Consider the following 144179-nt stretch of genomic DNA (forward strand, 5'->3'; position numbering starts at 1 on the left):
TCCAGGTATCCATGAAATTTATGATCAGGCTATACGTTTGTGATAACAACAAAACAACACAACATGTATATTTACAATATATGGGCCTATTGTTTAATATTGCCTCCAAATTATAGCCAGACAATAACGCAATAGGCCGACATCAAACTATTTTCATGTAAAACAAAAGTGCTGGCAGTTTGCTTGTGCTTACAGACCCCGCCTTGAGCCCATCCAGAAAGATCCCAAAAATAACCGACAAGCAAAGGTTGTAACAATCTGAGCATGTTTAGTTTAATGTAATCAGGAGCCGAATTAATAACGCGAATAAATGATCAAACCGAAAGTCTGTAGTCGGGAATATCCGATAACGTCTTTGACGTGCAGTTAAGATAGTCAGAGGAAAAACCTTGTAGTTTACTTATATATATGCCTAAATAATATGAGTGTGTCTCTCCGGTGATTTAATGATGAATATAACGATTACATATCAAATCACACATTAAGCAATTATTATATTACTAGGTTGAACGTTTTCACTATGTCTGTCGTCACCTTGATTTCACGATTTTGACTATTCTTCTTATCCCAGATTGAACAAGTCATTGTGGCGATGCAAGATCCCGACATGGGGATAAAGATGAAGAATCAAAGACTGTTAATCACAGTGATTCCACATGCGATGACAGGTGCACGATACATATTTTACTTTTTAAAAATAATTTTTCGTGCCGCCCGGGTTGTCTTACACCCGGCCGTGCAGTGTCCCGGGGGCCGGGTCCTAATGGTCATTTAAGCCCTTCACAGGAAAGCCCATACATCGGCGGTCTTCGGGAATCCTGTGCATTAAGACTGTCATCGATCTCCTTGCGCTCATATTTATTTATGTAATTTATTTATCGAGTTCAGCGTTTTTGATTTATGACGGCTTAATGCATTTCTCGACTCTAACTAGATGCCTTCCTCGCTATGCCTTCCCAGGAAATGATATCGTGGAGTGGCTAATTCAGAAGTACTCCATCATGGAAGAAGGTAGGGCCGAGAAGTATGTAGGGAAGCGTTACCTGGTGCTCTTATGTGAGGTTAATCGATTGTTTTTTTCCCTTCGTGACGACGATGGCGCCCCTGCTGGCGAAAGACGTCATCAGGTTTTTTTTTTTTGTAATAAAATAACAGAAATAAACGAGTCTTTTGAATAATAAATACAAATGAAGTAATAGAATTTGTCATCCATACAACAGATTAGCCTAGCTGCATTTATGTGTAAGCATATGCAATTCACGTGTCTGACAGAAGCATGTTCTGTTCCATTGATATTGCTGAGCCTGTGAATTAATAAATGTCAGAATTGAGCTTGTCCATAACATAGACACCCCATTCGCCTGAAGCTTTTGGGATTTTCTTCCCCTGGCGTCAATTTATCTGCTGAATTATTTATCTTTCTGCTGAGAGGCTATTAGTACAAATAATCTGTAGGCCAGTCCCGAGTCGCGCCGCTACGCATGCTGAGCTGTACGGTTTGATAGTCCCGATGCAAACTTCGCTGATAGCCAGAGGCAGTCAGTCATGCCTGGAGAAATATCGCTATCCGTCTCCCTCATTATGCACTTCTGCAAGACGCTGTTGTCCTGAATTCCCGGGCGATGCAGATGAGGTTTTAAATAGCAAGGGAGCAGATTTCCCTGATTTACAGCCCAGATTGGAAAAGAAGTCGGAATGGAAAGGAGGGGACTTTTAGGCAGTAGATGGCAGATGCATTAACAGACTTGAATGGGCAAAAAACCTGTTGCCCCGGTAAGCAGTTACCCCTCCCTGTAAACACTAGGCTTCCCCCTAGCAGCGCTGTTGCTGCGCCGGGCTGAAACCCCCGGGAGCGCCTGACTGCCAATGGCCGCGGAGGCAGCCGGAAAGTGGAAAGTCCCAATTACTCGTAATTAATTATAGTTCCAATGAGGAATGCACCATCCCCGCGGCTTATTCTGTGCACCATGTCAACGTTTTTTCCAGTTACTTGCTATACCGTAAAATAAAATATAATATGCCTACTCAGTTTCTAGTTATCGTGTGTTCTACTGTATTCCACTGACAAAAATTTAGAGAATTACTATGCCTAAATCTGGGCTACGAGTAGTGGATTTGTTTGAGCTTTGAGTAGTTTACGTGGAAATGAGTGACCACTTTGTGTGTTTTCAGAGGCACTTCATGTGGGGAATCTGATCGTGAAGCACGGCTACATTTACCCCCTAAAGGACCCCAGGACGCTCGTCCTGCGGCCCGACGAGACGCCGTATCGCTTCCAGGTAACCTAAAACCACGGTTTCTTCAGATGGAGGGCAGCGCGAGAGGGTGGTGGCCATGTGGGGGGGCACGCATATCGAAACTATTCGTTGGAGAGACTGCGGAATTACCGTGTAGGACAGTATTTCTCAATCTGGTCCGGGCTCCAGAGCTGAGAGGGTGCAAAAACGTAGACTGTCTGGTAGGGAGCTGGGAGGGAGCAAAAACGTGGATCATCTGTGTGTCGCCGAGGACCGGATTGGGAAACACTGATGTATGAGAACCAATGCCAGTTAAAGTAGCAAAATGCCTTCCACCCGCCTTGTCCCTGACATGTTAAATCACAAAGCACCTTTGTCACGCTGCTTCTGAATAGTTTCAAATGACAGCATCTCCTTTTTGCTAGACTCCGTACTTCTGGAGCTCTCAGCAGTGGCCAGCCTCCGAGCTAGATTACGGTGATTACCAATTATTAATCATGTGCTCGCCTATTACATCATTACTTCCCTTTACTAGAATAATAGAAAAACACAGTTTCTTGCCATGTCTTTCTTTTGCTCTTCTAAAGCGATTTATTTGACTAAGAAGAATATCAGAAAGCAAGGGCAGCTGATAGACTATGAAAAGGTAAGAGAACATTTTTATTTATGTACATTTCAATGCTATTCTTATTCGCTGGTCTGAAGCATTGCTTGATGAGATCATGTGATAGCTGAATGCTCATGGGAGTTTTACTTACACAAAATATTATGAGGGTAGAAGGAAAAATGATTGGTTCAGAGAGATAACCAATTAGATTGTACATGAGGTGGATCCGAGCAACTAGAGGAGGCAGGAGCAACCAATCAGATGTCTTGGTCCTGCCTCCTCTGCAATCTGATTGGTTATCTATCCGAACCAATCATTTTTCCTTCTGCCCTCAGAACATTTTTGTGTAAGAAAACCTCCCACCAATTATGCACATAGTAGGATCGCACATAGACATCCACCAACTTGCCGCCATGTTGCGTCAGGGTCAACGCATTTTAGGTTCTCATCAGTAAGAGGGTTTGTGAATCCGACACTGCCAGCTGATATCCTGGGAGGGGTTCGGCCTGTGAGTCATAACGTGAACCCATGCAGCAACGCAGCCAGCCGTGCGACCTGGCAATGTCGCATTTAAACATCGTCTCCGCAGGACAGCTACAACATGTTGCACAAACGGATCAACCACACCTGGGACTTCGTGGTGATGCAGGCGAAGGAGCAGCTCAGGTAAACCCCACCCCAGCCCGGGAATACTGTCGCATCGAGCTATGAAATCAATTTCATAAATGCACACAAGGGGACAGATGAGAATGGATGAATAAATCTCGTATTAAGAGGATGATGATGTTACCTAAATTAAAAAGTAACATGGTGTGTGGTCATAATTTCCCTCCTATCTGTTAAATCAGACCTCAGCCTAAACACTAGAGTCGGAAATCCATTTCTAAGTGAAAAAGGAAACAGAAAAATGAAAACCCTACCTTGCAGTTCAGTGATTACCGCTATATGCTAATTACCCAGTATGCTTTCTGACTCTCCATCGACTGCTCTGCTCCTACCAGGGCAGCCAAACAGAGGCGCAAGGCGGACCGCATCGTGCTGGAATGTCAGGAACAGGCCTACTGGCTCGTCAACAGACCGCCAGTAAGCACCTCCCCCGAAACCCCTGACTCCCTACATCTGCCCCGGCGAAAACCCAGTATGCTGTGATTAGAGTAAAGCACACACTGGGTAAACCTGAACTCAATGCACCTTGGCAGCTCGAATATCGCCTAAGGCTGGGGGCGATTCTAGGATTTTTTTGAGGTTGTGGGGCAGAGTGGTGGCTCTGGGCCTAGGGATCTGTGCAAGCAAGTGGAAGGTTGTTGGTTCAAATCCTGTGAATGCCCAGAGTGATTCTACTCCGTTGGGCCTTTCAGCAAGGGCCTTAACCTGCAATTGCTTTGTCCTGGGTATGACATTAATCTACATGCAGGCCTGTTAGGAGATCCTTCAACTTACAGGGGAAACTTGGCAGGATTGGCAGGAAGGCATAGGCAGGGTCCCATTCCCCCACAGAGAGCTGGGGGGTTGTGCAGTTCTCTCCCACGACAACGGGTTTGTTCAATGAAGGAAGGCAAAGGAAACATCTGTAAGGACATATGGAACATTTCCGGTATAATTTTCGATCTCCGTCATCTCCAGAGCATTGAGCTCAGCAAAATTCACGGGGGGGGGGGGGGAGTTTTATCTTCGTTAAGTAAGACACACAGAGTGTCTCCATGCATACTTTGTGGGGGAGGAATATATCACTTCAGGCCTGATAACCCACTACTGCTTCAGTGTGATCATGAAATATTTACTTAGCTGGGAAGAAGCCTATGTTCTGTGGGACGAGAGCTTTCAGAAGACAGACAGGACAGCAGGCTGCGGGAATGAGCAATTGCACCCTCGCTGAGTGTAATTTGGAGTTCATGAATAACACAGGAGAGTGGAGAATGAAAGTGTGGGACAGGAGCAGAGTGTGGTGTGTATCTGGCTTAATCCCGGCCGTCACTAGGGCCCCTTTCTGCTGGGTGCGCAGCATCTCTCAGGGCTAATAAGCATTAGCGTTTATGTGGGCCATTATCCCCATCCGGGGCGGCATCAGGAGGTGGGAATGGCAGCCACGCAGCTGCGGATCACATCCTAAATTCAGCTTATTTTGCAGATGTACCTTTTATTGAGACTAGAGCAGTTGGGGGTTTAGGGACTTCTCTCAGGGGTCCAGTGGTGATGTCACTCTGCTGACTGTGGGATTTAAACCGGCAACCTTCCAGTCATAGGCGGCGACTGCCAACCCGCTCAGCCACACACCACCTTCATTGATGAAACCCACCGTTTTGACGCCAATTAGACGGAAACACAGTTGAGCCAAAAACCACGCAGCGTAGGGCCCCCCAGTCAGGTGCTGCTCGTGTTTAAAAGGCAGGGACGCTCTGCACTCTGGTACGGCCAGGTGGACGGGGGAAGCTGGGGGGGGGGGGGGGATTAAAACCAGCAAATGACAAAATGGCCGCTTCCTGCCTCCTTTCTCTTTGCCCGAGAAACACGAGACGCATCGCTAAGACTGGTGATGCTTGGATCTGGGAGAGAGGAGTGCGAAGGGACTGGGAGACGGCCTGAAGCTAAAATGCAGACATGCTGTGTTTGCGTCTCCCCCCCCACCACCCCCCCACTTGTTGGGCCTTTTAAACGAGCTGGAAGAGGATCCCACCTCCGGAATACCGGATCCATTATCTGACCTCTATTCCTGCGGCTCAGGCTTAATGCTGCATGTTAGCGGAGAGATAATGGATGTAATTGCAAATAGCAGCGTAATAATTTGCCAAATAGTCTCTCTGCTGTTAAGTCCTGAGCTGATCTGAAGCACTTTAATTGGGATTTAAGGAAACCATGTTAAATCAGATTGCATTCAGTATCGACATTTGGTTAGTTTATTCTGTAAAGCAGGGTACCCCAGTCCTGATCATGGATACTGTGTCACCGACTGGCCCTCCAGGACCGAATGGTCCTTTTGGAAAGCTGTCACACTGTCCCCTACTGGGCAGTGTCGCCATGGGCTGTACCCAGTGGCATCATGGGAAATGTGACCAGTAGTGCTAAGGGGTATTAATGCAGCGTTAGACCGGCGTCAGTCTGCTTGAGAGAAACGAGCTCACTCTTCATCTGAAGTTCAGCTAAGGATTTCTCACCCTCTGATTTTCTGCAGCCGGGAACATTCAGCGTTCAAGAACAAGGCCCTGAGCGAAGGAACCGGCACAACTCCCGAGTCCAGCTGGTCTGAGCTTTTTATTAAGCATATACATTTTTTCCGTAATGCCAGTACCTGCTGTTTATCGCCTCTGTCAGTCACAGGACCGGATCCGGGCAAACAAGAGAGCCGCTCGGGGCCTAGATAAGATCAAAGTCATGAAGAAAAAATATGTATATTAATATCTATATATATATGGCAGCTATAGGCAGAATAGGCTGTTGCCTTGGGCCCCCAAATTACCCAAGGAAGTGAAGTGATAATCAGTGTTTTTGGTGGGAGGGCATCCGAGGGAAGCTCGTGTGTGAGTGTGACAGCACTTCGTTGTGCTCATCTTTCTGTCTCACTTCTTCCTCACTTCCTGCTCTCGTTTTCCATGCTAACGTAAGTACGTCAGCAGTCCCACAATACATACTCGTAATAGTGCTATATTATTCATGGTTTCTAGACTGGATGTCTGCTTAGTAAAGCCAGGAGCTGAGTGTGAGCAGAATTCCTACTGTCTGATTCCTTGCATGTGATTCGCTCGTGGGAGTTTTACCCTCACAAAAATGTTCTGAGGGCAGAAGGAAAAATGATTGGTTCAGAGAGATAACCAATTAGATTGTAGAGGAGGTGGGTCTAAGGAACTAGAGGAGGCAGGAACAAGACATCTGATTGGTTGACCCCCCCCCCTCCTCTAGTTGCCTGTATCCACCACTTCTACAGTCTGATTGGTTATCTCTCTGAACCAATGAACCTTGTGCCCTCAGAACATTTTTGCGCAAGTAAAACTCCCATAAACATGTGGCTTATATCATGTTTAGAGACGGTTTTGTTTCTTCCTTCTTTACAGAACAGAACGCGGACTACTACAAAAGAGAGGTAAGCCTGAAAGAATTTAGAGTGAACCTATTTCAGCTGATGGGATGGTTGCCAAGAACAACCAAAGAGGGTGATTAAGTGGGCTCTTAAGAATGCTGTCATAAGAAAATTGCTTCGGAAGGATCTACATCTGTGTTGTCGTTTTCTTTTGTTGGCTCTCAGATATTGACAAATTCTGTTTAAAGGTACAACAGCATGGCTCTTATCAGGGCTTGGATGTGTACCATGCTGTGCCTTTTTTCTGACTCTTATATTCCCCGTGTGATTTTTCATGGCTCCCGACACCAGATTGAACACATCAGGAAATCCCTGGGCCGCTCGAGGGTCAAGTCCTCCATCTGCCTGGAAAGGTTGGATAACAGCCTCCCCCACCTACCCCCCCCCAACACCTGTGATTCAGCCTCAGTCCCAGCATAGCTGGGGGACCACTGGTTCGACACCAGTCCACATTAGTCCCTAACTGGGGGATATCTCTGGGTATTCTGTATACTGTGCCTCTGATTGGTGGGGGGGGGGATCTATTTCATGTTAATTCTGACAAAAATGCTGGGGACTGCTCTTTGTGAAAATCTAACCTCGTTATTTCGTTCTTTCGTCCATCTGCCCATCCATCTTTCACCATAAATCTCAGAGTCACACATATCCTGGATTAATGATGCCTAACTAATATTGAAACCGGTTGACTATTAAACTGAATTGAACTGTATTTAACTGCAAATAATTACTTAATATTGATCAGAAGGTCGCCGGTTCAAGCCTGGCTTCAGCACACTTGTGGGTCCTTGAACAAGGCCCTTAACCCCCAGGTTCCTGGGAGCCTCTACGGGCAGCTGCCCTTTGCTACCAAGCTTTCTCTCACCTATGGAGAGCAAGATGGAGGAGATGAAAAGAGAATTTCCTTATAGGGTTCAATGACGTATAATCATTTCGTCACCATTTCGAGCTCCAGTTTGCTGGAATATGCCAGCATTGAACCTGAATATTTGATGACTTGCAAGGATTATAGAAAGTAGGACTAAAACTGGGAATGGCTGGTCTTCTGTGTTCAGCTTCCTTAAGTTCAGCGAGCAGTACCTGAACCATGACCCCATGATGCAAGGCTGCCCCCCCAGCAACCCCTGGATAACAGATGACACGGCACTCTGGACGCTGAATGCCGACATGTGAGTGTGCGTTACCGCGCCCCATCCTGCCTCTTCAGGGCCACACCCCCAGAGGTGACTGTCGTCTCTTCACTTCCACGCCTCCTGGTGCAGGGTGGAGACACCCACCAAGCTGCGGGTGGAACGATGGGGGTTCGGCTTCACGGAGCTCCTTAGGGACCCTCTGGGACGGTGCAAGTTCAGGGAGTACCTGGAGAAGGAGTTCAGTGGTGAGCAGCATGTAGACCCCCCCGCCCAAGTAGATCAGCTTCATGGAGGCATCGTCAGCAAGTAAGAATCATATTCATTATTTGATCACTGCGGGCCTATTTGGGCAGTGTGTGACTCAGCAGATTGGGATTCATTGCAGGAGGTCATCAGCTCAAATCCCAGAGTCAGCTGAGTGACCTCACTATTGGGCCGTCGATCAGTTACTCCAGGGACTGACTGACCCTGCCCTCTCAAAAAAAAAAAAAAATAGGATCTAGCATCTGCTAAATTAATAATCATGATCCCTCTATGAAAGGCAATTCTCCTCCATATTGGCATCGTGATGAGCGCCTCCTGCAGGTAGCTGATGCATGCGCTGTTTCATTCACAGTGGAGAACCTCTGTTTCTGGGAGGCCTGTGAGGACATCCGGCACGGCGAGAGCGCTACGATCCCGCAGAAGGTGGAAGAGGTCTACAAGTGAGTGCGACCTTGTGGCCCAGTGGGACAGTTTGCATCCCAGTTGAATTTAGAGCAGGCCCTGATGTGGCACTTGCTTACTCCCAGTGGGACTGCAAAGCTCAGGCTCATCACTTCCTTCCCCCCAGGCAGTTCCTGGCCCCGGGAGCCAGCAAGTGGGTAAACGTGGACAGCAAGACCATGGAGAAGACCCTGCAGGGCATGAAAAGCCCACATCGTTTTGTCCTGGATGACGCCCAGATGCACATCTATTTCCTGATGAAGAAGGTAGGAGCATTAACTGTGCACAGCCATGAAAGTGGATGACAGCTTCATTAAAACGGGCTCTCGGCCTCTCCTCTCACCCTCAGGACTCCTACGCCCGCTATTTAAAGTCCGATCTCTACAAAAACATGCTGGCTAGAGCCATAGAACCACAAGAGACCAAAAAAAGGTAAAACTATTATCTTCTATAAAAGGGGTCTTTCTGTAATATATTCCATGTATTTTATATAAGGGGATAAGACTCATATTGGTGTGGGATACACACAGGTTCTGTTTCTGGGGTTGTTAACGATTAATTCCAGGGATTTTTGGGCTTAGTGTGAACTGCTGGCTTCAGCTTAGCTTCGTCACTAAGACTACACAGAGTTCTGTAATGTTAATTGCTTTTGCGTCCCCTGTGATGCTCTCCAGTTTCTGTTTGTAATTCCACGGTAGTCAAGGATTTTCCAACATGGCTGACTTAGAAAAGGCAGTGCCACAAGTGTTAGCGGAACGCTAACATGTTCTCCTTCCCATCATGCCCCAGTGTCTTTCCCTTTGTGAGACGCCAGCGGCACTCCAGCCGTAACCCTGCCCTTTTCGCCCAGGCCTTAGAGGACAACGGCAAGACCAAGTCCCTGGGGTCACCAGCAAGTCCCACAGCAGCCTGCTCTTCCTAACACTGCCTCCTGGGGGGGGGATGCACCCTGAGCTCACTGCTGCCCCACAGAGGCTGTTTGGGGGCGGTGCTCTGCTGCTCTATTTGACGCAGTCTTCCAGGATTTTTAACTTCGGATGTATTTTTATTATAGTGTCATGTTAAATAAGAACAGACTAAATTATGGTTTAGATCAGAAGTGAGAAAAGTCCTGTGTCTCTATATATAGGAAAAGTTTATTTCATTAGTAACAGACAAACCATAGTTGAGCCAAATATTGCCTTATTACTAAGTAATAAACATCTGCATACAACTTTCACTGAAACAATGGTTGTAATAGATAAATAGCCATTTAAAACTTGGCATTTAGCTCAGTGCTTATAATGTGGATTGTGTCCCATATTCCAGATCAAAACTGTGCAGTTTCGAACCTGCATCATGTCTGCTTCAGATTCCAGCAGCTTCTCTCATCCTTTGTTCATTTACTTCTTCAGCATTTCTCAATAAATTAAGCAAGTTTTTAATTCACCTTTAGTGGAATTCTGTCACTTAAATACCAAAATAGAATAACACAGGTGTCGTACTTTTCAACCATTTTTCTTTTGGCTTATAAACGGCATGTGCTACTCTGAGATCACTGACCTGCTGGAGATGTGGTTCGGAACCGCAGGTGACCTCGAGTTCTTTTTTTTTTCCTCCGTGGAGGGAATCAAACAACAAAAGAGATTAGCCAGAGATCCACCCTGCACGGACTTGCTGGTATGATGGGAACGGGACCTAGATTTACTGGAAGCACAAAGAGAGCAAACTAAATTCTGCCCAACAGACAGGCGGAACAAATCGCTACAAAAGGTTTCAGTCACCTGTCTCCCCTGCCAGGACAGCACCTCCCTCCCACAGCGCACCAACAATACATTATACTATTATACCGTGTCTTGGAAAAGTATTGGAATCCTACTTAGTGTTTTAAAAAGCAGCACATTTCTAAATTATCTATATCCCAGTCCCTGAAAGCTATAACTAAAGATTACTGAGGGTAAGATGAATCTCTGCTGCATCTCATAAGTTCATTAAAAATCGAAACTTCCTTTCTTTCAGAACTGAATTTTCTGCCATGTTGGTCTTTAAAATTGTCCATTCGGCTCCAACAAGCTTTCGAACTCCAGTTTGAATGAAATATTGGGCTGCGAATGTGAAGTAGACAGGGTCATGGTGAGGAATGCGTCAGGAATATGGGGCGTGTCTGGAAGTCTGTGTCCATCACCAAAGCCTGTGATATTCATTATTGGCGGTTTGTTTATTGGCTGCTAAGGCTCACAATGGAAGCTCAATACTAAGTGTTTTGAATTACTGAAGTTTGCATGTTGACGGAGCCGGGATGGATGGATGGATGGATAGATAAATGTTTAATAATACATGCAGTACAAGTGTCAAACTAACTTTACCAGACAAGCCCATTAAAACGAGGCTCTCAGTTTCTCTTGAAATTCTTATGTAAAAAAAAAAAAAAATAATAATAATAAACTACTTTGCATGTTACTTTTTAATAGATTTCCTTTTTAAAAAATTAAATCTGACTACGCAAATCCTTCAACTCCTACACTACCCATCAAGGCAATCCTCAGGATTCCAGCAGCACAGAGTTAACTGATGTTCTGCGCGGTTCTTAAAAATGCATGAAACTCGCGAGATAAAAATAAAACAACCGCAACAGAGAATACTGAAATTCCGTCTTCATATTACTGAAACATACAGGATTAAGAGACAACATGAAGTTGGGAAAGGGATTGGTGGGGGGTGGGGGGTGGGATTAAAGGCACTGTCAGCATAACATCATAAAGACGGCACCGATGTCCATTTGCCATGGATTATGTTGTATTCTGCGACTAAAAAGGACCCATAATCTGATTAAGTTCACATCAGACTAATGAGTGAATCTTCTCTGACAGCATTACTGACGCATAGCCCGCCATCCAGAGCTGCATTAGTGCGTTATGGGTTTCTAAGGCCCACCTTAACACAGCAGGGAAACACGTGCTGCTTAGTACGCTATTTCTCGGATCTGTAACATCGTAAGGTCACAGTACAACGTCGTGTCTTTCTGCAACTTTATAGCAGGGCTGAACAGCCAGGTGGCATTTTGGGCATTTTCAAGGTGAGCCGATGGGTAGGCGAGCCGGCAAAAATCTTGGGGAACCCCCCCCCCCTTTCCCAGTCAGCAAAATTTATTGCACAGCAAAAGTTATGGAGACCCCAGCTCTGTAAAATTTACTGTGGGAGTCCAAGGAAACTTTAAAAACACAATATCTCAATCTCCGGAGTCCTTTAAACCTAAAAAATATACAAAGAAATCTATGCTGTGATTCTGCTAGAGAATTTGGGCCCCATGAATGCATATCATATTGGGCCACAAACCCACACCAATGCAGTTATGTTCCAAGTTTTTTACTGTCCTAATCTCCCCCCCTTAACTGCGCCCCAGACTTGATGTTCCACGTTACAATTTCAACCAAATGTTGTGTGTTAAAAAAAAAATTAAATTGTGCACCAAAATTTTTTAACATGAAAGCAAGCATTAATAAAACTTAATCAAATGTTGATTTTTTTTTTTTTATATATAGAATTTCTCATTGTTTTGCTGATATCTGGGAAAACTGGGTTCATGGATCGGGATGGAAAGGCATGTTCAACGCACATTTTTTTTTAAATATTGATTTCCAGCAACTAATAAGCAAATCGAGGGAAATCTGCAAGGTACAAATCTGCAAGGTACAACAGAACCGTTCATCTCATTTCTACCCCGTCAAATCGCGTCCCAGGCTTTCTGGACCTCCCACTGAAATGCATTCAGCGACATCCACCTAAACAATTGCATTACCCCGGCAACGGGACTGCAGTAATCTCATTTAGTCTGAGAATTTGTGTGTCAGAAGGTAGAAAATTAGGATACGGACACGTTGCTCAAAGAGTGCCACGGAGTCACCAGCAGTATCATCAAACACGCCATTTAATACAATAATTTTTTTATCATTGTTTGTATAAATACAAATGATTCTTATTAAACAGCATGACTGACTCGTGCAATACAAATAGGCATATGCATCAAAACCTTTATTAGATTTCAGAAATCACAGAAGAAAATCAAGCTTGGCAAAATAAAAATTATGCAAAATTATCCAGTATATTTCAGCCGTTTCTATAAATGTACGCTAAGGTGGTACTTGCCAACGCCGAAACAATTCTCTCATCCAGTCACAGTGCTCTTTAAAATGGAGATACTTTAATTTATTTAAGGTTGAGTTAAAACACGACATTTAATATTCAGAATAAAATCAAAATCTGATAAGGGATTCACATCGTTTACCGTTTAACTGGTATGTCCATTTTCGATAGGCTTGTTGGGTGGGTAAAAACCCTATTTAACTGATCAGGGTCACTTAGGCAAGTTCACCTTAATTAAAAACAAAATAACTAAACAGCACATAACTAGTCAAAGTGTAAACTCTGCTGTTGGCAAAAACTGTACGGCTGGACCCCAAGGGCACCAGCGACTGTAGGGCCTTGCTTGGCCAGTAGGGGGCCCCCTTGCACGTGACATTGCAAGGATTTGTAAGTTGTAGGGCGCAGATGGGAAACGAGGTGGGGTAAGAAGCATTTAAAGTGCGGAGCCACATACAGCCATGGGGGTGGGTTTGGGTTTCTAGCACAGCCTGCAAAGACCAGAATAAGTTCCTTTCCTCAACACACTAGCGCCCCCTTGGCCAAACACGACCCATGGTCACCTTGCAAATCATTAAGCTGCCCTGAACCCCACTCTGCTTTCAGTAAGTGCCATTTAAAAACAATGATATACACACATTTTCAGGAGAGCACCTGTGAAGTCACCCCCCCACACACACACACACACACTACTGGCATTGTTTGGCACCCGACCCATGTAAACCTGACCCCGATTTGCATAATTTATTCAGGTATATATCAGAAACCAGGGTTTCTGCCACCTAGAGGCTGTACGGCGCAACAAGAGACAAATCGCCATCAAAAACACAGGACCTGGAGAATCACCCGGGGTGGGGGGGATACATACTGTCACGTACTGGCGTGGGTGGGGGAGGACGCAGGCAGTGTGGCAGTCAGCCAATGGGCGAATTCACGAGAAAAAACACTGTATGTTAAAAACCGCTAGCATCCAGCATGAGAGAAAAAGGTCAAAGCGAGTCAGGGTTTTTCCGGGGGGGGGGGGGGGGGCAGGGTTGGTCTTACCTACACTGGCATGGGAGGGGTGGGAGGCATTGGTTAATGGTACAATGTGCAAGACAATTATCTGGGAGAGGAAAATTAACTTCCCCTAAAGTAAAACTAAAGTCACAAGAAAACTGTGGTACCCTCTGTCAATAGACCACACTCAAAAAACTCTGAGTAAAAGAGGAACGTTATTGGCCTGGCTAATCTCTCTCTCTCTCTCTCTCTCTCTCTCTCTCTCTCTCTCACACACACAGCTTGAAATGCTTTTTACACATTTACACTAATGTATATCACAATGCTACCAAAGCTTTGCAAATGACCACAGAGCGGGACTGACACCCAAGTGTGTGTAGAACCACACACACACACACACACACACACACACACACACACACACACACACACACACACACACACACACACACACACACACACACACATACACACACACACACACACACACACACACACACACACACACACACACACACACACACACACACACACACACACACACACACTCACTCTCTCTCTGAAGTGCTTTAAAAACCTAACGGATAAATTATTTTATGTGCAAACTGGGAGGGGGCAACAAAAAGTCGCAAAACACACATGGAATCGATCCCCTCCCCCATCACAACCAACCCTCGGTGAACGAAACCAGAAAGTCAGTCATTGGCATCCCGGGTTCCGGACTTTGCTGAAATGCACGACCGGTGCGGGTTCTGGCGGGGGCTGACTGGGGGCAGGGGGGGTTGGCCTGGTGAGCAGCGCGGCAGTCGCCTTCCACGCATCACGTCTGTGCCAGCTGCAGCTCCTCCAGGCCGTCTTTGCCCAGGTGGTAACGGGCCAGGTCCTTCCGCGTCACCAGTCCCACCACCTGGGCACCGGGAACATGATTGGTACGTAGAACAGGGCATAGATAGCTGGTTATGTTATGAGGGAGGGGTGGGAGTAGCACAGGAAACCAGGGTGATAACCTTGATCTAGATGGATGCCCAACGGCCACTGGCTGAAAACCGATGCAGTAATTTTCGAATTTTACAATGAGAATGGAGATATGTGCTGGAGATGACGAAGGCCTGAGGACCTCGCAAGGCAGACGCACCTGGTTGTCACTGTCCACCACAATGAGGTGCCGCAGACCAAGGGCCCTGAACAGCTTGAAGACACGAGGAAGCGACGTCTCCTGAAAAAGAGGCAGAAGAACACAGTCGCAGAACATGACTGTTTAGTCAAATGTGTCTCTGGTTCTCAAGGACCAAGACCAAGGCTGAGACTGAGACTAGTACCTGCGTGACAGTGTAGGGGGTGGGATTCATGAACTCCGTCAGGTCCATCATGCACTCCCTCTCGTCTTGGGACACATGGATGGACTGGATCGGAGGGAAGCGAGGGTAGGCATCCCGGAAGTCCTTCAGCTGCAGTTTGCGCAGATTGAGACGAGAACGAGCCCGTTCCACAAACACCTGGTTGAAAAGAGTACACCGGTCACAACGTGGATGAGCACACTTCTCATTGGCTTGCTGCACTGACATTCGCAACCGTGTACGCAGTAAACAGACCCCTCATTGGTCAATCGCACTGCCAGTCACATCCAGGTATTCAATAATCAAACCCCTCATTGGTCAGCTGCACTGTCATTCACAGGCATGCATATACACCAAGCACCCTGATAGGTGTTAGTGTGGACAGACATGCTCCTTATTCAGCTGACCTCTGCAGGAACCTTAGGTCACACTCACCTTGTGTTTCAGGAGCACGATAAGCTGGAAACGCAGGATTAAGCCACAGATTTTCCCTGGCTAAGAGCACAAAATTCAGATTAGCAAAGCCCCAAAGTACATCATGTGACAAATCTCCAGGAAAACAAAATCACCCCTAGTGGGAGGGACATACCTCACAGCCATCACTCAACCCGGAGACTACAGGGAACCCGTTGTGATTGGTCGAGGTGTTGCTGAGCACATCCACAATAGTGCCCACTTTCTCCACCAGGTTGAAGCAGGTTACTGGAGAGCTCATAACCTCCCTGAATGGACAGACACACCAAACCTGAATATACAGTGAGAATGAAGCACCAATGTCTTGCTAAAGGCGTGTACTGGGCTCATTGAAGCATTAGCAGGGAAAATCCTGTAGGGGGCAATATACCTGGCAGTCAGGGAGTGGGAGGTGGCTGGGGCATCCCAGTGCAGGAAGGGCACACTCTGCAGCTTGATGTGGATGTCGTATAGCCCCTGTGGGAAAATTCGAGTCACTCAGAAGAGCTTAGGATCACATCTGCACAACATTCATAAGCTGCCACCCCTTGAAGTTTTACTTCCTCTAAGCAGATTTGCTGGCACATTGAGGAACAGAGAAGCAAAACGAGCTGTCACAGCATGATGTGCCACCTTAAGTTAGACAGCTGTGCAAAAACAACGGAAGGGTTCTCAAAATCAGTCACTGGAAGGACAGATGAAAAAAAGATGGCGTCAGACTGGTGGCTAGCTGCACCACCCACACCAAAAGCAAACATGAGACCGGAGCAGTTAACGAAACACGACTGGCCCGATTCCAAGTTCTGCACGGTCTGAAAGGCGATGAGCTCATCACTCACTGACAGGCTCACACATAATGCCAAATGGACCAACCCGCTCCAACCCGAAACGTCAACACTGACCTCCACGAAATAATCGCCCACGATCTTCGCCGTCATCAGAACCAGCATTATGGGTAGGCCGTAGGTGACATTTCCGGTGGCTTCCACCATGATGACAGTCAGGCTGAGGGTCATCCTCACGATCCCACCTGGCAAAGACCTTCGTAAACAGACGCAAACCCGAAGCCTCATGTGCCTCCATGCACCTCTAGACGAGCTCTGAAAAGCAGGCTGACCGCGGACGGACACTCACCAAGCTGGGCGGCGGCTCCAATCAGAGCGTACTTCCCAGGGTCGGCCAAGGTCTGTCAAACGAAACGCCACAAATCATAAAACATGCTCATTCAAAAACTTCGAGGGGGCTTTACTTCCAACAAACATTATGTTAAACTACATCTATGCCGACATGACGCTGGGCGGCCCAGGAAATCGATACAGCACTAACCAATAGGGCACCTTCAAAGAGTCACGTGACTGCTTAAAGAGTAAATCTGATTGGACAACAAAGAGGAAATCAATCTAAAGCGGGTGTTGAAGGAGGCCCTCTGACTTCTAAAGACCCCGTTCAATTTCCTTAATATATCAAAACCTGCAGCGTTTCCATTAAAGTTCTGCACAAACAAGCAAATTTGTTGACAAAGTGAAATTGCATAAAGGGTGTTTCCATTAAGTAACATCATGGAAACAACACCTGCAATTTATGATTCCGTGCCTCAACATGGATTGAGCTTTTCATGAGATACGAGCTCTAGAACCAAGTCATCGTGTCCTACACAGCAACAAGTTCGCAAAATCGGCTTCCATTTCAGTTTTGCGAATCGCCACAAAAACCACTTCAATCAAACTGAAAGCGTTTGAGGGCTTGTCCTCCTGAAATATAATCGTACCCATTAACGGATTTTCAGTTTTGCTTCTTCAAAATGTGCAAAAAAATCAAGGTCAGTGGAAAACGTCGCCACTGTGAGGTTTCTCTCTGCTGAGGGAAGAGTTCTGCTATCGTGACGGCCCCTCCTCCGCCAGCGGACCACGCCGCCTCACCGGCTATACGGCGCTTCCCCAGGAACGGCGACCCGTCCTGATGTACCTGTATGGAATTGTGCGGCGTAATGGAGGCCAGCAAAATGCCAAAGAGCCGCCCCCAGGCGGCGCCGATGAGCAGCGAGGGGATGAAGACCCCGGCGGACACAGTCAGGCCGTATGTCCAGCAGGCCAGGAAGAAGTAGGTGATGGTGAAGATTCCCAGGGTCACGGGATTGTAGGAACCTGCCGGGGGGGGGGGGGGGGTGGTGGTGGTGGAATTCATCACCTAAGTCAGTGTTTCCCACGTTTTTGCTAAAATGTTGATCATGTAGTTGATCCCCAAGAACGCTAATCTAGCGAAACCAGCTAGTTTTACTTGATTCACCCTTGTAATGAGGATACAGGTGTACAGAAATTATTTCATGATGAATGGCATTTTTCATATGATCATTTCCATTTTTCTACCTGGTGTAAAGTGCAATTTGGAGCCGATCAAGACCAAGCCATGTTACTTTGGTATGTCTTTCATCCACTAGAGGGCATGGATGAACACAGTTTAGTGCCGTTCGAACTTGCCTACGGTGGCATTCGTCAGGGCACTTGAGAAGCGCTCCTGTTCTCCCCAGGCAGGGTGACAGTCCCCCCATCCCAAATGAGGGAAGCCTTGAATAATTGAGGAGGATTGTGTGTATGGGTTTAGCTGTCTGTCTGGGAAAACAATCAGCCAGAAGCGGCCCGTAAACAAACCTACGACACGACAGAGGTGGCAGACGAGTCTGACTGTTCAAACAGCTGCCCCGGACCTAGCCAGCCTGTCACCAATATCAAACACAGGTGTTCATTCTAAAGATGGACAACGGACTGTAATTATAATCTCTTCCAGAAGAAGGGCACAACAGGGGCGACCAATCCGGCTTCAGGTCACGACCCATCCTGCCCTGAAACACGTGCTGGAAACTCCACGGACCTGCGGGGCTGTGGAACAGGCTGCGGACACTCCTCTCCGGGGTGTTGAAGACGATCGTGGCCATGGAATTGTACTCGCCATCAGCACAGAACAGCTGTGAGAGGGATAAGTGGAGGTTCAGGCCTGAGGACAGGATACACACCCTCTCAGCTGTTCAGCCAATGAAATCACAGAGAGCCCACCTCCAGCTGCCTTACCTGCAAGGGGTATTCCTCCAGCTGATCCTCCCCCAGGGGCTGGCAGTCGTTGGAGAAGTAGATCATAGTGAAGAACACAGTGGCCGTCACGGCAGCAACCAGTATGGCCTCGATCACCTGCAGGCAGGGCCGGTGGATATACCTGGGGATGGGGGGGGGGGGGGGGGGGGGGGGGGGGCATGGTGGCTCAGCTAATGATTTTGTTGTGGGACAACTTTCATTTGCATCAAACCAGTGTGGGGCAGTTTCAAGGTCAGCCCCACAGTCTCGGGATATATTTATTTAATTATTTAATTTCAAGTGTTAAGATGCCTAAGTTTCAGACAGGCGTGACACAGTAAAAACCAAACAGGCCTCACTTACGTGCACACACACAGGCAGAGGTACGCACACACACACACACACACAGGCACACATGCGCACAGAAGTACGCACACACACACACACACAGGCACACACACGCACACAGGCACACGCACACAGGCACACCTGATCCTGAGGATGGTGAGCCAGTAGTTCAGGACGTTGAACAGTGCTCCCAGCAATCCACCTGCGGGGGGGAAAGAGACATGGGCCCGGCATGAGAAAACCAGAAACAGAACCAGTCCGTTAAGATGTAAAAGAGCAAGGTTTGGGTTTCCACAATAAGACGCTCCCTCTCTCTCTCTCTCTCTCACCGAAGGCTCCCATGACGATAAACAGAGGAATCTCATACAGGTAGTACTCCGTGCTCTGAGGGGGGGGGGTAAAAAAAAAGAAAAAAAAATCAATACCCAGAATCCTCCAGTCAAACATGCAAATGACAACATCACACCCTACAGGACTACACACATGGGGGCACCTCTTGTTTGCCTCTTTTTTTTTTATTTAATTTTATTATATATATATATATATATATATATATATATATATATATATATATATATATATATATAGAGTAATTTCTTCTATTTTCTAAAAAGTTACTGATATCTAGTTGGATGGCTAGATGAACACCGCTTCAGTTCCCAAACTTCTCCTCAGGGGCACCTCAGCCGTTCCATGATTTTGTTAAATTTCACCAACAGCTGAATTAAAAAAAGTTAAATATACTGGCTTAAAAAGTCAGTGAGAGACTGACTAGCTGTATGAGGTGTGCTGGTGGCCAAGTCAAAAAAAACACATGGCTGCATTGGACGGTCGCTGCAAATACTAGGATGATTTTAGCAGAGGTTCTGAAATGGCGAAGTTGACACACTTTCACAGGCATAATATCATAGTTTTACACCAACACGAGGATAATCTAAATATCATTTTCTTTGCCTGCCTAAGACTTTTGCACAGTAGTGTATAATTTTTAAAAAAATGGTGAACGTGTTGTGATCCTACAGGAAGCATACAGTGGGCATCCGGGGCAAACGTTTCCCAAAAACTTCAGGCACCGAAGGCGGGAAAAATTCTGCTGCGTTTAAAAAAAATAAAATAAACAACCGTATCTGCATACCATGTAAACTGCTACAGGTGCCTCTCTTGTAACGAGAAACATCCACAACCATGGCTAACATGCCTACCTAAACCAGGAGGCCCAACTAAAACAGCGCGGTACTCATGTCCACCGAGGTGATGACTATATTTCCAGCCCAGGGGGCCTCCCAGGAAAGTCATGCGCTGCGGGGTGGGGGCTGTGTCCAAGTCCCCCAACAAACGTTTCATGGTTTCCTTTCCAACCCATGTGACCAGAAGGCAGGTAAAAATACATCACTGCTCATGTGACAGGGTACCGAGTCGAGCCCTTTCTGGAAATAACAGCTCATCCTTTTCTCTCTCACCCTTGTTTCCCCATAAAGTTCACAGATCAGCCCCTTCTTGAACGGCACGGACAGGAAAGACCAAAACATGTTCGGGAACAGTGTGAACTTGGTCTCATTCTGGATTTTGGTCAAAATTATACCGTCTTCTTTCGCCTTTCCCAAACGAGGTAATGATTATAAAATGCTCTCCACTCTAAGTTGTCCAGACATCCATAAACATCACATTTTCCCCACTGACTAACGGGAGGCAGGAAACCAATGTCAGAGGGTAACGGCCGACATCTCCCAAGAGCTACTTGACTTGCGGACAGCATACCATTGGCCAAGACAACCAGATCAATTACCGATGCCCAATATTTTGATTTTCAAGATTCCATCTACAGACTTTTAAAAAGGACAATCTACATCACAACACCGACAGAAATGGGAAACTTACATCGTTGTCAAAGCGTCCAAAGTTGATGAGACCTGGGTTACTAAAATCTCCCGGCTTGTTGTGGTAGATACTCATGAAGAAGTTCAAGGTGAAGGTCGAGATCATGGAAGCGAAGAACTGAAAGATACGGGTCACTGAATAGTTACATTTCACCAGAGCCCCGTGGCGGGGCAAGGAGATCAGGTATGCTAATCGGAAACGTCACTCACGATTCTCCAGGTCAACATCTGGTTCCAGAAGGAGGCTCCCTCCTCCAAGCTGAAAAGGACACCACCTGCAAAACCGGAAACCATCAGAAACTGCTGCATAACTGCATTACTCACAGATCAGCTCCACTAAACTGGAAATATTCAGCAAAGGTCATACAGGGGTCTTTATTGCAAGGATAAGACTCCACTGGTGTGACTCCATGCCTTTGTGGCATTTTTTTCCTGGATTATTCATCAACACAGAGCCACCTTGTACTTTCCATCCTGAAACCGAAAAATCAATGGCGGAGGCCGAAGAAGCCCAACGCTGACAGGACACTCTAATAACCTTTTTTTTACTCATCATAGCTTCCCTTCTTCCTTGAGGGTAACATTAGATTCTGGAGGCATGGAACTGATCTGAGATCAGAGCTTCGGGTGTGTATATGGGTGTGTCGAGACTAGATGGTCAGTATGGATAACTAAGGTGCACTAAAATTGGGTGAGCAGGCAAGGCATGTCACCCAGGTTGTGTGACAATTATTTTATATATATGTATATATATATTCCATCCACCATCCCTCCTTTACGGAGAACTGCGTTATTTTTATTGTCCATTACGAAGAAAAAAAAAACTATATATATATATATATATATATATATATATATATATATATATATATATATATATATATATATATATATATATATATATATATATATATATATATATATATATATATATATATGGGTGTATCGAGACTAGATGGTCATTATGGATAACTAAGGTGCACTAAAATTGGGTGAGCAGGCAAGGCATGTCACCCAGGTTGTGTGACAATTATTTTATATATATGTATATATATATTCCATCCACCATCCCTCTTTTATGGAGAACTGCGTTATTTTTATTGTCTATTGCAAGCAAAAAAAAAAAAAAACAATACATATATACATATATATTTATGGGTGTATCGAGACTAGATGGTCATTATGAATAACTAAGGTGCACTAAAATTGGGTGAGCAGGCAAGGCATGTCACCCCGGTTGTGTGACAATTATTTTATATGTATGTATATATATATTCCATCCACCATCCCTCCTTTACGGAGAACTGCGTTATTTTTATTGTCCATTGCGAAAAAAAAAAACTATATATATACATATATATTTATGGGTGTATCGAGACTAGATGGTCATTATGGATAACTAAGGTGCATTCAAATTGGGTGAGCAGGCAAGGCATGTCACCCAGGTTGTGTGACATTAATTATTTTATATATATGTATATATATATTCCATCCACCATCCCTCCTTTATGGAGAACTGCGTTATTTTTATTGTCTATTGCAAAAAAATAACACAAAAAAACTATATATATATATATACACACATATATATTTATGGGTGTATCGAGACTAGTTGGTCATTATGGATAACTAAGTTGCACTAAAATTGGGTGAGCAGGCAAGGCATGTCACCCAGGTTGTGTGACAATTATTTTATATAAATGTATATATATATTCCCTCCACCACCCCTCCTTTACGGAGGACTGCTTTATTATTAATATCCATTGCGAAAAAAAAACACAAGAAAAAGAAAAAATATCTATATATATACATATATATATATATATATATATATATATATATATATATATATATATATGGGTGTGTCGAGACTAGATGGTCAGTATGGATAACTAAGGTGCACTAAAATTGGGTGAGCAGGCAAGGCATGTCACCCAGGTTGTGTGACAATTATTTTATATATATATGTATATATATATTCCATCCACCATCCCTCCTTTACGGAGAACTGCGTTATTTTTATTGTCTATTGCAAAAAAAAAACAGAAAAACTATATATATATATATATATATACACATATATATTCATGGGTGTATCGAGACTAGATGGTCATTATGAATAACTAAGGTGCACTAAAACTGGGTGAGCAGGCAAGGCATGTCACCCAGGTTGTGTGACAATTATTTTATATATATGTATATATATATTCCATCCACCATCCCTCCTTTATGGAGAACTGCGTTATTTTTATTGTCTATTGCAAAAAAATAACACAAAAAAACTATATATATATATATATACACACACATATATATATATATATATATATATATATATATATATATATATATATACACACACACATATATATATATATATATATATATATATATATATATATATATATATATATATATATATATATATATATATATATATATATATATATATATATATGGGTGTATCGAGACTAGAAGGTCATTATGCATAACTAAAGTGCACTAAAATTGGGTGAGCAGGCAAGGCATGTCACCCCAGTTGTGTGACAATTATTTTATATATATGTATATATATATATATATTCCCTCCACCACCCCTCCTCTACGGAGGACTGCTTTATTTTTATTTCCATTGCAAAAATAAAACATTTTAAAACACAAAAAAAAAAAAAAACGAAAATAATAATAAAAATTATTTTGAATGTGTATTCAAATAAGTTTGAATGTGTGTGAACTATATATAAATATATATATACACATGCATATACAGAAATATATACACACACACACACATATATATATATAAACACACACACAGACACACACTCACATAAACACATACACACACTGTGTACAGTCTTATGCAAAGGTTTGGCACCCCTTGACAAATAACATCTTTTCAATTACAAAAGCAACAATATCAGTTAATACAGTCTCTTTAGGAACTGGGGGGAAAATACACAATATTTTCAGCAAACATTGATGAATAGTTACTTTTTATGCCATAAATTGAACAAAATTACAAAATAAAAACATTATTATGGCACTCTGCAAAAGTTTGGGCACCCTACGTAATCAGTACTTAGTAACACCTCCTCTGCCAGATATCACAGCTTACAAGCGCTTCTTATAGCCAGCTGAAAGGCTTTCAGTTCTTGTACTTGGGATTTTCTCACATTCTTCCTTGCAAAAGGCTTCTAGTTCTGTAATATTCTAATATATCAAGGGCTGTATTGTCAAATAGGAGATCGGCAGCATTCTCCCACCTGAGAAAACTGTACTACAATGCCCTTGATAGTGTGTAGAAACACACTCGTCAGCTCTAGTCCTCCTGTAACAACGCAAAAGGACTGGCAACCCTCAGGTATTTATGCGTGCGATTGTATGATAAATTCACCCTGACAGTCTCACACTTCTCTTGGTACCAACAGGTCTCATGGAATATATAAAAGGCAACTGCAACAATTATACTCGGCACTAAACATCGAGGCACGGAAATGCAGCAGAGCTTGTGTATTTCTCAGGATGCATTCTAGTAAAATGCCCGGAAAATGAGCTAAAGACATATTTCAAGGGGCACTATATAAAACCGATGGAAATTTTACTGATTAAATAAAAGGAAAAGCATCGTTTGAAAAATCACAAATGTTTCTAAGATTCAATGCATCGCTTTTTGACCACATCATAGCGATGAACACATCATTGTTCCTGACAATGTCCTAATACAGAAATAAAACTTTATGTTGGTAAACTCAAAAAGCCTTCAGCTGTCACACTGGCTAACGATCTCAAACGATTATAAAGCAGCATTTTGAAAAGCGCTGTTTTAAAATAACAGGTACAACACTTACCTTGTCTTCTGGCCAAATGCTTTTCACGGCTTGGCACTCCAACGGTGCTGAAACGAAATTTGTATTTCCTCCTACCTCGTTTGCCCTTCAGTTCTTCTTTTCTCCCTTTGGATGTTTTTTTCCTTCTTCTTTGGATATTGTTTTTTATTTTTGTTTGTTTTTTTTACTTTGCATGTTTTTCCTTCTTCGGATATTATTTTTTTGGCTTATTTTTTTAGACGATGTTTTTTTCGTCTTCTTTAAAAATTGATTTTTTTCGTCTTCTTTAAATATTGTTTTTTTTTTCATCCTTTTGATGTTGTTTTACGGAACAAGAGCCGTACAGTGCTACTCTATCAGGAGGTAGCGCCAACTGAACGCCTTGAAGCAGTACCCAGCTCTTTTATAGGGAGCGTCAACCCGAAGTCAAGTTCTAGAACGTTGCACTCACTTTTCATTGGTTTCCCAGCTATGCTGTCAGAATAATGTTTGCTGATTGGTCGAAAATTTTAAAACGTACCCGAGTACTGTAAAAAAACTCAAGATCTTGCTACCCTACGGAGCACCCATAAGGTGATTTTTTTTATACGTTATATGCAGCTATTTGTAGCAGGCCGTAATTAGACTAATCCACCCTTTGTCAATAAAGCCAACAAGAGAACAGGTTGCCCAAAGTTTGCTCAGGTACACGCCACAGCACAACCTTAAAAACACATCCAGCACAAATCACACTAGTGAATGACACAGCAAATCACAGCAATAAAAAAGACCCCTATGGGCAATCCAGCACCCAGACTACAGGTGCCAAAAGGCCCAGCCTGCCTAATAATGAACCCAAAATATACATACAACAAAGAAAAAGACACAAACAAAAAAGAAAATAAAACTAGCCAGCTGCTCCCACTAAACCCCGCTCCCGAGGCCACTAAGCCGGCTGGCTTGATAATACACGATACAACCTCAGATAAAACATATTAAAGCAACACCAGGGAGGTTTACAACCTGATCCTTAAAATTATCGACCCGTAATTCCACCTTGAAAACCCCTAAAGAACAGTAGTTTACCCCATGACTCACTGCCCCATTCAAACAAAAAAAAAACAGGTTTTTGGGGTAACCTTTAGGTCAGCTCTTCAAAACCAGGTATGAGGACTCTTCAGCTAATCAGTCCTCTAATTAGAAATCTAATTAGGGAGTTGCAGCGAAAACCTGCATACACACCGGCCCTTTGCGGATAAGATTGTTCACCCCTGAAACAAGCAAACAGAAAGGCTGCTACACTGCAAATTCAATATGCCCGCCGATGCTCCACCAAATCTATCAGGACCCTGCCTGTCTTTCCCGTGCCTGCTCCTTTGCCAATATGCCCTACCATCGGAACATGCACAGCCATCTCGCCCCGGCTATGCCTCCAGTCCGAACTGCAGTTCCTATACCTGCCTATAATTGCCTGGCTACAATCCATCCCCCAAAATGAAATTGATGACCCAACGATCACAGCTAAGAATTCTATCCCCAAACCACTGGTCTTCCTCCCCAACCGAACGATCATTCACTGACCGTGGTAACTTATAAGGGTTGGTATGATGACCAGTGGTGGACCTCACCGAACGTTTAACTGGTCTCTACACCTCGGGGGGGACATAACCTCCTCCATTATACGAGGCCTACTTGTGGATGCTCTATTGCGACCCCTCCCACCAGCCCTGTCCCCGTAAAATCACAGAGTCCTCATCCGATTCCATTTCTGTTGCCCCTGTGGGCAACCCAGACTCAGGAGACATTACCAGAACATCTTCCCCTGACATAACAACCCCCTGTGGTACTGGACGCAACTCTGTTCGGTGAACTTGACGGACAACCCCGTCCCCCTCCATTGGAGTTGCAGAGTAAACTGCACCCTGATCTTGGGGACACCGAACTACCATATACAAACAGGCATCCCAATGATCCTGTATTTTACCTCGAACATGGTTCCGCAAACACACCAGCTGACCTTCATCAAACCCCTAATCATTAACCAACTCATTGTGTTTCCGATTTCGTGGTGTGGCTTGTTCCTCCAACTAAGCCTTCACATACTCTTGAAGCACCTGCAAACTTTCCTGATGGTTTTGTACCCATTCCTCCAAAGGTCCACCATACTGACTGATCCCGGCAGGAGCCTGAAGATAGTGTATCGGTAATCGAGGCTCACAGCCAGACCTTAAATAAAAAGGCATCATCCAGTCATTTGGTGGGGTGTAGTATTGTAAGCTTCTCTGCTGGAGGAAGTGTGTGAAGCAAATTGTGCAAAAAAAATATTAAAGCAACACCAGGGAGGTTTACATCTAGATCCTTAAAATGATCGACCTGCAATTCCACCTTGAAAATCCAATTACCATATAAAGGATACAAGATGTAAAGATGACAAATGACATGGCACACATTTGTTGTTTAGACTGTTGTGTCAGGTTAATTGAAAGCTGAAGGATCTTAGTGTTTACTAGTCTAAGTAACAGAATGTCTAAACACTGTGCTTGCCTTTATGGGTTTTTAAGCAGAACATATAGGTATAGAAACATATTAACATTACGTTTCACGATTCACTGACTGGAGAATAGGAGAATATACACATCAATATTACTACTTAAGTTAACTAACCCTAATCCCAACCCCTATTGGCATGGAGCCCGCCAGGGTTCAGGTGAGATATAAATCTGTAATCTGTATCAATGGTTTTGCTATCCATACCCACCCTATTAATGTTAGCTTCCCAGGGTTTCTTGTTAGACAAGCTCTGTGTCTCTCTATACCCCCATTTACTGCACGACTGATTGTCCATTTATAAAGAATCAAATAGGGTGAAGATGGTTTTAGTTTACAATTACTCTGGAAGGTGACCAGATTAAAAAAAACTAAATACCATGCCTACGTGTATGTAATCTCCATCACAGTCCCCATTTTCCCCATAATCCTCGTTTTGATAGTGCCAATTTGTGTAATGTGAGTTTTTTTTTTTTTTAAAAAACTGTTATAGAAGAACATACTGGATGCCACATGTGTACAATTACCCCTTTCTAATTAGTGGGGTCCGTTGTGTCAGCTACAGCCTTTACTAACATACACATAAGTATACAGTCTTACAGCACTTTTGTTTTCCTTTTGTATTTAATGGTTTTCCATTTAGGGGGCAGCATGGTGGTGCAGTGGTTAGCACTGTTGCCTCACACCTCTAGGGCCCGGGTTCGAGTCTCCACCTGGGTCACATGTGTGTGGAGTTTGCATGTTCTACCCATGTCATCGTGGGGTTTCCTCCGGGTACTCTGGTTTCCCCCACAGTCCAAAAACATGCTGAGGCTAATTGGAGTTGCTAAATTGCCCATAGGAGTGTATGCGTGAGTGAATAGTGTGTGAGTGTGCCCTGCGATGGGCTGGCCCGCCATCCTGGGTTGTTCCCTGTCTCGTGCCCATTGCTTCCGGGATAGGCTCCAGACCCCCCGCGATCCAGTAGGATAAGCGGTTTGGAAAGGCTGCCTAACGCCCTTAATTTGTTTGCAATTTCGCCAGGTAGGCTACCTTCTTTAAACTGCGTTTTGCTAGACTACACATTTCGAGATGTTTTATTGTAGTCTTGGTAAATATATATATATAGTTTAGCCTAACCCAGCCACTTAAGGGAGCAAGCCAGCTCAGGTAGGTGCCAGTCCCAAGCCCGGATTAATGGAGAGGGTTGGCGTCAAGAAATAAAGAGAAATAAAGACAACTAATACTCCTAGTTTGCGAGATCTGACTGCAATGGCAGCACTGCTACAAGGGTGTGGATAAATCTATACAAATATCACCTGCATGCACATTACTTCTTTTACAATAACCAACTCCTGATCCATACTGTTAGTCGTGAAAAAAAAACTATCGTGTACATAGAGGCCCTGTGTAAAAAGATAACTGCCAAGGAAAAGATCAAAAACATTTATTTCAAGGATACAAAGTTTTTATGGTCATGTACAGTGTACAGTGCAATTCTTATTTGATTAACTTGAATGTCTCCACAGACTAGACGATTAAACAAATAAAGCAGCGCAACATTACAATAACTAATAACAAATAAACAAAGCTCACGAGTACTATTACAGTATTTATATCATTTATTTAAACTTAATTTTACCAGGTAAATTAACTACAAAGCAGTTACCACTGCTTTGCCTGCTTCTCGGGAGAAATAGCAGATATACGTCATGTATGTGACTAAATTCTTAAGCCAATAAGGGCAAAGTTGTGTCGTAATGGAGGCGGATCCAGTTTGTGCAGCCGGTTAAAGACACTACGGGCATGTAAATGGAGAACGAAATTATAGTTATACCGAATCTCCTACACACAATACCAAGGTTACCAACTTTGGTCAGCTGACCGGAGTGAGACGTTCAATTCCCGTAAGATTTCTTTGCGCCAGCCTGAGAGTCTGAAAACACGTCACACCAGATGCATGAGAGATGGAAACCTGGGATATTCAGTCGAATCAGATCAAATATGATGCTAAGTTAGTACTAAGTTAAAATATGTTCCGGACTTGTAACATGCACCCATGATTTGGAACAGTCAGCAGGCTGTCTCTGGCCACGCCCCCTACACTCGGTCCGGCCCCTGGCTTTTCCTGAATTCTGATTCCTTTAGATAAACATTGACTTCATTAATATTGTTATTGATTTATCGACAGACCATCATACGTTTTAGACGTTATAATAACAACACTCTATTGATCCCCAAAGAGAGAAATTCTCTCCTTGCCTGCCCCCTCTTACTGTCCATGATACACAAGCACATATGTAGAAAAACGTCAGCTTGGAAGTCAAGGCTGGACTTAACCTACTCCTTAGGGTTCAACTGGAAACTGCCCCATGGCCGAGCGGTCTAAAGCCTCCTGCGCAGCGAAAATGGCCTTTCAAAGTAAGGGGTATTCTGTTCTCCGAAGTAAGGCGTGGGTTCGAATCCAACTTCCGACAAAAGTTCTTCAATCGCTACAGCAGAATTTGAGCCACTGATCGGCTTTAATTGCTTTGTTTTATTTTTGCGTTTCAGGCAAAACTACATAACACTTAAGAGGTGCAGGATGATCTGTCTTGCTCTCGCGAGGTTTTTGTACGACGTGACATGGTGACATAATGCAGCGGACGATAAAAATCTAACCACAATGCATTGCGTCAGGACCAGAATGTATTGCTTTAAGCCAGCGCTGTATGTGGGTACATGAAGTGGAAAGCACCCAATAACAAACATAACATTTAAAAAAAATCTACAAACTAGTGGGAATATAAAATAAAATAAATGTGTCTGGGCAAATTGGTAAGTTAAATTAAATCGTTTTAAGCAGTGTTAAGCAGTGTGTGGTTTTAAACACGAGTAGCATGTACCGTGTTGACGGCGCATGAACGTATCTTGGCAGCACATGTAAAACTTAGATTTGCAAGCGGGATGTGAAACAGCATTTAGGTGTTTAAAACAGCAATAGAGTGCGTGTTTGTTCACGCAGTTACAATGTTTAGTTGTTATTTCTGTGGAACATCAGTGCAAACCCTTAGGGAACATGTTTTACATGTCAAACTTCACCGTCATGAACCACGATGCGTGTTCAAGTGTGGCGCTACAGATTGCCACAATACGTTTCGTTCATATGGGGAATTTAAGGCTCATTTTTACCGTAAACATAACACAGATTCATATATTGATACTACAAATGCCCTTACGGTGTTTACGTGTAATATGTCTATGTGCCAGCGCCAATGTCGCGATGTCAGATCACTAACAGCTCACTTAAAGGAACATATAGCCGAAGGACGTGTTGTGACATGTCCGGTGACAGGATGCGACCATACGTTCACTGTGAGATCGTCGTTTACAGCCTACATGTCCAGGAAACACAGACAATGTTCTGTGGACAGTATAAGAGATCTTTATAAGGAGACAGTTTCTCAGTTTCTTGAAACTGAACCGTTAGTTACAGGCCCTACAGAGAGATTTAGTGAGACTGATGAAGGTGAAGTCCATCTTACAGAAAATTTCAGTGACCTTTTTCTTAGAAATATTTCTCTTTTCTACTTGAAATTACATGGGCAGTTTCTTCTGCCAGCATCAACTATACAAAATATTATTGAAGAGATGCTAAGCATACATGAACTAGGACAGACATATACTTTGAATAAATTAAGTGCATTCCTGAAAAGTGACTTAACTGAATTAACAGATGAGGTTATTGGTAGTATATGTGATGTTGTGAAGGAATCTGACCTTTTCACCATTAGTCATGAAGGACCAATGAGAACCAATTTTTCAAGAACTAGGGCTTTTAAACAGATGTTTAGATACACAGAACCTGTAAAGTTGTACTTAGGAAGGGATGAAACAAGGTCACAGAGGTTTGCCTACTATGTTCCATTGAAAGACACTTTGAGACATTTACTGGAGTCAGACTTATGGCAGAATTGTGCTGCACAGGGTACATACGTACCATACACTGATGTGCTTTGTGATGTCAGTGATGGTCAGGTATATAAAAACAATGAGTTCTTTTCTCAAAACCCATCATGTCTAAAACTAATTCTATATCAAGATTCTTTTGAGGCGGTGAACCCATTAGGTTCAGCAAAAAGCAGCACAAAGTAGTAGCTGTATATTTGTCTCTGGCTAATTTACCACCTCATCAAGTACAGACCACATGTCACTTGTAATGCTGTGTCAGGAAAAAGACTTCAAACACTTTGGCCATGACAAAGTTTTCTCAAGGCTCATTGCAGACTTAAAAGACCTGGAAGACAATGGAATAACGGTGGCAGAGGAAAAAGTTAAAGGGACTGTTTTGTGCATTGCAGGGGACAATTTGGGGTCTCATAATATCGGTGGATTTACAGAAAATTTTAGTTTTTCTGAATATTTCTGCAGGTATTGCCGGACAACCCGAACAGATTTTCAAACAGATCCAAATGCATTTTACAGTCTGAGGAACAACAAAACGTTGAAGGTATAATATCTGAGTTTTAATTCATTGAATTACTTCGATGCTTGTATGCCTGGCCTGCCACCTTGTTTAGGCCATGACATTTTTGAGGGTATCCTTTCCTATGATTTAGCCCTTTACCTGAAGTACTTCATCAAGCAGAAAAAGTGGTTCACTTATTCAATTCTGAATAGACGCATTAAGAAATTTAAGTACAGTGGCTCTGATGTGTTGAGTAAGCCATGTGCAGTAAACTCCAATGGAGTAAAGCTTTATGGTCAGGCTGTTCAGAACTGGAATTTTCTAAGACTTCTTCCTGTGATCATGTGTGACAAGGTGAAAGAGCCCACAGATGATGATTGGCAGTTGACCCTTCAGCTAAAAGACATTGTGGAGCTGATTTGTGCACAGAAAATTTTATTGCCAGAGGTTGCATACCTTGACGTTCTTATCCAAGAATATCTTGCTTGTAGATTTTCTTTCTTTCCAGGACATAGGTTAAAGCCTAAGCATCACTACTTGCGACACTACCCTGCACTGATTTTAAAGTTTGGTCCTTTGATCAGGTTGTGGACAATGCGATTTGAAAGTAAATAAGGCACCATGGCAACAACAGTCAGAACAGCATCCAGTTCACAGCTAGTTTTAAAAATTGCTTTAACGCAGAGTGATTACAGGAAATAGGTGTACTGCTTAATATTAATTAAATTATTAAAATGTGCTAATAATAGACATATTTGTCAGTCAGACATTGTGCTTTTTAAAGAGCAGAAGGGATACATTAAATTACGATTATATTGTCCTTACTGTATATATTTTTACATTTTTCCCCTCAATGATTGTCAAGTGATCACAATTCTTACTGTGCTTTACCCCTCACTTGATAGAGATGTACCAAAACTGAACATATAACTGGATTTCACTCAGAATAACCAGGCCTTCTTTTTGGACTCTTTATCCCTTTTTATTTTATCTTCGCTTTCCTCAAGCCAGGCATTTACAGGTGAAAAACCTTAAACCACAAAACACCAACTTTCACCAATCTATCTTATGAGCAAACACAAAATTTTACTTTAAATGCATATATATATATATATATACATACACACAAAATATACAATAAATGACCAATCTCAGCTTCAAATTTCCACACAATTATACATAACTTGTTCTGAATAAAATTCCTCCAAACATCAAAGTTTAAGATCAAACCACTGGGGAAACACATAAATGAGTTACTCAACGCAATAAATTGCAATGAAAAGCTAACCAATTAGACAATCGAACAATAGGTTTAACACTTCTGCCCATATGAATTATTAAAAGGAAAGTTCACCCTTAATACTTTTTTTTTTTCTTTTTAGCAATTTAATATTTAACTTTTAGATAAACTAAAAATAGAACCCCCCCTTTTAAACCGCATTAATGCAAACATCTGAATCAATAAAACAGCATTCCACATATTGTCATTAAGACACTTACAGCACACCATTTATTCCTAATACAGTCAAATACCACAACTCATATAATGTTACAAGCCAGCACCAGCGCCTCAATGCCTCATTAGCGCACCCCATTAAGAAATAAACCCCACTCGCAACAGGTAGTGCTTGCTACAAATAACATTTGCAACAAAGTCCAACACGCATGGTTCATGGTCTTACCGGCTGTCCGTTCAGAGTCTACTTTTCAGTACACAATCGCAGCACAGTTCCAGAAGCACTTGGTGTAGATTTGACCCTTTGCTTGTCGCGCTACCAATGCGTTTTGCCGACTTTATCCAAAATAAAGAGCAGGTGCGTCCGTTAATGCCTTCCCCTCGGGTGCACACAGGTGAGTAAACTTTGGTTCCGCATGACCACTTACGTGAACGACGTAACCACTTGCTGGAATGACGTTCATCGCAACAATGATATAAATATTTTCCCCCCTGACATATAATCAGTGTAAGCACACAAACACATTGGCCGGTTATCCTATTCATTCAGTTCCACGGACAGTGACCTGTGTTACTGTGCTGTGACATCTGGTTCCTTCATTGGCTCTGTATATTTCTATAAATGACTAAATGGCTCTGTTGTAGAAATTTCCAGCCAGAGACTTGGTTCCTATATAACGAGAAGATTTTATTTTTACTCGGACTGAGAAGCTACAGAAAATCATCTCTGCATGTGATCTCCCCTTTACTGCTCAAGCAGAGCACACGCACATCAGCAAGTGTCAAGGCAGCAAGTGCATACAAACAACTTCTCAGGGCCTTCAGGAAGAGTCAGACTGCGGTGTCATTCAGAGATACCATTGTCTAAGACTTGCACTAAAACATTCTATGCACTTGGGCATATTTAAACAAAGTAGTATGGTACCTATGTCAGAATCCATCCCTGCCTTGTCCTGTTCACATGTCACTGGCCATCCTATTCTCTCCTCTGTCTTGTACCCCTTAGCCCATAGTGTGTTTGCCTGCTCATCGGGCCACCATGTGGCTTAACGGGCCAAGTGGTTGGCCACCGTGCCTGACTCCCCTTTTGATTGTGGGTTTTGAGGATATCAGTGGGTCTGTGTTTTCATGATTGTCCCCCAGGCCACCATGCAGCTCAGCCCTTGATTCCAACTACAGTAGCAATCAGGTGGTTCTCGGTCTACTAGGACTGTATAACAGGATTCTTCACCCATTCTATCTTTACTCCTTCAGCCGCATACATGAGTCAGACCTATAGGTTATTCAAATTCCGTCCTGCCAAATTTACTGGACAGGAAGTGGACACTGCAAATGAATGTGTGAATACGCCAATACCTACATCTTTACAAGTTACATTAAGGGGTTTGGTACAGTAAATGGCTGTGAGGTGGGATTTCTTCTTGATGTCTGTTTGTAGCCCGTCCACCAGCAGCTGCTGCTGTATTTATCACACCAAGCAGGGAAAGTATATTGCTAAATTTTCCTTAGTTCAATTACGCTTGATTAAGCTAATTAAGCCGGCTATGTTATTTACATTCAGAAGGATGCCGCCATATTGGGTTATACACAGATGCCACGATAGCTCACACTCACATTCCCTCTTCATTATTTTTCTAAACACACTCTATCCTGCCTTGTCACCTGCAACAAGATCTCACTCCCTGTAGCAATAAAAGTCTTTCTTATGATTGAGCAGATTTCTGCTTCTCTCCTAACCATGGGCATCCAAAGTAAGATGAAGCAAAATGTTAGGAAATTTGATAACACATGGTTACTCTTTTGGTAACAGTGACTTTGGTTTTATTTTGATAGATGTAAACTACATAATATGGTCTTAACCTTGTTTTCTGTCCTAAAAGCAAACTTTTATGTTACAGGAGAAAAGTGCACAGCTGCTTGGATCAACCCCAGCTAATCAGCGCATATGGGAATCTTTTCAAAATACCATGTGAGTCTTATGCAATTTACCCAATTAATATAAGCTCTTTAGATGACGCTTAAATAATCAATTCCCATCAACTTAGTGTCAAAACACAAACTCAGTGGCAAAAAAGTGAAGGGCAACAGACTAAGTTGTGAAAATGAAATCTGCATGTGATGAAAGGGCATGTGACTGTATCGCGATGATTATAATCATCAGATCAAACGGACCACGGAGTTGGCGGTATGGTCACACTGCTGGTCCCATGTCAGTAGGGTATAGCACACCCCTGGGCCCGGATACTACTAGGATGTCACTGGTGTACCACTGTGCCGTCAGAGTGTGGTGTGTCACTCCACAGCATTGGCAGGATTGCTCCTCTCCCTGCAGCACCACCATACGCACATGACGGTCATCTGTGGTACTGCAGAACTGAGATGTATCGCTGAACATGGTAGGACGCCAGTCGTCATCAGTCCATCAGTCCATGCCTCCCAGTGACTACACCACTCCAAACGCAACCGTTTCTGTGCTATTGTGAACGGCAGCCTATACATGGGACGGTGAACCCGTAGTCCAGCTGATGCCAGTCATCGCGACACGATGATATAGGGTGTTGTAGAGAGTCCAGTAGCTGTGTCCATATATCAGGCGCAGGTGTCATGGGGATCTGTGATGCTTGGAGCACAATCCGACGATCCTTCCTTGGCGTGGTCTGTCTTGGATGACCAGAAACTTCACGACGTGTGTGGATGCCTCACGTGCCCATTGGTTTCAATATCAGGCCACTGTGATATCCGCATGGCCCACATGCAATTGCAGCACATGACCACCTGGCTTCATGTAAACCCGCAATGCAACCCTATCAAACTCCGTCAAGTGCCGTTAACACTGTCTAATGTGACTACGAGGCATCCTGTGTCTGGTGATTAAACATGCCAACTCCTTGCAATTTGAATCATTTACATATCCATCACTGGTCTGCACATGTACCAGATTACATCTTTAATCGGATAGTTACTTCTGGGTTCTCAACTTTTTTTTTCATAATACCCCTTAAGTGTATATGCCCTTCACTGATGAGAAATTCATCAACATCTAAGTCCTACATTCATGTACAATGCATATTAAATGAATATTTTGTCACTATTAGTTTTGATGTATCATTCTTTGAATGCACTCAATTGAATCATGGACAGTGGTTCCACATGGAAAAAAATGAATATTCCGAAAAGGAAAAATCCTTCTTCGGTTGATACATTCACTTTGTGTTCTGAGAATTTTTCCCTTGAGTGCCTTGTACAGTATGTCTAGTGTGTTTTTGGTGTGAATGTGGCCATAATCATACAAGGAAAAAACCACTGACTTGTAGTGAACATGTAAAACCGCAACATGCAGTGTCATACGTAACTGAAATAAGAAATGCTGGATTGCCTGAGTTGCATGCGTGCATGTTTTTTAATATGGGCAACATGGTTCCCTGAGATGCCTCAGTGTTGCTCACCGCCATCTCTAACACACAACCTCACAAACCATCTTAAAACTACTGAAAGAAATAATTGGCTACACTGCAGCTCCACTGTTTTGTTTGGCACCCCTGCATGTCCTGCATTGTGTGGGGAAAAAAGCTGAAGGCTGAGGAATGTTACATAACACAGCTAGAATGTAAAAACTCTCTCTGGTGTAATTCACTGCGTAAAACCAATGGTCCTAAGTGTGGTGTCTTCTTCATAACACTCCCTGATGTTTGTGTCCGTGACCATGAGATAGGGTGGCTGCTTTTCTTCCTTGCTTTCCTTGTATTCCTACGTTTCCTCCCCAGCCTTGGTTGGTAGGTCAGGCAGCATCACCTTGTTTTAATAGACCCAGGTGCAATTTATCTTGAAATTAGACTCAAGTGCAGAAAATGTTCTATCAGAAGTCTTTGACAATCTCTGAATTACACAGAAATCTGACTTCTTCTGAAGCTGTGAAATTGTTCATCTGTATTTGCTGCATTGGTACTTGTTGATGTGCGTGTGCCCTGCTTAAGGAGTAAAGGGGAGATGACATGCAGAGCTAGTTTTCTGTAGTTTATTTTCTTTGTCTGAATAATAATATTCTCTTCATATAGGAACCCAGTCTCTGGCTGGAAATTTCTACAATAGAGCCATTTAGTTATTTCTAGAAAAATATTTAGAGCCAATGACCTGATGTCATAGTAACACAGGTCACTGTCCGTGGTGCTGAATTCTCTACTTGATGGGCTGGTGCTGAATGAATAGGCCAGGTGTCTGTGTGCTTCCACTGACTGGCACCCAGACATATAATGACTTTTAACAATGAAGGGGGAAAAGTCCAGACAGGAAATTAGTCAACAGTAATTAGTAATCAAATATAGTTCTCATTTATCATTATGTAAATTTCAAAAACCTTTTCTGACTATTAATCTGCACGTTGCAATAATTTAATATTAACTAACTTGCTGTAACGTAAAGTGAAAAACAAGTTTTAAAACTAGCTGTGAAATTTTTGATGCTGTTGACCTGAATGTTGTTGCCAGAGCCTTAGGATACGTCTCTACACATAAGTGAGGGGATGGATGCACTATTCTATGGAGGCTTCTGAAGAGAATTATTATCCCAAATTTAAATTGAGAGAGATGATTAATTCCTTTTTAATGCAGTCTGCCTTAAGAGCCCCTGTTCTGCCGTTGATCTTTTGCATGGATGCTATCATGTATTAGTTTACTCTATGAAATTTAGTTTGAATTTTGATCACATGTCAAACTAAAGCATTTTGGACTGGATTCCTGAGTTCTTTTTAACGCTGTTAAGTTACATTTTTATTTCAGCATAATTACAAGTTCCCGCAGGGAAGAAATAAGTCAGTTACTTAATAAATGACTATAAAGTAGTTGCTGCAGTATATATTCCATAAATTTACTGAACTGGAGTTTTATGCATCCTTACAAAGTAATAACTGTATGTGTTCTTTAAGTATGAAAGAGTTTAGGACATTGTCACCTGCAGTGGACGGCCACGTGTCCCCATAATTATAACTTTAGATTATATTTCTGCATGACTGAGTATTCACTGAGTACCTGGTAGTGTTGGATGATATTTACGTCTCATATTTACCATTTATGTCAGTCTTCAAAGTGTGTGGATTATTAAGGTTGGTCTTGGTTGTTTTCTTCCCTGGAGAAACAGAAGTTTAATGCCATGATGCCACAGCAGCTCGCCGTTCCTGTCAGTACGGTGGAGGTAAGAGTTTGAAACATTCATCAGCCTGTCAGCTACGCATCTCGCCTGGACATGGGACTCAGCTTTTATTCTTCCATAATACCGCTTAAGTACCTCACTCTACTCAATCTCAGTACTGTTTAAGGGTAAATAACTTTTGTCACTGACTGCCAGAGATTATGGCAATTAAATGGAAAATATGAAGCAGACATATGAAATACAGTGGGCTGTTTGCAGTAAGTTGGGCTTAGGGTTAGTAATGGGGCTTTTTCCACTGACTTCTGCTTCTGTGCCCTTTCTTCACACTGCTGTTCAACTGTCCTCTTTATAGGAGGGAGGAGCAGCGCAAATGCAGCCGACAGATATAAAGCCATGTGCTGGCAGCAGACGCTTCGCACCCCTTAATAGCATATCTGTTGCTGGTAAGACTGTCTGTGCTGCCGGTCATCTCAGTAACCAGGTGAAACTCCCCAGGCAAGATCAGGACAATGTTGTGTTGAGTTTCAGTGAGTTTCCTGTGTGTAAAGCCAGTTTTGGGGTCAATGTGGAGCCTGGTCCAGTCATGAGCTGGGGAGACGTGACCAAGGCTGCACTGTTACTCTTGTGTGTCTTTTCATTCAAAACTCTTTTTTTTTTTATTTCCCCATAGTGTCCATCATCTTGAGCAGCACCGGCTGTCATTTAGCACAAAAGATGCCTGTTCAGTTTTCCATCTGAACAAGAGCCCTCTGGACCCAGGTGTGCACTACATGAGCACTTTGTTCCTGACTCCTTATCAGCGTTTACATTTACACTCTCAGCCAGTCTTTAATCTGCAAAGTTACGCTTGGTGAGATTTATACAGACACGAGTAAAGAGGATTTTCTCACTTTTCCCAAATTCCCTCTAAGTCTGTATTTTCACCTCTTGAATGCTGGGATTTGTAGGCCCAGCTCTTCACCATGTATAACAACATCACCCTCAACGCTAGAGAAACCAAGGAGCTGATCCTGGACTTTCGCAAACGGATGACTCCCCAAAGTCCTATCTACATCGCAGAGGATGCTGTAGAGGCTTCAACAGCTTCCAGTTCCTCGGGCACACAGCTTCTGGCGGTCAAAGGCATCGTCTTCAGGTGCTGCCTCAGAAAAGCAAGCAGCACCTTGAGAGACTCTAGCCACCCAGCACTGTCACTTTTCACCTTCCATCCATCCATCTGCACAAGCATTTCCAGATTTAGAGACAAGTTTCCTCCCCATTGCTGTTAACCAGCCAGTGACGCTGACATTTCCTCACACTGCCACTGTTACCTCATTCTGTACTGTTACTGTGTCTGTCTATGCTGGTGCCATTACTTTAATTTTATTTATATAGTATTATCACTGGTTATACTGTTGAGGTGCAACTACAGACAATTTTTCTTTGAATTAATCTAGCGACTATTTTCCCAAGCTGTTGATTCATCAAAACTATTATTTTTCCTCCAGAAAATCAGATTGACCGTTTAAGTTAATATTATTTTAAGAACAACACAAACTACGTCATTGCGGGGTTTTAGATAATGGACACTATACAGATATTTTTTTCGCCCACCATTCAATAAGCAGATAAGTAACTTGTCTAAAATATTTAGATTTGTATTGTGATCCCCAAAAGTTAGTAATCTGTATAAAATCAGTGTATCTTTGTTTTTTAAATTTGATTCTGTAAATCAATGTACACTGAACAAAAATATAAACGCAACACTTTTGTTTTTGCTCCCATTTTTCATGAGATGGACTTAAAGATCTACAATTCATTCCAGATACACAATATTACCATTTCTCTCAAACATTTCTCACAAATCAGTCTAAATGTGTGATAGTGAGCACTTCTGCTTTGCTGAGATAATCCATCCCACCTCACAGGTGTGCCACATCAAGATGCTGATCTGACATCATGGGTAGTGCACAGGTGTACCTTATACTGCCCACAATAAAAGGCCACCCTGGAATGTGCAGTTTTGTCTCACAGCAAAATGCCACAGATGCCACAAGCATTGAGGGAGCGTGCAATTGGCATGCTGACAGCAGGAATGTCAACCAGATCTGTTGCTCGTGCATTGAATGTTCATTTCTCAACCATAAGCCGTCTCCAAAGGCGTTTCAGAGAATATGGCAGTACATCCAACCGGCCTCACAACCGCAGACCACGTGTAACCACACCAGCCCAGGACCTCCACATCCAGCAGGTTCACCTCCAAGATCGTCTGAGACCAGCCACTCAGACAGATAATGCACGGCCCCATGTTGCAAGGATCTGTACACAGTTCTTGGAAGCTGAAAATGTCCCAGTTCTTGCATGGCCAGCATACTCACCGGACATGTCACCCGTTGAGCATGTTTGGGATGTGCTTGACCGGCGTATACGACAGCGTGTACCAGTTCCCACTAATATCCAACAACTTCGCACAGCCATTGAAGAGGAGTGGACCAACATTCCACAGGCCACAATTGACAATCTGATAAACTCTATGCGAAGAAGATGTGTTGCATTGCATGAGGCAAATGGTGGTCACACCAGATACTGACCGGTTCTGAGTCCCCAGACCCCCAATAAAGCAAAAAACTGCACATTCCAGGGTGGCCTTTTATTGTGGGCAGTATAAGGTACACCTGTGCACTACCCATGATGTCAGATCAGCATCTTGATGTGGCACACCTGTGAGGTGGGATGGATTATCTCAGCAAAGCAGAAGTGCTCACTATCACACATTTAGACTGATTTGTGAGAAATGTTTGAGAGAAATGGTAATATTGTGTATCTGGAATGAATTGTAGGTCTTTAAGTCCATCTCATGAAAAATGGGAGCAGAAACAAGAGTGTTGCGTTTATATTTTTGTTCAGTATAGAATAAGCCCAGATTTTAACCTAAAAATTTTCCTCAAATGTTTATTCAGTGGAGATAAGTACAACCTCTAAAGATAGGCCTACACCCGTTTTGGCAGTGTCTCCGGATCCCATGACAAATAATGCCTTCAGTACATCCTCCTCAACCCACACTGAAAGCAGAAGTGCTATGGGCTTTGCAAACGGTTTGCCGACATCACTCCTATACGTCCAATGATGACATTCACACCGTCTCCAGGGTGATGTTCCCTGACTCGCAGGGTCACTTGTGGTAAAGATAAAACCGCTTTTCTTGCGCGATTTGGACTCGCTCCATATATTAAAAGGGAGCTTCGTTGTCATGTTTGACGTAAGTATGAACAGGACCATCAAAAGAAAACAACTGGATGTGCATGTCAGGTATTGGGTGAATTATGAGAATGGCTCTCGAGTGCAGTCCTGGTTCTGGGATCACAGTACATGAGCCACTCCACCGCTGAAGACTTACTGGAGAAGTTTAAGGTAAGCCATTCAATAACATTTAAACTCATTAACGAACCCATGATTTTTAAATATCCATGGTTTATCTTTACATGTGTTTAAATGGGAGAACCATATTTATTGGTAAGCATATTTTAAAGATTTTATTGCTGCTTCATGGCTTTTGCTGCAAAAAAAATAGTTCATTGAGGAAATAGAATGTTTAAGTGTTGTGTAGCAACATGTACAGCTGTTGTACAGGCAAAAACTCTGGCTCAGTCCAAAGGAGGTGGATATAGGAATGGCTGTCATCAAGGTGGGACTTCTGTGAATTCACTGGTATCTTTACATACAAATGTATCAAACAATTGTGAAGTAAAAAATATGTGAATAACATGGAGTTTGAGCTGGTTTGATATGTACAGCTGAGGTAGTGTTAACCTTGGGCTGAGTGTGCAGAAAGATTCTGGAAATTTGACAAACCATCTTTTTGTCAGAGACAGTCAGGAGCCAAAGGCAGTGGAAGTGACCTTGGTGTCCTTCAGATTAAAAAAAATTGCCAGATTGTGCTCTCAAAAATGTGCAAAAAGGCCTTGGATAAATGCCCTCTGAAGTACTCGATTGTACATGAGATGACGTGCTTGGACCCAAACAAAATGCACACCAGCCAGATAACTGCCAGCAGAAAAGGAGAAATCTCATGCAGAAGTTTGCGCAGGAGAATCGGTTGGCAGGCAGGATATCTGCTGGTAAATCATAGGATAAGAATAGGATAGTTCAGAATATTATTTTTAAATTATGCTTTTCTTTTTTCACATCTAACTGAATCAGGGACGGATTACAAACCGGGTTAGCGGGGCCGCTGCCCAGGGGCCCTTGGGGTGCAGGGGGCCCGTGGGCCCCAAGCCCAAAACAATTTGCAACGCTTATCAGCAATGTATTTTCGTTTGTCTATTTTAGAGGGCCTACATTCTTTGATCCTCTGCCTACAAGGTCCCCTGACCCTATAGGGAGGGTGTTTGGCTGCCAAGGGCCCTTGACTTGTGGTGGTTGTGGTGGTGGTGCAGGTGGTGGTGGTGGGGGGGGGCCTCGCGAACGTTTTACCCAGGGGCCCACACAACCCATAATCCGTCCCTGAACTGAATAGTGTTAACACGTAGATTTTAGCAGTATTTAGAAGACCGACTCTTGGTGTTTGAAAAGAAGCATCAGCCCAGTTATATTTTCTTTGATGAGCCTAGAGATATCTCAAGATTAAATTAAAATGATTGCACATTTATGGTATCATAGGAAAATTGGGTTATAAATCACTTTCCTATTCTACATGTGATTCTGTGTATTGACATTGTTGATCTGCATCTAATCTACTGTAATTAATGTAATTACAGGTGATGCAATATCCCAGCAGTCTGATAATCACCTGCACAATGAGGCAAAAGGCTTGGATTTTATATCCTTCATTCCTTCAGCACCATCCAAAGTTGATGTCTTTTTACATCAAAAAGTTAGTGGGCCTTATCCTGACCTCTGGATGTTCTGCAAGAACTTGCTGCTGCTGTCCTATGGGCAAGCCGAAGTGGAACGAATAGAGGTGGAGACCTGCAACTTATCAGAGGAAACAGTTGTTGCACAGAGGCTTATATGCGACCATGTCAGAGTGTGTGGGGGAGCAACCAAAGCGCCTCTGACCAAAGGTGAAAGATGAGCGAAAAGCAAAAAAGAAAACTTGAGGAACTCAAGAGGAAGAGAGTCTCACTGGAAAGTGTATGTGAGAGTTTACAAAAGGATGCTGAGCACATGGCAGAGGAAGCAGAGAGTGCTGCTGGAACCAAAAGGGCAACATTACTTACCAAGTCCAATACTCTGAGCCGACGAGCGAAGGAGGAGAAAGAGCAGTTGGTGGTCTTAAATGCAGATACTGAAGAATAGGCTACTGAACTGTGACTCCTAACACATCAAGAGTGAATCGGTGGAAACAAAAATATTTAGGTTCTTTGCATTTTTGGAGTATTTTACTTTCTGTGCCTGTTTGTACATTGTTCACAGCCATAATACTTTATAATTACAAGGTAGTTTTATGTTAGAGCTCTTGCTCCAATAAATATGTGCCTTGTAATTAACTAAATTCTAGGCTATTCAGTTTTTTTTGCCCTCGTGATGGTCGTGGGTTGTGAAAAAAGCCTTCTTCTTAGGGGTACCGCTGGGGCCAGCCGGGCGTATGTCGTGGCTTCAGTGAGTACTTATGTTTGTCATGCTGCCTGTGTACTTTATAGCGGCACAACATATTTCTGCAAATTGCATGCGTCAAATTGTCTGTCTCTCTTAAAAAATATGAAGTGTCACCAAAATTTTAAACGGGGAATCAATCTCAATGAAAAATATTCGTCAAGTAACGTTTCTAAAATAATATAGACATACTAATAATTATATATTAATAAATCGGATGAACGATGCATCCCAAATTGTATCCGCTGCGCACTTCTTAATCAGGGCAATCGCATCGTGGAGGTTTCTGCAGACGCCCAAAAAGACTTACTTAAGAAAACTGTTGCATGATAATTTGTACCATTTTCAAGGGTGGGGGGCGTGCAGTAGATGCCCCCTTTATTTTTGTGCTTCTGCCGTTCAAACCGAGCAGCACTGAGTTTGTCATGGCACCTGACGCCAAATCTACTGCTTAGCTGCTACAGACAGAACTATCTTCAAATCACCACTAGGGGGTGTCAATGCTGCAGCTTCGTTCTATGGTTGATCTTTTTCAAAGACAGTTTTTTTTCTCTCTCTCCACATAATCAACTTAACTGATTAGCGTGCTTTCATAGTAATGGTTTTTAATCCGTGTTAATCTTCTGAACAATGACTAGTAAAGGTTCTATGAGGTTGTCCTACTTACTATGGATTTTAAGTTTTTTATCAAGGTGTTAAAACGTACCACAGTTGCCAGTCCTGTGTTTTATGTCTAGCAATTTGTACAGTTTCTTCAGTATAAACACATGCCATGATCTGTGAGAATCTCCTCCAGAACTCTGCATTTCCTCAAGATCTTTTTGTAATATTGCATCATGGCACTGCTCAGAACAACACAGATGGTGCATAACAACACAAGGGAGTACAAGACAACATGGTGCAGAAACAGTGCGATACAAAGCAGGACAAAACTGGATGATACGTGGTCAGTGGTGGATAAAGTGCAGTAACAGCTGTACAGTGCAGCTGCCGTGGAAATGACTGTTACAGGGGATGCAAAAGCTGCAGGTTTGAATTGTTTGGCGAATGAAGCTGTTCATGAATCTGCTAGTCAGTGTTTGTGGATGGTGGTCAGAGTCCTGGATTATAGACTGAACCTTGTTACTGTGGCAGTTAAAGTACAGCTGGTCAATGGAGGGCAGTTCAGTGCGAATGATGTTCTTAACAGACTTCGCAATGTACTGCCTTCCTGTCATGTGGCTCCACCATACCATAGTACTACTGTAAGAACTAGGGATGTAACGATACATTCAACTCACCATTTGATACGATTCACGATTCTGAGTTCACGATACAATTTTCTCATTTTTTGCAGAATGAGCTGCAGACAAATATATTCAAAAATATTCTTATATTTATCTTTCTGAACTGTTGACACTGTTGTGAACAGTGCAACTGAATTTGAATAAAATACTGTTGAAAAAAATCCCAAATCAAAATAAGTAAATAAAAAAAAATAAATCAAATAAATAAGCTAAGGTTTGCATGTGCAGCTTTTTAGCGTGCTTTGCCCTTTTAATAATCTTCACTCAGCTCACGGTGGTGCCAGTGGACCTGTTTGTGTATGTTATCAGTCTATTACAATGTTTGCATGCAGTTTATGTCTTGTCTGTGCTTTTCTCGCTGTTTCCTCCTCGTTTGTGATTACCGGAAAGCTAATATGCTGCCACACCGCCAATTGAAGATCGGGCGGTGCGTCCATCCATCCATTTTCTGAAACCACTTAATCCCAACTGGGATCGCGGGGGAGACCGGAGCCTATCCCGGGAACAAGGGGCGCAGACAGGAACCAAGCCCAGGCAGTCACCTACACACCGCAGGTCGCACACACTCACACAACTACAGGGCCAATTTAGACTCACCAGTCAACCTATCCTGCATGCTTTTGGACCGTGGGAGGAACCTGGAGTCCCCGGCGAAAACGGGGAGAGCATGCGAACTCCACACAGAAAGGGCCCTGGACCGAAGCCAGCACTAACCACTGTGCCGTCCTCAGTTTCAAATTCATTCATCATCTCGCGTTCGCTCAAAACCAAAAACTGACGTACGATGTCGACGTGATACGCAGTGACATCTGACGTCAAACTCACATTGTGAAATCAAATGTAATATTACACCAGTTTTTCTGTTAAAGTACTGTGAAGTACTCCTACAATAGTGATTCATTTTCCACATCAGCCGGTTTAAATCTTCATGCATTTGCACCGATTTTTAACTGATTTGTGATTCATCATTACATGCCAGGGCCAGCAGCTCTGCATGGCTCGACCCTCATAAACATTCTCCACACATGCTGTTCAGGCAGTGGCCACAGAAATTCCCCCAGTGAACTTTATGCTTTCTGTCGGAGAGTATGCTGTGTTCTGGCCTTAAACCCTGCATACTACTTTGCAGACTTTGATCCTCTTAACAACAATTGGCATTTCTGGTGGCTGAATATCCATCCATCCGTCATCCAACTGCATGCTTAAAAGCTGTGAATAATAGTAATAATTCTTAAAATTGCAACTATCTAGAATTTCAGCCTAGTTACTCAGCTAAATTACTATTTAAACCTAGAATAATTTCTATAAGGGGCGGCATGGTGGTGCAGTGGTTAGCACTGTCGCCTCACACCTCTGGGACCCGGGTTCGTGTCTCCGCCTGGGTCACATGTGTGTGGAGTTTGCATGTTCTCCCCATGTCATTGTGGGGTTTCCTCTGGGTACTCCGGTTTCCCCCCACAGTCCAAAAACATGCTGGGGCTAATTGGAGTTGCTGAATTGCCCGTAGGTGTGTGTGTGTGAGTGGATGGTGTGTGAGTGTGCCCTGCGATGGGCTGGCCCCCCATCCTGGGTTGTTCCCTGCCTCGTGCCCATTGATTCTGGGATAGGCTCCGGACCCCCCGCGACCCAATAGGATAAGCGGTTTGGAAAATGGATGGATGGATAATTTCTATATGTGTGATAGAATCAAAAAATATTTTGTTTTACATATAAATCTTCACAAGGTGTATTACACATGGTATTCCCCAGACACCGCCACCCCAACAGATGCTTTGTTTGTTAAGACAATAGCTCAGAAAGTGGTTGATCGATCTTTTGCAGCTTTTACCAAGGTTTGTACAAGCCAAAATTAAATTTTGAAACGGATCCCTGCCACACCCTGCCCTCCTGAACCTCCCGTTTCCTCCCTAGTGTGGTATAACGTGCCATGCCTGTTCCGCGTTTGTTTTACCTCTCCTTCCTGCCCTTGTGTTACTCATTTCAGGTGCCTCTAGTTTGCTCCCTGCTTAGCCTTGTATAAATGTGCTTCTCAGTCCTGCCTTTAATGTTGCTGCTGCTGTTTGCCTGTGTGTTCTTCCCTGCTTATGATTCCCCCGTGATCCAGTTGTGATCCAGTTGTCTTCATATCATGTATTCAACTCTACTGCCTCAGTCCAGTATTATCTCTGACCATCATCTTATTGCGTTCAATATTTCCCTTGCTCAAAATATTAGCCCCCCGACTCGCTTCTATATGCCAAACGTACAATCACGTCAAATACAGCAAGTAACTTTATCGATAACCTCCCTGAGCTATCGTTTTCAACCAAACTAATGTCGAATTCTGCTGAACTTGATAGCATTACGGATTATTTAGCATCTATGCTTAATTCCACTAGAGAAAATTGCTCAGTTAAAAATAAAAAAGGTTGTACGAGGTTTACTTTGGGCCTCCGCCGATGCCACCCATTGTCTTACCATGTGAGCGTCTCAGGGACTATGCCCGGTGCCTAGGAACATAGTGTGTACGCCCCTCAGAGGGTAGACCGGTACCTGTCATCAGCGTGTGCGAACTCCAGAGGTGTAGTTTTGGTATCCACTTAACTTAACTTGGGCAGTCAAGTTTGGGACCCGGATAAATAAATGGGATTTAACCCAGAGGCTGCAAGATAGTATTTACCACCATAGTCCTAATAAGGATAGAAGTCCAATCTGGAAAGTTTATGAAGAAGTTAGCAAATCAGACAGTCATAAAGTAATCGAAACAACATTTATTAAAAATACTACAATATACAATTATTGACATGTGGACACATACTTGTAAATACATTTGGACAAATACAATATTAAACAATCACATTCCTCAGCTGAGAGTGAACAAAGTTCTGTGGAAAGTATCTGACTACAGATAGACTTTCACCCAGTTCTCTGCGGGAGCTCTGATTACAGAGTGACTCCCCGACTACTTCTGAAGCCCTTCCTTAAGTATCCAGACCAGGTGATGGCATGTTTCTGAAGACTGACTAATTTCGGTCAATGGTTAATTTTAGGGGCATTGCTGACCTTGGTTCTCAAGTCCCCAGCCAATCAGATCACTTTAGGGGGTGGTTGTAATTCCCTTGTTCTACCATGAGAGAATCTCTCTCAGTTTGGTGGGTTGAGCCGAAGTTTCTGTATTTCTCTTAGGAAAAGCTATACTGCCTTAAATCTGAGAGTATAATACTCCTCGTCTCATGCCTATTCAAACGAGACCAAACATGCGTGTATTTGTCCCTAACATCTATGTGTGCTGAGTTATCCTGTTTATAGTGGAAAAGGTGTCTGTGTCTGGAGGCTGACAGCTGTTGTTGCTGTGGATTGATTGTGGAACTCTGGTCACTCCGGGGGTGAAAGGTCTTGCTTTTTCTGTGCTGCTCCAGTTATTCCTATCCAGTCTCTCAGGAGCCGGCAGGCCTTTGCCTTCCTTAAAAGGGGTGGTTTGACGAGTTGAGTCCAGTCTTGCCTGGGCCAGCGGAGCTCTGAAATAGACTGATGCAGGCTGATCAGAGTTGGGGCCTGCAGGACCTATAAGTTTTATGTCCTTACAGAATGTAAGTGGCATCATACTAAACTAGTGGTGTTCGAACTAGCATGGAAAGAGGCTATGGGTAGCTACAAAAAGGCTCTTAGTGCCGCCAAATCATCTAGTATCTATCAGAACTAATTGAAATAAACAAAAATAATCCTAGATTCCTATTTACTATGGTGTCCAAGCTGACTAATAACCAGACCACTGGTTATTTTCCAGTGACGACTTTATGAAACTTTTTGACCAAAAATATGCTCAATTAAACAGAACATTTTGAATATTGAATATTGGTTAACCAGTCAGAACTGATGTACTTAATTTTATCTTCAAATTCATCTACTTGTATGCTAGACCCTGTTCCATCAAAATTATTCAGCGATGCTCCCAGCATTGATTGAACCGCTACTAGCAATAGTTAAACTAAAACATATAATCATATTACCCCAATTTTATCTTCACTGCACTGGCTGCCAGTTAGATTTCGTGTTGACTACAAAACACTGCTCTTAACCTATAAAGCTGTAAATGGTCTTGCACCGCAGTATGTGAGTGACCTCATTTGCGTTCCGAATCATACACTCAGATGACGAGATGGAGGTATTCTATCCGTACCCAGAATAAAGAACATTACCTTTGGGGGAAGAGCATTTGCTCATAAAGCACCACAGCTATGGAATAAACTTCCTATTAGTGTTCGGAACTCAGACACAATCTCTGCTTTTAAGTCAAGGCTTAAGATGTACCTCTTTCGCCAGTCTTTTGGATAGTTAAATCTTCTTTTCTAAGGTGAATGGGAAATCTGGAGGTTCATAGTTATTTGAGATTGAAGGGGAAAGGGGGGATTGGTGCTGTCGTCCTGCCACTCTCGCCGATCACTTAAGCTGTGGATGGGAGGTGGCTTGACGCCAAAACCTCTGTAAACCCTCATGCCTGTGCTTCCTTCCAGGTCACTCTTTTAGGCAGGCTGTCATAGTTGCTTTAGTCCTGCCGGTTAGGTGTAGGGCAATAACTCTTCTCCATCTTCTCTTTTTCGAGCTGATACCGAGCCGACTACACCGTGTGAACCCGCACCTGGACTCCTGGATATAACTACATGAAACCAACTGGGACTTTATAACTATATGAACTCTAATGAATGTCAATGTAAATGCAGTTTCATGCTCCTTGGTCGCCCAGAGGAGGATGGGGTCCCCTTCTGAGTCTAGGTTCCACTCAAGGTTTCTTCCTGCTAGAGGGAGTTTCCTTGCCACTGTCGCCTCAGGCTTGCTTGGTGGGGTTCTGGCCGGTTAAATGTAAAGTGCTTTGTGACAATGCATGTCGTTAAAAGCGCTATATAAATAAAATTGAATTGAATTGAAGTGCTTCCTCAGATTCATTTTTAAATGTTCTCCAGCTAATTTCCACTATGGCCACGAGTTCTAGTATTTTAAATTAATATTGAAATGGTCATTTGGCTGAACAGCATCCCGACCTGTTAGAATCTTATATACCTGGATCATGTCCCCCCATAGTCTCCTTTGCTTGAGGCTAAACAGATTCAGCTCAGCGAACCTCTCCTCATAAGACATTCCTCTAAGTGCAGGAATCATTCTAGTCATCCTACGTTGCACCTTTTCCAAGGCAGCAATGTCCTTCTGAAGGTATGGTGACCAAACCTGCACACAGTATTCTAGGTGGGATCTTACCAAGGAATTATATAATCGTAGCATCACTTCTCTTGACTTACATCTCTAGGTGTGTGGAGTTTAATCCAACATCCTTTTGCCTTTTTTTAATGCTTCCCCACACTGGCAAGAGTGGGACATGGAAGTATCAACATACACACCGAGATCTTTCTCGTAATCAGCTACCTTTATTTCAGTGGAACCCATAAAATATCTGTACTTTACTATATTTACTATATTTCTGCTCCCTGCATGGATTACCTTATATTTATCTATGTTAAATTTCATCTGCCACGTATGAGCCCAGTCGCTAATTAAATCCAGATCCTGTTGTAGCCTCTCTGGACATGAGACATGATCTAACATCAATCAGAAGATACCACACCAGCAGATAATGATTTCTGGAATAGTAAAGTTAAAGGTTGGCTAATAATACCCCTCATCTCTTTTAAAACTATAGATAAGATGCCATCAGGGCCTTGCGATTTATTTATTTTGAGCTTAGCTAGGCTTTGTACCACATCAGCCTCAGTTATACATATATTGGTCATAGACATCGTTGTATTTGTACTAAATGGTGGTAAGCTATTCTACTGTGAACAGCCATTGTAAAATAATCATTAAACTCATTTATATCAATTTCATTTTCAATTATAAGGCCCTTACTATCCTGCAAATGAGTGATTTTCAGCTTTTAGAGCTCTTTCGGAGTTAAAATATTGGAAGAAACTTTTAACGTCATCCTTATAACTGTTATTAACTAAACCTGTAGACTTAGATACTCCTGCTTTATTTTGAAATCATTAGTTAATTTCCATTTGTGGAAGAAAGCCCTTTTGCTCCTGACTTTATTCTTAATTTTCGTAGTAAACCACCTGTGACATCGCGTGCTGGACGAACAGGCAGGAAGCGAGGAATCAAGGATCCGGGAAACGGAGAGTCGGGAATGAGGGTTTATTGATGAAAACAGGTACCAACAGCGAGAGATTTCAATGACAGGACTGGGGAAACAGACTTGAATGTGGACTAAATACACAGGACTACTCAAACTGACAGAAAACAGCTGGTTACAATCGGGGCAGCACACATGGTTAATGAGGGGGCGTGGCACACACGAGGATCGTACAAGCAGGTCATGACACCAGCTTGGTTGCAGTTTCCTAGATTTAGTTTTTCTGGAAACGGGTATGAAGTTCTTTTGCACTTGCAACAATGTGCTTTTAAAAAATTCCCATGCCTCTTCCACAGTATTGCTATTTAACTCCATCCGATTTACAGTTTCTAGTTTCAGTCTCATACCATTGAATTACCCTTCCTAACATTGTATACTTTTGTTTTGGACTTGGTTGAAGACTCAGGCAGCAGGAGTTGCCCCAACGTTGGTATGTCCTTATCCATAAGGGGGAGTAAACGTTCTGGTTTCCCGACCTTATAGATGAAGGAGTTGGGGGATGTTGCCAGTGACCTGCCGGATTCCAGGCAGAACAGGCCTCGCTATGCCACAGCCCTTCAGAGACTGGGCCTTCCGTGCAGAACCTCTGCATCCAAATTAGACCAGTTGTTTAACAAAACCCTAAAATGGGGTTATTTTTGACATGGAACGGGACTTTGATTCAACAACCCATTACTTAGTTGCGGCAAGTACCCAATATCAAGTATAGCTGCAAAGAATCTGCCAGAGATTTTCAGAGAAGTTCCCCAGATGCATGGACTGGACTAAGGTGCGTCAGATTAAACAGGAGCCTGGTAAATTCTGTGAGCCCCACGCCAAGTGACTGATGGAAACATACTCCAGCTACAGTGAGATGGACCCTCCAGCGGACCGAGAGTGGGATTCCCTCTGGGAGCGACAACTCGTGCAGTTGCTGGTGGATGAGCTGCAAACAGACATCAAGAAGGACTTCCAACCTCACAATCATTTACCAAACCACTTCAGGTAACTTGTAAAGATGTAGGTATTGGAGTATTCACACATTCATTTGCAGTGTCCACCTCCTGTCCGGTAAATTTGGCAGGACAAAATTTGAATAACCTATAGGCCAGACTCATGAATGCGGCTGAACGAGTAAAGGTAGAACAGGTGGCCAATCCTGTTATACAGTCCTAGTAGATTGAGAACCACCTGATTGCAACTGTAGTTGGAATCAAGGGCTGAGCAGCATGGTGGCCTGGGGGACAATTATGAAAACACAGACCCACTGATACCCTTAAAACCCACAATCAAAAGAGGAGTCAGGATGGCCAGTGACATGTGCTGGCTAAATGGGGACAACAAAGAGAGAACAGAACAAGGCAGGGAGGGATTCTGACACAGGTGCCATGCTACTTTGTTTAAATATGCTGTAATGTTTTAGTGCAAGCCTTAGACAATGGAATCTCTGAATGACGCCGCAGTCTGGCTCTTTCTGAAGGTCCTATACTGTAACCGTCCTGAGAAGTTGTTTGCATGCACTTGCTGCCTTGACACTTGTTGATGTGCGTGTGCCCTGCTCGAGCAGTAAAGGGGAGATCACATGCAGAGCTGATTTTCTGTAGTTCCTTAGAATAAAAATAGAATATTCTCTTCAAATAGGAACACATGCTGCGTTTGATAATTTCACTCCAACTCGGACAAAAACGTCACGAAAAACATCACTTCCCATTAGAAACGCCTCTTTTATGACGTTAATGTCTGACAGAATCTTCTTGTCCGAGTTGCCCCTGTGACGTAATTTCAACATGGCGGCTTACACACTCAACATTAATTCTATTTTACAAATCCTTAAAAATGTTTATTTTGTTAAATTTATTATTATCCCATCCATCCATTTTCCAAACTGCTTATCCTACTGGGTCACGGGGGGTCCGGAGCCTATCCCGGAAGCAATGGGCACGAGGCTGGGAACAACCCAGGATGGGGGGCCAGCCCATCGCAGGGCACACTCACACACACCATGCACTCTCACATGCATTCCTACGGGCAATTTAGCAAGTCCAATTAGCCTCAGCATGTTTTTGGACTGTGGGGGGGAACCGGAGTACCCGGAGGAAACCCCACGACGACATGGGGAGAACATGCAAACTCCACACACATGTGACCCAGGCGGAGATTTGAACCTGGGTCCCAGAGGTGTGAGGCAACAGTGCTAACCAGTGCACGACCATACCGCCCATTTATTATTATTATTATTTATAATTATTAGTAATTATTAATGTAATTGCACGTGTTCGATTTAGAGAATACCATATTGTGACCGTAAACAGTATCCTAACATGCAATATCAGATTTTTACCAGACTTGTTAGTGTTTTTGGTTTGTTTGTAGTTTGTTTGCCTCTCGAAAAAAGAATATCGCTATGAATGTACTAAAATACTTTATAAAGCTTTTAATGTGGTTTGACTAGTTCCTGTTTCTTGTTTATTTGTCTGAAATAATAATCTTACTCCATAACTGCTAAAATATAAAGCAACAACACAGCAGCGTATTCATGGAGGCAGCCATGTTTGTTCCGAGTTGTGCTAGCTTGAACGGGAGATTGTTGGATGTGATGTCACCCAATTTGGAATTTCCAAGTTCCGAGAGAAAAACGAACGCACCACAAGACTCTGGCTGGAAATTTCTACAATAGAGCCATTTAGTTATTTCTAGAAAAATATTTAGAGCCAATGACCTGATGTCATTGTAACACAGGTCACTGTCCGTGGTGCTGAATTCTCTACTTGATGGGCTGGTGCTGAATGAATATGACAGCTGGCCAACATGTCTGTGTGCTTCCACTGACTGGCACCCAGACATATAATGACTTTTAACAATGAGGAGGGAAACGTCCAGACAGGAAATTAGTCAACAGTAATTAGTAATCACATATAGTTCTCATTTATCATGATGTAAAATTCAAAAACCTTTTTTTTATTATTAAGGGATAAATGTAATTGAGTTTTAATGTATCCTTTCCGCTCTTAAAATCGCAAATTATTTCTGACTATTAATCTGCACATTTTAATAATTTCATTAATATTACCTAATTGGTTTGTCTTTTTTATTAAATTTTAAAACTAGCTGTACAATTGTTGATGTTGTTGCTGTTCTGAATGTCATTGGCCTGTTGCCTTACGTCTGTCTAAACATGAGTGAGGGGATGGATGCACTATTCTATGGGGGCCTCTGTAGAGAATAAATGATCCTAATTTTATATTGAGAGAGATGGTTAATTCCTTTTTAATCCATACTGCGTTCAGAGCCCCTGTTCTGCCGTTGATCACTGCTGCATATCATCCCCAAACCAATGGCCTGGATGAGAAAACGAATGATGACATAAAATGGTAAGTCTGTTTTTGAGGTTGTTTTAGAACTGTGTGAGACAGGCTCTATTCTTTTAACATTACATCAGGAATTACTGATATTATTGACAATCAATCCCTTAATATACAGTATCTCACAAAAGTGAGTACACCCCACACATTTTTGTAAATATTTTATTATATCTTTTCAAGGGACAACGTTAAAGATATGAAACTCTGATAGAATGTAAAGTAATCAGTGTACAGCTTGTATAATGGTGTAAATTTGATGTCCCCTCAAAATAACTCAACACACAGCCATTAATGTCTGAACTGCTGGCAACAAAAGTGAGATTAAAAATGATTTGTGGCAAGATCGGATCATGTGTGTTGAAGAGTTTCTTATGACTGACAAGTAGTTATTTAAAAACATATCTTGAAACAGCAAATTACATTGTTCTTAATGCTTTTAGAAAATGACTCTTTATAATGATCTGTGAATAATAATAATTTGCTATGAATGTTTTTCCACTTCAGCTTTCCACAATTATTCTTCCCGATGAGAAAAGCTACGGCACGTTTTTTGATGAAAAAAATAAAGTAGTTGAGACAATAAGCAACAACAGCTGAAAACATCTCCTAGTCACAGGAAAAACAGAAGCAGGCATGTGGTAAACGAATACAAAAGAGGTACCAAAACACAGTTTATCATGTTGGAGATGAGGCGCTTCTGTTCAACATGAGGAAGCGGGGACGGAAAGGAGGAAGAACGGAACCGGATTTTACCGGACCTTATGTCATCCAGGCAATATGTGGCAAGCTGGTTACACTGTCTAATTCTGAAGGGGCAACTTTAAAGAACAAATACAATGTAAACCACATACAGAAGGAGCCAAACTGATGTCCCAAGTCAGGAATCACACAAGGTGCCAGAAGAGTATAAGACCAGTAAACCTCCCTCTAGCGCAGAGCTTCTGACAATCGAGAAGGATGCTGACAGTTGAAAAAAAACTCATGTCTGTGTGTTATGAAAGAATATCAATAAATGTTTCCGAAAGGGGATGACTCATTTGGTAATTATTTACGGCTTATGTTATGGCTGCCAATTTACAGTCTTTACTGAAGTCTGACTTCTTTTGAGTCACCTTTAATATAGATTGGACACTCTCTATGCAATGTGCAATACTTACATAGATGGTAAATGTTTACCTGCTTGCACAGATGGATGATTAGGTAATTAGTGTAAGTGTGTGTGTGTGTTCAATCGCATGTATGTCCAAGGTCCATAGTAAATAATATACACTGATCAAGAGATGCCCGAAAGTGGATAAAAGAGGACATTAGTGGGTGTATCACTTAGTGTAACGCGTGCAGGAAAATGAGCAGGACTGCAAGCCATATAATGACCCTTGTCTAGCTCTTAATACAGTATGCATACAGTGATGTATCTACAATGGACAGCTACTATGAGCAGATAGCACAGTACAGGTGCTTATAAGATCTGTATGCTATTTCCATCCATCCATCCATTGTCCAAACCGCTTATCCTACTGGGTCGTGGGGGGTCTGGAGCCTATCCCGGAAGCAATGGGCACGAGGCAGGGAACAACCCAGGATGGGGAGCCAGCCCATCACAGGGCACACTCACACACTATTCACTCATACATGCATACCTACGGGCAATTTAGTAACTCCAGTTAGCCTCAGCATATTCTCAGCATATTCTTGGACTGCGGGAGGAAACCCCACGACGACATGGGGAGAACATGCAAACTCCACACCCATGTGACCCAGGCAGAGACTCGAACCCGGGTCCCAGAGGTGTGAGGCAACAGTGCTAACCACTGCACCACCATGCCGCCCCCTGTATGCTATTTCATTCTATAAAAAGAAACTTACTGTACTGTACAATAAAGTATTTCACCACTGCTTCTTCCTCAGCTCCCACTGTTTGCTAGCACATGCATCTTTTGATTTCTTAGTGCAATCTGTGCTTTATTTTTTTTTTGTGAAATGTAAGTGCAGTATCTGTTTATTAAGTGCTGTGGTTTAATATGTACATTATTATTTCAGTACTGTGTATACTGTCCTTAATGTCTTGCCTCTCTCGTATAACTTGAGATACGGCCAAATTGACTTGCAACAAGTGGTCCTGGTTCCAAATGCGGAAGGCGATGGATACCTGTATTTTATATGCTGTAGTGTGCTGGGTGTCAGACATTGCAATGCACCTTGCTTTGATCTTGACCTGTTAGATCAGAGGGAGGTAATCTTATCCAGAAAGGGCCACTGTGTATGATGGTTTTCACTGCAACTCTCTTAACAGCGAACCTAACAGTTATCCCAATACCTTGATCTTGCTAGCATATTTAAATGTGTACCTATTCAGGAATAGAGTGGTGAAGGCATTCAGAGGAGGACTGATGATTATCAGAGGGAACAAAGGGGCTGGGTACTTGTCAGTATCCAGTAGAACCACCAGACTCCTACACTGAATGGTTCTGGATGTGGCACAGACGTTAATCCCTCTGTATTAGGGGATCCGTCTCCAGTTTGTACTCTTCTAGTTAATAGGTAGATTATCAGGCAGTTTTTCACCCTAGTCCAGTACTCATTGACAGCCTAATACACCGTGTTTCAGTTTGTCTTGATAGTCAATACATGTCACAGGATGTACATTACTCTGATGGGCAGGCCCTCTTACATATGATGGAAATTGCAATACCTACTTTTGGCCACGAGATGGCAGCAAGAAAATAGAAAAATTATTTTCCCACGGTCTACTAGCAGCTTTTAGATGTTAATTCTTCATAAAAATAATTTGACTTGATCCAATGTATTTTTAATACAAACAATTACCACACAAAGCTGCTAGTTTCCTCCGGTTTCCCCCCACAGTCCAAAAACATGCTGAGGCTAATTGGAGTAGCTAAATTTACCGTAGGTGTGCATGTGTGAGTGAATGGTGTGTGAGTGTGAGCTGTGATGGGCTGGCCCCCCATCCTGGGTTCTTCCCTGCCTCGTGCCCATTGATTCCGGGATAGACTCCGGACCCCCTGTGACCCAGTAGGATAAGCGGTTTGGACAATGGATGGATGGAAATAGCATACAGATTAAGCACCTGTACTGTGCTATCTGCTTATAGTAGCTGTCCATTGTAGATACATCACTGTATGCATACTGTATTAAGAGCTAGATAAGGACAGTGGGTCATTATATGGCTTGCAGTCCTGCTCATTTTCCTGCACCCGTTACACTAAGTGATACACCCACTAATGTCCTCTTTCATCCACTTTCAGGCATCTCTTGATCAGTGTATATTACTTACTATGGACCTTGGACATACATGCGATTGGACACACACACACACACACACACACTTACACTAATTACCTAATCAACCATCTGTGCAAGCAAGTAAACATGTACCATCTATATAAGTATTGTACATAGCATAGAGAGTGTCCAATCTATATTAAAGGTGACTCGAAAGAAGTCAGACTTTAGTAAAGACTGTAAATTTCTCAGCCATAACATAAGCCGTAAATAATTACCAAATGAGTCATCCCCTTTCGGAAACATTTATTGATATTCTTTCATAACACACAGACATGAGTTTTTTTTCAACTGTCAGCATCCGATCCAAACGGGATTCCCATTTCCTTTCTGTGGGATCCAACAGAACACGGGCTGACCATCAGTCAACATGTCTTCAACCGTGCAGGACAGGACCCAGTCCAGGCCAAACCTCACGGTGCTGGTGTTAATAAAAAAAATGTAAGGAACATGCAGCTGCAGCTCACACACAAACACAGTCCACAGCATCCAGAAAAAGGTCAGGCCTTTTTCTTCTTTAGCTGACTCCGCCCAGACCTCGCCCCCTTTCTGGGCGCCTCGCACTATGCCTTTGAACTGGCCCTGCAGCTTGGCCCGTTTCCTGTTTCCCAATGCAAGTCATAAGATTCACCCGTAAATGATATTTTGAATCGGAACGATATTTATTACTATTGTTTAGATTAAATATATAACGGTTTAATGATTGAATATAACTTGATATTGTTGTTTGTGTTGTTTAGTTTGAGGTTCTAGTTTCTGTCTTTATCCGCTTTCGTTTCAGTAGGCAGCTGGTTCATCCCAGGCTCAGGGTCTCTCTGCTCTTCATCAAACCCACACCCCCAGTTTGGGAGCACCCTCTCCCTCTCCTCCCCCCACGGCTGTGACTGTTACTCCTCCTTGAGGAGTAACTGCTCCGCCCCCTATCCCAGCCCTATACCCACAGGAGTGCATCACCCAGTGAGCCGCCGCCCTGCCTGTCCCCTCACACAAGCACACACTGAAATCATGGTCCTAAGCTCTCTGTGTGGGTCACCACGATAGTACAGCACACCGACGATTACCCTCTGACTGAATCAGAATCAGCTTTATTTGGCCAAGTATGTTCACACATATTGGGAATAGTTAGACATTTAATCAAAATAATTAAGACAAGACATAAACATACAGTTCTGTTGATATGCGACGCATATAACCTCTGCATTCACAGCACTGCTTCAGTTATCGAAGAGCAAATTTCCAAAACTCACTCAGTCCGATAACCTAAAGTAATAAGTCATAATCCTCTTCATACGTTGCAGTAATGGGAATGAAATCTCACTCAGTGTTTATGTAATGGAGCAATGGAATTTCGTGAAATTTCCAAAAGTCCACAGAAATATTTAGAAAAACATTCCTGCAGACTGAGTTTTTGATATTTGCTTTTCAATTAACACAATTTTCTTCAGTCTGAGGTTTAACAGAATTCAGCCATATGCTGTTCAAAAAAAACTACACAGAACAAAAACAGAATGGACTTTACATCTGTCTGAAAGGAAAGTTGACACAGGCTGCAGCAGTGAACAAATCAATCAATGTATTAAAGTTAGGCATTAAGTAACTGGAGGCAGTATATACATAACATGATAACATGCCTTTTCTGTATTGACCATATTAAGGACGCTGTAACACTGCCCACCACATACCTGCTTCATTTATTGTTTTATACTTGCAGCTGCTTATTCAGACAGCTCGTCTACCTGTCTGTCCATGTTGCCCTCCCATGACAACTGGTCCAGCCTACAGGTGCCGTCCCATTCCGGCATGTTACCCATGAGTCATAGCGGCACCTCCGGGAGCAGCTCCAGGTGAGCCCGTGCCTCCCCTCCCCCACCTGTCCCCATGCTGAGTCTCGGGCCCCCGTCTTCCCTCTTGTTCTCGCCTATACCCACATCCTGGCCTGTGTCTGCATCGTCTCACCTCGTTAACAGGACTTTCGCCTTCTTCTGTCCTGATCCATTCAGGCCCATCATTCTGGGACATGCTTTGATTTATTTCGCCATAGTTACTCTTTGTTTTCCTTTGTACTTTGCACTCTACAAGTAAAATGAATAAAAAATAGGCATTATTTTGATATTGTTTTAGTACAGTGACACTAGTATATTTGTTGTTGTTTCCAGGCAACACTGCATGCTGATTTAACGTCTTTCCTTAATCTCCACCCCATTGCTCACACACAGCCAGTATCCCAGTTTGTGGTCAATGAGCTCCTCCTCACTCACCCCAGTCTCCTAGTCCAGTGGAATGTCCAACAGCTTGGGCTCTCAGTTCCTGCGTGTCATGCCCGGCTCGTCCGCTCCTCCTGTGTGCCACGCCCCCTGATTACCCACGTGTTTTCTCCCGATTTGTACCCAGCTGTATCTAGTTAATTTGCTCAGTCCTGTGTATTTCAGTCCGTGTCTTACCTGAGTCCAGTGTCTGTCATTGATGTTTGTATGCGTGAGATGTTTCCCCGTCCGCGCTTCCTAATTAAACTCCCGTTTTTGCCTGTCCGCTTGCTCCTTGCACGCCTTGCCCGCACGATCGCCTGCCTGCTTGTACCCGATCGTGACACTGCGCAGCTCTACAACTCATTACCCAGGGCTCTCGCACCCGGCCACAGTGCCCCTCTCAGGCTCCCCGCTGTATGACAGCACTGCCCCATCGGAAGTTCATGAAGCCTCACAGTACGACGCCTCTCCCCACGCGCGCTTAGCCACCACCGGGACTCCCATCACTCCTCCTTCCCTGTAGGGCGGCGCACTTCCATTATTATTACAGTTTCTACTGTCACTCTGTTGCTTTTCCTGGTGCTGGACTTTTGACAGATAAATACATTATTTGTTGCATTCAGTGACAAAAGATTGGTCTGTTTAACACCCTTAGTCTCCACCCTATGAGCCCCTTGTTGGCGGCAGAATCAGGAAGATGTCGGAGAAAGCAGAGGTAAAGTGAATAGTCACCTCGACAATAATGTGGAAACCGCTAATGGTGATCATGCCTGTGTGGGTGAAATGGATCACCACAGTATAAGCGGATGATGATTATAGACGATTTTTCCCTTTTTCTTTATGTCTGTTTACCATCTAATAGGCATTTTTTTTCTTTGGGATGCGTCTAGGTCAGATACGACCAAAATATTTTTCTCATTTCAGAAGTGAAAAAAAATATTGCTCTCAGATTCTGTTCAGTTGTAGTTTTTTAAAATAATGTACCTTGATTTGTGTTTGTTTAAAATGCCATTACCTGTTGCTTACTGGGCCGCTGAAAATGTCTGGCCCAGCTAAATTTCTTGGTTTAAAAATCTGGCCCAACTACTTTCCAGACCTGGACTAGCCCTACTGAATCATACACTAATGTTATTCTGTTATGTGGGCTGTTGTGATAGGGAGATTTGCTGGATGCTGCACGACGGGTGGTGTCCCTGCTGCAGAATGCCCTGTCTGAAGCAGCACCTAGAGACAGTGAGGGTTGTTGTTATCACCTTAATATTGTATATACGCAATCTGTTATTTCTTAACTAATATAATTGTAAGGTATTCTTCTAATATATTGTGCACAGCCAACAAAAAAGAGAAAAATGCAAAACCAAAGGAAGGCTTTCTTTTCTCTTAAAAGTCTTTTTTCTAAACCAACTGAGAGTCAGTTAGAGGGGTGTTCATTATCAGTATTGTTGCTGGCATTTCTGAAAATGTGCCAATTTTAGTCAAGTGGCTACTTTTCAAATGCAGTCCCTGGCCAAGATGAAGAAAGTTCATGAAGACTACATGATAATATTAAGCACTGACATAACAAACAACATTTTTTACATGCAAAATATACAGGAAATATACACTGCAACAGGCTAGGATAGACAAATAACCAAATACACTTGCAAGCCTGACCACTTTAGACCCCAGATTAGAAAATTGGTGAATGAGCATATATTTTTTCCAAGTTTTGTTTTGCTTTCAAGTTCTCACAAATAAAAAAAAAAAAAAGATTTTCCCACTATAGCCAGATCCAGTTTCCGTGGGGGGCGGGGGGGGGGTGACAATTTGTAGTAATAACTATTTCCTGCTGAAAACCACTGGTAAACTATCCACATGTCTCTGAATATCTGTGAGTCCCGAGACCTCCATGACAGATAGATATAAGTTGCTAGTGTTGATCGGCAGGAAATCTTCTCCAAAGCCCCACCACCACCTCACACCAATCCACCCAGGGTTTACTCCAAATAAATTTGCTGGTAATACAAACCGGATCAACTTGTGGTTTGTGTCCACGTGTACTAGAGACAAAGGCCCTGGTACATTCTGCGTACAACACAGCCAAGACTTGACAACCTTTATATGATGCGCATGGAATCAACCCTATGCATGGAGGCTGCAACTCTTCTCCACCGAACCCTGTAGCCCATTGACTGCAGCCTGCATTGACTATCCTGTAGCCTGCATTTGGTAGATCATTCTTGACAGAAGAAACCAAATTGTCAAGTTCCCTAACACAGAGCTCATACTCTTTTATTCTTCTTAAGATTGTTCTTCTTGAAACACCCATCAGTGTGGCTATGCAAGGCACAGGAAGTTGAGTATGGAGCATTTCTTTCAAACATTGTTCTTCAATCAAAATCTTGGGTCGTCTATTGGTGGCAGCGACTTCCTGTGTGACACATGGGGCTGGACGTTCCAGATGTGCCCTCACAAGGTCAAAGAGCTCTTGCAAAGCCAGGGTGATAGCAGGAGGTACTTCAATGTGATTAGACAGGGCCTGCAGAAGATACAGCTCCTGATGACAAAGGAACTCCAGGTAATCCAAATTTAGTGGAGTCGCGCTGAATCCTATTTCTATTTTATGCAGAAGACTTTCGAGAAGGTGGTATCTGAGCTGTTCACAGAACAAATTATAGTTAATGAGGTGTCAAGATCTTGTCTCTGATCCACACACTAGGCCTACCATTCAAAAGTTTTAATTATGAAAATGAAATGTTTTTGTTTTGTGAGGTGCTTGTTCATGTATGATGATGTAGTGGCTGCTCTGTTTGACCGTGGTAAACCTTTTCACAAACAATATAAGTGAAGAAGTATGACATTAGATCTAAGGACCAGAGTATAATAAAGTTAAATAAAATCCATCAAAAACACTTACTCAGTGGAGATTCCAATGTAGTAGGCAGACAACTTTATGGCTTTAATAATGAGTGTATTTAGCAGCTACAAGGACAAAAGATATTATAAACCTCTCCATTTTAATGCTAATTTAATAAACATTAACAGATAGCACTTAAGGTGGTTTCGCCTATAGTCTGCTAACACTAACCCGAGAACTAATATCTGAGGAGCGTTCTTCCCAGGATTTGAATTTATTAAATTGGCTTTGTGATGTTGTATTAAGAAATTTTATTCACAATGCAATTTACCGTACATTGGCCCATTCTTTTATATACGGTAAGACGAAGCGGGAAATTCGAGCGAGCGAGTGCTGTGCAGACGCGAGCGCGTAGAGGGGATGGGTTTTCAGCACTCGAGCACACGCACGCGCGTGGTTCGACTTTTGGCCCTAATTTAACGGCGAGCGAGTGAGTGAGTGCTGTGCAATCGCGAGCGCGTAGAGAGCATGGATTTTCTGTTTTTATGCGCACGACTTTTGGCACTAATTTAACGCCATAGAAATGTGTGTTTAAAAGGGGAGGAGATCGGGTTGCAGCGCTGGTGTGAGCGGTTTCTCCGGGCAGTTCGCTCGAGGCTAACGTGGCTTTGGGAACGTGGTGTACCCGTCACCCATGCCAGGGAAGAAATCAAAACCGAAATGCTAGGAATATGGACTTCATCTTACGTCAAGCGTTTTCCCCTCCATTGACGCCCATAAAGAAAAGGCTTAAAGTCCATATTCCTAGCATTTCGGTTTTGATTTCTTGTCAGGTAAGTCTTTATGGCCAGATACATTCGCGAGAAATTTGGTGATTTGTGGTGACTGTTTTAATACATTAAGTTGCGTTACGCATTTTCACATTAAGCGTTTTAGAATGTCCCGTGGCAGGTATCCCCTTCTATTGCCCTAGGGAGGGTTGTAACCCTCGTCTGTATATTAATAAAGAATAATCCTTCTATTCCTGTCTCATGTATCTGGACCTCCCCAGCAATTTAACGAAATTTGGTGGCAGCGGTTACAAGTGAACCCGTTTAAGTTTAGCGCTCATACTTCCGTCCATATGTTTAAGACCCACCTTGGCTGACTTAGCTGACATGTCCTGATTTCATAATCTTCAAATTTGTAATCTTTTCTCCTTCATCTAACTCCATGTTTTTAACTTCTTGTCATTTTCTTGCCGTTTGACTCATAGAAAATTATCAGACTTAAATGACACGTCAGCCTGTGCAGACAGCGATTTCAATGTTTTAATAAATTGGCCAGCAGGTGGGGGCAGTGCTCAATTTCATTAATGCCATTCAGAAAACTTTCAGGCTTTATGTCTTAATGAACAGCCTAGAAAAGGACAAAGCATTATATTACTGATGCATACAGCAGATCCCCAACTCAGGCTGTGTTGCATATTCTTAACAGTGCTACAGTATGTTCACACAGCCAGTACAAACAAACTTGCAAGATCTAGACCAGGGGTCACCAACCTTTTTAAAACGGAGAGCTACTTCACGGGTACTGAGCCATACGAAGTTTGATATCAGTTTTAAACGCCCTCCTAAACCAAACTTCATGCATGATAAACATGTTTTAAATGCTTTTTTATATTCAATTTCAAATCTATATAAATGCAAATGTGATAGATTAGAAACAGGACAAAATAAAATTTTAGATGATGTTCGCTGGTGAGTTGTGCTATTTTATAGAACAGGTCCACGGGCAACTCATGTGGTCATTGGGGGCATCCTTGGGGCACCATGTTGGTGACCCCTTATCTAGACCTACCACATCAGGTAGGAAGGTGCCTATTTCTACCAACTATTCAGACCATCAGACCCAAACCATACATTCAGTCATGCACAGGCACTCCACCAGAGGGCTCTACATTCTGTCCTACATCTGCTCACCTGTTAGACCCACACTCAGTCTCCATCCTGATTTCTACCTACTACTCGGACTATCTCACCAAAACCAGTCCTGTGGCCTGTTCTATGAAGCGGGGTTACTGGCTTATTGGGGAAACTTGTCGGATTTCTTGATCGGGACCTTCAACTGCTCTGCCATAGAGAGCATCCTAACATGCTGCCTTACGGTCTGGTATGCGGGCTGCTGGTGGCCTCCTACCGCTCTGCCATAGAGAGCATCCTAACATACGGCCTTACGGTGTGGTATTCGGGCTGCTGGTGGCCTCTATGACTTTTTTTGTAGACAGTCCATCTGTGTGGTGCTGTTTGCACGAATTGTTTTGGGAAATGCACTTACAGTTTTGCAGATGTTAAGGGTGATTCCAGAAATGCATCAAAGCAACTGAGGAACTGCAATGTCACTGTACAGTTACTTATAATGGGCGCCAATGTAATGTGTAGAGTGGCAAATAAACTGATTCACCATTTACTCTCATGTACATCACTTAAAATGCTTGTTTTAAATGCAAATGTGTGAATGTAAATCTAAGCAGTAAAGCTACAATTTACATTCTGTTTGCATGGTGGAAAGAACATTTAATCTGCCTTTTAAGTGTGATTAGAAGATCTAATGCCTGTGTGCTTGTAATAAGATGGTCGCTGGTTCAAACCCAGCCACAGCACATCTCTGCGTCCTTGAGCGAGGCCCTTAACCCCCAGCTCACTGGGCATCACTATGGGTGGCTGCCCTTCGCAGACAACTTACTCTGTTTACTCTAAAAAAAAGAGAGCAAGTTGAGAGAGAAGTTAAGACAATTTCTCCACAGGGACCAATAAAGTATCAATTATTATTACTGTATGAGAGACTGTCTAATATCAGATAGATAACAGACTCATACTGTGCTGAGCTTGTCTGAGAGAGATGATTAGCAAATGCTCTCCCACAGTATCTCAGCACTCTGTACAAAGAACTTTATATGCTCAGTATCTGCTCCTGTTTATCTAATTGTTCTCATTTTAACTGGATGTTAAGGAGTAAATTAATAAACGTCATGTAAGTGCACATTAAAATGCTTTTTCACTGTTACTTAAGTTCCCATGTGAACAGCCAATCAGATCAGCCTGATGTGTGTCTCTCTGTTTCCTCTCTGTTTCCTGCCCTTTCATCCCGACCACGACCATGATCTCTCACTTAGCAGCAGAGCAGTTTATTCTAAACAGTGGAAGCACAAAAATGTTCAGACTCTTTGGTCTTCTCATTTTCATTAGTAAGGCCCTATAATATAAATTATTTTGGGATTTTAATATTTTCATTTATCTGTATGATGTGATCAGTGGAATTTGGCCATTTAATCTGCATCATAGTTAATAGTTATTTAGATTACTATTATATGTCTTATTTGATTATGATTTTTTTTGTTTTTCTGTTTTTGCAGACACTGCACTGACTACAGATGTTGTTCAGCCCAGTCACCTGATGAGGGTTCAGCTTGGAGACAGTGTGACCCTGACATGCTTCTGTCAAGGAGAAACAACTTTTGTTACTTTGTTTAAGCAAGCTGTTGGTCGGAAGCCCCAGCCCATGGCGAAAGCACTTCTCTACGTACCTGGTGAATTTTACAAGGAATATAAAAGCATAAAACGTTACTCCTTACTGAATGCAGAGGGGAGTTTTAACCTCACTATTTCTAACGTGGAGCCGTCAGATTCTGCAGTGTATTATTGTGCTGCTGTGTTTCTTCATGAGGTCACCTTCGGGAATGGAACCTTTGTCATAATCACAGGTAAATGAGATTCCAACTATTTTCATATTTGCTTTATTATAATGTCAGTAAGATTATTCCCTGCAAAATAATTTTGACAGTTTAGTTGTTTGTCAATATAAAATTAGCAAAGATACCTTATTGTCTGCTTTGTTCCATAAATGTTTTTCTAAACATCAAACAAAAATCATTCATTATTATTATTATTATTATTATTATTATACAATTTGTTGCATTTTGCTTGCTGTCAGCCAAAAGCCTAACCTTCTCTTTATACAGATGTTAATGTTACACATTGCAGCCTCTTTAAAACAAATAACATAAAAAAATGTTTGAGTTGTTATATACAGTATAGGACTGTGCAAAAATCTTAAGCAACAAAAGAAAATTATTTTTGACGTTATTTATCTGAGCAGTCAGTGTGTATTCACTCTGAAAAAAAAAATGCATGATTTAACATATGAACTAGGGATGTGCACCATTCAGAACTGATTTGAGAATGAAATTCTCAAATACGTATCCTAAAATTCAGGATTTTGAATACATATATGAACTTGAATTTCAGTTCATTTTGTTAATCTGAATTACATTTGAATTGTGGTTGAAAACAGGTTGTGGCATTGAAATTTATATTTGAATTTAAAGAAGAAGAACGAAAAAGGGTTTGGATTCAAATTCAAGTTCATATACGTACTGTAGGTGTAGCTTTTAACTAAAATATGAACTTTAATTTAAATATGAATTATACATAAACACATTAACATTGTTATACATCATTGTTATAAAAATGTCGTTTTGTAAAGAATGAAATAATGCAACATTTGAAGTGTCACCTAAAATAATAATTATACTGTCATTTTGTGCACCATGGTGGATCTGCTCATAGGAAGAGCTGAGTGTCTCTCCTTAAAAGTCAGTGTTGGCTGCAGTGACGGCAGTTTCTAACCTAAGAAACGTCCCAAACACTTTTCCTGCATCAAAAGTCAAACTAGTCCCTATTCCTGCCATGAAAGGTTCACATAATGTCACCGATACCTGAACCAACCATGTTTATCAGAGGATGCCAACCCTTTGGCTGCAGCTTTCTCTGCACACGCTGAGAGAGTCTTCAGTGTAGCAGGAAAAGATTTCAGGCCAGAAGATTGCAAATTAAATCATGAAACCTTTGAAGATATTATGCTGAATAAATGTAATAATAATGAAAAATTAGCAATGTGTATTGGAATAAAGCATAATTGTATTTGCCATGACGTTTTGCTTTTCGCTGTAGTGCTATGGTTGAACGGAAAAACTTACTTTTGTGTGCATAAGAAAATAAATAGGAGGAACTACGAAACCAAGTAATTCCTTTTACTATGTATACTTTTTCTTTAATGTTAAAAGATAGACAAACTAGTAATGGGCAAACAGCTCTTCGGCTCTTGAATTAAATTATGCAGGTACTACAGCAAAATGCTCAAAAATACCAAAACACATCAAGAGCTAAATATGCAAAAACAATAAATACCTTCCTGTGGAAAAGGGGCAACATAAACCAAATGTAAAGTCACGAAAATCATGAAAATATAAAGTACACTTTACACACTTCATTTCTTTGAATTGAAATTAATTATATTCATCTACCTTCATACATTAATACAAGACATTATATGATTATAATGTTTGTTATTATCATATAATTTTTATTTAGGTATTATGTAGGTGCAGTTAATGTATAGTGTTACCTGATATATACTAATAAGCAGTAATACAATAAAAAGAGAGAAGAATGTCAGCTGTTCTCCAAGAAGTTACTGATTTCTTGGATGGCTAGAAGAACATCGATTCAGTTCCCAAAAATCTGTAAGAACAATTTTTGAGGATCTGTATTTTCCATTGTTATTCTCAAAGGGCTGTCATCATGACTATTTTGCTTTTCAGGTAAAGACTCCAACAGCAGGACTGTGGTACAGCAGCCTGTGTCTGACACATTGCAGCCAGGAGACTCTGTGAGCCTGCAGTGTACGATAGAGACTGGGAGCTGTGCAGGAGAACACAGTGTTTACTGGTTCAGACATGGATCAGGAGAATCCCTTCCTGGAGTCATTTACAGCCATGGAAACAGCAGTGATGAGTGTGAGAAGAGCCCTGAGGCTGGATCTCCTACACGGAGCTGCGTCTACAGCCTCCCCAAGGGGAACCTCAGCCTCTCCGATGCTGGGACTTACTACTGCGCTGTGGCCATGTGTGGGGAGATGCTGTTTGGGAACGGCACATAGCTGGATATAGATGGTAACACCCAGTGTGGGGAGATGCTGTTTGGGAACGGCACACAGCTGGATATAGATGGTAGCACCCAGTGTGGAGAGTATATCTGCTTCAAAGTTTTATTTAGCTTATTCTGCTATTAAGACATTTATTTCTTTTTTTAATGTAATGAATTTTCTAATTTAAGTGCTTAAATTAAATTACACAGATGTTAATTTAATAATTATCCATCCATCCATCCATTTTCCAAACCGCTTATCCTATTGGGTCGCGGGGGGTCCGGAGCCTAATTTAATAATTATTTCAAATATTAATATCCATCCATCCATCCATTTTCCAAACCGCTTATCCTATTGGGTCGCGGGGGGTCCGGAGCCTAATTTAATAATTATTTCAAATATTAATATAAATTGTTAAAATGCAAAATACTAGAAGTTCATGTTAAAAATGGACTATTTACAAAACAACTGCTGTAATGTGTTATCGATTTGATCTTTAACTAATGTAATGTAAGCAAATGGGAAATGTGTCTCTATATCATTATGCTGAAATCTATCTCTTTGTTACAGGCTTTCAGAAGCTGCTGGATCCTCTTCACTCTGGCTTGCTGATAGTTTTATCTTGCAGCATTATTCTGAACGTTGCTCTCATTTGTATAAGATGTAAACTGACCTGTACACACTGTGCAGGTACGCTGCCCGGCTTTATGCACTCAGAAGGACAAAATGTAGATTTTAACAAATTATAGAAATATAAAATTGTTTTATGATAGATAACATTTTCATATTAAAACCACTCTTGCAGGTAATACAGTTTTAAAATCCATTATTAAATCTCACCTTATTTATATAAACCTTTTTGTACTGTAAGATTTACATTTTTGTATTATATCTTTCATATTTAGCAAAATCTATTGAAATATACATGTTGCAATAAGTTGCATATCAATAACTTTTATTACCAAGATCTCCTTTATAGCAATTTTATTATATATGATATATGAGAACAAATGACACGTATCCAAACATGCACACTTAAATTGACAGAAGTCATTTTTACTTTCATTTTTGAGACAAAAAGGATGTTGATTGCTTGAAAATTCGGAATGTTATCTGACCACGGTATGATACCGTGCGAAATTAAATAATATATTGATGTGTTATATATTTTAAACAGATGAAAAGAACAGTGATATATCAAAAGTGGAATGGTCACGCAAGCAAGTATGTAATAAATATTTCAAATTACAAATCGTCAGTAAAACAAATGAACCTCAGACTGATTTCCATCCTGGGATCAGCATTTTAAGTGCTATTTGTGAAAATAGGTAATAGCAAACCGATTTGATCCATCCAATTCTGCCATCTTTGTCTCCACAGTGCCATGACGAGGACACACTGAATTACGCTGCCCTGTATTCTGACCTCCGCTACAGAGATTATGAATAAAGATGCTTCTCATTCATGTCAGTCACACAGAGTGTTCAGGGTGTAGCTTTAATAATGTTCAGAGGAGGGCAGGGGAGCCAGTGCTTCTGAGACTGAATCACGGGATTTTACGGAGCACCGGTGCTGAGTTTGGTGTCAGTGTGTTTGGGGCGCATTTTTACTGGAAGTGCAAATGTTCAAGCCAGACTGGGGGCTGAGGGAGGGGGAGAGGGGAGCCACAGAGATTATTTCTTCATGGCATGGGGGGGAATAAGCGGCTTTAATGTTGTGGAAAGGCTGAGTTGCTGCAATCAGTTCTTTGATGTCACACATGCTTACTTGTCTCCCTTGTGTACCATGCTGAATGGTTTGGGGCAAACGCACAGGGACTGATCGATTATATTAAACAGATGAAAGAAACTGAATGAAAATTTCAAGTGTTCTTAAATTACGTTTTTCATTTAATTGTGTGTTCTGGATGTATTTTTGAGTATATACATGTACCTGTATATGTACCTGTATATATACCTGTGTCGTTAATAACGATGTGGATAATTAAGAAAGAGGAGTTTTGTTTCTTGCTCCCTGTCTTGTTACTTGGCTCACAAACATACACACACATAGACACACACACAAACATACACAGACACACAAACACACACACACATAGACACACACACACACAAACACACATGCACACATGCACACACACACACTGCTACGGCTCTGTAAGAACACTACCATGCTCTTTTGTGTGAGTGGGGTGGGGGGTGTTAAATAAGATGAAAATGACAATGGCTGTACTTTTGTTATGTCAGTTGTGTTTCTATAGTCATTGTATCATATTCCACAAGCTTTTTATTCTACAAGATGTACAAGCCAGTCAGTGTATTCAGTGGGGTGTTCAGGAGTCATTAGGTTCTGAAAAATGTCTTGCATTTAAAACATAATGTACTTTTGAATACTTAAGTATTTTTAGATGCAAATACTCCAGTACTTTAACTGAAGTAAAAAATTAACTGAAAAACTTTGAGTATTATTTGACGAGGAGTATCTATACTTAACTCAAGTAGTGAAGTTGTGTACTTTGTCCACCTCTGTCCAAAAGTGACATACAGCTGTAAGCTGTTTGGGTTTGTTTGTCTGCTGAGTGCTTCTCTGCAGTGCTGCAGATGTTTCCACTGGTTAGATGCAGCTCAGGAAGACTGACCCACTGACTGCACTGTGCTGGACTCACTTTGCAAAGAGTAAAAACCACACAGACAGAACAATATCTGCTTCTTGTAAGACCCTGTTTCCTCTCTACCTCACCCAGGTCACGCTTTCAAGTATTCAGCCTAAGTTATTTTATCCAAACAAGCCACCATTATTATTCATGCAGCTGGACATTTGACTGGAGCACATGATTGCTACATATCACTACTGTACATGGAACGGAATGTACAGTTTTCACAACAGAACTTTAGAAAAGCAAAATTCTCATCAGTCCACATCTCTAACCACCACACATCCTAGGGCTCCCATTTATAATGGTACATTTTTGTTTTATTCACATTCTTTTTCATCACACAGATAAACACCATCCATTAATCTTACAGCATGTATCCTGGTCAGGGTGATGGGGACGACACCACCTATATCGAGTGTGATTTAAGGCCAAGACCTTAAAAGGGAGAGTCAAGACTGAGGCTTGTTACAAGAGCAGTGGGGCACAAAACAACAAACAACATCATTATGAATGTAAAAGAAATGGATGTATATATAAATATAGGGTAATAATAGAAACAAAAAATAAGAATATATTACATACAGAGGAATATTATAGGAATATTAAAATTAACTTATACACAATCCTTAACTTATACACAATCCTATTGCATGTAACATTATTGCTCATGTGCCAGATATTAGCCTCCCAAAGGAAGCTGCCACACAGGGCATAATGCACTGGCTCAATGCAACACTGCACATCAGTGAATAAGGAGGAACAATATTGCAGATCAGCAGCAGATAGAAACTGTATCAGAAGACAGTGAACAGGGGAAAAGTTCAATGAGCAGAGTGCAGATTATAAAGCCTGACTGCTGTGGGGCCCAATGACCTGCGGTACCGTTCTGTCACACGCCGGGTGTCTGAGTCTCTTACTGAAGGAGCTGCCCTTACGGGCCTCCATAGTCTGCTGGGGGGGTGAGAGGTGTCACATAAAATTGATGACAGCCTTGTTATCAGCCTGCTCTCATCCATCTACTCTACAGTGCCAAGGGACGCTCCTCCCTGATGATGAGAGGAGTCTAAGCATGTGGACATTTGGGATAATGTGAGTTCAGAACTGGATGGTCAGCTGTACGACTTCCAGTCTGTAGGCAGACTCATCACCTTCAGTTATGATGGCAAACACAGTAGTATCACCTGCAAAATTCAGGATCTTCACTGGAGCAGCAGTGATTTGTGTAGAAATTGAAGAGAAGAGGGAGAGCACAGAGCCTGGAGGAGCTCAGTGCTGAGGGTCAGCGTGTCTGATGTGTGCTGTAAGCATACAGATGTCCTGCATTTGTGGAACATTTTGTTTGTGCTGCTGTTTATATGTGTTGTTGACGCTGCAGTCAGTAATTTTCCACTAGCAGTCTCACCTCTGCATTTTACAGGAAGACTGACCGACTGAGAGCAGGGTGTTTGTGTCTCTCTTCTCAGTGAGCGAAAACCACACAACCATCAGGTCCTCAGCTCAGGCCCACTGCTTCACTAGAAAAACCACAAAGGGTATTTTTATCTAAAAGTGGGTGAGCAAGTGAGATGTTATTGACAGCATGAATTTGTCTACTAACATTTTAAATTCAAACCTAAAAAGCAGTATGTCCAGGATGTCAGTAATTACATTTAGTCAGTATGAACAATTTGGGTGCAATAATATAGAATAATGTAGAATTTTGCATAATTCAGTTAATACCAGTAAGATACCGACCATTAACACTATAAGGTCATGTTGCTGAATCTCATTGTTAAAGTTAAATGAATCTACGCATTTTTATACACACAAGACTGTGCTTAGTTCATCTTTCAGTCAAAATCACACAGTGAGGCAAATCTGACCATCTTAATTGTTTTTGCTTGTGTGGAATGGCATCCCATGCAGGCCTGTGCTCTGTGCTTCCTGGGACAGGTCCCACCCTCTCCAGACCCCGATGAGAATTAGTAGTCGCTGGATAAAAGATTGACAAAAGATAAAAATACAAAAGTCATTCTTGCTGTCTAACCTCTGATTACTGCATGACATTTCTGATTTCTGATAACTGATAAGTAGAAAATATGTTTAGTCTCTTGCTTGGTGGTAAGAAAAAAGGAGAACCACAAAGAGCACAGTCATTTTCAAGGTTATTTCTCACTGGTCAGTGTGAAAGGCTGCGTCATTAATATAACGCCGGGCTCAGCACAGTGACTGCACCTGCGCTGCACTGTAGAACACAAGCCAGGCTGCAGACCATCAGCCCTGAAAGTTAAAACAGGACTCGTATGTGTGTCATGTGGTGTTTAATAAAAATTTACAGGACAGAACATAGTGGATTCAGTTTCCTTTGCTCTTACACTCCCAGTCCAAAGTGTGGCCACGACTGCTGTCAATGCATCTGTCTCTTTTTTCACCTTAATTTTTCACCTGTGTTATTCACCTTAATATCAAAAGGCTCCAAAGCAGTACAGTAATGCAGAACAAATATTGTAACTAACAAGGAAGTGGGGAGGTAATGGACAGAAGTGTTGGTTTTTGGTAACTCCACTCCTCTGACCTCCACTGTAATTTTAGGTTCCTTGGAACAATATTGTAAACCAGTCATCACACACCTAGGGGTTAAAGTCGACACCAACCTTAAGTTTGACACTCAGATAAGGTTAGTTGTCAAGTCAAGCTTTTTACAATTGAGGCAGTTGGCCAAAATAAAGCCAATTCTTTCTAGGCAGCACTTTGAGACAGTAATCCACTCTTTTGTCACTACTAGTTTGGACCACTGTAACGCCCTCTATGTTGGGGTTAGAGGCTCCACTATTGTTCACCTCCAGAAGGTTCAAAATGCTGCCGCACATGGAAATATGAGCATGTCTCCCCCATTTTAGCCTCACTCCACTGGCTGCCCGTACATTTTAGGATTCATTTTAAAATTCTGTTATTTGCTTTTAAAGCCCTCAGTGGTCTTGCTCCATCTGACCTCTGTGAGCTGCTTCACCCTTACACCCCCACCCGCTCTCTCAGGTCAGCTGATCAGCTGTTCCTGACGGTTCCTAAGACTCAGCGTGAGCTTAGAGGGGATCGAGCCTTTGCATTCGCAGCTCCTAAAATGTGGAATGACTTGCCTTTTCACATTAGAGAGGAATCCCCTCTGTCCGTTTTTAAATCTCTTCTAATCTCTTCTCCTTCACCTTTGACACATTGTGAGATGTTAATTTTAATAGTAAATCTTATTTTAATCTTAGCCTTTTCTTTATTAATTAATTGATTTTTTAAAATTTTTATTAATGGCCTTTTACTCACATTGAATGTTTTGGTTTTTATTAAATTTCTTTTACTTCGTTTTTAAGTGTGTGAATGTTTTTATTTATTCCTTTGTGCAGCACTTTGGTCCATAAGGTTGTTTAAAGTGCTTTTCAAATAAAGAGCTGGATTGGATTACATTGGAAGATGGCTCAACAAATCTCTTTCACAGAATGTAAAATTCGACAGAGGGCGCAAGGTGACATTCTGTCAGGGGCCCAGAATTTTTAGCTACACCTCTGTGTTACTGTGTTTTTTTTGTTCTAGCCATCAATAACTCTGGAGTTGCTATATCGCCACCTGGTGGTGAAAAGATCAGACAAAAATATGTACACATGTTACCAACAGTTTGAAATTGAAGTGCAGAGTTAACAGGTTTAATTAATCGTCCCCACGGATGCCAGTCATGAAATTTGAGAATTGCAAATTAAAACACAGGAAAAAATCAGGAACACTACAAGATAAAATATTTAGCAAACACTCAATGTGCATCCAGGGTGACAAGGGACAACTGGAGGATGATATGACAATCTGACAGTGACATTCACAGCACTTTATATGTTGCCAAAAACAGAAAAGGGGATTAAAATCAAGAATCAGAAATCATGTATGAGGGTGGGGCTGCTTGGTGGTGCAGTGATTAGCACTGTTACCTCCCACCACTGGGACTCAGGTTCGAGTCTCCGCCTGGGTCACATGTGTGGGGAGTTTGCATGTTCTCTCTTGCTAAATTGGCCGTAGGAGTGCATGTGTGTGTGAATGGTGTGTGAATGTGCCTTGCAATGAGCTGCCCCCCCGTCCTGGGTTGTTCCCTGCCTCGTGCACAGATCCTTCCAGGATAGGCTCTGGACCCCCCGCGACCCAGTAGCATAAGCGGTTTAGACAATGGATGGATGTATGAGGGTGAGTCACAATGACGACAGCTGCTCTGTTGACTTGGTCCCAGGAGTCGTCAGCGTTGGTCTGCCGGGGCCCCCGTCCTGTCTGTGGAAGCACCCGTCTTGTTGGCTGTTCTCTCTGCCTGGGCCCCCTCTCCTGCTGCCTCACGTTTGGGTTGAAGTGGCTCCCCAGTGCTTCTGTAAAGCTCTTTGTGTATCTTAGAAAAGGGCTGTATAAATGTAACATTCATTCATTTATTCAAGGTCCCAGCCAGAAGAGTGCAGTACTACACTGTCCCCCACAGCCTGAATCAGCTGGATGTTATAGGATTAAGACACTTCCTGCATTAGGCCATTTACCCTCAGTGTATTTCCATACCCTGACAGGATGGATGACAATACTATGGCCATAATTTTCAATACACAGTTTTCACAGGAGTCTCACCCTCATCCACATTCTCTGCATTCCTTATCTCATGCTTCTTTGCCACCCGCATCTCCTCTGCCTGCTTTGTCTCATTTTCCCACAATTGAAACACCGTCCAATTTGTCTCTGTTTTAGTTCTACCACATTAGTCCCTGAGCAACCAGTCTGATCCCGTTCCTCTAATTTCAGACGCATCTGGCTTATCTGATTGGGACTGAAGCTGCTGTTACTAGGAAAACCACATTCGTCCCACTGGGGCAGGTCTGACACCGCGTCCTTCCCATATGTCTCCCATAATTGTTGTACAGAATTTCAGCTGGAGTTCTTTCCCAGAAGCAAGTAATTTCACTTTAGCACCTGTTCAGTAAAAGTCAAGTAGGTCTTTAATGTTATTTTTAACTTTACACAGTTGAGTATAGTACAGTTACAAAAGAAACTGTTTCCCTCGGACCAAGGTGCTACTTAAATTAACAGAAGACTAACACATACCAACCTAGCAACATACTGTATGGTGCATAATGAGCAAAAACTGTGCAAACATTGCAGGACAGTGCAAAAAGAGAGGACAACTGACACCAACGAGCACAAACAGCACAGTAAACCCAGTACTGAGAAGGCGCAGTTTGGTTGTCCAATGAGGTAGCAATAAAAATAAATAAAAGTAACTGTAAACATGGCGACAATAAGATAAAAAATAGTAGTTAAATAATAAAGTGTGTTAATGAGTGTATGTGTGTGTGGTATCAGATTAGTCCCTGAGAGTTCAGTAGTCTGACGGCATGGGGGATAAAGCTGTTTGAGTCTGGCTGTGAAGGCCCGAATGCTCCGGGACCTATTTCCAGAAGGCAGGAGGGTGAAACGATAATGTGAGGGGTGGGTGGGGTCATCCACAATGGTGGTGGCTTTGCGGATGCAGTGTGTGGTGTGAATATCTGTGATGGAGGGGAGAGATATGTTAGGGTTATCTTCTTCTGAAGATGCGCTGGAAACAAACCAGTCTCTGAACACAGAACAACACAGACAGCTGTGATGACGTTTTACTTGCTGCAAGGTGTAGGGAATCCACTTGCAGAGTCTCCGCAGTTTCAGCAAAATGATGGTTTATTGAACAGCAAAAATAATACAATGTAATACAGTGTAGAGACACACCGGGTACTGAAAGGCAGCTCAGATACAAATTGAAGACAGTTCTTCACCCCCCTTTATACCCAAAAAGGCCCTCCCCACCAAGGTGTTGTGTGTAGGTGTTGTGAGTGAATTTACATATAAAGAGTGACCCCCTGGAGTGTGAGGATCCTGAGACAGGGACGGGACAGGACAGGGTGGAGACTTTTATGATCATTGTAATTCAATTCTTATCACCTTATCTTATCCTTATCACCATAGTGGTGCCAACTGGAACCCCCATTCTCTCCCTGGCTTCCCCCATGATCATAAATTCCTAACATTGTCTGCATTCAAATGATCAACCAAGAACCTTGGGACATTTTTACCACTTTTCCTTACAAAGGGAAGCCCGGTCCTGACCTCGAGGTGTCAGCCTCTCAGTCGAACTCAGCCAACTTCGAAAGAGTAACTCCCCTCGCAGTGTCTTTTATTGAGGTACACAAACAGGATATGCAACTGACATTGAACATTGTTTGTCACCATATATGGGGTGGAAATATTCAAGCGACAGTTCTTGAGACGTGTTATTGCTCAATTAAGATCAAGCTGCGGCAGGGTGTTGTTTCTAAGCGTCTAGCAAAATGATGATAAAAAAAGTACATATTTCTCTAACACGATACTCCCAATGATTTTCTCACCTGTCATCACTATCTGTTGTAGGGACTTGTGATCTGAGGCGACACAGTTCTCAAAGCAGACCGTGATGCAGCTGCTCAGGGTGCTTTCAACAGTTCCCCAATAGAGTGTGAGAATGGGAGATGGGCTTTTCTGAGCTTCCGTGGAGAGTAGAGGTGCTGCTGTGCTTTCCTTACTATGGAGCTGATGTTGAAGGACCTGGTGAGATTCTCCGCCAGATGGACAACAAGGAATCTGGTACTCTCTACGATCTCCACAGATGAGCCATCGATGTGCAGCAGAGAGTGGTCACTCTGTGTTTTGTGTTCTTCTAACGTCAACAACCATCTCTTTGGTCAACATTCAGAGACAGGTTGTTGGCTCTGCAGCAGTCCGATAGTCATCACACTTCCTCTTTGTATGCTGAGTCACCGTTTTTATTGATGAGACCCACAACAGTCTTGTCATCTGCCTGATGTTGATGATGGAATTCGAAATGTGCATTGCTGCTCAGTTGTGAGTCATCGGAGTTAACAGCAGTGGGCTGAGCATAAAGTCCTGGGTTCCTGCTACAGCGTCTGAGCAGTTGCCTTCGTCGCCCATAGCTCCTGCGCAGCCCGAGCAGCCGCCTCCGCTGCCCCCTGCGGCCCCAGAGCCCGAGCAGCCGCCGCCTGCTTTGCCCGTAGCTCCTGAGCAGCCGCCTCCGCTGCCCCCTGCGGCCCCAGAGCCCACGCCCGAGGCGCTCCCTCCGCCTCAAATGACTGTGCCCCCTGGGGCTCTTGTTCCTGGCCCCACTCCTGTCCCTGACCCAGCTCCAGACTTTCCTGCCCTAGTCCCCGAGGAGGTCCCGGACAGTCTGACCACCGTGTGTGCCACGCCCCCTGATTATCCACGTGTGCTTCCCTGATCGTACCCAGCTGTGTCCGATTATTTTCAATCAGTCCTGTCTATTTGAGTTCATGTCTTACTAGAGTTCAGTGTCCGTCATTGAAGTCCGTCTGCGTGAGATGTTTCCTGCACCCCGTGTTCCTAATAAATCCCCGTATCCTGCCTGCCTAGCCTGTTTCCTGCCCATCCGCCGCTCCCGTTAAATGGCGATCGTGACACAAGGCACACGCACATCAAGTACCAATGCAGCAAATACAGATGAACAATTTAGGAGGAATACTAGTCAAAGGAAGGAAGAAAAGCAGCCCACCCTATCTCATGGTCACGGACACAAACATCAGGGAGTGTTATGAAGAAGACATCACACTTAACACCATTGGTTTTATGCAGTGAATTACATCAGAGAGAGTTTTTACATTCTAGCTGTGTTACGTAACATTCCTCAGCCTTCAGGTTTTTTCCACACAATGCACGACATGCAGGGGTGCCAAACAAAACAGCGGAACTGCAGTGTAGCCAATTATTTGTTTCAGTAGTTTTAAGAAAACTAGAACATAAAATGTTTGTTTTACTTAGTCCACAAAAGAGTTTTTACCTATCTTAGTGTATTTTACATCACATACACTCTCGGTCCGTTGTGGAGTCCATCCCACTGTAGTTGGAGAATGCTGCCATCAGTCGCTTGGTGTAGCACTCGCAGGATTTACCAGGCTCCTGTTTAAACTGATGCATCATGCCCCAGTCCATGCGCAGGAGGACCAGTCTCTGAAGGGCTGTCGCATGGTGAGGCCTGTTCTGCCTGGGGTCCAGCAGGTCACTGGCAATGTCCTTCAACTCACAGTGGGCTTGCGTTCATAGTGGGGTACCGCAGGGTTCGATTTTAGGACCACTATTGTTCCTAATTTACATAAATGATATGGATACCAATATATACAGTAAACTGGTGAAATTTGCAGATGACACCAAGGTGGGTGGTGTAGCAGATACTGAATTAGTGGCTCAGCAGCTACAGCGGGATCTTGATTTAATTAGTGACTGGGCCGATACCTGGCAGATGAAATTTAACGTCGATAAATATAAGGTACTCCATCTAGGGAGCAGAAATATAAAGTACAGGTATTTCATGGGTGTCACTGAAATAAAGGTAGCTGATCATGAGAAAGACCTTGGTGTGTATGTTGATGCTTCCATGTCCCATTCTCGCCAGTGTGGGGAAGCAATAAAAAAGGCCAATAGGATGTTGGGGTATATCTCCAGGTGTGTGGAGTTTAAGTCAAGGGAGGTAATGCTAAGATTATACAATTCCTTGGTGAGACCTCACCTAGAATATTGTGTGCAGGTTTGGTCACCATATCTTAAAAAGGACATTGTGGCCTTAGAAAAGGTGCAGCGTAGGGCCACAAAAATGATTCCTGGTCTTAGAGGAATGTCATACGAGGAACGGTTACTTGAGCTAAATCTGTTCAGTCTCAAGCAAAGGAGATTGAGGGGGGACATGATCCAGGTATATAAGATTCTAACAGGTTTGGATGCTGTTCAACCAAATAGTTACTTCAGCATTAGTTTAAATACACGAACTCGTGGCCATAGGTGGAAATTAGCGGGAGAACATTTCAAGCTGGATTTAAGGAAGCACTTCTTTACGCAGCGTGTAGAGTATGGAATAGTCTTCCTGATAATGTAGTGCAAGCTGAATCCTTGGGTTCCTTTAAATCAGAGCTAGATAAGATTTTAACGACTCTGAGCTATTAGTTTAGTTCTCCCCAAGCGAGCTTGATGGGCCGAATGGCCTCGTCTCATTTGTATAGTTCTTATGTTCTTATGTTCAACTCCTTCATCTACAGTGTCAGATGAGCAAACCTTATCTCCCCCTTGAGGATTTGGACATACCAACATAGGGGCAAGAATTTCTGCTACCTCGTCCTGCTGCCTGAGTGTTTCGCCACGGCACTTCTTCACCGAGAAGGAGGTAGAGTCGGGTGCTGAATGGTTATGATCCTCGTCTGCAGGGGGGAGAGGGGAAGGGGCAGGGGAACCACTGGCTACTCCTCCCTCGGTGGCATAAGGAGGAAGCTGCTGTTTGGGCAGCAATGCTTGGGCAGGAGCCACACAGTTTATTTCTGGGTATCTAATTAGCGGACACCATTAGGTCCCTTCAGGGGCTCCACAGACAAACTCATTGACAAAATAGAATTGTCACAGAAAAATTCTTTGTCACATGCTCAGTCGACATGGACTGTGTGCTATTTACATATTTTTGGCACAAACGAAATCTCATATGCATATCGATTTATCTTTGGCACAAGTGGACCTCCATCACTTTAAAGAGGGTAAACTCTGATCAGGAAATTTACGACGTCAGAATAAACGGATTTTTTAACAGAAGTAACTGACATGCCCTAATAAGGAAATGCATACAATCAGAATACAATATCTGTGGTTTTTAACAGTGGTAACAATCTGATAATGAAAGGAATCAGATCAACATTTCTATAGCATGTAACAGAGCTTGCTCCCCTCCAGAACTCATTGTTCCAGTAGTTATCTGAAATCATCTGCAGGAGCTATTCTTTTATTTGTATATTAAGCATAATTATTCATGAATATTATTGATTATGTTTATTTGTTTAATGTTTTTATTTATTCGTATTTATTGTTTATAATATAATGTTATATAGTATTGCAACACTTGAAACGAGAGGTACTTGCCTGCCTTAGTGATATTTACTATTGTCTAAGTGTATTCCCACCTGTAGGAGGCAGCAATGGTTGTTATTAAAGGTGCTGAGATTACGCGGCTCAGGGCTGAAGGTGCAAAGTGAAACAGTCATTGACCGTATTTGCCATGTGTGATGGTGTCTGCATATCGGCCCTTTTGCGCCAAACAAACCAGTTCAAAGTACTGTGTGTTAAAATATCATATGAATAAATCCTCTCAAGAACTAAACTCAATATCGTATCCTCATCATTCAACGCGTCTGACTTTTGCACCTCTTACCACAAGGCAGTGGATTACATGGGGAAATTACAAACAAGGAGAATTTAATCTGTTTTTCCTCTACATTGTCGTTATTCAGAATATTACAGACTATGAACAAAAATGGACAATGTAAGAAAATAAAAAAATGTGTATGACAGAAAGCTAGAGTATTTTTGCAATGGTGAGCACTAGCTGGTTTATGTACTAGCTCACACTCAAGAAACAGCATAAATGCTACTCATACACAGTTGGGGGGCAGGGGTCAGTCCTTGTGCCTGTAATGAGGTCACCAGTTGAAACTAACCCAGCCTCAGCACGTCTGTGGGTCCTTGAGCAAGGCCCTTAACCCCCAGCTCCCTGGGCGCCCCAACAGGTAGCTGCACTTCGCGGACAACTTACTCCACAAAGAGTAAGTTGAGGGAGACATAAAAAACACAATTTCCCCACGGGGATTAATAAAGTCCATCCATCTATGGAATATTATTTAGCACTATATAACGCAGAATATAAGAATTACGATTTTATAAAAAGTATGCCAAATATCCATGATATAATCATTACAATGTAAACATTATAATGTAATCAACACAATGGAACCAACTGAGTATGTATTTGCACCTTTTGTTAGTCTGAGTTTCTGTTAGCTACTTTGTTAGTCCTGAATCTATGAATATTCACATTTTTATCGCGTATATTTTATCACTATGTAAAAGGACAAATATATTATCAACCTTTTAGTGAGACAATGTATAAACGGCTGAAACTACCAAGGTTTACTACTGAAGGAAGGGATTCACCTGAGTTCACCAAAAGTTCATGGCTGAGTATTTTTAAAAAACCAAGTGGAGCTGCTCGCGCCACTATTATGTTCAACCGAGAGGCCAAACGGTAAAAGAAATGACTGTCAAACTTATCACCTAGGGGTAAATATAAATCTATACAAATATCACCTGCATGCACATTACTTCTTTTACAATAACCAACTCCTGATCCATACTGTTAGTCGTGAAAAAAATAACTATTGTGTACATAGAGGCCCTGTGTAAAAAGATAACTGCCAAGGAAAAGATCAAAAACATTTATTTCAAGGATTCAAAGTTTTTATGGTCATGTACAGTGTACAGTGCAGTTCTTATTTGATTAACTTGAATGTCTTCACAGACAAGACGATTAAACAAATAAAGCAGCGCAACATTACAGTAACTAACAACAAACAAAGCTCACGAGTACTATTACAATATTCATATCATTTATTTAAATTTAATTTTACCAAGTAAATTAATTGAAAAGCAGTTACCGCTTTACCTGCTTCTCGGGAGAAATAGCAGATATACAAACGTCATGTATGTAACTAAAATCTTAAGCCAATAAGGGCAAAGTTGTGTCGTAATGGAGGCGGATCCAGCCTGTGCAGCCTGCTAAGAGGTGCTGCCTGATGTGTCTTGCTCTCGCGGAGTTTTGGTACCATGTGACATGGTGACGTAATGCAACGGGCGATAAAAAATATAACCATGATGCATTGCGTCAGGACCAGAATGCATTGCTTTAAGCTAGCGCTGTATGTGGGTGCATGAAGTGGAAAGCACCCAATAATAAACATAACATTTTTTAAAAAATGTTTTCTTCACCGGTGCAGTGAATTTAAATAAAGAGCTATGATGGTGCTGCAAATGGCTTTGCATAGTAGTTAGTAGTAGCATTAGCCGCTGTGTGCGGCATTAGCTTTCTACAGTCCTTACAGATGGTTCGTGTTTTGTCTGTCTCCCTTTCGCCATTTATATTTTCCGCCGGGCACCCGAAATGCTGACACACAAAAGATTCAAAAGTGTCTGGGGTATCTACTATAGTAATTTAGTCAGATGCCGACATATTTACAGCAGCTCATTTGCAGCGCATTCGTGAAACGGCTTTTCGCTCCAACGAGAAATCTCGTCATGTTGTAATATCGCGAGATCTCGTGACACGCGTTTCACTCCCACTTCTTAGTAACAGTCATGATTTGATAAAGTGACAACCTGCGTAATAATTGGTAATACATAGAGTTTGCTATTGTTCAGGCTAGCAGACTGTTATGGCTTGAGGTTAATGGTGCCTGTTACTTGTGAATTTTCACATTTGCAGGGATCTTCTGCCTCGTGAACGTGAAACGGGTAATTATGCTAAAAGAAGAAAAAAGCAGAACTGCAATGTGTGTAAGGCTGGTGCTGATTTTTCAGTCTGAACACAGTAAAATTTATACAAATTACCTGTATTCAAACTTGTATTCTTTATATAGTTTGGTTAATTACTATTTAAAAGTTTTATCTGCGCTCCATTGTATAACTTATATTGGAGACTTGTATGTACTTTTCGATTGGAAATGGTTAGCTGTATACAGGGGCGCCGCTAAGGGGGGGAAAGTTGGGACAATTCTAAGGGCCCACGCCCTTTAGGGGCCCCCAGAGATCTGAATGGGTGTGGTAGGGGGGCCCAACCTCATATTTTGTCATAGGGCCCAAAATTGCTAGCGGCGCCCCTGGCTGTATATACTTTGAATATTTTTATGATTAATTTCTTTGTTTATTCAATTTGGCAACAGATCTGCACTTTTAGCAGTATTGCTGTCAATTTTTGTGAAAGTTGTTACTAAATAAAACAAAAGAAGCAGACTTGTATATCGTATTGTATATCCTATATTGGTCGTGTATTCTTCCTGTAGCGTAGTGACAGCTTTTTGTACGGAAGCCGTGAACGGCTGTGCTTGCAAATATATTTTCTTCTGAATAATTAGAAGGATAAGCATATTTTGTCGCCGCCGCGAGATAGTCATGCCATACACAGCTCTGCTCGTTTTTGTACTGTAACCGTGTTACTTAATTTGCGAATCCATGAATTTAACGTTGACATTAAGTCAACATTGACATTGACAACGTTGACATTAAGTGTTGCACCTATCTAGTGTTTTACCGTGAAGGGCATGTTATATCTTGTCTCTAAGTCGCACTATGGTCCAGGGGAATGCTATGTCATATTAGAACATGTGTCGATGATGTGGCAATATAAATATTTTAGAATACTGTCAGTTTTAGTTTCAGAAATCCATCATTTGAGAAAAAAGGCCAGTCACGACAAATATATATGGAATATAACAACAGAGGTTAGCTGTATTTGTTTAAGTGTAAAGATGCACATAGAAACATGCATGAGCTCATCTGAGAATAAACTGAATGCAATGAAGATTTGTGACTCCTGCTGGAAAATGCGAATAGTGGCAGGGTCTTCAAGCAGTACATTTGTCTGAGAGTCAGTTAATATTAGGAAAGGCACCGTTTTTTTTTCAATGGCGCTAATTATCAAGAAGGAAATGGAGTACCCCAGTACCTGGTTTACGGGCACTGGAAGCTCCAGTATCAGTCAGACTTTCATGTAAGTATATGTGTGTTTAATGACTTGTGCATGTTTCATCTTTACCAGGGGCAGAGGGGAAACTCAATAAATAGCCTTCTCTCACACTTCCAGGCCTGCAGAACTGAGCATGTCCCCTGGTTTTGTGCATATGTCTGTAGGCTTTGAGTTTTTCCTATGGGGGCTTCAATTTCCTCCCAGAGTACAAATACGTGCAGATCAGTTGCATTGGGGAGTCCATACTGTGATGCTGAGTGGGTGTAGGAGGAGATTGAGAGATGAAACTCCGGATGATTTACTCCCTCGGCTAACTAACCAGAACAGGATCGTACCAATACCAAAATGATAAGTTTATAAATGTTTTTCACTACCCTGATTCATTCAGTTATTTCTGTTTGTTAATTCCATCCCCCAAGCAAATACATAAATAAACAAACAAATATTCAGGGGGAATGTGTCATAGGTGATAGAATCAGTGGATGAATCTAAAGAAAAAAAGTAATGATTTCTTTCTCTCCAAAACACAATGCACAAAACTCTTAAGTTAGGTAAGACATTGAAATTTTATGACAGTAGCATGATGCAGAGGAACAACAGAAGGAAAAATCTAACTAAACCTGAGTCAACTAGGACTAATTACACTAAATTAAGTGGAACACACAAAATACCTAAAACAACTTAATAAACAAGCAAGAAATATTACATTTGATTAACTATACTGATGCCTGAGGGAAGTTCTTGTGCATAATGCAGCAAGTATATACAGCTGCAGAGACACTACACATAGTGCAAATAAATTAAAAAGTATACAGTACACACACTGATTCCTGAAAAATCTAAATACCATGGAATACTAATGAAATACTGATGATGATGATAATAATAGAAATAATAATGAATTAGTTTAGGGTATTATGCAATTGACATGTACAATTAAAAAAGAAATTGCACCAGACATTTCCTGTGGCAAAGAAGGGTTGCTTTGTGCCACATTACTCAAGTCAATTCACTTTATTTTGTATAGTACATTTTCATAGCCTTACATTGTCTCAAAGCACTTTACTTTGTCCCTGCCCAATTGTCCCAGTGAGCAAGATCTAGCCTGAAAAATTAGAAAGCGACATTGGCAAGGATAAACTCAGTCATAGTAAGAAACCTTTGGAGGAACCAGAGTGAAAGGGGGAGCCCATCCTCCACAGGGCAGAAGTCAGGTTAACAAAGTCCTGATTTATATGGTTTATATGGTTCAATTAGTTAAGTCCGGATGTAAATACAGAATAACTGGCAGCAGGGCACACAGGAAAGACGTAAACAGGCAGGAGGGCAGGCAGGAGGGTGGCACAGGCAGGACGTAATGGGCAGGAGGGCGGGCAGGCAGGGCAGCACAGGCAGCCAGAACTGTTTTGCCACTGCAGTTTGTTTTACAATTTCATCTGCATTTGTTCCCCCAAGGTATAACAGCAGCTAATTTATGAACATGCTGCTTTTCAGAAAAGTTTAATTTCCAGGAGCATGACCAGTGCATACATTTAGTGTTGATGGTTCTTTGTAAAATGGATGTTCTGTACTTTTATTGATCTGTCCATCCATCCATCCATCCATCCATCCATCCATCCATTCATCCATTTTCTAACTACTTCTGATGAAGTTCCGGGTTATGAGGTATCCTGAAGCCCAGGCAATATGGGACAAACACACACATGCACACACATAGGGTATACCTATCCTTATGGGGCCCGCTCATTGACTTCTATTGGATAAATGCTAACGCTAACTATGACAATCTTAACCCCCACCCTGCCCTAACCATAACCATAAGTAACCAAGCAAAATAAAAGAGGTTTTGCATTTTTAGTTTTTCCACAGCAGTCACAGATTTTTATAAAATAGAGTTTTCCTGGTTTTCAGTTTCGTGGTCCCCATAAGGGAAAAAAAAAACAGGTATTTATCACGCTATGGGGTAGGATAGGTATACCCGCTCGCACACACACACACAGACATGCACACAAATGGATAGATCACCACAGTTACTATGGATGTCGATCCTGCAATAATGAGACAGAACTATCATACTTAACAGGATCATATCCCTAGTTCTACATATGCATAATTATATTTAAAAAAGATCCCACGCACCCAGCACATGAGATGTTTGAACTTCTGCCCTCTGGTAAACGTTACCGCAGTATGCATTGCAGAACAACCAGATTTAATAAGAGCTTCTAACCCCAAAGCCATCAGAATACTAAATGCTAATGAACATACGTTTATGTGAAACCCTACTCTCTCTTACTCTCTGTGCACTTTATTACCACAACTGGTATTAAGTTTACTTTTTATTTATATAGTATAGTGCAATAATATAATCACGATTTGTGTGTGAGTGTGCCCTGTGATGGGCTGCCCCCCATCCTGGATTGTTCCCTGCCTCGTGCCCATTCCACATTCCGGGATAGGTTCCGGACCACCCGCGACCCAGTAGGATAAGCAGTTTGGAAAATGGATGGATGGATATAACTAACATAAGACAGACATTACACCTAACAAACAATAAACACGAAATAAAGGAGTGGATACAAAAAAAATGTAATGCAATGACCAGATTTAACACCTGGATTATGTCCCCCCTTAGTCTCCTTTGCTCGAGGCTAAACAGATTCAGCTCAGCTAACCTCTCCTCATTAAACATTCCTCTAAGACCAGGAATCATTCTCCCAGCCAAGCAAGCCTGAGTCCGGCTTCCACTCCCCCGATCCCCAGCAATGTTAACTTGGAAGGGCGTATTCTGTATGCACAACTGAGACAACCCAGGTGGAGCTCAGCTTATCGGCTGGCAAAATTGCCTTCAGGTATCACCCACCCTAGTGAGAGTCCAAGCTAGGGCCGTTCTCAGAACTCACCCTAAACGAAGTCCTGCTCAAAATTGTAATGACCGCCTGAGGTACCTGTCAGCCTTGCCCGTAATGAGTCAGTGGGTGTAGCCGGGCTGACACGCTTTTGGGCATCCAATTGCTGAGAACTCCCCTTCGGTTCTGACAAACTGTACGATCACAAGCAGTGACAGCAGAGCCACAGACAAGCTCAACCAACAGAGAGCGAATGGTAAGCACCCAGCACCCGAAGGGCTCAACTGATCACATCCAAACGACTTCCTGATGGGATTGTGTACGTAACTGGTTTACTGTTGTTAATAGTGGTTGAACTTCTATGCAAGTCCCCTTGTTGGGGGAGAGGGAATGAATGAAAGCATAAGGTGAAATAAAACCTAAAATAAATCAAAAAGGTTAAACGGGAATCAAACCAAATGAATTGTGTTTCTTATTCAATTGTAAACATCAATTAGTTATGCAACAATAACCTAATTGGATGTTAATGTATTGTGATCAAACTGATTTAGTCCGTGAAGTTGATTCCTGCTTTCAGGCAAGAACCTGTGTGTCCAATTATGCGTGTTGTATCACCGCAGTTGACCACCAGAGACCCAACTCAGATGTTGTTAACCTACTATGGCGGACCACTAGAGGTGCAATTTCAATGGAGTGGCACTGCTATGGCTTGCCACTAGAAGCGCAATTTCAAAATTGAGTGGTAGTTCTATGCCTGACCACTAGAAGCGCAATTTCGAAATGGAGTGGTAGTTCTATGCCTGACCACCGGGGGCGCAATATCGAAATGGAGTTGTAGTTCTATGCCTGACCACTGGAGGCGCGATTTTGAAATGGAGTGGTAGTTCTATGCCTGACCACTGGAGGCGCAATTTCGAACTGGAGTGGTAGTTCTATGCCTGACCACCGGGGGCGCAATATCGAAATGGAGTGGTACTTCTATGCCTGACCACCGGGGGCGCAATATTGAAATGGAGTGGTAGTTCTATGCCTGACCACCGGGAGCGCAATTTCGAAATGGAGTGGTAGTTCTATGCCTGACCACTAGAGGCACGATTACGAAATGGAATAGTAGTTCTATGCCTGACCACTAGAGGCGCGATTTCGAAATGGAGTAGTAGTTCTATGGCTTGTCACTAGAAGCGCAATTTCAAAATTGAGTGGTAGTTCTATGCCTGACCACTAGAAGCGCAATTTCGAAATGGAGTGGTAGTTCTATGCCTGACCACCGGGGGCGCAATATCGAAATGGAGTGGTAGTTCTATGCCTGACCACTAGAGGCGCGATTTCGAAATGGAGTAGTACTTCTATGGCTTGCCACTAGAAGCGCAATTTCAAAATTGAGTGGTAGTTCTATGCCTGACCACTAGAAGCCCAATTTCGAAATGGAGTGGTAGTTCTATGCCTGACCACCGGGGGCGCAATATCGAAATGGAGTGGTAGTTCTATGCCTGACCACTAGAGGCGCGATTTCGAAATGGAGTGGTAGTTCTATGCCTGACCACTAGAGGCGCAATTTCGAACTGGAGTGGTAGTTCTATGCCTGACCACCGGGGGCGCAATATCGAAATGGAGTGGTAGTTCTATGCCTGACCACCGGGGGCGCAATATCAAAATGGAGTGGTAGTTCTATGCCGGGCCACTAGAGGCGCAATTTCGAAATGGAGTGGTAGTTCTATGCCTGACCACTAGAGGCACGATTTCGAAATGGAATAGTAGTTCTATGCCTGACCACTAGAGGCGCGATTTCGAAATGGAGTAGTAGTTCTATGGCTTGTCACTAGAAGCGCAATTTCAAAATTGAGTGGTAGTTCTATGCCTGACCACTAGAAGCGCAATTTCGAAATGGAGTGGTAGTTCTATGCCTGACCACCGGGGGCGCAATATCGAAATGGAGTGGTAGTTCTATGCCTGACCACTAGAGACGCGATTTCGAAATGGAGTAGTACTTCTATGGCTTGCCACTAGAAGCGCAATTTCAAAATTGAGTGGTAGTTCTATGCCTGACCACTAGAAGCCCAATTTCGAAATGGAGTGGTAGTTCTATGCCTGACCACCGGGCGCGCAATATCGAAATGGAGTGGTAGTTCTATGCCTGACCACTAAAGGCGCGATTTCGAAATGGAGTGGTAGTTCTATGCCTGACCACTAGAGGCGCAATTTCGAACTGGAGTGGTAGTTCTATGCCTGACCACCGGGGGCGCAATATCGAAATGGAGTGGTAGTTCTATGCCTGACCACCGGGGGCGCAATATCAAAATGGAGTGGTAGTTCTATGCCTGGCCACTAGAGGCGCAATATCGAAATTGAGTGGTAGTTCTATGCCTGGCCACTAGAGGCGCAATTTCGAAATGGAGTGGTAGTTCTATGCCTGACCACTAGAGGTAACCAAAGATATAGCTAGGCGGTTGCCGACGCTAGATGAGTGACACACACATTTAATGCATGCGCATGCTGCTTGTGGCCTTCTTCTGTGCCTTGCACAGTATAAAACCCCTTAAAACAATTACTGAAGCGAGACGGCGCACGCGTTACGGCGACAGATTTAAATTGTGAGTGCACTATATCTCGTCGCAAATGGTGCTTAACCACGGCGGGTCTCAAGCACAGGAGACTCCCAATTTCTAAATGACACACACTTGGCTCACAGCGCAAAGTTGTGTTAAACTTGCTTTGTCTAAAGCAGGCACACACATACGAGTATGATCCTGATAGGTAACTAAGCTATCGGTCTTATGTCCAAGCGCAACATAATTTAGGTTAGAACCTCACAACAAGTATTCCCGTTCGCTAATAGAGAGATCTCTCCCAGGATATATAGAAACGGAGACACTCGTCCGAATTGAACCTGGAAACAAAGCGCTACATCTGAGAATCTCGTCAGACATAGGGTTAAAGTTTACTGCAGTTTAATACGAAAGAACTACAATGAAATCACCGAAAATAAAACAAAATAATATAACTACTAATAATAGAAATAAAAATAACTATAATAAGCCCATATGATCCCGCTTAAATGCCTTCAGATTGCCATGAGTGCGACTTTTGCAACCAGTTCACAGTAGCGCTTCTTCACTGCACGTTCGGTCATAAAAAGTTTAAATTGTGTGCTCAGAATAAGTTTAAACCTTGTGCCTTGTGATTATTAACCAATTTTTATGCTGAATGGTCGGCTCAAACTCAATTGCGAAACACCGTGAGTCTGTTAATGTGTGACTTAAATGGAACTCATTAATAACCAGTATCACGTAATAACCTGGGTTAGAATAGAAGGCTTGTCCAACGAGCTGCGTCACCAGGTAATGTAAACGATCGGTAGCGAAGCTCCCCTCACGGCCAATGAGAGAGAGTCTCGCGATATTTCAGGCGAATTTGAGGTTTCAGAGCGTAGATCGCACAGGCAGGGATTCTTGTGAGCACTCAATGAACGGAGGCTGAAGTTGTGTAAAAGACATGCATTTATTCCTATAACTAACATAAGACAGACATTACACCTAACAAACAATAAACACGAAATAACGGAGTGGACACAAACAATGTAATCATGAAAATGCAATGACCAGATTTAAAATGAGTAACCTTAAAAGGGAAAATACTGTTCTGCAAAGCAAGCAATTTGTGGAAATACTGTCCTAAAGTAATATAGCAGGTGAATAGGAGTTTAGGTTGTTATAAATGAAAGGAAGTTTGTTTATTTGGTTGCAGAGTGGGGGGGGGGGGGTCTTGGCAGTTGGTTGCGGAGGCTGATGAGCTGATGGGTGATGGCACTCAGGGAGGCGCGGTGTTTGCAGCGGTTGTTGGAGTGGAGCCCCTCTGATTCCCTCTCCTGGTGAAGCTTGGGCTTGGTTGCAGTTCTCTGTCCAGCTGGGTCTTCACTGATAGGCTTCAGGAGGGCTTCTTGTGGGCTTCTCTTCTCTTGGGCTGATGTTCTCTGCCTCTCTTCGTGCTGATGGTCTTTTGTTTTCTCCTCCCTTCTGTTTCTCCTCTCCTGGCTTTGTTCTGAGGTGCCAGGTTTTATAGTGTAAAGTTCGTGAATAGGAGTGACCAGGAATTCGACTCCTGGACCAATGGCTGACCATCCATTTGGCGGGCTTTCGGAAGGGGGTCTGTATCAGTCCTTTTGAGATTTATGACCAGAGTGATTTCCCTTGTATTGATGATTTTCGTTAGGCTGGTGTAACTTTTGATATATTCACTTTCGTGGTAACCACTGACCAGATTTGGAAACTGGAGTGATTTTCCATCGGTTTGATACCAAACATGCCATAGCAGCCTAGCGGTTCACACCTCATACCATCTGTAATGATTAATTAATGATTACTTATATTATGTCGTTATGTTATATTACTCACACCTTATTTTATGCCTCACAATCTATATAATTGTAAATATACTGTGTAGCTGCTGGCGCGTTCCAAACTAAATCTCATTGTACTTACAATGTCAATAAAAACATCCATCCATCCATCTAGGCAGGCCAGTGTCGCCTCCATCCTTCCTGAAGTCAGTGATTCCTTTGTCTTTGTGCTGTTTAGTGCCAAATTGTTTGCTGAACTCCAACCTATCAGTTTCTGGACCTCATCTCTGTAAGCTGACTCATAAGAACCAAAGAGATTTACAAATGAGAGGAGGCCATTCGGCCCATCAAGCTCCTTTGAGGAGAACTTAGCTAATAGCTCAAAAATCTTATCTAGCTCTGATTTAAAAGAACCCAGGGTTTTAGCTTGTGTTACAATAACAGGAAGACTATTCCATACTCTAACTACACGCTGTGTACAGAAATGCTTCATCAAATTCGTTTTAAAATGTTCTCCAGCTAATTTCCACTTATGGCCACGAGTTCTGGTATTTAAACTAACATTGAAATAGCCATTTGGCTGAACAGCATCCAGACCTGTTAGAATCTTAAACACCTGGATTATGTCCCCCCTTAGTCTCCTTTGCTCGAGGCTAAACAGATTCAGCTCAGCTAACCTCTCCTCATTAGACATTCCTCTAAGACCAGGAATCATTCTCGTTGCCCTACGTTGCACCTTTTCCAAGGCAGCAATGTCCTTCTTAAGGTATGGTAACCAAACCCGCACACAATATTCTAGGTGGGGTCTTACCAAGGAATTATATTATCGTAGCATCACTTGCCTTGTCTTAAACTCCACACACCTAGAGATGCAATGTGCCTTCTCGCGTGGTGTTCCTGCAGAGGGAGTCTGTGAGTGCTGGAGATTGGGGGAGGGGGCAGTGTGGCTATGTCTGCTCTGTGTTCCTCCAGACGAGCAAAGAAGCTGTTTAGCTCCTTTGCTAAAAGGGCGTTGCTGTTAACAGTGACGGTGTTGTTGCCTTTGAAGTTTGTAATGTGTTGTATTCCCTGCCACACCCACTGTGGGTTGTTGTATGTGAAGTAGACCTCTATTTTCTGTTTCTCTGCCTGCCTGGCAACCTTGATGCCCCTATTCAGGTTAGCTCTGGCTGCACTCTGTGTTCTTGACTGCGCTGTCTTGTCCTGTAGTATTGTATTGTTGCTCTTGTGTTTATCTTGCACTTTCTCCCTCTGTTTGTGCTCCTTTCACTCTGTATAGTTCTATCTTGCCCGCACTTGTGTCATCTTGTGTTGTTTCTGTTTTTCTTCTTTGTGTTGCACCGTGGTCCAGGAGGAACAATGTTTCCTTTCACTGTGTACTGTGTATATTGCTGAAATAACAATAAACCCACTTGACCACCTGCCTCAATTCATCCTGAAGAGTTTTCCAATGTTGTTCAAAGGTCTGTTTGTTTCGAGTGAAGGACACGCCCCTGGACGTGCTGGATAAGGGGACCACAGATCAGTGTCCTCAGTCCTGCTTCTCCCTTCAAAGCTGAGAGGAAGATGACCCGCCTGCTGCTTCTGGTTTTGGCTTATGGAGCTCTGCTTATCTCCACAGAGGCCCAGCAAGATTACCACAGTCTCCCTGCACTCACAAGACGGCCATTAAACTCGCAGTCGAAAATGCTCATCAAGGAACCCGTCAGCACATGAATTTCTATAACATCCAGGGCCGTCCGAAGGTAACTGCTGAGAAAGTGTTTACAAAAGTGTGAAACTTTCATCATCTGCAAGCTGAACTAATGAGTATCACATTGATTTTGATGTTTTAATTTCAATGCATATGATGCTTAATGTCTCTTCACAATGAAAGTGATGGTTGTATATCTCAGCCCTGGTCAATTTTACCTTCTCACAGTTTCTCTCTGAATCTGCTGCAGTCAAGTCTGTGACAGTTTGCCATTTTTTGGGTGATTATTGTTTGTTATATTGCCTTTAAAACAGTTGTAGGCAATTTTGTATATAACGTGTTTATGTGATTTAGATCAGCAGTGAATACATTGACATTGAGATTCTCTTGAGAGCAACAAAATGTCCAAAGTCAACTGCAACAGACCATCGGGCTGACTGTATTTTCATGGACAAGAGGGTAAGTAAAGAGTCACTGTGACTGTGAGCATTGGACATATCAGTTAGCAAATTAATTTAGGTTCATGTTAACTTTTTTGATGCCCTGCGGGGGAAAGTTAGCCAACAATAAAGTAACAAATACATAGGTGGCCTCAAAGAGCCAGTTCCTTCACCTTATTCTCAAATTTTAGTAGGTTTACAGGCTTAAAGGCTGGATTACCAGGCAGAAGCAAATGCTAATCATCTGAGGGGTGACCTGTAGATTATGCTTCGAGCTATGAACCCTAGCTGGCCTTATTTAAAGACCTGTGGGCTGTACTACAAAGCGGGTTTTACATACCCAGAGTTAACTCAATCGAGCCAGGTTAACTAAAACTCATTGTTGAAATCAGCCTTAAATGGCAGTGTGGTGTTTTGTGGTGAAAGGGCAGGACTTAACTCTTGTTTTAATTAGAAAGCCAGTAATTAAACCTGGTCAGAGCAGGGTAGATGTGCAGTGTGAATTACCCTTTAAATTTACCTCTTTAAATAGTGAACTACAGGACCACTTAGCTTGATCGGAGGACAGTATTTTAATACAGAGCAGTGTTCAGTTAAACGGGATTTGTTGTTCATACTTTTAGATGAACTTGCTTTGTATAATATAGCCTTATGGTGACCCTGCTTTGGAAGCTCTTTCCTCTAAAATTGTTCTGTGTCATTAAACCTTGCACTCCAGCAGCTCTGCCTTAAATCATTAGATATATCTTTACTACACCTTCTCTCACTGTATTTATTGCCCACCACTCTTTAAATACTGTTTTTGTGTGTCTGTGTGTTTTTGCAGCCATTCATTAACTGTAGAGTTTGCAGCAGACGGTCTGGTAATGATCTTACACATCCATCAAATGACTGTGTACCAAACAAGAAAGTGGATGAAGTAAGTGTAGAGAGTCTTAGCATTATGGAAATGTAACAGGTGTGTGAATTGTGTCTAAACATGTGGTTAAACTTTGATTGTGTTTGTACATGCAAAAATTTGATCAGAGTACTGTTTATTAATGACAAGGTTACTTTTAATCTGAACAACAGTGGCAGCACCAAGGAAAAGCTTGGGGGGGGGGGCTCTAGCTCCTCCTCCAATGACCATAGTACCCCCACAGCACCCCCAAAATATTGGTTTCATTTTTTCTTTAACTATCTGTAAAATCTGTATATTGTGTAAGACATTTTTGCGGTTTTTACAGCATACTTGTAGTGTATTTTTTCTTCAAAGTACACATAGAGGCTCTGTGAGCTAGACGTTAGAATTTCATATTTTATCCTATTTTATCCATGCTGTAGCTTATCGTGCTGTGTGCTTCTATACACCATCTACATAAGCTGAAAAGCTAAAGCACCCGGTCTAAATAATCTCACTCCCCTATAGCACCTGTAGCATTAAGTCACTGGCGCTGCCACTGCTGAATAAACGACTCCAATCTGACTAAACCGCTTAACTTTTCCTCCCCATGTTACATTTCAGGACAAACGACGTAATATGTGTCCTTCTGATAAACCTCTTCTCAGACCTAAAACTGCCTTGGCTTCCAAGGACACTAAAGAAGCTGAAGGAGACCGTCTGGCTGTTTCTGATGGCTGATGGTCCTGCAATGTGGACCAGAGGAGGAAACTGGGAGGGAAAATGCTTTGCTTTATATCATGCCCACCCAAAGCCCCCAGTGAGTAAGCCATAGGCGCCGATAGCATGGAAAAACTCCCAAGAAGGAAGAAAACTTGGGAGGGACCAAACTCAAAGGGGGAGCCCATCCTCCTGGGGCCGGCAAAGTGTAGGTGCAGGATCACAAAAAAACTTGACGAGAGAAACGAGAGAATTCGACTGTCCCTCACAAAAACTGTAAAGTTTTAGTGGCTAAATTGCTTTTTCTATGCCTTTTCAAACAGGAGGAGATTTGTTTGGCTATACGTAGAAATTTTCTATACAATTTAGACAGCACAGAATCATTAACCTACTTTAATGCATTTATTAATACAACCACATATTTCACACATTTTGACATCAGTCATGCAGTGAAGATACAGTCTCTTTATTTCTTGACGCCAACCCTCCCCATTAATCCGGGCTTGGGACCGACACCTAGTTGAGCTGGCTTTCTCCCTTAAGTGGCTGGGTTAGGCTAAACTATGCACATATTTATGAAGACTACTATAAATTTATAAAGACCTCCCTAAATATGTAGTCTAACAAAACGCAGTTTAAAGAAGGTAGCCTACCTGGTAAACAAAGAAATTAAAAGGCCCACAGCATATAATCGGGCTATATCCAAGCAGTTTTTAAGAACGTAACCTACATGGCGAAATTGAATTACTTTCTGGACCAACAAACGCAACCAGACATGAACATTATGCACCTTCCTAGTCTTGATGTATGTCGTCATACAGATGAGGACGTTAAGGCAGCCTTTAGGTCCGACCCATCATGCACTGCAGTTTTTTGCAAATTCCTCAGATGGAAAACCATTAAATACCTTTTCTATTACCTTATATTACCTTATATTCATGTAATAAATATACAAATATCAATTAGTTGGAAATCAGCCAGACAGACGTAATTACTACAAATGGTTTCCACTGTATTTGTGACTCTGAGTGCCGCAGGCTTGGATGCAGTGCCGCACCATTTTGTAAGGCATGCACTGGCCAATCATGTAGCACTTCTCTCATAAATATTAATGAGACATCACCTACCACCCTGCAAAAAAGAAATTTGCCGCTCGTCCCCCTGCACATGAACCAACATGGCTGTGTCAACCAGCGGAGCTCCGGAGCCTCTGGAGAAACACGCGACAAAAAAGGCTCGCATACGGTCTTCCAGAGTTTGGGAATACTTCAGTCATGACACCTTTTCTGCGCCTCTACTGTAGCTGGCGTTAATGACGCTGTTTCAGCCATTTTATATTTTCTGTTTACTTATTCTGTCATGTAAGACTGAGACAAATTATCGTTTACGACTATTCTTACACACTGTAGCCTGACTTGCTGACTTAAGTAAGCTTAACTATAAGCTACCTTTGCTAGTGTTTGTGAATAACATGTTTCTCTAGTTATGAAATTATTCCATGTTTTAGCATCTGTTTCAACATTAAAGTCAAATTGGTATATTGAAATATGTAAAAACTATTGAACTATTAGCTTAAGTCTAACATAGAAAATCCTACTGAATCTCTTAAGATTTTCCTTTTTTGTTAATGCACTAATGTTTAAGAAGTGTCTTAAATTGAATTTCAGATTTGTGTGTGGGTGGGAGTGGGTGAATTGTATTAAATTCATACATTCATTCTTTTGGCTCAGACATTACTGACCTAAAACAAATTGAGGCATTGGGTAAGTGCTTAAATTAGCTACTAAATGGCAAAAAATATTCTAAATATCACATTTTCCATTCTTCGGTATAATTTTAATGAATCACCTATGCTGCCAAACATTAACGCATAGATTGTCACAACACTCTATGTTTTAGTTCTTCTTTATGTGTATAGGACGGTGTGATGGTTCTGGTGGTGGGTGTGGCCGACGCTGCTCGCGATGTTTGGCTATGCTGCAGTCCCAGGGACCAAGTTGGAACACATTTCCACCTTCAAGCTTAGGTGGAAAAACGGCACCGAGACCCAGCAGCAGGACAACTTCTTGTCCAGACAACCAGCCCTGCTTCATCATTGAAGTAAGCCCTGTGAACAGGAGCGAGATGTACTTCTGCAGTGGATGTTATAGCGGAAAGAACATCCCCATCCTCACGTCTGCCGGAGTGCCCCCTCAAGTGGGTGTGTGACTTAACTCGATGGATGAATTGGACAGAATGTACTGTTACTAGAGGTCGACCGATATGGGTTTTTCAAGTCAAGGGTCAGGCGATGGCCGATATATGCTGCTGATTTTTTTTGGCCGATAATTGGACGTTTTCCCCTCTATTTGCATGGTAAAATATCACACTAATAATAACAAACGATACACAAAATTTCTCAATTTAGCATTTATTGAATACTCGAATACTTGAATACTGGAAACAATAACACATTTATAAACAATAAAAATAGCAGCATCAGAATCTCTGTTAGTGCACAATATAGCAGCAAACTCCTCATGTTTGACGGAAGGAAATTTGTAAACAATACAAAAAGGAATAAGCATGTTATCTTTAGTTGTAATCCCACTTCCAGTCCCTGAGTCTTACTCACCACACTCATACTTCACAGCAAACAGACAGCAGTTAATTAACCAGAAGAGAAAAATGCAAAAACACAACAGAACTTGTAAATAATAACAAACTAATAGACAATAAAAATAGCAGCATCAGAATCTCTATTAGTGCCAAATATAGCAGCAAACTCCTCATGTCTGACGGAAGGAAAATTTGTAAATACACAAAGGAATGAGCACATCTTCAGTTTTAATCCCATTTCCAGTCCCTGAGTCTTCCTCATCCCACAAGCAGGCAAGGCATGTCACCCCGGTTGTGTGACACTTATTTTATATAATAAAATAAGTGCCCCCTGCGGCCCCAGAGCCCGAGCAGCCGTCTCCGCTGCCTGCAGCTACCGCGCCCACGTCCGAGGCGCTTTCCCTGCCTGCAGCTCCCGGGCAGGCGCCCCCTCTGCAGCCTGCAGCTCCAGTCCCTGGCCCCACTCCAGTCCCTTCTCCCCCTGTGACTCTGGTACCCTCACCCCGACGAGCCCGACCCCGGCCGCAGGTCCTTATGTCTGTGTCCCATAAGGGGAGAGGACACAGACGCACGGCTGGGGTCCCACCCGCCCAGCCCCCTGGCTCGCCCTCCCTCGCCGGCGCTAGGGCTTGGTCGGCACCTGCGGGTCCTGGCCCTCCGGGTCGGCTGTCGTCTGCGGGTCCCCCTCCGCGGCCTCGTCGCCCTGCCTCGGTCCCTCCTCCGGCGTCTTATCGGTTGCCTGCGGGCCCCCCGACGGCGGCTCCTCATTCGCCTGCTGGTCCTCCCGCTCTGGCGTGTCGGAGGACGTCGCCGTCTGCTGCGGCTCCCCCTCTCTCCTTGCCCTCGCCAGGGTCCCTTCCAGCTCCTTCGTCCCCTTCCCTGGTCTCCCCTCCGACTCCCTCCTTCGTCCCTGCGTCTGTCCCTCACCCCGTCTCCTCGGCCCCTCCGGCTCCGGCCTCCCGGCCGCCTGCAGCCCTTCCGGCTGCCTCCCGTCGCCCGCTGGGTCTCCCTCGGGCTCCTCTTGGTTCCCCCTCCTTCTCTCCCTGGCCTCCCGTCTTTGTCCCTCCTGCCTCTGCTCCCCCTCGCTTTGTTCCTCCTGTCTCTGTCCCTCCTCTCTTTGTCCCTCGTCCCTCTGGCTTCTGCTCCTCTTTCCCCGATGTTCCCTTCGTTCACTCCCGGTCCTTTTGTCCTGCCTGTTCCCTCCGTGTCCCCCTTTCTGATCTGTTTCTCTGCCTTTCCTGTCTTATGTCAAGTCTTGTCCTGGCTCCTTCCCCTGTGCCAGTTCTGTCTGTCCGTTCTGTTCCCTGTCCCTCATTAATGAGGTTTTATATAGATATACATATATGCCCGGCTTGTCCGCTCCTCGTGTGTGCCACGCCCCCTGATTACCCACGTGTGCTTCCCTGATCGTCTCCTGCTTTGCCCGATTACTTTGATTAGTCATGACCTATTTTAAGTCCTGGTCTTACCTGTTTGCCCTGTCCGTCATTGTAGTTTGTCAATGCCTGCGTTCCGTCCTGCTCTACCCGCTCCGTTTCCCCGATTAAAGACCCGTTTTCACAAACACAAAAAAAACTATATGTATACATATACATACACTGAACAAAAATATAAACGCAACACTTTTGTTTTTGCTCCCATTTTTCATGAGATGGACTTAAAGATCTACAATTCATTCCAGATACACAATATTACCATTTCTCTCAAACATTTCTCACAAATCAGTCTAAATGTGTGATAGTGAGCACTTCTGCTTTGCTGAGATAATCCATCCCACCTCACAGGTGTGCCACATCAAGATGCTGATCTGACATCATGGGTAGTGCACAGGTGTACCTTATACTGCCCACAATAAAAGGCCACCCTGGAATGTGCAGTTTTGTCTCACAGCAAAATGCCACAGATGCCACAAGCATTGAGGGAGCGTGCAATTGGCATGCTGACAGCAGGAATGTCAACCAGATCTGTTGCTCGTGCATTGAATGTTCATTTCTCAACCATAAGCCGTCTCCAAAGGCGTTTCAGAGAATATGGCAGTACATCCAACCGGCCTCACAACCGCAGACCACGTGTAACCACACCAGCCCAGGACCTCCACATCCAGCAGGTTCACCTCCAAGATCGTCTGAGACCAGCCACTCAGACAGATGATGCACGGCCCCATGTTGCAAGGATCTGTACACAGTTCTTGGAAGCTGAAAATGTCCCAGTTCTTGCATGGCCAGCATACTCACCGGACATGTCACCCGTTGAGCATGTTTGGGATGTGCTTGACCGGCGTATACGACAGCGTGTACCAGTTCCCACTAATATCCAACAACTTCGCACAGCCATTGAAGAGGAGTGGACCAACATTCCACAGGCCACAATTGACAATCTGATAAACTCTATGCGAAGAAGATGTGTTGCATTGCATGAGGCAAATGGTGGTCACACCAGATACTGACCGGTTCTGAGTCCCCAGACCCCCAATAAAGCAAAAAACTGCACATTCCAGGGTGGCCTTTTATTGTGGGCAGTATAAGGTACACCTGTGCACTACCCATGATGTCAGATCAGCATCTTGATGTGGCACACCTGTGAGGTGGGATGGATTATCTCAGCAAAGCAGAAGTGCTCACTATCACACATTTAGACTGATTTGTGAGAAATGTTTGAGAGAAATGGTAATATTGTGTATCTGGAATGAATTGTAGGTCTTTAAGTCCATCTCATGAAAAATGGGAGCAGAAACAAGAGTGTTGCGTTTATATTTTTGTTCAGTATATATATTTATGGGTGTATCGAGACTAGATGGTCAGTATGGATAACTAAGGTGCACAAAAACTGGGTGAGCAGGCAAGGCATGTCACCCAGGTTGTGTGACAATTATTTTATATAAATGTATATATGTATATATATATTCCATCCACCATCCCTCCTTTACGGAGAACTGCGTTATTTTTATTGTCCATTACGAAAAAAATAAAAAAACTATATATATATATATATATATATATATATACATATATATTTATGGATGTATCGAGACTAGATGGTCATTATGGATAACTAAGGTGCACTAAAACTGGGTGAGCAGGCAAGGCATGTCACCCAGGTTGTGTGACAATTATTTTATATAAATGTATATATATATATATATATATATTCCATCCACCATCCCTCCTTTACGGAGAACTGCGTTATTTTTCTTTTCTATTGCTAATAAAAAAACTATATATATGTACATATATATATATATATATATATATATATATATATATATATATATATATGGGTGTATCGAGACTAGATGGTCAGTATGGATAACTAAGGTACACTAAAATTGGGTGAGCAGGCAAGGCATGTCACCCAGGTTGTGTGACAATTATTTTATATATATGCATATACATATTCCATCCACCATCCCTCCTTTATGGAGAACTGCGTTATTTTTATTGTCTATTGCAAAAAAAAAACTGAAAAACTATATATATATATATATATATATATATATACATATATATTCATGGGTGTATCGAGACTAGATGGTCATTCTGGATAACTAAAGTGCACTAAAATTGGGTGAGCAGGCAAGGCATGTCACCCAGGTTGTGTGACAATTATTTTATATATGTGCATATATATATTCCATCCACCATCCCTCCTTAATGGAGAACTGCGTTATTTTTCTTTTCTATTGCTAATAAAAAAACTATATATATGTACATATATGTATATATATATATATATATATATATATATATGGGTGTATCGAGACTAGATGGTCAGTATGGATAACTAAGGTGCAATAAAATTGGGTGAGCAGGCAAGGCATGTCACCCAGGTTGTGTGACAATTATTTTATATATATGTATATATATATTCCATCCACCATCCCTCCTTTATGGAGAACTGCGTTATTTTTATTGTCTATTGCAAAAAAAAAAAAAAAAACAATACATATATACATATATATTTATGGGTGTATCGAGACTAGATGGTCATTATGAATAACTAAGGTGCACTAAAATTGGGTGAGCAGGCAAGGCATGTCACCCCGGTTGTGTGACAATTATTTCATATATATATTCCATCCACCATCCCTCCTTTACGGAGAACTGCGTTATTTTTATTGTCCATTGCGAAAAAAAAAAAAACTATATATATATACATATATATTTATGGGTGTATCGAGACTAGATGGTCATTATGAATAACTAAGGTGCACTAAAATTGGGTGAGCAGGCAAGGCATGTCACCCCGGTTGTGTGACAATTATTTTATATATATATTCCATCCACCATCCCTCCTTTACGGAGGACTGCTTTATTTTTAATATCCATTGCGAAAAAAAAACACAAGAAAAAGAAAAAATATCTATATATATATACATATATATATATATATATATATATATATATATATATATATATATATATATGGGTGTGTCGAGACTAGATGGTCAGTATGGATAACTAAAGTGCACTAAAATTGGGTGAGCAGGCAAGGCATGTCACCCAGGTTGTGTGACAATTATTTTATATAAATGTATATATATATATATATATATATATATATATATATATTCCATCCACCATCCCTCCTTTACGGAGAACTGCGTTATTTTTATTGTCTATTGCAAAAAAAAAAACAAAAAAAACTATATATATATACATATATATTTATGGGTGTATCGAGACTAGATGGTCATTATGAATAACTAAGGTGCACTAAAACTGGGTGAGCAGGCAAGGCATGTCACCCAGGTTGTGTGACAATTATTTTATATATATATTCCCTCCACCACCCCTCCTCTACGGAGGACTGCTTTATTTTTATTTCCATTGCAAAAATAAAAAATTTTAAAACACAAAAAAAAAAAAAAACGAAAATAATAATAATAAAAATAATTTTGAATGTGTATTCAAATAAGTTTGAATGTGTGTGAACTATATATAAATATATATATACACATGCATATACAGAAATATATACACACACACACATATATATATATACACACACACACACACACAGACACACACTCACATAAACACATACACACACTGTGTACAGTCTTATGCAAAGGTTTGGCACCCCTTGACAAATAACATCTTTTCAATTACAAAAGCAACAATATCAGTTAATACAGTCTCTTTAGGAACTGGGGGAAAAATACACAATATTTTCAGCAAACATTGATGAATAGTTACTTTTTATGCCATAAATTGAACAAAATTACAAAATAAAAACATTATTATGGCACTCTGCAAAAGTTTGTGCACCCTACGTAATCAGTACTTAGTAACACCTCCTCTGCCAGATATCACAGCTTACAAGCGCTTCTTATAGCCAGCTGAAAGGCTTTCAGTTCTTGTACTTGGGATTTTCTCACATTCTTCCTTGCAAAAGGCTTCTAGTTCTGTAATATTCTAATATATCAAGGGCTGTATTGTCAAATAGGAGATCGGCAGCATTCTCCCACCTGAGAAAACTGTACTACAATGCCCTTGATAGTGTGTAGAAACACACTCGTCAGCTCTAGTCCTCCTGTAACAACGCAAAAGGACTGGCAACCCTCAGGTATTTATGCGTGCGATTGTATGATAAATTCACCCTGACAGTCTCACACTTCTCTTGGTACCAACAGGTCTCATGGAATATATAAAAGGCAACTGCAACAATTATACTCGGCACTAAACATCGAGGCACGGAAATGCAGCAGAGCTTGTGTATTTCTCAGGATGCATTCTAGTAAAATGCCCGGAAAATGAGCTAAAGACATATTTCAAGGGGCACTATATAAAACCGATGGAAATTTTACTGATTAAATAAAAGGAAAAGCATCGTTTGAAAAATCACAAATGTTTCTAAGATTCAATGCATCGCTTTTTGACCACATCATAGCGATGAACACATCATTGTTCCTGACAATGTCCTAATACAGAAATAAAACTTTATGTTGGTAAACTCAAAAAGCCTTCAGCTGTCACACTGGCTAACGATCTCAAACGATTATAAAGCAGCATTTTGAAAAGCGCTGTTTTAAAATAACAGGTACAACACTTACCTTGTCTTCTGGCCAAATGCTTTTCACGGCTTGGCACTCCAACGGTGCTGAAACGAAATTTGTATTTCCTCCTACCTCGTTGGCCCTTCAGTTCTTCTTTTCTCCCTTTGGATGTTTTTTTCCTTCTTCTTTGGATATTGTTTTTTATTTTTGTTTGTTTTTTTTACTTTGCATGTTTTTCCTTCTTCGGATATTATTTTTTTTGGCTTATTTTTTTAGACGATGTTTTTTTCGTCTTCTTTAAAAATTGATTTTTTTCGTCTTCTTTAAATATTGTTTTTTTTTCATCCTTTTGATGTTGTTTTACGGAACAAGAGCCGTACAGTGCTACTCTATCAGGAGGTAGCGCCAACTGAACGCCTTGAAGCAGTACCCAGCTCTTTTATAGGGAGCGTCAACCCGAAGTCAAGTTCTAGAACGTTGCACTCACTTTTCATTGGTTTCCCAGCTATGCTGTCAGAATAATGTTTGCTGATTGGTCGAAAATTTTAAAACGTACCCGAGTACTGTAAAAAAAACTCAAGATCTTGCTACCCTACGGAGCACCCATAAGGTGATTTTTTTTATACGTTATATGCAGCTATTTGTAGCAGGCCGTAATTAGACTAATCCACCCTTTGTCAATAAAGCCAACAAGAGAACAGGTTGCCCAAAGTTTGCTCAGGTACACGCCACAGCACAACCTTAAAAACACTCCAGCACAAATCACACTAGTGAATGACACAGCAAATCACAGCAATAAAAAAGACCCCTATGGGCAATCCAGCACCCAGACTACAGGTGCCAAAAGGCCCAGCCTGCCTAATAATGAACCCAAAATATACATACAACAAAGAAAAAGACACAAACAAAAAAGAAAATAAAACTAGCCAGCTGCTCCCACTAAACCCCGCTCCCGAGGCCACTAAGCCGGCTGGCTTGATAATACACGATACAACCTCAGATAAAACATATTAAAGCAACACCAGGGAGGTTTACAACCTGATCCTTAAAATTATCGACCCGTAATTCCACCTTGAAAACCCCTAAAGAACAGTAGTTTACCCCATGACTCACTGCCCCATTCAAACAAAAAAAAAACAGGTTTTTGGGGTAACCTTTAGGTCAGCTCTTCAAAACCAGGTATGAGGACTCTTCAGCTAATCAGTCCTCTAATTAGAAATCTAATTAGGGAGTTGCAGCGAAAACCTGCATACACACCGGCCCTTTGCGGATAAGATTGTTCACCCCTGAAACAAGCAAACAGAAAGGCTGCTACACTGCAAATTCAATATGCCCGCCGATGCTCCACCAAATCTATCAGAACCCTGCCTGTCTTTCCCGTGCCTGCTCCTTTGCCAATATGCCCTACCATCGGAGCATGCACAGCCATCTCGCCCCGGCTATGCCTCCTGTCCTAACTGCAGTTCCTATACCTGCCTATAATTGCCTGGCTACAATCCATTCCCCAAAATGAAATTGATGACCCAACGATCACAGCTAAGAATTCTATCCCCAAACCACTGGTCTTCCTCCCCAACCGAACGATCATTCACTGACCGTGGTAACTTATAAGGGTTGGTATGATGACCAGTGGTGGACCTCACCGAACGTTTAACTGGTCTCTACACCTCGGGGGGGACATAACCTCCTCCATTATACGAGGCCTACTTGTGGATGCTCTATTGCGACCCCTCCCACCAGCCCTGTCCCCGTAAAATCACAGAGTCCTCATCCGATTCCATTTTTGTTGCCCCTGTGGGCAACCCAGACTCAGGAGACATTACCAGAACATCTTCCCCTGACATAACAACCCCCTGTGGTACTGGACGCAACTCTGTTCGGTGAACTTGACGGACAACCCCGTCCCCCTCCATTGGAGTTGCAGAGTAAACTGCACCCTGATCTTGGGGACACCGAACTACCATATACAAACAGGCATCCCAATGATCCTGTATTTTACCTCGAACATGGTTCCGCAAACACACCAGCTGACCTTCATCAAACCCCTAATCATTAACCAACTCATTGTGTTTCCGATTTCGTGGTGTGGCTTGTTCCTCCAACTAAGCCTTCACATACTCTTGAAGCACCTGCAAACTTTCCTGATGGTTTTGTACCCATTCCTCCAAAGGTCCACCATACTGACTGATCCCGGCAGGAGCCTGAAGATAGTGTATCGGTAATCGAGGCTCACAGCCAGACCTTAAATAAAAAGGCATCATCCAGTCATTTGGTGGGGTGTAGTATTGTAAGCTTCTCTGCTGGAGGAAGTGTGTGAAGCAAATTGTGCAAAAAAAATATTAAAGCAACACCAGGGAGGTTTACATCTAGATCCTTAAAATGATCGACCTGCAATTCCACCTTGAAAATCCAATTACCATATAAAGGATACAAGATGTAAAGATGACAAATGACATGGCACACATTTGTTGTTTAGACTGTTGTGTCAGGTTAATTGAAAGCTGAAGGATCTTAGTGTTTACTAGTCTAAGTAACAGAATGTCTAAACACTGTGCTTGCCTTTATGGGTTTTTAAGCAGAACATATAGGTATAGAAACATATTAACATTACGTTTCACGATTCACTGACTGGAGAATAGGAGAATATACACATCAATATTACTACTTAAGTTAACTAACCCTAATCCCAACCCCTATTGGCACGGAGCCCGCCAGGGTTCAGGTGAGATATAAATCTGTAATCTGTATCAATGGTTTTGCTATCCATACCCACCCTATTAATGTTAGCTTCCCAGGGTTTCTTGTTAGACAAGCTCTGTGTCTCTCTATACCCCCATTTACTGCACGACTGATTGTCCATTTATAAAGAATCAAATAGGGTGAAGATGGTTTTAGTTTACAATTACTCTGGAAGGTGACCAGATTAAAAAAAACTAAATACCATGCCTACGTGTATGTAATCTCCATCACAGTCCCCATTTTCCCCATAATCCTCGTTTTGATAGTGCCAATTTGTGTAATGTGAGTTTTTTTTTTTTTTTTTAAAACTGTTATAGAAGAACATACTGGATGCCACATGTGTACAATTACCCCTTTCTAATTAGTGGGGTCCGTTGTGTCAGCTACAGCCTTTACTAACATACACATAAGTATACAGTCTTACAGCACTTTTGTTTTCCTTTTGTATTTAATGGTTTTCCATTTAGGGGGCAGCATGGTGGTGCAGTGGTTAGCACTGTTGCCTCACACCTCTAGGGCCCGGGTTCGAGTCTCCACCTGGGTCACATGTGTGTGGAGTTTGCATGTTCTACCCATGTCATCGTGGGGTTTCCTCCGGGTACTCTGGTTTCCCCCACAGTCCAAAAACATGCTGAGGCTAATTGGAGTTGCTAAATTGCCCATAGGAGTGTATGCGTGAGTGAATAGTGTGTGAGTGTGCCCTGCGATGGGCTGGCCCGCCATCCTGGGTTGTTCCCTGTCTCGTGCCCATTGCTTCCGGGATAGGCTCCAGACCCCCCGCGATCCAGTAGGATAAGCGGTTTGGAAAATGGATGGATGGATGGACAGTTTTCCATTTGAGGAATTAGCAAAAAACTGCAGTGCATGATGGGTAGGATCTAAAGGCTGCCTAACGCCCTTAATTTGTTTGCAATTTCGCCAGGTAGGCTACCTTCTTTAAACTGCGTTTTGCTAGACTACACATTTCGAGATGTTTTATTGTAGTCTTGGTAAATATATATATATAGTTTAGCCTAACCCAGCCACTTAAGGGAGCAAGCCAGCTCAGGTAGGTGCCAGTCCCAAGCCCGGATTAATGGAGAGGGTTGGCGTCAAGAAATAAAGAGAAATAAAGACAACTAATACTCCTAGTTTGCGAGATCTGACTGCAATGGCAGCACTGCTACAAGGGTGTGGATAAATCTATACAAATATCACCTGCATGCACATTACTTCTTTTACAATAACCAACTCCTGATCCATACTGTTAGTCGTGAAAAAAAAAACTATCGTGTACATAGAGGCCCTGTGTAAAAAGATAACTGCCAAGGAAAAGATCAAAAACATTTATTTCAAGGATACAAAGTTTTTATGGTCATGTACAGTGTACAGTGCAATTCTTATTTGATTAACTTGAATGTCTCCACAGACTAGACGATTAAACAAATAAAGCAGCGCAACATTACAGTAACTAATAACAAATAAACAAAGCTCACGAGTACTATTACAGTATTTATATCATTTATTTAAACTTAATTTTACCAGGTAAATTAACTACAAAGCAGTTACCACTGCTTTACCTGCTTCTCGGGAGAAATAGCAGATATACGTCATGTATGTGACTAAATTCTTAAGCCAATAAGGGCAAAGTTGTGTCGTAATGGAGGCGGATCCAGTTTGTGCAGCCGGTTAAAGACACTACGGGCATGTAAATGGAGAACGAAATTATAGTTATACCGAATCTCCTACACACAATACCAAGGTTACCAACTTTGGTCAGCTGACCGGAGTGAGACGTTCAATTCCCGTAAGATTTCTTTGCGCCAGCCTGAGAGTCTGAAAACACGTCACACCAGATGCATGAGAGATGGAAACCTGGGATATTCAGTCGAATCAGATCAAATATGATGCTAAGTTAGTACTAAGTTAAAATATGTTCCGGACTTGTAACATGCACCCATGATTTGGAACAGTCAGCAGGCTGTCTCTGGCCACGCCCCCTACACTCGGTCCGGCCCCTGGCTTTTCCTGAATTCTGATTCCTTTAGATAAACATTGACTTCATTGATATTGTTATTGATTTATCGACAGACCATCATACGTTTTAGACGTTATAATAACAACACTCTATTGATCCCCAAAGAGAGAAATTCTCTCCTTGCCTGCCCCCTCTTACTGTCCATGATACACAAGCACATATGTAGAAAAACGTCAGCTTGGAAGCCAAGGCTGGACTTAACCTACTCCTTAGGGTTCAACTGGAAACTGCCCCATGGCCGAGCGGTCTAAAGCCTCCTGCGCAGCGAAAATGGCCTTTCAAAGTAAGGGGTATTCTGTTCTCCGAAGTAAGGCGTGGGTTCAAATCCAACTTCCGACAAAAGTTCTTCAATCGCTACAGCAGAATTTGAGCCACTGATCGGCTTTAATTGCTTATGTTTTATTTTTGCGTTTCAGGCAAAACTACATAACACTTAAAGACACTACGGGCATGTAAATGGAGAACGAAATTATAGTTATACCGAATCTCCTACACACAATACCAAGGTTACCAACTTTGGTCAGCTGACCGGAGTGAGACGTTCAATTCCCGTAAGATTTCTTTGCGCCAGCCTGAGAGTCTGAAAACACGTCACACCAGATGCATGAGAGATGGAAACCTGGGATATTCAGTCGAATCAGATCAAATATGATGCTAAGTTAGTACTAAGTTAAAATATGTTCCGGACTTGTAACATGCACCCATGATTTGGAACAGTCAGCAGGCTGTCTCTGGCCACGCCCCCTACACTCGGTCCGGCCCCTGGCTTTTCCTGAATTCTGATTCCTTTAGATAAACATTGACTTCATTGATATTGTTATTGATTTATCGACAGACCATCATACGTTTTAGACGTTATAATAACAACACTCTATTGATCCCCAAAGAGAGAAATTCTCTCCTTGCCTGCCCCCTCTTACTGTCCATGATACACAAGCACATATGTAGAAAAACGTCAGCTTGGAAGCCAAGGCTGGACTTAACCTACTCCTTAGGGTTCAACTTGAAACTGCTCGATGGCAGAGCGGTCTAAAGCCTCCTGCGCAGCGAAAATGGCCTTTCAAAGTAAGGGGTATTCTATTCTCCGAAGTAAGGCGTGGGTTCGAATCCAACTTCCGACAAAAGTTCTTCAATCGCTACAGCAGAATTTGAGCCACTGATCGGCTTTAATTGCTTATGTTTTATTTTTGCGTTTCAGGCAAAACTACATAACACTTAAAGACACTACGGGCATGTAAATGGAGAACGAAATTATAGTTATACCGAATCTCCTACACACAATACCAAGGTTACCAACTTTGGTCAGCTGACCGGAGTGAGACGTTCAATTCCCGTAAGATTTCTTTGCGCCAGCCTGAGAGTCTGAAAACACGTCACACCAGATGCATGAGAGATGGAAACCTGGGATATTCAGTCGAATCAGATCAAATATGATGCTAAGTTAGTACTAAGTTAAAATATGTTCCGGACTTGTAACATGCACCCATGATTTGGAACAGTCAGCAGGCTGTCTCTGGCCACGCCCCCTACACTCGGTCCGGCCCCTGGCTTTTCCTGAATTCTGATTCCTTTAGATAAACATTGACTTCATTGATATTGTTATTGATTTATCGACAGACCATCATACGTTTTAGACGTTATAATAACAACACTCTATTGATCCCCAAAGAGAGAAATTCTCTCCTTGCCTGCCCCCTCTTACTGTCCATGATACACAAGCACATATGTAGAAAAACGTCAGCTTGGAAGCCAAGGCTGGACTTAACCTACTCCTTAGGGTTCAACTGGAAACTGCCCCATGGCCGAGCGGTCTAAAGCCTCCTGCGCAGCGAAAATGGCCTATCAAAGTAAGGGGTATTCTGTTCTCCGAAGTAAGGCGTGGGTTCGAATCCAACTTCCGACAAAAGTTCTTCAATCGCTACAGCAGAATTTGAGCCACTGATCGGCTTTAATTGCTTATGTTTTATTTTTGCGTTTCAGGCAAAACTACATAACACTTAAAGACACTACGGGCATGTAAATGGAGAACGAAATTATAGTTATACCGAATCTCCTACACACAATACCAAGGTTACCAACTTTGGTCAGCTGATCGGAGTGAGACGTTCAATTCCCGTAAGATTTCTTTGCGCCAGCCTGAGAGTCTGAAAACACGTCACACCAGATGCATGAGAGATGGAAACCTGGGATATTCAGTCGAATCAGATCAAATATGATGCTAAGTTAGTACTAAGTTAAAATATGTTCCGGACTTGTAACATGCACCCATGATTTGGAACAGTCAGCAGGCTGTCTCTGGCCACGCCCCCTACACTCGGTCCGGCCCCTGGCTTTTCCTGAATTCTGATTCCTTTAGATAAACATTGACTTCATTGATATTGTTATTGATTTATCGACAGACCATCATACGTTTTAGACGTTATAATAACAACACTCTATTGATCCCCAAAGAGAGAAATTCTCTCCTTGCCTGCCCCCTCTTACTGTCCATGATACACAAGCACATATGTAGAAAAACGTCAGCTTGGAAGCCAAGGCTGGACTTAACCTACTCCTTAGGGTTCAACTGGAAACTGCCCCATGGCCGAGCGGTCTAAAGCCTCCTGCGCAGCGAAAATGGCCTTTCAAAGTAAGGGGTATTCTGTTCTCCGAAGTAAGGCGTGGGTTCGAATCCAACTTACGACAAAAGTTCTTCAATCGCTACAGCAGAATTTGAGCCACTGATCGGCTTTAATTGCTTTGTTTTATTTTTGCGTTTCAGGCAAAACTACATAACACTTAAGAGGTGCAGGATGATCTGTCTTGCTCTCGCGAGGTTTTTGTACGACGTGACATGGTGACATAATGCAGCGGACGATAAAAATCTAACCACAATGCATTGCGTCAGGACCAGAATGTATTGCTTTAAGCCAGCGCTGTATGTGGGTACATGAAGTGGAAAGCACCCAATAACAAACATAACATTTAAAAAAAATCTACAAACTAGTAGGAATATAAAATAAAATAAATGTGTCTGGGCAAATTGGTAAGTTAAATTAAATCGTTTTAAGCAGTGTTAAGCAGTGTGTGGTTTTAAACACGAGTAGCATGTACCGTGTTGACGGCGCATGAACGTATCTTGGCAGCACATGTAAAACTTAGATTTGCAAGCGGGATGTGAAACAGCATTTAGGTGTTTAAAACAGCAATAGAGTGCGTGTTTGTTCACGCAGTTACAATGTTTAGTTGTTATTTCTGTGGAACATCAGTGCAAACCCTTAGGGAACATGTTTTACATGTCAAACTTCACCGTCATGAACCACGATGCGTGTTCAAGTGTGGCGCTACAGATTGCCACAATACGTTTCGTTCATATGGGGAATTTAAGGCTCATTTTTACCGTAAACATAACACAGATTCATATATTGATACTACAAATGCCCTTACGGTGTTTACGTGTAATATGTCTATGTGCCAGCGCCAATGTCGCGATGTCAGATCACTAACAGCTCACTTAAAGGAACATATAGCCGAAGGACGTGTTGTGACATGTCCGGTGACAGGATGCGACCATACGTTCACTGTGAGATCGTCGTTTACAGCCTACATGTCCAGGAAACACAGACAATGTTCTGTGGACAGTATAAGAGATCTTTATAAGGAGACAGTTTCTCAGTTTCTTGAAACTGAACCGTTAGTTACAGGCCCTACAGAGAGATTTAGTGAGACTGATGAAGGTGAAGTCCATCTTACAGAAAATTTCAGTGACCTTTTTCTTAGAAATATTTCTCTTTTCTACTTGAAATTACATGGGCAGTTTCTTCTGCCAGCATCAACTATACAAAATATTATTGAAGAGATGCTAAGCATACATGAACTAGGACAGACATATACTTTGAATAAATTAAGTGCATTCCTGAAAAGTGACTTAACTGAATTAACAGATGAGGTTATTGGTAGTATATGTGATGTTGTGAAGGAATCTGACCTTTTCACCATTAGTCATGAAGGACCAATGAGAACCAATTTTTCAAGAACTAGGGCTTTTAAACAGATGTTTAGATACACAGAACCTGTAAAGTTGTACTTAGGAAGGGATGAAACAAGGTCACAGAGGTTTGCCTACTATGTTCCATTGAAAGACACTTTGAGACATTTACTGGAGTCAGACTTATGGCAGAATTGTGCTGCACAGGGTACATACGTACCATACACTGATGTGCTTTGTGATGTCAGTGATGGTCAGGTATATAAAAACAATGAGTTCTTTTCTCAAAACCCATCATGTCTAAAACTAATTCTATATCAAGATTCTTTTGAGGCGGTGAACCCATTAGGTTCAGCAAAAAGCAGCACAAAGTAGTAGCTGTATATTTGTCTCTGGCTAATTTACCACCTCATCAAGTACAGACCACATGTCACTTGTAATGCTGTGTCAGGAAAAAGACTTCAAACACTTTGGCCATGACAAAGTTTTCTCAAGGCTCATTGCAGACTTAAAAGACCTGGAAGACAATGGAATAACGGTGGCAGAGGAAAAAGTTAAAGGGACTGTTTTGTGCATTGCAGGGGACAATTTGGGGTCTCATAATATCGGTGGATTTACAGAAAATTTTAGTTTTTCTGAATATTTCTGCAGGTATTGCCGGACAACCCGAACAGATTTTCAAACAGATCCAAATGCATTTTACAGTCTGAGGAACAACAAAACGTTGAAGGTATAATATCTGAGTTTTAATTCATTGAATTACTTCGATGTTTGTATGCCTGGCCTGCCACCTTGTTTAGGCCATGACATTTTTGAGGGTATCCTTTCCTATGATTTAGCCCTTTACCTGAAGTACTTCATCAAGCAGAAAAAGTGGTTCACTTATTCAATTCTGAATAGACGCATTAAGAAATTTAAGTACAGTGGCTCTGATGTGTTGAGTAAGCCATGTGCAGTAAACTCCAATGGAGTAAAGCTTTATGGTCAGGCTGTTCAGAACTGGAATTTTCTAAGACTTCTTCCTGTGATCATGTGTGACAAGGTGAAAGAGCCCACAGATGATGATTGGCAGTTGACCCTTCAGCTAAAAGACATTGTGGAGCTGATTTGTGCACAGAAAATTTTATTGCCAGAGGTTGCATACCTTGACGTTCTTATCCAAGAATATCTTGCTTGTAGATTTTCTTTCTTTCCAGGACATAGGTTAAAGCCTAAGCATCACTACTTGCGACACTACCCTGCACTGATTTTAAAGTTTGGTCCTTTGATCAGGTTGTGGACAATGCGATTTGAAAGTAAATAAGGCACCATGGCAACAACAGTCAGAACAGCATCCAGTTCACAGCTAGTTTTAAAAATTGCTTTAACGCAGAGTGATTACAGGAAATAGGTGTACTGCTTAATATTAATTAAATTATTAAAATGTGCTAATAATAGACATATTTGTCAGTCAGACATTGTGCTTTTTAAAGAGCAGAAGGGATACATTAAATTACGATTATATTGTCCTTACTGTATATATTTTTACATTTTTCCCCTCAATGATATAAATATTTTCCCCCCTGACATATAATCAGTGTAAGCACACAAACACATTGGCCGGTTATCCTATTCATTCAGTTCCACGGACAGTGACCTGTGTTACTGTGCTGTGACATCTGGTTCCTTCATTGGCTCTGTATATTTCTATAAATGACTAAATGGCTCTGTTGTAGAAATTTCCAGCCAGAGACTTGGTTCCTATATAACGAGAAGATTTTATTTTTACTCGGACTGAGAAGCTACAGAAAATCATCTCTGCATGTGATCTCCCCTTTACTGCTCAAGCAGAGCACACGCACATCAGCAAGTGTCAAGGCAGCAAGTGCATACAAACAACTTCTCAGGACAGTTATAGGGCCTTCAGGAGGAACCAAACTGCTGCCTCATTCAGAGATACCATTGTCTAAGACTTGCACTAAAACATTCTGAGCACTTGGGCATATTTAAACAAAGTAGTATGGCACCTGTGTCAGAATCCATCCCTGCCTTGTCCTGTTCACATGTCACTGGCCATCCTATTCTCTCCTCTGTCTTGTACCCCTTAGCCCATAGTGTGTTTGCCTGCTCATAAGGCCACCATGTGGCTTAACGGGTCAAGTGGTTCCTGACTCCCCTTTTAGTTGTGGGTTTTGAGGATATCACAGGGTCTGTGTTTTCATGATTGTCCCCCAGGCCACCATGCAGCTCAGCCCAGGATTCTCCACCCATTCTACCTTTACTCCTTCAGCCGCATACACGAGTCAGGCCTAGGTTATTCAAATTTCGTCCTGCCAAATTTACTGGACAGGAAGTGGACACTGCAAATGAATATGTGAATACTCCAATACCTACATCTTTACAAGTTACATTAAGGGGTTTGGTACAGTAAATGGTTGTGAGGTGGGATTTCTTCTTGATGTCTGTTTGTAGCCCGTCCACCAGCAGCTGCTGCTGTATTTATCACACCAAGCAGGGAACGTATATTGCTAAGTTTTTCTTAGTTCAATTACACTTGACTAAGCTAATTAAGCTGGCTATGTTGTTTACATTCAGAAGGATGCCGCCATATTGGGTTATACACAGATGCCACAATAGCTCACACTCACATTCCCTCTTCATTATTTTTCTAAATACACTCTATCCTGCCTTGTCACCTGCAACAAGATCTCACTCCCTGTATCGAGTAAAGTCTTTCTAATGGTTGAGCAGATTTCTGCTTCTCTCCTAACCATGGACATCCAAAGTAAGATGAAGCAAAATGTTAGGGAATTTGACAACACATGGTTACTCTTTTGGTAACAGTGACTTTGGTTTTATTTTGATAGATGTAAACCACATAATATGGTCTTAACCTTGTTTTCTGTCCTAAAAGCAAACTTTTGTGTTACAGGAGAAAAGTGCACAGCTGCTCAGATCAACCCCAGCTATTCAGCGCATATGGGAATCTTTTCAAAATACCATGTGAGTCTAAATACCATCTAAAGTAATATAAGCTCTTTAGATGACGCTCAAATAATCAATTCCCATCAACTTGGTGTCAGAACACAAACTCGGTGGCAAAAAAGTGAAGCACAACAGACTAAGTTGTGAAAATGAAATCTGCATGTGATGAAAGGGCATGTGACAGTATCTCGATGATTATAATATCAGATCAAACGGAGTTGGCGGTATGGCCACACTGCTGGTCCCATGTCAGTAGGGTATAGCACACCCCTGGGCCCGGATACCACTAGGATGTCACTGGTGTACCACTGTGCCGTCAGAGTGTGGTGTGTCACTCCACAGTGTTGGCAGGATTGCTCTTCTCCCTGCGGCGCCACCATACGCACACGACGGTCATCTGTGGTACTGCAGAACTGAGATGTATCGCTGAACATGGTAGGACGCCAGTCGTCATCAGTCCATGCCTCCCAGTGACTACACCACTCCAAACGCAACCGTTTCTGTGCTATTGTGAACGGCAGCCTATGCATGGGACGGTGAACCCGTAGTCCAGCTGATGCCAGTCATCGCGACACGATGATATAGGGTGTTGTAGAGAGTCCAGTAGCTGTGTCCATATATCAGGCGCAGGTGTCATGGGGATCTGTGATGCTTGGAGCACAATCCAACGATCCTTCCTTGGCGTGGTCTGTCTTGGATGACCAGAAACTTCACGACGTGTGTGGATGCCTCACGTGCCCATTGGTTTCAATATCAGGCGACTGATATCCGCATGGCCCACATGCAGTTGCACCATATGACCACCTGGCTTCATGCAAACCCGCAATGCAACCCTATCAAACTCCGTCAAGTGCTGTTAACTGGCTAATGTGACTACGAGGCATCCTGTGTCTGGTAATTAAACATGCCAACTCCTTGCAATTCTAATCATTTACATATCCATCACTGGTCTGCACGTGTACCAAATTACATCTAAATTGGATAGTTCTGGGTTTTCAACTTTTTTTTCCCTGAGTGTATATGCCCTTCACTGATGAGAAATTCATCAACATCTAAGTCCTACATTCATGTACAATGCATATTAAATGAATATTTTGTCACTATTAGTCTTGATGTATCATTCTTTGAATGCACTCAATTGAATCATGGACAGTGGTTCCACATGGTAAAAAAATGAATATTCTGAAAAGGAAACATCCTTCTTCGGTTGATACATTCACTTTGTATTCTGAGAAGGTTTTTCCCTTGATTGCCTTGTACAGTATGTCTAGTGTGTTTTTTGGTATGAATGTGGCATTAATCATACAATGAAAAAAACACTGACTTGTAGTGAACATGTAAAACAAAAACATGCAGTGTCATCTATCCATTTTTCAAACCGCTTATCCTATTGGGTCACGGGGGGTCCGGAGGCAGGGAACAACCCAGGATGGGGGGCCAGCCCATCACAGGGCTCACTCACACATGCACACCTATGGTTAATTTAGCGACTCCAATTAGTCTCAGCATGTTTTTGGACTGTGGGGGGAAACCGGAGTACCTGGAGGAAACCCCACGACGACATGGGGAGAACATGCAAACTCCGCACACATGTGATCCAGGCGGAGACACGAACCCGGGTCCCAGAGGTGTGAGGCAACAGTGCTAACCACTACACCACCATGCCGCCCCCATGCAGTGTCATATATAACTGAAATAAGAAATGCTGGATTGCCTGAGTTGCATGCGTGTGTGTTTTTTAATATGGGCAACATGGTTCCCTGAGATGCCTCAGTGTTGCTCACCTCCATCTCTAACACACAGCCTCAGAAATGATTTTAAAACTACTGAAAGAAATAATTGGCTACACTGCAGCTCCACTGTTTTGTTTGGCACCCCTGCATGTCCTGCATTGTGTGGGGAAAAAAGTTGAAGGCTGTGTTACATACTGTAACACAGCTAGAATGCAAAAACACTTTATACTTCACATAAGATGGTGGACCTTATTGACAAAGGCAAATTTGTGTTGACCCCAGCAAGGCAGCTAGCGTACTTTGCATTTCTCACTTACCCGGATGTGACAATAAAGCGCTCCACTACAGTAAACCCTGCAGACAGCATTCCCCTGGAGGATGAGGGGCAGCCACATGAGTCTTTGGTTTACACTAAACTGAGAGCAGACTTGGAGAGCTCTCCCACTGAAAATAGCGAGATGGTTTTGTTTGTGGATGGCTCATGTTGGAGAGATGGGGATGCCTTGAAGGCTGGGTTTGCTGTAGTCCAGGCACAGGGTGATGATTTTCACACTCTCGTTTCAGAGCCAGTGGCACAACCCTGTTCCGCTCAATTAGTGGAGATAAAGGCTTTGACTACAGCGTGCCGGCGAGGACAACATAAGACAGTTACTATCTACACAGACTCTGCATACGCACACGGTGTATGCCATCTCTTTGGAGCAGTCTGGAAGCAAAGGGGCTTTCGCAAAAGTGACGGCTCCCCCATTCAGCATTATAATCAGATTTTGGAGTTGCTACACACAATGATGCGTCCCAAGCGTTTGGCTATTGTTAAGTGTCAGGCCCACCGCAAAGGTCGTGATTTTGTTATTCAAGGAAATGCAGCCTCTGATGCGGCAGCCAGGGCGGCTGCGCAGGTGAGTACTGCTGATCTTTTACCTATGGTGACTACAGAGCAGGTTTCTGATCTGGTGGCCCTGCAGGAGCGGGCGGGCCCCTATGAGGCCTCAGTGTGGCTAAAAAGGGGGGCCTCTAAGGATGCTAATGGTCTGTATCGCAACCATGAGGGACTTTTGGCTGCACCTCTGTCTCTGGTGAATATTTTGATAACGGATGCGCATGGTCTTGACCATTGCGCACGGGGGGAGGAGTTAAGGAAAATTACACAACAAGCTGCAAGCAATGATGGATGCAAGGTTGTCAGAATGTGAATATGAGGTGTGCATTAAGAACAATGTACGCAAAGCAATCACGGCCCCAGTAGGGCACATTCCAGTGCCTGAGGGACCGTTCAGACACTTGTGGTGGACTATGTGGACATGGGAAAAACAGCATATGGAAAGCGATATATGCTTGTGATTGTGGACAGGTTCAGCAGATGGGTGGAGACAATACCGTCCAAGGACATGGGGGCGATGACAGTGGTGAAATTCCTGATCAGAGAGTCCGAGGTTTGGGATCCCAACTGAAATAAGCTCTGATAATGGAGCTGCCTTTGTGGGGAAAGTTAAAAGTTAGTGGTTTAACAGCTGAGAATAAAACAAAAGTTGGCATGTGTGTATCACCCTCAGTTGCAGGGTATGGTGGAGAGAGTGAATGGCACACTTAAGCAGAAGCTGAATAAGATTTGCACCACCATGAAAATGAACTGGGTGGATGCCCTGTCAACAGCCTTGATGGCATATCGGATGGAAACGCACAGGTGATGCATTTGTCTCCGCATGAAATGCTGACTGGGAGACCTATGCCTGGATCGACTTGAGGGGGCGTATAAGGGACCCAGCCTAGATCAGCTGGGGGATGAATTAAAGTTGTACATGAGGACTTTAACCAAAATACACAAAACTATTTCCAAACAGGAAAAGGAGAAAGCACAGAAAGAAGACACAGACCAGGAGGAGCCAGTCATCTTTCCCGGAGATAAAGTCTACCTGCGAGTGTTCCGGTGAAAGTGGCACGAGCCCCGACGAAAGGGACCCTTCAAGGTGACACGAGCCACAGCAACAGCGGTGCAGGTAGAAGGGAGTAATACGTGGTACCATTTGAACCACTGCACTAGAGTACCGCACGAAAGACAGAGTCACTGAAAACTACACAGAGGATGCAGCTGCCCTTGACTCAGATGGCCCTGATGGAGCTCCCAGAGGAGCTCCACAGCATTGGGGTGGAGTCAGTTTCAGGATCAGAGCAGAGTGAGGGCCAAGAGGGAGCATCGCAAGCAGACCAGCCACTCCAGACAGGACACGAAGCTGTGGGTTCTGGTACGGCTGACAGCAACGATGTTAGTGATGCTAATGATTTATCAGGCCCTTCAGGTCTGGGTGCACAGCAGGACCACAGGTCAGGTGAGCACAGGACAACTGACTTCACTGACTCAGCCTGGTCCTTTGATGCTGAATAACCTCTCAGATTACAGTGAGCGAAAGCGGAGAGAAATGGGGGGAGATATGGGAGTGAGGAGAGTGAGCAAATTTTAGAAGGATGCCCAGGATGAAGTAGACCTGGATGGGTTAGCAAAACGTACACTTGGAAATTGGTGGTATAAATGGGCTAAGTATACCGCCACTTCATTAGGGCAGGAGGGGTGTGTGTTGTGTGCAAGTCCTGACCCTTCAGTTAGGGTTGTCCCGTTCCCATACACTAATAAACAGTGTGAAGAATGGGAAATGGAGAGGAGTATGAGATTCTGGAAGAGTCTGTGTCAGGAGGGGCAGGCCCCTAAGAAAGTGCAGGCCCACATCTAACCAGACGGAGCGCATACCGTACTGCCCATATCAGCGTCTGATATATCAGGGAAATACTAAATATGCATAGAGGGTGGAAAAGCATTGTGGGCAGTTTAAGCCCTGGGAAGGAGGTCAGCAAGATATTATGGCGAACAAATTGAGTTTTTTTACAGCAAATTTTCCTCTCTTCATGTTGTCCCTACTGCGCAGATTAATCGTCCCATGTGCCTGCCAGCAAATATTGCTCCTTTACCTGCCGAATGCTGCCTAATTTTAATGCTGCAATTGAAAGGCTTCAAACATGATATGGGTGTGTGGGTTCTTACTAAAAAGTTATAATTCAAGTAGCCTCAATAACAGTCCATTTTGATGGCAGGTACCTGAAAGTACAACTCTGGAGGACCTTGAGAAGTGAAAGACACCTCTGCTTGACTTCATGGCCAATGCAGGTTGTCTGAGGCCTATCCGGTCAATAAGAGATGGGAATCTGCTGGAACATGACATTGTCACGTTTCAGGTCATCCACAGGGGTCAGGGTCCATTTCAGAGGTATTCTGTGTTCTGTTTACATGTACGTTAGTTAGGATCAGAATTTTATCCTTTGACCAACATGGATCAAGTTGCTATTATTTCTTTGAATATAAACTAATAAAGTAACCAGTAACACATTGATAATTAATAAGTGAGTTATAAACACTGTCTACATTCTGCGCCACCTGTTCTGCTTTGAGCCAATCACAATTACTGCTGACCAGATGGAAGATCTTTTCAGCATTCATCTGTCTCCAGAAGGTAGCAACAAGAGAGTTGCTGAGGAAATAGACTCTCCAGAAGGTAATGACCATCTCCAGGATGCAGAAGGTACTTTAATTGACCGTATAGTGTAGAAGTAAATGTTGTTTTTGTAAAACAAAATATACCTGTATAACAAAAAACACTGTAGCTAAAGTTAAATCCTCTTACTGGACAATCACCTATTTTAAATCGCTCTTCAGTTTTATCCGTTTTCCAAACCTCTTATCCTTCTGGGTCACGGGGGTCGGGAGCCCATCCCAGAAGCAATGGGCACGAGGCAGGGAACAACCCTGAATGGGGTCAAGCCCATTGCAGGGCACACTCACACACCATTCACTCACACATGCACACTTACGGGCAATTTAGCAACTCCAATTAGTCTCAGCATGTTTTTAGACTGTGGGGGAGAACCGGAAAACCCAGAGGAAACCGCACGATACCATGGGGAGAACATGCAAACTCCACACACATCTGACCCCGGCGGAGACTTGAACCCGGGTCGCAGAGGTGTGAGGCAACAGTGCTAACCACTGCACCAGCATGTCGCCCCATCCTATTAAGCTTATTGTTCAGAATTAAAAATGGGGTTATTAAGAAAGAGTAGCCTCCTATAAAATAGCCCAGCACTCCTCCCTCCAGGCCAAGAATATTTTCTTTATGGTCCAGTTCAAAATAATATCAACTGCAGAAATACGGAGCACATGTAATTTATCTGTATTTTAGATGGTAGACGAGTGGCTGGGTGACGTCGTGGCTGGATGACTTGCAGTGTAGCTTGTTATCTGTGCGTTCTGGACAGGCTGCTGACTTCTGATTACTTTTGCCATTTGGTTCGATGTTACGTCATTTCCAGGTGTGTCGGTGCCCAGTATGAAGCTAATCGCCGCATTATAGTTATGAAAAGAAGACAGAATAGCAAAGAAATTGAGGCAGAATTAATTCAACAAAGAATTAAAAATATTACTCAAGTAGATGAATCGCTTCTTGAGACTGAAGGCGACTGTATTTGCACGAACGAGCGTCGAAAAGAAATGCATTATTGTCGCGTTTAAATGAAATAGTAGTAAGTGTCACATTTGCGACGTATTACAGGAGGATGTTAATCTTAACTTTGACTGTAAAATATCATAATAAACAAGAAATGTGAGTTTTTAGTCTGCTTAAACAAGACTACCGATGTTACAGCGAGCGGACGCTGCTGCCGCGCAGGAGAAGCGAAGCGACATTGCCTTTAAAATGAGAGATTACATTCCGTGGCAGGGGGACAGTTTACAGCACGACACCGGCATTAGGCAGCAGGATGGGTGGGTTAGGTGATCTCCCAGACTGAAAGGGATTCTGGGGACTCAGGGGACAGTGTCGCCCTGAGGGACTGAGGGCCACGTCAGAGGGGGCCTGATGTAGAGGGGCCCAGACAAGGGATGGCTGATGTAGAGGAGCCAGGTGTGGAGGTGCCACATATTGAGGAACCCTGGTGATCACACTACAGGGGGCCAAATGTTGGTGGGCCAAGAGGAAGTGGCTGGGGAGTAGAAAGCATAGATGTCTTGGAGGTGGGTAGACTACAGAGATTTATGCACCCCGGGATTCCCTCAAGTGCCTCTCAGATCTAGGATGGCCAATACTCGGTCCTCCCCAGGAGTGAGAGGAGGTAAACTGGTGCTCCCTCAGTCCTCTTCTCCTGCTCCCTCCAGAGAGCTGCAGCCCTCCTTTTGGTGATGCTGACATCGTCCCTGCACTTCCCGCTCACATGCTCTGCCATGCGGCAGCAGCCATGGCCCACAGAATGTATCTTTTTCTTTGATCTCTTGCTATTTTCCTGGCATATTTTTGTGTTTTGCTAACATGCATCATGGTACAGGAAACGTACCCCAGAGCAGGACTGTAGACTAAACCATTTTCAGGAAGGGTAGGTGTGCTTGGGGTGAAAAATAACTTTAAATTAATTGATGAGATATATTAATTTTATCTGTATTATTTTGAATAAATACAGCCCCCCCGCATATTTATGACTGACCCACAAACTCACACACTGTCCACGGATGAGAACAGCGCAGACCCTGCACAGTGAAGGTTGGCAACTCCTTCCAATTTTATAGCCCAAACCACAAGTAAAAGATACCCAAAATCAGACCCTTCATAAACTTTTCTATCTCCAAAAATACTCCATAATGCTGCTTAAAATTAAGCAATGCACGCACAAGTTAAAGCTCTTTTCTTTGTAATGAATGAGGAAAGAAATAGTTTTGGATAAAGAAATGAATTAGTCTTTTTTTTCATGTGAGCATCCTCCTGCAGCATTTAAATATGGAAAAGTGGCTGATGGATGGACCTGTATTAAATTTGGGTGGGCCTGAGTGAAGCTCATTACCCTACATTTTCTTATATAGGCTTAGATATTTACAACATGGTGACTGCAACAATAATACACCCACGACTGTGGTGTTCTACCTAAAGAGCACCACTAGAGGGAGCTCACACATTCTGTCGTACTTGCCACAGTAACAGCAGTGATGTGCAGGAACAGAGTTAGAAGCCGGTAATACATATAAAAAATGTAATTTCATTAATCTGAATGGGTGGGCCCAGCAGAGCTCACCCAGGCCTATCTATAGCTCTGCCTCTGCATCAGTCCATCTCTTTGCAGTCCAAATTGTACATCTACCAAACTGGACAGAAAATTTACAACCATTCTGTTTGGTGGTCAGATTTAAGGAATGTCACATTAGTAAATTCACGTTCTACATGAACATCTGAAATTGCCAGAGACAAAATCGGCAGTACAGGCAGACCAATGTCTTTGAAACTCCTTTTTCCTTCAGCACCCTCATACTGCAAAACCTCAGTCCAAAATTCTCCATGTTGGTCTTCTCTTTGAAACTGCAACAGGAGAGCTCTCTCCACTGGTTTTATAATTCACGAAGGGAACAGGAAAGGCCCTCTTTTGGTAGGCTGCCTACTGCAGGCTCTCTTACCCGGGGATGAGGCATCTCCAGCTTACTCAAGTGACTCTGGAAATTGCATATGATACTGTGTCTGGAAGCAGTCCATGCTGCGCTTAGGAATGACGTCTGTTTTGGTGTAGAATTGAATGTGGAATTTACTGTAAATACCTAGCAAAAAAAAAAAGCTGCCAGAAAGGTATTGCAAAATTGCTGTTAATCACTGTAAAACCCCCAGCTCCATGGGTGTCCCTACAGGTGGCTGCCCTTTGCTGCCAGGTTTGCTGTTACCTTTGTCTGTGCCCGTGTGTCAAGTAGAGCAAGATGGGGTAGGTGAAAAGAGAATTTCCCCAAGGGGAGTAACAAAGCATCTTCATTTCATTTAGAAAATAATTACAAAATGTCTTTTACAGGTTTTGTCCTATGTAAATTACAGCAATTGTCTTTTTTAAACAGAAAAATAACAATTAACTGTAATCTAGTTTAAAATATTATCTTGTATTCTATTCAAAATATAGAAGTTACCTAGCAACTGGAATTGGCAATAAATGCTATTAATACTCCACAATACTGAATGTTGTTGTAGAATGCTTTCCAAGTTAATTTTTGTATTTTACATTTGCAGCTATGCAATCTATGCATATTGTTAAGTGGTTTAAATGAGACTAAGACGAAAATGACAGCCTGAGACAGAGACCCACACAGAGCAAACTCACATTAACTGGAATGACATTAACTTGAAAATTTCAGGATAATCTTAAGAACATAAGAACATAAGAACTATACAAACGAGAGGAGGCCATTCGGCCCATCAAGCTCGCTTGGGGAGAACTAAACTAATAGCTCAGAGTTGTTAAAATCTTATCTAGCTCTGATTTAAAGGAACCCAAGGATTCAGCTTGCACTACATTATCAGGAAGGCTATTCCATACTCTGACTACACGCTGTGTAAAGAAGTGCTTCCTTAAATCCAGCTTGAAATGTTCTCCCGCTAATTTCCACCTATGGCCACGAGTTCGTGTATTTAAACTAATGCTGAAGTAACTGTTTGGTTGAACAGCATCCAAACCTGTTAGAATCTTATATACCTGGATCATGTCCCCCCTCAGTCTCCTTTGCTTGAGACTGAACAGATTTAGCTCAAGTAACCGTTCCTCGTATGACATTCCTCTAAGACCAGGAATCATTTTTGTGGCCCTACGCTGCACCTTTTCTAAGGCCACAATGTCCTTTTTAAGATATGGTGACCAAACCTGCACACAATATTCTAGGTGAGGTCTCACCAAGGAATTGTATAATCTTAGCATTACCTCCCTTGACTTAAACTCCACACACCTGGAGATATACCCCAACATCCTATTGGCCTTTTTTATTGCTTCCTCACACTGGCGAGAATGGGACATGGAAGCATCAACATACACACCAAGGTCTTTCTCATGATCAGCTACCTTTATTTCAGTGACACCCATGAAATACCTGTACTTTATATTTCTGCTCCCTAGATGGAGTACCTTACATTTATCTTCACACCCGTTAACCACTTGATGGAATTCAACTTAGTCAGAGTTGCAACAAAGTCAAGTATTTTATGAATAACTATGAATAAAATGACAGCCTGAGACAGAGACCCACACAGAACAAACTCACATTAACAGGAAAGATGACATTAACATGAAAATGAGTTGCAACAAAGTCAAGTGTTTTTAAAACTGACCATATTCTAGGCTTAAAGGCCCAATTTGAAATCAGGACTGGACATAGAAATCTATTCAGAACAACATTACATTAATGTTAGAATAATGTTATATTTTTTGCTGGTCTGTGTTAATGTAATGCAACAACTCTGGTCTAATAGCTCCCTGTTACTTTAATGCTGCATGTGTGTGTAATTTATAGCAAGTTAGGCAAGCTACAGATTCAACCATTAAACTGCATTTTCATTCCACATTTTTTGACAGTTCTGTCCAAAAACATATTCCACCAAATCAGCCGTAACAAATTCCAATAACTTCAACCTTCAAATGTATTAAAGTTGATCTTTTTCAGTGTGTTCCTAAATCTTACGGTATAAGCAAAAGGTATAAATAAAAGATTAAGAACAATTTCCATTCGAATAGTGGAGAAGAGTCCTCATCTTTTGTACATGTGTCATGCTCAGAGTCCATCAATCGCCTGAGGAGAGAGGAGATGTGAGGATTGACTGAGTTGTTCTTCTCAGGCATCGTCCCACTTCTTTGGTTTACAGTCTTCATGCTGCTGCTTGGATTGATTCCAATGAAACAGTTGAAACCGCAAAATCACATGAATAAAACTTACGCTGACCCTCACTGAAGCAGCCTGGTATCTGTTTCATACCTCACTTTACAACACACAGGACTTTTTTTTTAACAATTTAAAGGCACAAGTTATTTTACTTCATGGCCAACCCATGTTTGCTAGTTTAATGGCAGAAAAATAGTCAAAGCCAGGCGCCTGGTCCACAAGGGTTGTACTCAGTCACTGGTGTATTTAGGGTGTAAACATGCTATAAACTAATTTTTTCAAACAATTTCTTTAAGAGCTACATGCGCTTGCACCTTGGTGAATTGCTATTATAATGGTGGACTTGCCAGGTAGAAGAAAAGAATAGAGGTCTGCATTCCCGTGGAACCGATGGCAATAAAGTGCTATCAAAAGTTTCATTTTTGAATGTGGGAGCATGGGGGGGGGGACAAGTGATATGTTTACAGGAAAAAAGAATTAAAACAAATGTATTTTTTTGTTATCAAACAATTATTTATTTGCATGAGTGAATAGAAAATTACATTAACTCCCTATAACGCCACATGTATCATATTTAAGACCTCTACGTCAGTAATACGATTATCCCTTTCCTCAAAAACCTGGTGTATATAATGATATACCTGTATTCTGCCCTCTGGTGGATGACCTATGTAGTTCAGATGGAAAACGTCTTTTTTTTTCAAGAATCACTGACGGCTGCAAACACGTTGTAGCCGGCAGGATTTTCATGGGATAAGAAGTCCTATTTTGGGAACAGTTACAGTAAGCGCAATGTAGCGAAAATTAATTATATTTCAAAATGAGTCTTTATTAGTGTGAACTAACTAATAATAACTTAATATATCATGAAATATTTTATAGAAAAACGTGCTGAAAATGTGTGTATCAAATATGATACTACGGGTATGAAAATGTATTATATTTGTCAGTGCATCAGGTGTTGTTTTAGTCAATTTCTTGATTAAATTTTATACCATAATACAAACAACAATTAATATATAACCGGTACGAGTAGCGACCATATAGCTGAAAAGGGGACCTTTATTTTGATACCCCGAGGGGATTTTTATGATGATATGGGGCGCGGTATTCCATCAGATTTATACCCGCATAATCTCGCGATTCGAATCGAAGTACTGTTTGGTCTTGGAGGTTTCTTGGGAAGAGGGAGTGCGGCAAGTAGCCTAGTCTTCCTCTGGATAAGGCGGACCACTCTTCGTGAAGTTTTGGGGCATTGATGGTGAGGGACGAACGCATTTGCCCAAAGGCACAAGGGGGTGAAGTCGTGTATCCAGAACAAGATTGTTTGCAAAGACAAGGTATGGGTTTTATCTTTTTCCTAACATAGTTAATTGCTATTGAGTCGGACATAGTTTTAATTATTGACTGACGCGATGGTAATATATAAAAGAGCGACCGGAGGTGAAAACCTGATCGGCTGGTGTGAGTGCGGGTCCTCTGGAGGTAGATAAACGCTTTTGCTGTGTGGGATACATGTTGGTTTTATGTTTATTATGAGGAATGGAGTGTGGGTTTTGTAATTTCTGTTTTGGCATTTGCAGGAAACCGCAACCTTTGGGGAAAGTTGTACCCACTGTTTCTCTTCCCCTCTTTTAGGGCGCAACGTATATACTGCCTTTGTAAAATTATCTGCGAACGATACACATGTATAACTCCGCTGAGACCGTGGACTTTCTCGGGTGACTCTGTCCGTACCCTCTAGCAGGCTGTCCCTGGGCTTATTAGTTGGAGCCTGGGACCAGTGCTCTGACGACCCCAGTGTGCGTATTGGAGTGGATTTGCTGTGCGCTGTCGGTATTGGTTTTTATTTTGTTCTGCAGTGAGGACTATTTTGTTGTTTTGAGTATATGGTATTTTGATTTGTTTAAACCAGGGGTGCTAATCGAGCAATAGGGTCCCAGCCTGCTGTGAGGATATCTCTGGCTGCCCAGTGGCGCGGGCCGGGGTTTTAAACTACCTACTGGGGGATATACTTCACCAGTGGAAACATCAACCAGGTCACCGGGAGTTATTGAACCCTCCCCTTTTTGTTGCGATTGTTAATAAAACCAATAAATACTTTTATGATCCAGCCCTAATCTCTCCTGTGTGCTCGCTTTGGATACCGCTTGATTAGGGGGGTACTCGCTCAAGGTCACAAATATAATACTCAATTTTAAGCTTGATTATTTCTTCCAGTATTCGTTTTGAGAATTTGACGTTTATGCTGTTTTGTCTTGTTTGTCTGTTTTGTCCATGCGGGGCGACGGAACACCAGCGACGTCCATTGTGTCCGTGTGATTCACTTTTACTCTCGCACCATGTTTTGTCTTGTTTATAAAGAATTACGGCAGGATAGCTGTGCAGAATCTTTATTGAATGACACGGAGTTTATGTTGTACTCCGTACAGGCAGGTAGAACTACTCCGACTGAGTCTCAGCAAGTATGCATAAACAGATCACGTGTGCATTAACCAATCAACATAAAGCTTCTATTTAACACGTACACATCATTTAAATAATCAATTCTGTGTCTAACAAATTATGCAATATTTTCTGCACAAATATTACACACTCTATGCAGGATTTTGTATTGTATTAACTGTAAACTGGAATTTCTAATCAGTTTATAGGTTTTTAAACATATCTTAGACCAGAAATTGTGGTCCCAGCTGACTGATAGATCTTCCACCCATGTTGCAATGAGTCATCCATTTTAGAAAGTGTCCTGTATATTTTAGACAGTAATTTGGGGGGTTTCAGATTAAGGAATTCTGCCACACTTTGCGGTATTTGTAATTTGATTTGATTAGACCTTATTTTTTTTTTTACTATAGATTTAACTTGTTGATATTCTAAAAATCTATTCTTGCTAATCCCATATTGTTTAATATGTCAAAGGGAATAAAGTCTATTCCTTCAAATATATGTTCCAAGTATTTAATACCTTTACAACTCCAATCTGGGAAGTTTATCAATTATTGTTTAGTAGTACATCAGGGTTGTTCCAGATGGGAGTACGCTTGCATGGGATTAATGAAGACTCAGTCATTTTTAGAAACTCCCAGCACGCTGTCAGAAAAGAGCTGATACTGATGCTTTTGAAGCATTCCTGTCGTTTTGATGTTTGAGCTAATGAATGGTAAATCCGAAATCTCTATCTTATTGCATAGTGCCTGTTCTACGTCTGGCCAAGGCTCATCTAAGAGGGTATGTTTTAACCACCCTGAGATGTTTTGGAGCCTGTTGGCAAAGAAATAGTGGTGAAAGTTAGGCCGATCTAGTCCTCCTTTATCCTTAGTCCTTTGCAGTGTTTCTAAGCTAATACGTGGGGGTTCATCTGAATTCCTCTGGAAAGATAGCGGAGTCCAGAGATCTAAACCAGTCAGGTGATGTTTTGCTCGGGATCATTGCAAATAAATAATTAGTTCTTGGCAAAACCATCATTTTTATTGAGGCATCCCTTCCCATAAGTGATATGGGTAGGGACTTCCACCTAACCAGATCATCCGCTACTTTCTTTAAAAGTGGGAAATGGTCTAGTTTAGTTGAATCTGCCAGCCTAGGTGTAACATTAATTCCTAAATATTTAATATCTCCAGACTACAGTGGAGAGGAAGAATTATTCTGGAAGGAGCAATTAATTGGAAGAACTGTAGATTTTAACCAGTTTATCGAATAACCTGAGACTCTTGAGAAAGAGTTTATTAATGTAATTACCTCAGAAAGAGTGGTTTGTGAATGCTGGAGAAAAAGTAACACATCATCCGCATAAAGTCTTACCTTATGTTCTACATTCCTGCATTTAATGCCTTTAATCACTGTAGCCTGTCTAATTGCTGCTGCTAGTGGTTCAATAAAAATCGCAAACAATGAGGGGGATAGAGGACATCCGTGGCTGGTGCCCCTCTTGAGACAGAAACTGGAGGATGTTTAGTCATTCGTCCTGACGCATGCTGTTGGTGAACTATATAATATTTTTAACCAGTTTATGAAAGAGTTTCTGAAACCAAATTTGCATAAAGCTGCAAATAAAAAATTCCAGTTACTGTAACTCTATCGAATGCTTTTTCTGCATTTAGAGACAGTATTGTAATTTGAAGGTTTTTATTGCATGAATAGTCTATGTCTAGATTAAGTAATCTACGTGTATTTGTTGATGAGTGCCTCCCTTATGAAACCAGTTTGGTCAGGATGAATTATGAGAGGGGTTAACTTCTCTATTCTTTTTGAGAGAGCTTTGCAGATTATTTTAAGGTCAACGTTTATAAGGGATATTGGACGATAGCTGGTAGATACTGTAGGATCTTTGCCTGGTTTTAGCAAGAGACTAATGTTTGCAGAATTCATATTTGGTGGTAGCCGACCATTTTCCCTGGTTTCTTGCAACATTCTGCAGAATGTTGATGCCAGAATTGTCCAGAATTCTTTATAGAATTCTGCTGGAAATCCATCTGGACCTGGAGCCGTTTTATTGGGCATACCGTTCAGGGCTTCCTGGAGTTCACCTGGTGTCAGCGGAGAATCCAGTGCCATCGCTTGATTGTCTGATAATTTCGGAAGGGTTATACTATCAAGAAACTGATCAATTTCGTCTTTAGATGGGTTTATCTGTGGTGAATATAAAGATTTGTAAAAGTCCCTGAAAGTGCTGTTTTTTCTGTCAGGGTCATATACTGTATCCCCATTTCAGTCTTTAACAGCACATATAGTTGTTTTTTTCCATATTTATTTTTAACTGATCGTATCTAGCCTCGCTTGTCTCCCGTGTCTCCCTTTCCCGAATAAACCCCGATTACCCCGATCCTGCTCGTCAGCCTGGTTTTCTGAACCACCGCCCGCACGATCGCCTGTCCACCCGAACCTTCCCGTGACACATGGTTTCTTCTAAGTCCTGGATACACTTGTTTTCTCTTCTTTTTATGTGATGAGAATGAGATTATTTTACCTCTCATCACAGCTTTGCCTGCTTCCCAGAGAACAGATGCTGATGTTCCAGGCAGGTCATTATAGTCTAAATATAAAGCCCACTCTTTTTTTAAAATAGTTAATAAAATCTCCATCTTTAAGCAATGATGTATTAAATCTCCAGTTTCTACTTGGTGGAATGGCCTTCTTATTTATTAGGGTTAAAGATACAGGAGCATGATCGCTGACAGCTATAGGGTGTATCTCTGTGTCTGAAATGTCACTCAGCAGAGAGCTACTGACTAGGAAATAATCCAGATGAGAGTAAGAGTGATGGACATGTGAGAAGAAAGTATATTCCCTACGGGTGGGGTGAAGAGAACGCCATGCATCGCAAAGTCCATAGTCGCTCATGTGCTGTTTAACTATGTTTGTGGATTCCCAATTGCGCTGAGCAGCTGTACTGAGCCTGTCCATTTCTTTATTTAGTCCAAAGTTGAGGTCGCCCACAAGAACAAGTGCGCAGTCCTGGTGTTCAGAGAGTGCGGTAAAGAAAACGTGGAAGAATGAGGGGTTATCAACATTTGGACCATATATATTAACAATACATAACTTTTTGTTAAGTATAGATAATTTAATGATTATAAATCTACCCTGTGGATCTATAATTGTGTTGAGTACTGTGAAATTGACATTTTTATGTATTAGAATGGGGAGGCATGGTGATGCAGTGGTTAGCACTGTTGCTCCGGACCCCCTGCGGCCCAGTAGGATTAGCAGTTTGGAAAATGGATGGATGGATGGATATTTTTATTAATTTAATTTTGAGTATTATGGTGTTCCATGGGGGCGGCATGGTGGTGCAGTGGTTAGCACTGTTGCCTCACACCTGGGTGACCCAGGTTCGAGTCTCCGCCTGGGTCACGTGTGTGAAGTTTGAATGTTCTCCCCATGTCATCGTGGGGTTTCCTCCGGGTACTCCGGTTTCCCCCCAGTGTCCAAAAACATGCTGAGGCTAATTGGAGTTGCTAAATTGCCCTTAGGTGTGCGTGTGAGAGTGAATAGTGTGTGAGTGTGCCCTGCGATGGGCTGGCCCCCCATCCTGGGTTGTTCTCTGCCACTTGCCCATTGCTTCTGGGACAGGCTACGGACCCCCCACGACCCAGTAGGATAAGCGCTTTGACAAATGGATGGGTGGATAGATGTATTAGAATTGCTACCCCTCTTTATTATAATAATAATAATAATAATAATAATAATAATAATAATAATAATAATAAATAACTTAATTTCCCTACAGGGGATCAATAATCTTTACGCCTCCTCAACTTGCTCTTTGTGGAGTAAGTTGACCACGAAGGGCTGCCACTCATAGTGGCGCCCAGGGAGCTGGGGGTTAAGGGTCTTGCTCAAGGAGCCGCAGACGTGCTGAGGCTGGGTTCGAACCTGCGACCTTCTGATTACAAGGATACAGGCTTAGCCCACTGAGCCACACGCTGCCCCCTAGTGCCCACTTTGCCTAGAGTTATAGCAGGCTGAGAACACATTGGGAAACTCGGGTGTTTTAAGTTCATCCTTTGGCAGGTCTATGAGTCTCTTGTAATAAAACGTCTGCCTGTAGTTTAAGCTGGCTACCAGGGAGTGGTACTGGGGTCGCCGTACAGCTGCCCATCCACGTAGAGCTGGTCTACGGCGATGAGAGCTCGGGAACCCTTCTAAATAAAGTTGCGTCGGATTGGGAACAGAACTTTGCGTCGCTCCAGGATCTCTTTGGGGAACTGGTCGTTTACGACAAAGTCTGTTCCTTTCAGCTCCCAGCCGCGGCTCTTCACCTGCTCCTTCTGCTTAAAATATCCAAATTTAACCACAATAGGATACGGTCTCAGTGCACCAGGCCTCTTGGCTCCCAGCCGATGGACTCTCTCAAAGCAGATGTTTTTCAGTGTCCTCTGAAAGCTTCAGGTGGTTCTTGATAAAGGTTTTGACGGTAATTCTGGGATGCCTGAAAACACCAGGTTATTTCTCATGCTACAGGCCTGTAGATCGACGACAGTCTCTTTTATTTTTTTATTTTCTTCATTTAGATGGGTCACATTTTCAGTTAGAGACTTAACCGAGTCCCATAGTGAGGTGTTTTCAGCAGCGAGTGTTTCCACCTGCTGCTGGTTGAATTCCAAAGATTCCCTCGGGGATTTGAATTCCTGATGTAGAATCTCGACGAGAGCCAACCTCTCGTCGAAGCTGGACAATCGTTTGTCGATTGAATCCAGGATGTCGGCAAAGTCTTTACCAGTTGGCGATGCTGTGCCAGGGGAGTCTGCCGGGCAACTTCTTTTGGAGGACGGTGTCTCGCTTTTGGCTGGAGAAGATGCATCTGCGTTCTTCTTCATGACTATAATGTTGAAGTACCAGTCGATATATTCCACAAGAGATTCCAAATTCCCCTCGCTGTTCATTCAGATTTTCTGCCAAGTCTCCGGCGTCTGACGTCACCTACAGCATTTCCGCCTCTGACGTGCCCTCCAACGTACTCATACTTGTACTTGCAAGATCTCAATTCTGTATTACAGTAGCGTACATTGTCCTGGAGGATATGGGTGTGAGGCAAGGAACAACCCAGCATGGGCCACCAGCATATCGCAGGGCACAGATACCAGTCACACCTACAGGCAATTTGGTAACTCCAATTAGCCTCAGTATGTTTTTGGACTGGGGGGGGGGGGAAACCAGAGAACCTGGAGGAAACCCCACAACAACACAGGAAGAACATGCAAACTTTACACACATGGTGTTATGGCCGTGACTCAAACCCAGCTCCCAGAAGTGTGAGGCAATAGTGCTAACCATTGCACCACCATGCTGGACCATAAGTGGAAATCCAACAAGTGAAACTGATTTATTAGGGTTAAGCTAACAGACACCCAGAAAAATTAAAATGTAAATCACTGCAGTGCCGTGCAAACCTGTGTGAACAGCCAATCAGATCAGCCTGCTCTGTAGCATGTACCTCCCTGTTTCCGGTCCCTTTGTCAGTTTCTCACTGGCTGATTCAAAACAAGTGGAACCACTATGATGTTCAAACCCTTTGCTCTTCTCATTTTCATTAGTAAGCTCCTGATCACCGTAACCAGTCTGCATTTAAGACATTTTTCCCACACCCCATTCTCACAATAAGCTGATAATAATACTAATAATACTACTGTAATAATAGTATTACAGTAGACTTACTCAGCCAGATGGCAGTGGTCACATACTGATGAATGGTTGGGTAGCCAAGTGCTAGAAAGCTAGAAAGCAAATAAACTGATTCACCATTTACTCTCATGTACATCAATTAAAACTGTTTGCTCCAAGATAAAAGATGAAAAATACAAAAGTCATTTTTTCCGTCTAACCTCTGATTACTGCATGACATTTCTGATAATTGATGAGTAGAAGTCTGTTGTCAAATGTCTGTTGCTTGGTGGTAAGATGTTTCCAAAAGGAGAACCACAAAGAGCACAGTCATTTTCAAGGTTATTTCTCACTGGTCAGTGTGAAAGGCTGCATCATTACTATAACGCCGGGCTCAGCACAGTGACTGCACCTGCGCTGCACTGTAGACCACAAGCCAGGCTGCAGACCATCAGCCCTGAAAGTTAAAACAGGACTCGTATGTGTGTCATGTGTTGTTTAATAAAAATTTACAGGACAGAACATAGTGGATTCAGTTTCCTTTGCTCTTACACTCCCAGTCCAAAGTGTGGCCACAACTGCTGTCAATGCATCTGTCTCTTTTTTCACTGTGTTATTCACCTTAATATCAAAAGGCTCCAAAGCAGTACAGTAATGCAGAACAAATAATGTAACTAACAAGGAAGTGGGGAGGTAATGGACAGAAGTGTTGGTTTTTGGTAACTCCACTCCTCTGACCTCCACTGTAATTTTAGGTTCCTTGGAACAATATTGTAAACCAGTCATCACACACCTAGGGGTTAAAGTCGACACCAACCTTAAGTTTGACACGCAGATAAGATCAGTTGTCAAGTCAAGCTTTTTACAATTGAGGCAGTTGGCCAAAATAAAGCCAATTCTTTCTAAGCAGCACTTTGAGACAGTAATCCACTCTTTTGTCGGTACTAGTTTGGACCACTGTAACGCCCTCTATGTTGGGGTTAGAGGCTCCACTATTGTTCACCTCCAGAAGGTTCAAAATACTGCCGCACATGGAAATATGAGCATGTCTCCCCCATTTTAGACTCACTCCACTGGCTGCCCGTACATTTTAGGATTCATTTTAAAATTCTGTTATTTGCTTTTAAAGCCCTCAAGGGTCTTGCTCCACCTGACCTCTGTGAGCTGCTTCACCCTTACACCCCCACCTGCTCTCTCAGGTCAGCTGATCAGCTGCTCCTGATGGTTCCTAAGACTCAGCGTGAGCTTAGAGGGGATCGAGCTTTTGCATTCGCAGCTCCTAAAATGTGGAATGATTTGCCTTTTCACATTAGAGAGGCCTCTTCTCTTTAAATCTTTAAATCTCTTTTTAAAACTCATCTCTTCTCCTTGGACACCTTGTGAGATATTAACTTTAATAGTAAATTTTATTTCAATCTTAGCCTTTTCTTTATTAATATAAATTTTTATATATTCATAAATAATTATTAATATAATATTTTTATTTTAATGGCCATTTACTTACATTTAATGTTTTGGTTTTTATTAAATTTATTTTAATTCGTTTTTAAGTTTGTGAATATTTTTATTTATTCCTTTGTGCAGCACTTTGGTCGATAAGGTTGTTTAAAGTGCTTTTTAAATAAAGCTGGATTGGATTAGATTGGAAGATGGCTCAACAAATCTCTCTCCCAGTATGTAAAATTCGATAGAGGGGCGCAAGGTGACATTCTGTCAGGGGCCCAGAATTTTTAGCTACACCTCTGTGCTACTGTGTTTTTATTTTTACTCTAGCCATCAACAACTCTGGAGCTGCTATATTGCCACCTGGTGGTGAAGAGATCAGACAAAATATGTACACATGTAACCAACAGTGGGGCGGCATGGTGGTGCAGCGGTTAGCACTGTTGCCTCACACTTCTGGGACCCCGGTTTGAGTCTCTGCCTGGGTCACATGTGTGTGGAGTTTGCATGTTCTCTCTTGCTAAATTGGCCGTAGGAGTGCATGTGTGTGTGAATGGTGTGTGAATGGTGTGTGAATGTGCCCTCCGATGGGCTGGCCCCCATCCTGGGTTGTTCCCTGCCTTGTGCCCATTGTTTGCAGGATAGGCTCCGGACCCCCCGCGACCCAGTAGGATAAACGGTTTGGACAATGGATGGATGGATGTATGAGGGTGAGTCACAATGACAACAGCTGCTCTGTTGACTTGGTCCCAGGAGTCGTCAGCGTTGGTCTGCCGGGGCCCCCGTCCTGTCTGTGGAAGCACCCCTCTTGTTGGCTGTTCTCTCTGCCTGGGCCCCCTCTCCTGCTGCCTCACCTTTGGGTTGAAGTGGCTCCCCATTGCCTCTGTAAAGCTCTTTGTGTATCTTAGAAAAGGGCTGTATACATGTAACATTCATTCATTTATTCGAGGTCCCAGCCAGAAGAGTGCAGTCCCACACTGTCCCAACAGCCTGAATCAGCTGGATGTTATAGGATTAAGACACTTCCTGCATTAGGCCATTTACCCTCAGTGTATTTCCACATACCCTGACAGGATGGATGACAATACTGTGGCCCTAATTTTCAATACACAGTTTTCACAGGAGTCTCACCCTCATCCACATTCTCTGCATTCCTTATCTCATGCTTTTTTGCCACCCGCATCTCCTCTGCCTGCTTTGTCTCATTTTCCCACAATTGAAACACCTTCCAATTTGTCTCCGTTTTAGTTCTACCACATTAATACCTGAGCAACCAGTCTGATCCTGTTCCTCTAATTTCAAACGCATCTGGCTTATCTGATTGGGACTGAAGCTGCTGTTTCTAGGAAAACCACATTCGTCCCACTGGGGCAGGTCTGACGCCGCGTCCTTCCCATATTTCTCCCATAATTGTTGTAGAGAATTTCAGCTGGAGATCTTTCCCAGAAGCAAGTCACTTCACTTTAGCACCTGTTATCAGTAAAAGTCAAGTCAAGTAGGTCTTTAATGTTATTTTTAACTTTACACAGTTGAGTATAGTACAGTTACAAAAGAAACTGTTTCCCTCGGACCAAGGTGCTACTTAAATTAACACAAGACTAACACATACCAACCTAGCAACATACTGTATGGTGCATAATGAGCAAAAACTGTGCAAACATTGCAGGACAGTGCAAAAAGAGAGGACAACTGATACCAACGAGCACAAACAGCACAGTAAACCCAATACTGATAAGGTGCAGTTTGGTTGTGCAATGAGGTAGCAATAAAAATAAATAAAAGTAACTGTAAACATGGCTACAATAAGATAAAAAAATAGTAGTTAAATAATAAAGTGTGTTAATGAGTGTATGTGTGTGTGGTATCAGATTAGTCCCTGAGAGTTCAGTAGTCTGACGGCATGGGGGATAAAGCTGTTTGAGTCTGGCTGTAAAGGCCCGAATGCTCCGGGACCTATTTCCAGAAGGCAGGAGGGTGAAACGATAATGTGAGGGGTGGGTGGGGTCATCCACAATGGTGGTGGCTTTGCGGATGCAGTGTGTGGTGTGAATATCCGTGATGGAGGGGAGAGATATGTTAGGGTTATCTTCTTCTGAAGATGCGCTGGAAACAAACCAGTCTCTGAACACAGAACAACACAGACAGCTGTGATGACGTTTTACTTGCTGCAAGGTGTAGGGAATCCACTTGCAGAGTCTCCGCAGTTTCAGCAAAATGATGGTTTATTGAACAGCAAAAATAATACAATGTAATACAGTGTAGAGACACACCGGGTACTGAAAGGCAGCTCAGACACAAATTGAAGACAGTTCTTCACCCCCCTTTATACCCAAAAAGGCCCTCCCCACCAAGGTGTTGTGTGTAGGTGTTGTGAGTGAATTTACATATAAAGAGTGACCCCCTGGAGTGTGAGGATCCTGAGACGGGGACAGGACAGAACAGGGTAGAGACTTTTATGATCATTGTAATTAAATTCTTATCACCTTATCTTATCCTTATCACCCTAGTGGTGCCAACTGGAACCCCCATTCTCTCCCTGGCTTCCCCCATGATCATAAATTCCTAACATTGTCTGCATTCAAATGATCAACCAAGAACCTTGGGGCATTTTTACCACTTTTCCTTACAAAGGGAAGCCCGGTCCTGACCTCGAGGTGTCAGCCTCTCAGTCGAACTCGGCCAACTTCGAAAAAGGAACTCCCCTCGCAGTGTCTTTTATTGAGGTACACAAACAGGATATGCAACTGACATTGAACATTGTTTGTCACCATATATGGGGTGGAAATATTCAAGCGACAGTTCTTGAGACGTGTTATTGCTCAATTAAGATCAAGCTGCGGCAGGGTGTTGTTTCCAAGCGTCTAGCAAAATGATAATAAAAACAGTACATATTTCTCTAACAAGATACTCCAATGATTTTCTCACCTGTCATCACTATCTGTTGTAGGGACTTGCGATCTGAGGCGACATAGTTCCCAAAGCAGACTGTGATGCAGCTGCTCAGGGTGCTTTCAACAGTTCCCCAATAGAGTGTGAGGATGGGAGATGGGCTTTTCTGAGCTTCCGTGGAGAGTAGAGGTGCTGCTGTGCTTTCCTTACTATGGAGCTGATGTTGAAGGACCTGGTGAGATTCTCCGCCAGATGGACAACAAGGAATCTGGTACTCTCTACGATCTCCACAGATGAGCCATCGATGTGCAGCAGAGAGTGGTCACTCTGTGCTTTGTGTTCTTCTAAAGTCAACAACCATTTCTTTGGTCAACATTCAGAGACAGGTTGTTGGCTCTGCAGCAGTCCGATAGTCATCACACTTCCTCTTTGTATGCTGAGTCACCGTTTTTATTGACGAGACCCACAGTCTTGTCATCAGCCTGATGTTGATGATGTGATTCGAAATGTGCATTGCTGCTCAGTTGTGAGTCATCGGAGTTAACAGCAGTGGGCTGAGCATAAAGTCCTGGGTTCCTGCTACAGCGTCTGAGCAGCCGCCTTCGTCGCCCGTAGCTCCTGCGCAGCCCGAGCAGCCGCCTCCGCTGCCCCCTGCGGCCCTAGAACCCGAGGCGCTCCCTCTGCCTCAAATGACTGTGCCCCCTGGGGCTCTTGTTCCTGGCCCCACTCCTGTCCCTGACCCAGCTCCAGACTTTCCTGCCCTAGTCCCCGAGGAGGTCCCGGACAGTCCGACCACCGTGTGTGCCACGCCCCCTGATTATCCACGTGTGCTTCCCTGATCGTACCCAGCTGTGTCCGATTATTTTCAATCAGTCCTGTCTATTTGAGTCCATGTCTTACTAGAGTTCAGTGTCCGTCATTGAAGTCCGTCTGCGTGAGATGTTTCCTGCACCCCGTGTTCCTAATAAATCCCCGTATTTCCCCGTATCCTGCCTGCCTTGCCTGTTTCCTGCCCGTCCGCCGCTCCCGTTAAACGGCGATCGTGACACAAGGCACACGCACATCAACAAGTACCAATGCAGCAAATACAGATGAACAATTTAGGAGGAATACTAGTCAAAGGAAGGAAGAAAAGCAGCCCACCCTATCTCATGGTCACGGACACAAACATCAGGGAGTGTTATGAAGAAGACACCACACTTAGCACCATTGGTTTTACGCAGTGAATTACACCAGAGAGAGTTTTTACATTCTAGCTGTGTTACATAACATTCCTCAGCCTTCAGGTTTTTTCCACACAATGCAGGACACGCAGGGGTGCCAAACAAAACAGCGGAACTGCAGTGTAGCCAATTATTTGTTTCAGTAGTTTTAAGAAAACTAGAACATAAAATGTTTGTTTTACTTAGGTAAAAGTCCAGTTGAAACAGACTTTATTTTTAAAAAGTTAGATTGGCTTTAAGTGATGAAACATGTTACTTGTGTTAATATTGCTTAATGAAGTGTAGGTGACATAGAAGCATGCAGTTTGATGTTTGGGGGCTGTAGTTTTTAATGGGACTATTTGAATATGGAGTACTAGTGTTGTACTTTTTAAGGGTACAGCACACGAAAAAAATACAGAGTATTAAAAGTGCCTCTCTTTAAAGGAACTGAGTTATCTTAGTGTATTTTACATCACATACACTCTCGGTCCGCTGGGGGAGTCCATCCCGCTGTAGTTGGAGAATGCTGCCATCAGTCGCTCGGTGTAGCACTCGCAGGATTTACCAGGCTCCTGTTTAAACTGATGCATCATGCCCCAGTCCATGCGCAGGAGGACCAGTCTCTGAAGGGCTGTCGCATGGTGAGGTCTGTTCTGCCTGGGATCCAGCAGGTCACTGGCAATGTCCTTCAACTCCTTCATCTACAGTGTCAGATGAGCAAACCTCATCTCCCCCTTGAGGATTTGGACAAACCAACATAGGGGCAAGAATTTCTGCTACCTCGTCCTGCTGCCTGAGTGTTTCGCCACGGCACTTCATCACCGAGAAGGAGGTAGAGTCGGGTGCTGAATGGTTATGATCCTCGTCTGCAGGGGGGAGAGGGGAAGGGGCAGGGGAACCACTTGCTACTCCTCCCTCGGCGGCATAAGGAGGAAGCTGCTGTTTGGGCAGCAATGCTTGGGCAGGAGCCACACAGTTTATTTCTGGGTATCTAATTAGCGGACACCATTAGGTCCCTTCAGGGGCTCCACAGACAAACTCATTGACATAATAGAATTGTCACAGAAAAATTCTTTGTCACATTCTCAGTCGACATAGACTGTGTGCTGTTTACATATTTTTGGCACAAACGAAATCTCATATGCATATTGACATATCTTTGGCACAAGTGGACCTCCATCACTTTAAAGAGGGTAAACTCTGGTCAGGAAATTTACGACGTCAGAATAAACTGATTTTTAACAGAAGTAACTGACATGCCCTAATAAGGAAATGCATACAATCAGAATACAATATCTGTGGTTTTTAACAGTGGTAACAATCTGATAATGAAAGGAATCAGATCAACATTTCTATAGCATGTAACAGAGCTTGCTCCCCTCCAGAACTCATTGTTCCAGTAGTTATCTGAAATCATCTGCAGGAGCTATTCTTTTATTTGTATATTAAGCGTAATTATTCATGAATATTATTGATGATGTTTATTTGTTCAATGTTTTTATTTATTCGTATTTATTGTTTATAATATAATGTTATATATATATATATATATATATATATATATATATATATATATATATATATATATATATATATATATATATAGTATTGTAATAGGGGTGGCATGGTGGTGCAGTGGTTAGCACTGTTGCCTCACACCTCTGGGACCTGGGTTCGAGTCTCCGCCTGGGTCACATGTGTGTGGAGTTTGCATGTTCTCCCCGTGTCGTCGTGGGGTTTCCTCCGGGTACTCCGGTTTCCCCCCACAGTCCAAAAACATGCTGAGGCTAATTGGAATCACTGAATTGCCCATAGGTGTGCATGTGTGAGTGAATGGTGTGTGAGTGTGCCCTGCGATGGGCTGGCCCCCCATCCTGGGTTGTTCCCTGCCTCGTGCCCATTGCTTCCGGGATAGGCTCCGGACCCCCCGCGACCCAGTAGGATAAGCGGTTTGGAAAATGGATGGATGGATGGATGGATAGTATTGTAATACTTGAAACGAGAGGTACTGCCTGCCTTAGTGATCTTTACTATTGTGTAAGTGTATTCCCACCTGTAGGGGGCAGCAATGGTTGTTATTAGAGGTGCTGAGATTACGCGGCTCAGGGCTGAAGGTGCAAAGTGAAACAGTCATTGACCGTATTTGCCGTGTGTGATGGTGTCTGCATATCGACCCTTTCGAGCCAAACAAACCAGTTCAAAGTACTGTGCGTTAATATATCATATGAATAAATCCACTCAAGAACTAAACTCAATATCGTATCCTCATCATTCAACGCGTCCGACTTTTCCACCTCTTACCACAAGGCAGTGGATTACATGGGGAAATTACAAACAAGGAGAATTTAATCTGTTTTTCCTCTACATTGTCGTTATTCAGAATATTACAGACTATGAACAAAAACGGACAATGTAAGAAAATAAAAAAATGTGTATGAAAGCTAGAGTATTTTTGCAGTGGTGAACACTAGCTGGTTTATGTACTAGCTCACACTCAAGAAACAGCATAAATGCTACTCATACACAGTTGGGGGGCAGGGGTCAGTCCTTGTGCCTGTAATGAGAAGGTCACCAGTTGAAACTAACCCAGCCACAGCACGTCTGTGGGTCCTTGAGCAAGGCCCTTAACCCCCAGCTCCCTGGGCGCCCCAACAGGCAGCTGCACTTCGCGGACAATTTACTCCACAAAGAGTAAGTTGAGGGAGACATAAAAAACAATTTCCCCACAGGGATTAATAAAGTCCATCCATCTATGGAATATTATTTAGCACTATCTAACGTAGAATATAAGAATTATGATTTTATAAAAAGTATGCCAAATATCCATGATATAATCATTACAATGTAAACATTGTAATGTAATCAACACAATGGAACCAACTGAGTATGTATTTGCACCTTTTGTTAGTCTAAGTTTCTGTTAGCTACTTTATGTTAGTCATGAATCTATGAATATTCACTTTTATTAGCGTATATTTCATCATTATGTAAAAGGACAAATATATTATCAACCTTTTAGTGAGACAATGTGTAAACGGCTGAAAATACCAAGGTTTACTACTGAAGGAAGGGATTCACCTGAGTTCACCAGAAGTTCATGGCTGAGTATTTTTAAAAAACCAAGTGGAGCTGCTCGCGCCACTATTATGTTCAACCGAGAGACCAAACGGTAAAAGAAATGACTATCAAACTTATCACCTAGAGGTGAACATAAATCTATACAAATATCACCTGCATGCACATTACTTCTTTTACAATAACCAACTCCTGATCCATACTGTTAGTCGTGAAAAAAATAACTATTGTGTACATAGAGGCCCTGTGTAAAAAGATAACTGCCAAGGAAAAGATCAAAAACATGTATTTCAAGGATTCAAAGTTTTTATGGTCATGTACAGTGTACAGTGCAGTTCTTATTTGATTAACTTGAATGTCTTCACAGACAAGACGATTAAACAAATAAAGCAGCGCAACATTACAGTAACTAACAACAAACAAACAAAGTTCACGAGTACTATTACAGTATTCATATCATTTATTTAAATTTAATTTTACCAAGTAAATTA

This window comes from Brienomyrus brachyistius, unplaced genomic scaffold (assembly GCF_023856365.1).
Source record: "Brienomyrus brachyistius isolate T26 unplaced genomic scaffold, BBRACH_0.4 scaffold101, whole genome shotgun sequence".
NCBI classification, from domain to species: Eukaryota; Metazoa; Chordata; class Actinopteri; order Osteoglossiformes; family Mormyridae; genus Brienomyrus; species Brienomyrus brachyistius.